This window comes from Staurois parvus, unplaced genomic scaffold (assembly GCF_062004578.1).
Source record: "Staurois parvus isolate SC_StPar_1 unplaced genomic scaffold, SC_StPar_1.0 ptg000048l, whole genome shotgun sequence".
Lineage (NCBI taxonomy): Eukaryota > Metazoa > Chordata > Amphibia > Anura > Ranidae > Staurois > Staurois parvus.
The window spans coordinates 476,439-588,764 of record NW_028317844.1 but is presented as its reverse complement, the minus strand read 5'-3'; the positions used below and the strand labels follow the sequence as shown (position 1 = coordinate 588,764).

At 46.2% G+C, this 112,326-nt stretch overlaps 1 long non-coding RNA gene and 1 pseudogene across 2 annotated transcripts; one reads left to right on the top strand and one right to left on the bottom strand.

The window, feature by feature from the left end:
- Nucleotides 1–3,587: 3,587 nt before the first annotated feature.
- LOC149470282 (tubulin epsilon chain-like) lies at nucleotides 3,588–44,489 on the top strand (annotated as a pseudogene). Its single transcript, XR_016308853.1, has 12 exons — nucleotides 3,588–3,680; nucleotides 11,592–11,665; nucleotides 13,734–13,786; nucleotides 19,691–19,748; nucleotides 24,308–24,423; nucleotides 26,334–26,455; nucleotides 28,670–28,857; nucleotides 31,660–31,829; nucleotides 35,800–35,940; nucleotides 39,451–39,591; nucleotides 42,156–42,330; nucleotides 42,459–44,489. The product of XR_016308853.1 is annotated as a tubulin epsilon chain-like (transcript).
- A 5,702-nt stretch (nucleotides 44,490–50,191) lies between these two features.
- LOC149470281 (uncharacterized) lies at nucleotides 50,192–57,694 on the bottom strand. The gene is made up of 2 exons (XR_016308854.1): nucleotides 57,505–57,694; nucleotides 50,192–50,844 (listed from the first exon to the last, which is right to left on the bottom strand). It is a non-coding gene; the product is annotated as an uncharacterized LOC149470281 (long non-coding RNA).
- Between the last annotated feature and the right edge of the window lie 54,632 nt (nucleotides 57,695–112,326).

Below are 112,326 nucleotides of genomic sequence, written 5' to 3'. Positions count from 1 at the left end.
AGTGCAGGAGCTGCTGCCAGGCATTTAGAAGGCGATACTGCCACCTCCTACATGTTGTTTTTTTTTTGACACTTGAACAAGGTTTTGGGAATTCTGTACTGCAACCACAAGACTAGTATTTGGCTTGTGGTTGCGGCTCCGCTACATTCATTTGAATGGGTTGCATTTGGCGGTACTACTGCTAGCATAGACCTATAATTTTTGCTGTAGTTATGAAGCATCGTACAAGTTCATCGGGCCGTGGGTTATTTTACGGCAGGTGGCAGGATCACAGTAAAACTATGTCTCAACCTCTTATTTTTACCGCCCCTGACTGCAAGTGTACACCAGCCCAAAATGAAGTATTCTCATTGGTTTTTAGAACGGCCTGTGGGCCGAGAGTTATTAATTCTGTTTAGCCACGTTTGCATACGTATTTGCGTTTAGAAGCGTTTTTTTAAGATAACCTCAGGAGACCTTCCAAAATTCCCAGAATGCACTGAAAAACAGTAAAACATTAACTATTTCAGACATTTTGAGAGAAATAGAGAGAGCAGGAGCAGAGAGAGCAGTATGTGTTGAGATGACCTGTCTTTTCTGGTTGTATTCACTATGGATCCCATCATGAGTATAATGCAGCACGTTCTACCATTTTTTCCTTCACACAAAACCTGGAACTGACTGCGCTGGTGTGCTAGGTCCATTTGAATACATGGAAAACGCTTTGCATGCATTTCTGATTATGAAAAAAGGTTTTGGACAGCATTTGGATATGGAACAGTTAAAAAACGCTGCTAAACTCAAACGCTTATAAATGTGCTTAGCCGCGTTTACAAGCGTTTGGCGTTTGAAACGCTTATAAAATCTACTCCTGAACGTTTGGTGTGTTAAAAAAAATGACTGTAAACTCAACTGACTGTAAACGACTGTAAACGACTATGTGTACATGGACACATAGGAAAACATTAGGGAGAGTTCAGGGCTGCTGAAAAAAACGCAGAAAAGCTCCTGAATGTGAGTTTATCAGCTGCAGTGTACATGGAGCCTTATAGCTTATTAGCAGTAGTTCTTTTGTTCTAATAGGGAAAAAAACAGTGAGCGCTAGTCCTGAAAGCGGCTAAGCACTCTAAGCAACCGATATATACTTAAAATAGAATAACATAAAAATAGTGCAGCGCTATGAGTAGTGATAGTAAAACAGATATGAGTCCACTTAAAGTCTTAGTCAATAGAACGTGTCCAGTGACAAGTGAGGATTCAAAGTTGGTGATCCGTGTGGAAACGGCTGAAAAACGCACTCACCAGAACAAAGACACATAAACGCAGTGTGCATCTAGAGCTCATGGATCCTCAATCCAGAAGAGAATAAAGCTGGTCCGGTTACAGGAAAAATGGATCCCTCCTCTTTGGATGCAGCAACAGATCCTCCTCTTCCCAGTTAGGTGTAGGATTCCAAGATCAGGGTTCTGCAAGCAAAAAGCTCCTCAAGGGAGTTTAGGGAAGGACACCCATAGTGTAGTAGATTATAAAAAGCAGCTTTATTAAAGTAAAAGTAGCATCCAATTCAAAGTAGGCAGGTATCATCAAGATGTGTCAGCAAGACAAACTAACCCTGACACTCTGAATGATGGCCGCCGGGACTCCACGTGGCTCCGGCGTCGTAGCGTCTCGACGTCCAGGCTCCTCCTTACGCGTTACGTGTGCACGCACATCTTCAGAGGTATGGAACCACCATTGGTGTCAGCGGGAGTAATAGTGTCCCATCATTGGTGTCAGAGGGAGGAATAATGCCCCATCGTTGGTGTCAGTGTTTGTGGAAGAACAGTGTCCCACCCTTGGTGTCAGTGGGAGGAATAATGCCCCATCGTTGGTGTCAGTGGGAGGAATAATGCGTTATCAGTGTTTGTGGAAGAACAGTGTCCCACCATTGGTGTCAGTGGGAATAATAGTAGAAATTCTGAAGGACCCTCTGCACACTGGTATATACCCTTTCAAGCAGACTATGCAATAAATAAGTGTTGGGATTTGAGCACAGGGATCTCGTTTGTTGTATTGTTGGGTCAGTAGCCAGACCTGAACCTTGTAGCTCTCCCCATTGTGTCTTTTCCCCTATGCTAGCATTGTGTCCACAGTAGCATTTGCGTAGGCAGGGCAGAGTAGGACTGGCCATAGAGGGATTACTTTGATGCAGTTGGCCAGCTTAAGCATGTATTGCAATATGTGTGAACTAAATATCCCCATTTATTGCATAGTCTGCTTGGAAGGGTATATACCAGTGTGCAGAGGGTCCTCAGAATTTCTAGTGTTAATATGTGGTTACACCCCTTTAGCACCTGATGGATAAATGCATGCACTAGCTGTTGGGATTTGAGCACAGGGATCTCTTGTTTGTTAGTGGGAGTAATAGTGTCCCATCGTTGGTGTCAGTGGGAGGAAAAATGCCCCATCGTTGGTGTCAATGGGAGGAATAGTGTTCCATCATTGGTGTCAGTTGGAGGAATAACGGCCCATCGTTGGTGTCAGTGGGAGGAATAGTGCCCCATCATTGGTGCCAGTGTTTGTGGAAGAACAGTGTCCCATCATTGGTGTCAGTGGGAGGAATAGTGCCCCATCGTTGGTGTCAGTGGGAGAAATAGTGTCCCATCATTGGTGTCAGTGGCAGAATAGTGCCCCATAGTTGGTGCCAGTGTTTGTGAAAGAACAGTGTCCCATCATTGGTGTCAGTGGGAGGAATAGTGCCCCATCGTTGGTGTCATTGGGAGAAATAGTGTCCCATCATTGGTGTCAGTGGCAGAATAGTGCCCCATCGTTGGTGCCAGTGTTTGTGAAAGAACAGTGTCCCATCATTGGTGTCAGTGGGAGGAATAATGCCCCATCATTGGTGTCAGTGGGAGGAATAATGCCCCATCGTTGGTGTCAGTGGGAGGAATAGTGTTCCATCATTGGTGTCAGTGGGAGGAATAATGCCCCATCGTTGGTGTCAGTGGCAGAATAGTGCCCCATTGTTGGTGCCAGTGTTTGTGAAAGAACAGTGTCCCATCATTGGTGTCAGTGGGAGAAATAATGCCCCATCGTTGGTGTCAGTGGGAGGTGTAGTGCCCCATTGACGTCAGAAACAGGAGTTGTGCCCCATTCATGGTGTCATTGAGAGGCATAGGACTCCAAGGGCTAGATAAAGGCAAGCAAAGGGCCATATCTGGCCCCTGGGCCACAGTTTGGAGACCACTGAGCTAGAGCAAAGAATACTGGAGCTAAAGAGGGGCAGTCAGTGAGATCCCCAAACTATCTAATCAAACCTCCTCCAAAAAATAAATCCTATTGAGGAAACTGCTGTGCTCTAGTTCTTGTGGGATCATCTATCTAATTAAATGGTAAACTTCCCGGCAAAAGATGAGATAGTGAAGCCCCTCCCCGTCTCCGCCTCCTTCCTGCCATTTGTAGTAAGAAGAGCCTGTAGCGTTTTGCCAGGACTCCACTAAAATGGCGTCTCCGTGGAACAGTGCGATCTTCCAGCGTTGACATCGTTGCTATGCCGCCAGGGAGCGCCAAGCATAACAACTCACACTGGAGACCGGTGCTGATGTGAAATGCTCCCGCCGTGTACAAGAACAGAAAGAAAAGTTCCTCTTGCGGGCAGGTATTGTGAGCGGTAAGCGGTGCTGTCAGTGCGGGAGAGATGACACAGTCTATAGTTGTACAAGGTGAGGAATAATGGAGATACTGGAGGTGATGCATGGCTGCTTTACTTTTTCTTTTCTGCTGGTGCCATTCTAAAAGTTTGCTCCCTCTTCTAACTTGATAAGTGGCACGTCCGTGCTATGGAGGAGTTCTGTAAGTGGGGATGGACCTGATATTTGCTGCAACCTTTCTCAGGCTTTTTTCTACATTGAGGAGCCATTAAAAAACCCTTCATGTGTCAGGGACACGAGTGAGAGGGTCAGGGGAAGAATGTTCCTCATATTTGTAGTCATTGGGAAGAATCCCGCCATTGCAGCTAAAGAGAACATAGTTGTTGTCAGAGGTAACTTATCTGAGAGGCACACATCAATCATTGCTTAACCACCTGCCTACCGGGCACTTATACCCCCTTCTTTACCAGGCCAAATTTCAGCTTTCAGCGCTGTTGCACTTTGACAATTGCGCGGTCATGCAACATTGTACCCATATGAAAATGTTATCATTTTTTTTCTCACAAATAGAGCTTTCTTTAGGTGGTATTTAATCGCCGCTGGGCACTTTACTTTTTGTGCTATAAACAAAAAAAGTGCAAAAAATTTGAAAAAAAAAAGTTTCTTTGTTTCTATTATAAAATTTTTCAGACAGGTAATTTTTCTCCTTCACTGATGTGCGTTGATGAGGCAGCACTGATGGGCACTAATAGGTGGCACTGATAGGTAGCACTAATGAGGTGGCACGGATAGGTGGCACTGACTGGAATCAATGCTGGGCACTGACTGGCGCAACTGCTAGGCATTGACTGGTGCAATTGCTGGGCACTGACTGGCACAACTGCTGGGCACTGACTGGTGGCACTGACTGGCAGCACTGCTGGGCTGCACTGTTGGGCACAGGTAGGTGGGCACAGGTGGGTGGCACTGCTGGGCACAGGTAGGTGGCATTTCTGGGTACAGGTGTGTGGCACTGCTGGGTGGCACAGGTGGGTGCACTGCTATCAACAGGTGGGTGCACTGCTGGGCACAGATGGCGGAACTGGTGGGTGGCACTGCTGGGCACCGATTATCAGGGCACTGATCATCAGTGCCGATCCCTGCTCTGACAACTGCCGGTTCTCGGCAAGTACTTTCCTCACGCTCTGTGTCATTGGACACGGCTGACCACGTGGTAAAAGGCCGCTGTGATTGGCCTTTTACCACATCACGTGATCAGTTGTGATCAGTTGATCAGTGTGTCCGTAGGACAGAGCGATCACGGAGATCACCAGGTGCCCACCCCCGGGGGCGCGCAGGAGAGCGCGTTCTGGGAGGACGTCATATGACACCCTCCCAGAACTTGCCGGCCGCAGTGTAGCCAACATTCGGGTATCTGCAGTTGGCAAGTAGTTAACCACTTGTCCTTCCTGACCAGGCCATATTTTGCGTTACGGCGCTGCGTTACTTTGACAGTTGCACGGTCATGCAACGATGCACCCAAATGAAATTTATGTCCTTTTTTCCCCACAAATAGAGCTTTCTTTCGGTGGTATTTGATCGCCTGTCTGTTTTTTCTTTTTTGCACTATAAATAAAAAAAGACTGACAGTTTTGAGAAAAACAATATTTTTGACTTTTTGCTATTAAACATGTCCAGTAAAAAAAGTATAAAAATAAAATTTCGTTATAAATTTAGGCCAAAATGTATTGTGTTGTCTTTGCTAAAAAAAATCCTAATAGGTGTAAATTAATTGGTTTATGTGAAAGTTGTAGCTTTGTTTTCTTTCTTCATTTTCCAAAAATTTGTTGCAACAAACAAGATCTGTAAAATGCTTTTCATACATCTTATCAAGTTCCTTGGGGTGTCTACTTTCCAAAAAGGGGTCATTTGGGGGGTGTTTGTACTATCCTGGTATTTGGGGGGCCTCCGAAACTGTGATAGGTAGTCAGGAAGTGTAATGAGGAAATAAAGCCCTTTAACCGCTAGCCTACAGGGCACTTAAACCCCCTTCCTGCCCAAGCCAATTTTCAGCGCTGTCAAACTTTGAATGACAATTGCGCGGTCATGCAACAGTGTACCCATATGAAATTTTTATAATTTTTTTGAGACAGAGCTTTCTTTCGGTGGTATTTAATCACCTCTGGGTTTTTTATTTTTTGCTAAACAAACCAAAAACAACAAAATTTAGAAAAAAAAGTTTTTTCTTTGTTTTTGTTATATAAAATTTTGTAAATAAGAGGTTTCTCTCCTTCACTGATGTGCGCTAATGAGGCTGCAGTGATGGACACTGATAGGCTGCAGTGATTAGGAGGCATTGGTAGGTGGCACTGATGGGCATTGACAGGCATCCCTGGGCACTGAAAGGCAACGCTCATATATGACACTGGCGGCACTGACGGGCACTGATATGTGGCTTTGATGTGCACTGGTAGGCACTGATATGTGGCATTGATGAGGCACTCATGGGCACTGGCAGGTGGTATTGATGAGCACTGACAGCTGGCATTGATGGACACTGATAGGTGGCACTGCTGGGGCTACACTGATCATCAGGGCACACTGATCATTCGTGCTCTGATGATCAGTGTACATGTCCCCTCTGAGGGATGCTGATTACCAGCTGTCCTCTCCTCTCAAGCTGTCAGCGTGACAGCTCGTGAGGCGAGAAATACCAATAACCGGCGTTTCCCAATTTACATGCGATCAGCTGTGATTGGACACAGCTGTTCACATAACCGAGCCGACATCTTCGGTTCTTTCCGTTGATCAGTAATCCGCTGTGTCCTAGGGACACAGCGCGCCACCGATCGCCGCACTGCGTGACCCTTGATCCGCGCATGTGCGGTTAGAGTGGGAGGACATCATATGACGTCCTCCCAGAACGAGAGAACCGCCTTGCGCCTGTCTTTACTTTATATGGCAGGCGGGAGGCGGTTAAAAGCCTGAAGGTGCTTATTGGAGTTTGGGGTCCTGTATGCGTCTAGACTGCCAAATAGTATCTTACATGTGGTACCCCTATACTCGGGAGAAGTAGCAGAATGTATTTTGGGGAGTAATTCCACATATACCCATGGCATGTGTGGGCAATATATCATCTAAGTGACAACTTTGTGTAAAAAATAAATAAATACATTTTTTGCCATTTTCCAAAAACTAAATAAATAAAAAAAAAAATAAATTCTTCTTCTATTGACTCAACATGCCCAGCATTAGAAGCTTATGCCACACATCACTCACTCTTCTAACCACTTGAAGGCCAAGCCTTTTCTGACACTTTTTGTTCACATTAAAATATCTGTATTTTTTGCTAGAAACGAACTTCGAACCCCTAAACATTGTTTTTTTAAAACAGATGCCATAGAGAATAACATGGTGAGTGTTGCAATTTTTTATGTCACATAGTACTTTTGCGGCGATTTTTCAAAAGCCATTTTTTAAAAAAAAATGCACTTTTTTTTTTTATTTTAAGGTACAAAAACATAATATATTGGCCAATTGTTTGTTAAAATATAAAAGATGATGGTATGCTGAGTAAATAGATACCAAACCTGACATGCTTTAAAACTGCACACGCCCCGTGCAACGGCGAAAAACTGCAAACATTTTTAATATCCATAGGCGACGCTTTACAGGAGGTCTAGTGCTAGAATTGCTGCCCTTGATCTGATATTTGCGGCGATAACTCACATGCCACAGCATCTTCTGGATACAAAAGGGCCATGATGATCGCTTCCTGGAATTTTTGGAAGGATCCACTACATCCAGTTGCTTTGTTAATCACAAAACAGTTTTATAGAGCGAATTGAAATAAATAAACACACTTTTTTTTACCAGCATCTGGCTTTTTGGGAAACTAAGTATGGCTTCATCATCTGGTCATTAAAGTCCACCTCTCCCATGTTAAGTTTATAGTTGTGGACACAGAGGGGCTTCTCAACAACACCAGCTGCCATGGAAATTTGGATGGTCCTGTCTACGTGAATTAAAGACTGCACAAAAACATCCTCTTTGTCCTTTTACTTCATTGCAAGCAATTCATTGTTTTTCAAGCAGGCTTTTTCCCCCTTTCTAAGACAGGCATTTACAAGCTGTTGGGGGAAGCCCCGGCAATTAGGTCACACGGTGCCACATCTACCAATTCCAAGATTTGTACAAATGTCTAAATAGTGGCATGTAAAAAAAGTTGTCCACGTATAAGTGGTACCCCATATGGAAAAAGAGTGACACCAAGTCCTAAAATATCTTGTCACTGCTCCCCATATACACTGGGCATCCAGGGGGCTCCATGTGACTATCTTTTCCCTCTTAAATCTGAAAATTTCATATATAGTCTGTTGCCCTCTCACAGATCTTATACATTTTGACCGCATATCTGGCACGCTTGCTGGGGAGAAAGTGTTTGAATGCAAGGCGGCCAGAAAAATTAATGAGGGACTCCTCAACGCAGATGTTTTGCTGGGGAGTATACATATCTGCAAATTTCTGGTTAAGGTGATTTACTAGGAGCTGAATTTTGTGGAGCCGGTCCTTTTTAGGGTCACCCCAAGAACGACAGAGTGTAATGTCATTGAAATGCATAAATTGCATTATATTCTCATATCTATGCCTGGCCATGGCAGCAGAGAACATGGGCATATGATGAATCAGGTTTGTGGACCTATACAATCACAATTAATTTGTTTTAGTAATGCCCATGTTGAGAGTTGGGACCAAAAAACTTTAAATTCGAAAGCCGTAATAGGTTTTCATGCAACTGGTCTGGCAAGCTTTGAATTTGGGTTGGCGGTGATAAATTGTTGTGTGTGTGTGTATAAATTTCTTTGATACACAATGAATCCATAAAGATCTTCCGTGAAAAACGGCTCCAAAAAATCAAGGGGAATATTTAAATTTGCTGTTTCCACCTGAATTCCAGGTTGGGCAGTGAATGGGGGAAGTGCGGGTGCTGCAGAATTTGTGGGCTGCCAATCAGGATTTGCAAGCACATCCGGAAGGACTCTATGGGCCTGTATTCAAATTCTTGGTAGTTGCGGGACACTACTTGTGCTAGCCACTGCACCAGCTTGTACTTCACTTATGGGACTCACCACATCATCAAATGATACTGCAGTGCTGGTATGTATAAGACCAGGATGTACTAGACCGCTGGTGCTCGCCTTTTTTTACCAAAAGATAGAGTAGCACTAGTAGTGGCGCTCTGAGAATCATCATGCAATTGTAACACCTCATCAACCTAGGAACAGGGTTGGGTACGCCTGACCTTAGCAAGGAACTCTACTCCACCGTCTGAGCTATCTGTCAGGGTGCCACTGCTCTCTACAGGTTCATATTCTGAGCCTGATTCTGTTTAGTGAGGTTTCCCCTTCACTTTCCTCTGACATGCTCAGAATCTTGTAGGCCTCTTCACTAGTGTACCTTTCATTGGACATTTTGGCCACTAAATGTATAGATACCTAGTGCGACTCATGGGGAAAAAAGAGCATCTGGCTGTCAGGGACTGCTTGAATCGCTACAAAAAATATTTACCGGTTAGTGCTAGCAGAAATAAGGCCTGATCTTGCTAACCCTGCAGTTTTGTGTGCAATGTATCAAGAGACAGTAAAACTGCTATAGGGCGGAGTTTAACTGGTTAAAGGATAAGTTTTGATAAACATATAATAAATGTACGTTGTTTTCCAGGTAAAAAATGTGCATTTATTATTTTTTGTTTGCAGGAGTCTGGAAAGCATTGCACAAGCAATCAGCAGATCTCAGGTGCCATGCAGGTCTCCTGCAGATCTGTCAGTATATCTGCTTGCTCGTACAAGATACACAGAATATAACTGGATACTAACATTTTATAGGTAAAGTTAATCCAGAGAATATCCAAATGCCTCTCGGGGGATCAAGAAGGAATTTTGTGCCCTGCAGGAGCAAATTGGATCATGCTTTTCTGGATTTTTTTTCTGCCTTTCTCATGCAGTTCAGTGTGGAGCGATTTGAGTTCATTCATTTTAGCTGAAATCACACTTTACCACACCAAATTCATGCACTACTTTCGCAAACTTGCTGCAACGCGATCCGGTACAGGCAACGCACTATGTTTGGGGTGTAATTAACTTGACGCCCGCTGCTGATCGCAACTGCAATGAGTTTTGAACTCAAGCCTGAAAATATGCATGAAACACGGCTTTCCCGCACCACGAGCCAGCCCTTAGTAAGGTAAATATATTTTGGTAAACTAGTATGCTATTGTCTGTAAAGGCTTAGTATTGTGAAGTGTTCTTGCATGGCAAGACCACTTACTGTTATCTCACATATATATTCTTATTATTATAGCCAAATTTACCACCCTAACTCCTCCCACAGTTTTTACACTACATAGACAGTAATATACAGAAACGTGCGGATTGTTCCCGATTGGTGTGCTATTACTTTGTGGAACGTTTCACTGCATGGTTCACGAAATATCGGCGTTTTTGTGGTGAAATTGGTCCCATAGGAACGAATGGCAGAATGTTCAAAACTAGAGTGAGAGCTGACAAAAGCTAGAGTGTGAGCCGAAAAATCAGGACATGATTTCTAAACTGCCATCACTCCCTCATTTTCAAGCCCACCTACACAAATCTTATATCAAAACGTTCAGCTATCCCTGCTGCCACTAAAAATGTCCAGGGCTAAGCCATAGCCCTGATAGTTTTCACAATATGACCATTTGTTTGCAACTCACGCCGCCCATTGACATTCATTGAAACTCCACTCTAGCCACCTCAAATTTGAAGGGCAATATCTAAAATGTGACTGTGCCTTTTATTTTTAACATTTCAGAGACATACTATGCAAAATGTAGGTCTGGGTCTTGTGATTCTCACAATATAAAGCTCTTCGCTGTAGAATTTATAGTTTTTAAACTACAACCATTTGAAGATGGCAACCACCAGTGAAGTGAGCAAGTTGGAGCAGTTTGTTTTTAACCGCTCTTCTCTGCCCTTGCTGTAGAGTGAGTTGCCATACGCCAGGTGTGTGAGCAGGCAGCAGAGTGACAAAAGCTAGAGTGTGAGTTGTAGACTACTGGTGGAGGCAAGAACACTTCACACAATTTCCCCAGAAATTGTAGCTTTTCTAGTTTATTATGTACTCTTGAAAGATCAGCTTCTCAGTTTCTCAACTCTCTGTTGTTGTAGAGTCTTTTAGGGGCTATGCTATTCAGCCACATGTGACCCTGAGTCACAGAGAGATTGCTGTAAAGACTCCATGTTTGTGCCACTTTCATAATCAGACCATGCATTGAATGAACATGCTGAACTTACGGACATACTTTTAGTTATCGTCATTAGTAAATGGTAAGAAGAGTGCAGTTGCTAAAAGATCTTTGAGTTCCAATTCTGTGGGGGAGATTTGCGAAGGCCTGGTTCACACTAGTGCGGACCGTGCTGTCTGTATTTGCTTGGGCACGGTAGCCCATTCATTTCAATGGGCTGCTGTGCTTGCATCTCCTGCATTAAAAAGATGCATGTACCTTTTTAAAAAACATTCTGCGGTCTGAGCAGCACGATTCCATTGCAGGTGCGGGAACACGTACAATTCCTACACCCGCAACCAGCCCACAGCCTGCAGGCTAGTTTGTAAACCCAGAGATAAACTGGTGCAGCTGTGCATAATCAATCAACTTTTAACTTCAGCTTGTTCAATTAAGCTTTGACAATAAAACCTGGAAGCTGATTGGATACTATGTACAGTTGCACCAGTTTTAGCAAATCTCCCCATCTGTGTGGATTTTAGATATTCCCTAAGTGGGTATCTTCCTATAATCCAAAATAATACTTGTAAAAATGTAGCTTCTTCTCAGACTGAAATATGAAGACAATAAATTGGAAACTGCTTTGAACGTGGGAACATTCTGTCTTACAAAATTATAGCCTAAGCAACAGATCAATTCTGACAATGTTTTAAGATTTGTATTGCTCTTATTTTCTCGTGTAGTTGGGCAGTGTGGAAATCAGATTGGGTGCAGGTTCTGGGACCTTGCATTGAGAGAACATGCTTCCGTCAACAAGGTAAAACAACTTCCTTTTCAGATTTTTTTTTTTTTTTTGTTAAATCCAAGGTGGCACGTACTTTATGTTTAAAGCTCCTTTGGTGACTTGCACTTCAAAATAGTCCTGAGTGGTACCAAATCGGAGAAGGCGTTCTGGAGAAGCAGGTCTGCAGGGACAACATTAATGACAGCTCATCTTCAACTTAGTCCAAAGCAAAGTAAATACTTCAAGTGTTCATGTGGCTGCTTATGCTGAGCTGTTTGGCTTAAATGCTGTTTACCTTTTGAAAAAAAAAAAAAAATAAAAATAATAATAAATACACATCTTTTTGCAGGTAAAAAAAATGTGCATATATTATTTTTGTATACTCTGCAGCCTATAAATCATTGCACCCACAATCAGCAGAGCACAGGTGCAATGTCAGGATCCTGCAGACTCTGTCAACTGTCTGCTGTACCTCCTATACAGGCAATCAGTCCAGAAGGAATCAATGAGCTACAAGAGAGCTCGCCAGCACCCTTGTAGTTCATTAATTCACAGGAAACTGAATGAATGATGCTGCCGTGTGGGTGCAGCCATGCATTACTGTGCTGTCTTGAATTGTAACAGCGGGTGCGGGGAGAAGGTCCCCTGCCCACTGTCACAATGGGGTATCAGGGCAGGTGCAGGCAGGTAATCTTGGTAACATGGTACACCCTAAATACGGGTGTAACATGTTACCAAAGATGAACTTATCCTTTAAAGTATGTTTCTGCTCATGGTCAATGCTGTGAATACATACTGAGGTTAAGACGTTAAAGTGAGCCTGTGATAGCTTAAAAATGTAAAAGTGTCACAAGGGTAACTCTCATGCCAGTATTCACTCCAGGGATGTTGACCTCAACAGCCCAGGCTCCTGCACACCTCCAAAGCATACAATTTGATGAGCTGGAGTCCGACTATGATCCATCACAATGCTTTAGTCAATAAAAGACGAGGAAGCTGGTGCATTCTATCAAACTCAGCAAAGTGCTAATGCATTTTAACCAAAGCCTTAATTATAGTGGAACTAACCTTAGCATTTAAAAAATCGGGAGGAGGCAGCTCTTTATTGCAGAAGACACGTGGTATGTCTCTTGCAATAAGACACTTGCCTGCTTGCTCACAGCCTCCTGTGCTGTTGCACATGATTGACTGACTTCTGTGTACATGTGTAGGATCACGTCACTCCTTGTGGGCAATCAAGAGGCTGAAAACCTGGTTTACCTCCTGTCATTTATCTTTCAAATGCCAAGTCAAGAATCTGTGGACAACCTAGGTCTAGTCTTTAAAGCTTGCACCATACATTACAATTTGATTGTACAATCTCCTTCCCAGCAACCACAGCCACCCTGACTGGATACAAAATAAATGAATTGTTTAGGCAGGCACTTGCGTTATACAGTTGTTGGTGGATCTAAAGGAGGATGTACAGACATTGTCCAATCACATTGTAACATGTGAATCCAGGTTTCAAATCCAGTTGCTATGTGATGCAAGAGTCTTAAAAAGTTTAAAAAGCAAACCGTTCATATCTCTCCCTTGAGTGAGCCAAATCCTCCTTCATTTGTGCCTTACACACTCTCTTCCCAGACATGGCATCTTACATTGTGGTGGAGGTACAGCAGCACAGTGGCTTCTATCAATCCAGAAAGCACTGGTCAGGACTAGTTAATAGCTGCGCCCCCTCAACATCTTCTGATCCTACTGTAGTACAAGCAGACACAGCTTGCATGAGTGACAATGCTGCTTTGAATTTGGTAGCAGTGCAGCAGTGTTGTCCCCCCATCACAGGAAGCTGCATTAGATGAACTACACTGGTAGGGTCAGCCAGTATTGTGAGACTATGTAGGGGAGATAAGGTAAATTGGTAACCACAGATGCAGCATAATATATATGGGAAGCCATAGTTCTAATTTAAAGAGCTCCAGAGGAATCATTTGAAGCCTAGACCGTTACATTTGTGGTTAGGTTCACGCCATAGGCAAATGAATACTGTAGAGCTGTTCTTACATCTTTTTAGTGTTTTAAAAATATATAACCAGATGCAAACCATTTCTTTTTCCAGAAAGGAATTTACGATGAAGCTCTGTGCAGCTTTTCTAGAAATGTTGATACAAGGTAAGGGTTATTGTTCATGCAGAAAAATAAGAAACTTTAAATCTGCTGCTTGCACAGCCCTGAAAAACTATTGTGCATAATCTGAAGAACTGGATGTCAGTGCTATGGATCCCTTGACTTAAATTAATCTCAGAAAGCTTTGTATCGGTCAGGACAGTCTGTCATGTTGGTAAATTAATTTAGAGGATGATTGTAGTGGTTCCAGGTGTTCATTGGCCCGCTAACATCATGCTTGGGTGGTTTATACAGTTTGATTTGTTGCATGTGGCCAGTATCAGTGCCTATTCAAACCTGACCATTTTCATGCAGTAAAACACATGAATAAAAATGCATTTGAAATAGAAATTCCATTCTCTCCTATGTGGCTGGTTTACATGAATGCAATACGGTTTAGTATATGTTTAAGGGGAACTATATAGGGCCATTCACATCTTTGTGTGTGGGTTACCTCATGTGTTGCAATTCACACGCGCGTGAATAGGCTTTTAGTAGTCCTATAGCTTGCACCAGGTTGTAGGACTGTTCTTACCAAGACCTCTTTACTGATATCTCCCTGGCCATTAAATATGTCATGAAAGAAACACAATGACTGCCATTTTGACCTCTCTTTCTGACAATGTTAGCTGGTCATACTGCCTTTCTGGCGTCAATGAAACCTAGATACATGGGACAAATTTAGTGGTATCAGTATGCAGTGGTAACTTGGCAATAACTTTGTGGGGCATAATTTTAAAGCCGTAAATGTGATATTCACTGCAGGTAAATCAATTACTGTAATATAAAACACAAACATCAGGAAGATTCATCTGCAGTGCATTATTGGTGAATGTCATATTTACTGCCTTATAAATATACCTCAATGATTAATTTGAATACCTAAAAATGTTTACAGTGTTGTGGAAGGACATAGTGTAGCACACTTTTATGAACTAAATACCCCGCTGAGATTTTTATTTGTATTTTATAATCTGATACATGTGGAAAAATGCAATTTACATTTGAAATATATATATATATACCGTATTTTTCGCTCCATAAGACGCACTTTTTTCCCCAAAAAATATGGGGGAAAATGTCTCTGCGTCTTATGGAGCGAATACTGACCAGTCCTCCACCTGTCACCGCCGCCGTGTTAGTGCCAGCGGCTGTCCCATCCCAGTGCAGCCTGTCCCCTCCCACTGCAGGCTGTCACCAAAGTTCACCTTGCCCTCTCTCAGCGGGCTGACCCCGCAGCTCTTCATAGCAGGCAGTCCCCTCGCCGAACCCAGCCAGCTTGCTCTGCAGTCCGGTCCGCCCTGCAGGCGTGGCCTGTCCTCGGAGCTCGTCCCCGCTCCTGGCATGTCTATGTACTGAGCTCCCAGCTCTGCAGTCCGGTCTGCGGGTGTGGCCTGTCCTTACAGCGCCTCCCCTTTCCTGGCATGTGTCCATAATGTGCTCCCTGCTCTACAGTCCGGTCCTATCTGCTGGTGTGGCCTGTCCTCGGAGCTCAGTGCGCCCCCTGCCTTCTGTAAGTTAAAATGACAGATGCTGGGAGTTGTAGTCCTTTTCCTTGGTGTATTGTGTCAGATCATTTGATATTCTGGGTGGAGGGGCCCTGTTGGGACTTTATATGATGTAGTATGTCCGCAGTCTCTGGTCATCCCCTGTACTGTGTCCGCAGTCTCTGGTCATCCCCTGTACTGTGTCCGCAGTCTCTGGTCATCCCCTGTACTGTGTCCGCAGTCTCTGGTCATCCCCTGTACTTTGTCCGCAGTCTCTGGTCATCCCCTGTACTGTGTCCGCAGTCTCTGGTCATCCCCTGTACTGTGTCTGCAGTCTCTGGTCATCCCCTGTACTGTGTCCGCAGTCTCTGGTCATCCCCTGTACTGTGTCCGCAGTCTCTGGTCATCCCCTGTACTGTGTCCGCAGTCTCTGGTCATCCCCTGTACTGTGTCCGCAGTCTCTGGTCATCCCCTGTACTGTGTCCGCAGTCTCTGGTCATCCCCTGTACTGTGTCCGCAGTCTCTGGTCATCCCCTGTACTGTGTCCGCAGTCTCTGGTCATCCCCTGTACTGTGTCCGCAGTCTCTGGTCATCCCCTGTACTGTGTCCGCAGTCTCTGGTCATCCCCTGTACTGTGTCCGCAGTCTCTGGTCATCCCCTGTACTGTGTCCCCAGTCTCTGGTCATCCCCTGTACTGTGTCCGCAGTCTCTGGTCATCTCCTGTACTGTCCGCAGTCTCTGGTCATCTCCTGTACTGTGTCCGCAGTCTCTGGTCATTTCCTGTACAGTGTCCGCAGTCTCTGGTCATCTCCTGTACTGTGTCCGCAGTCTCTGGTCATCCCCTGTACTGTGTCCGCAGTCTCTGGTCATTTCCTGTACTGTGTTCGCAGTCTCTGGTCATCCCCTGTACTTTGTCCGCAGTCTCTGGTCATCTCCTGTACTGTGTCCGCAGTCTCTGGTCATCCCCTGTACTGTGTCCGCAGTCTCTGGTCATCCCCTGTACTGTGTCCGCAGTCTCTGGTCATCCCCTGTACTGTGTCCGCAGTCTCTGGTCATCCCCTGTACTGTGTCCGCAGTCTCTGGTCATCCCCTGTACTGTGTCCGCAGTCTCTGGTCATCCCCTGTACTGTGTCCGCAGTCTCTGGTCATCCCCTGTACTGTGTCCGCAGTCTCTGGTCATCCCCTGTACTGTGTCCGCAGTCTCTGGTCATCCCCTGTACTGTGTCCGCAGTCTCTGGTCATCCCCTGTACTGTGTCCGCAGTCTCTGGTCATCCCCTGTACTGTGTCCGCAGTCTCTGGTCATCCCCTGTACTGTGTCCGCAGTCTCTGGTCATCCCCTGTACTGTGTCCGCAGTCTCTGGTCATCCCCTGTACTGTGTCCGCAGTCTCTGGTCATCCCCTGTACTGTGTCCGCAGTCTCTGGTCATCCCCTGTACTGTGTCCGCAGTCTCTGGTCATCCCCTGTACTGTGTCCGCAGTCTCTGGTCATCCCCTGTACTGTGTCCGCAGTCTCTGGTCATCCCCTGTACTATGTCTGCAGTCCATTGGTTCAGAATATTTTTTTCCCCAGTTTTCTGCCTCTAAAACCTAGGTGCGTCTTATGGAGCGAAAAATACGGTATATATAATGCAACTGCTGGCCTGCCAAGCTTGCTTGCAAGCAATGCCATGTGATCGCTGTGATTGTCTAGCATACTAATCAGTAACCATGCTGATTGGTCTTCATTCTGACAGGACCGTTGTCATCTATACTACTGCCACAGCACTAATGGCTAGCATCAGAAGTGGCTACTAGTTCAGTCACTGTATCCTGATCTTTTTTTTTTTCCTTGTGTACATTAAATCACTGACTGGGAACAAGCATGCAGATATAGACTTCTGACTTTTCCTCAGCTTTGTGGATCTGCATAATTTTTCCAGGTCAGTGACTCAAATTATTGCAGCCAGAGAATCTATATAGCAGCCAGGGAAATAGAATTTTCAGAAGGAGGTCAGCAGTGGCAGCTTCCATAGCTTTCTCATGTCTCTAACATGTAAAAAGGTTATTTACATTGTTAAAAGACTCTTAATATTTGTAGCAGTGTGTGTAAAGGTATTAAAGGATAAGTTCACCTTTTTAAAAAAAATAATAAATGCACATTTATTGGCAGATAAAAACGTGCATTTCCTGTTGTGTTTTTTTTTTTTTGTTTTATTTCTGAAGAGTCTGTAAAGCATTGCAACCGCATCTGCAGCAGCACTGGTCTTTCTCCCTGTTCTCAGTGGACAGACTGATAGCAGTGGGAGCCATTGGCTCCTGCTGCTGTCAGTCAAATCCAGTAAGGAGGGAGGTGAGGCTGGGCCAAGCTGTGCTTTGTGTGTCTGTTGATGCACACAGCCCAGCCTGGGAAATGTACCCGCATATGAGCCCCCATAGGATACGGCTTGCTATGGGGGCACACTCAGGAGAGGAGTGGACAGCACCAGTGGGAGACCTCAAAATATAAGGTAAAGGGTCCCTCTGTGCAATATCTTTGCACAAAGCAGGTAAGCATAAACCTCTTTTTTTTTATTTTAGGTAGAAAAACAAATACAAGGTTTTAGTATCACTTTAAGCTGGAATCCCGATTCTACAGTTGATTACTCTAAAAAGGTGTACTTCCCTACTATAAAATAATGACTTGGTGGTGTAAACCTCCCTAACCCTAGGTTGGTTTGTAATTTTGCTATTGCTATATTTTTGTGGGTTTGTTTACCTTTTATGTCAGATTGGTTAATGGAATTGACTAATACTTGGAAGTTCTTGCTGCATAGTGACCTGTTTTTATATTGCACTTGTCTTATATTGTTACTTTTGTGCCTAACTTTTTTACTTAACCCCTTCACGCTGAAGGTTAAAACAAATCTTTATGCCTAAGCACAATTTTTTTACTTTGACATGTGTTAGTAAAACTGTACATATCCTCACAACTACTTTGTTCATCCAGGAGAATTTTACCTTGTTTTTTTGTTTTGTTTTTTTTTCAGAGCAAACTGAGCTTTTATTTGGTGGTAAATGGTTATGGATATCGCCTGATTTTTTTTTTTTTTTTTTATTATCAAAGGAAACCTGGCCCAAAATAGTAAAAACATATATATTTTATTTAATTTAGCAATATGTTTCTTGTTAATACCAGCACCTACCACCAAAAAACAACCCAAAATTAATTCTCCTGCTTATGACGATCGCAGCGATACCACATGTGTTTTGTTAATTGTTGTTTGTACCCATAGTACAGCCCAAAAACATAAGTGAGCATTTTTCTTTTTTTTGTCCTACCTAAAACACACTGGCACTTTAAAAAAAAAAAATCCTACCCAAGGTATACTGAACTTGACTTTTGACTCTTACCTGACTCAGACACTGACCTAAATTAAACCTTGATCTAGGTTTTTTTTTTTCTCTCTCTCTCTGCAAGAAGAGAGAAAGATACAATGTATCTCTCTCCTCCATTCAGAGCAAGAAAACACGGAGGCAGGCTTCACAGTGACTGATCTCTCTTATAGCCAATCAGAGGCTATCGCAGTGATCAGGTGACCCTGAATTGGGAGTTCTGGGTCCCGATCGTTAGCTCTCGGTAAGACCCTGGTGTCCATACTGGGAGCGCGTTGTGTGGCGAGCTCCCAGGAAAAGGGAGATATGGAAATATGTGGCCCCATGGCAAAAAGCCCAGTGTAGTGGTGCCGCATATTTATGTTATGTTGGCATATAGGGGTTAAATTCAGATGCATACTTTTGTACATTTGGGGGAAAAAAATATATATTTATGATTTTTATTTTCTTGTGTTTACTTATTAAAATATTATTGAAACTGAGAAGCCAACAAAAATTAGGTACATTGTAGCTTACTTCACTTTTCAGGCTAAGAACATTTTTATCAATTACAGAAAATATTTGAAATGCAGTGTCCTTGTCACTTTCTGTAAGTTTAACAGAAAGTTAAGAATCGTATTTCTATTGTGTAAACTATTAATCCCATTGATCCACTATGTAATGGATATGAAGGGCAGAAATCTACCCCATATTGCAACCTAGATACAGTGAAGAAATGAGTGTATACATGAAAGGTCAAGAAGTATGTTCACAGAATTACCAGGTTAAAAAAGCCAGCAAAGAAAGAAAACAGCTACTACATCTAAGAGCTGGCAATGTCTTACATTTTTTGGGGTGTTCAGTATGCTTTAAAAAGTTTGTGATGAGAGGATGCAAGCCTGTTGTCTTGAAGGACTTTTACAGTTTGAGGAAAAGTCATGTGTGAAAATACTCTTTAGTCATAAGTGCATTGTAAAACAATGATTTAGTATTTAGACATGGTAAAATGCTTACCAGTGTCCCAGTCATTTTGTGGTGAATAGGAGAGCTGTTTAAATATTGTTTAAAAAGAAAATTGTCTTTGTTTTCAAGAGCTGAAGCTGTCAAACCAGATGTTCAGAGAGGGAAGATTTGCTCACTTAAAGCACGGGTAAGAAAAATGATACTAATTGCATCTTGAATGAACATCTCTAAAAGTACCGGTGCTGTTATGACTGCACAGTAATGTAGCTTCTGTCCTGCTGATCACACAAAGTATGACTATGGTTATCAAAGAATGTAATGGAGACTTTTATTATAAATATTTCTAAGTCATGTACAACCCAATTATGCTATGAATTAATTTAGCACTTTACTCATACTCTTATTCATTGCCTGGTGGGGATATACCTTGTTAAATATGTTGCATGTTTTAAACTACTGTAATTAAACTACTTTCTGAAATCTCAGATGCACTTCAGCTCTAGCTATATAATTTTAAAAAGTCATAAGCACCTGTTGTCACGATCACGGCATCAGACCCCAGACCTTCTCACCAAACTCGTGACCGAAGGACTAGCCGATCTAAAACCGCGATGTCACGTGGGTAACAATGTCACACCCAGCTGCACCCTGCAGAAGGATTTTCCAGCTAATTGGACCACAATCAATGTACCGGCAGCCTGAGCGATTGTTACTCGGTCAGGTTAATTACGCAATTAACCCTTCACACTGCCACCACCTCCTTTTTGTACAGAGAGGAAAATCGGCAATCTCAGCAATAACACTATAATGGTTGAGGTAATCGTCTGCATAACATGGTTATACAGAGGGTTAAACGACCACAGTAGCATTCTCTTTAGAGGCAGGAATTCGTAAATTGCAATAAAGCGCTATAGAAACAGTTCAAGACTTTCAGAAGGAAAGATTTATTACTAAAAGGTCAAACGGGTGCAATAAAAATATTTACAGAAAAGAGGTAACTAAGATAGGTATATATATAATATGCAGAGACTAACAGCAAAGAGATATCAGAGAGAGGTGAAAGGGTTAAGGTATTTGCCAAAGTCCTGGGTTAGCAGATCCAAGTTTCAGAGCGAAAGGGCACGGGTCTCCCCAGGTGGTACTGATGTTAAAATGGGAGACGTCTTCAACATCTTCTTTTCTTAGGCCTGACATCATAATTTGTAGTTCCCCAGCAGGGGGTGTCTTTGAAGTCAAGGACCAATACCCCGTTTAGGGCGTGTAGGTGTGGGCGGTGTGACAGTGTGCCGATCTGTCACCCAGGATTCTCAACAAGGCAGGTTGAGGGGCTCCGGGGTAAGTGTTTGATACAGAGGAAAGTGGCTTTTCACTTTCCTCATTTGTTTGTAAGGTCCATTTTGGGACCTGGAGCCTGGAGATTTCAAAGCTATTTGGGAGGGATGAAATCTCCAATCATGGGACCAGGTTTTGGGAATAGCCAGGAGACTGATTGCACAGGTGTGTGCAGGCCTTTTCATAGAGTCAGGACCAGGGTTCTGGGCTCCACCTTGGCAGATGGAGTCAGGAGGGCTCCACCTGGAAGACAGGAGTCAGGAGGGCTCCACCAAGGAGACTAGCTGTGTGCTAGTGGCCAGCTGTGTGCGAGAGCCATAATTTGGGAACAGTCTGCAGGAGACATCAAACTGCGTACAAGCCAGGAGGCTGAATTTTTGTTGTTTTTGCTTGACGGTGGATACCCCTGCGTGGGAAGCATGTTATGGAACTTTATTTTTAAATAAAATTGGGCAAAAAGGCCCTTAAAGAAGTGAGTTGCTGTGTGCTTTTGAAAGGAAAAGCTCTACTACTGGAAGCGAGTTCCCACAGCGGATACCTCAACTAGAGCCAAAATCTCCCTTAACTCATATTTTGGCCCATAACTTTCCATCTGCACAAGTGACATTCCACCCGCGGGTAGATTATTATGCAGACACGTCTGAGGATTGATTAGAGATGAAATATGTAATTCTATACTGAACAGTTTACGAGATCTATTTTTCTGCTTTCCTGTGTATTTGAGACAAGGCAAGTGACCTACCAAACTGTTCGCCTTCTCGTGGCCAATCTGACGATATGTCTGGTTTTTATGCAAGTCTCTCATATTCCAAGATATGAGACATATGGGAAAAATGGATTTTAACAAAGGTTATCTGATTCTGTCACATACGCTGAATTAGGTTTATTAGGTTGGAATCTTTCAACTCCTGGGAAAGCTTGCCTTATCTCTTACGAGGTGTTACAATTTGCAGGTTCTTTGGACAGGGAAGCCCTGGCTCCCTTGGAGGGCTTTATAGCTCCTATGACCCCTCTGTGACACACATACACACTGGCCAAATGTCACTGGGACTCTCAGAAAGGGAGGGGGGAAAATATGTTTGTCAGGATGGTTAACCCCTTTGCCAAGATGGAGGTTCTTAACAAAATGGAGGACTGCGTCAGTCTCTGGGTCTACGCCGTTACACTTGTGTTTTTGAAATGGCATCTACAAAAAAAAAAAATCCCTTGTGAAGGGGACCAGCAAGATAGCCCTTCAGGTAAGGTAACTGTCAATTGCTGCAAGGATCCTCCAAGGTTTCTGAATATCCAAACCACCACAGGTAGGAGAGAAATCCAGCTAGAAGAGAGGAATAGAAAGCACCTCTGATAATATCCTCCAGTATCAGATGAAATAAAGGTAAAAAGCGGGAAGCTTGTCTCTTTTAATGGCCTAAATAATACACAGAGTGTATCTTGGCTACATACGAATTGTCTCCTAGAGCAGTGGTTCTCAACCTTCCTAATGCCGTGACCCTTTATTACAGTTCCTCATGTTGTGGTGACCCCCAACCATAAAATTATTTACCCAGTAATTATAATTCATGAGTGTCGTTTTATTTCCAATACTGCTGCTTTCAACACAGCAGCTGCTTTCTACACAGTAGCTGCTCTTTACACATCGGAAATATGTGTTTTCTGATGGTCTTAGGGGACCCCTGTGAAAGGGTCGTTCGACCCCCAAAGGGGTCGCGACCCCCAGGTTGAGAACCACTGTCCTAGAGGAAGGAAGCTTTCTCAAACTATTTCCACTCGTGATACTGATCTGAAGAAAAAAAAAAGTTACACTCCTTGTGTTATCTTTGCTACTGAAAGAGGTGAGCTTCCAGTGTTTTAACTCCTATTCCAATTTAGTCTGGAATATGCTCTTAGATGCACTTTCTGCTTCTCTGTACGTTTTGAAATGGGGCAAATTTGTCTTGGAGTTGAGCTGTCCGCTCCTTCTTGTAGTGTGAATGGATACGTTCAGGAACCCATTCCTGGATAGTAAGAGGGTTGTTAGTTCTCCAGTGTCTGGGTATTACCATTCTAGCTGCTATAAGAAAAATGCAAAGGAGACCCTTGATGGCATTTGAAATTAATCCTGGGAGCATGGGATGGAGGACAATATCTGGTGTCCCCAAGATGGAAAGGCTGCTCACTTGCTCATATATTGTGAAGATCTTTGTCCAGAGGGGCATGACCAAGGGCTAGGACCGCCAGATACGTAGTCTAGTACCTTCCTCTGTCATGCAACATCAGAAAAAGTCCAACAGTGAGCTAAATATTTTTTATGCTACTTTCCAGTGTAAATTTGTACTTTTTAACTGATTAATCTGCTAATAACTTTGCTGTTCACACTACTGATGAGTAACAAAATATGCATAATAGGCTACACAGATGTAGGCTTATTTATTGAGGCAGGCAGGTTAAAGAAGCAACATGGTGCTGCTCTCTGCAGCTTTCTCCTGTGCACCTAGTGTTGTTGGATGACATGCCCCCAGGCGGTGAGTCCTTGACACCCTTGGCTCTCAGGAAGTAAAATGAATGATGATGGGCATCATTCAACACATAAGAACACCGGATCACAGAGCAGTGGATCTGTTGGTGACAGCGATGGAGTATTACAGCGAACGTTTTTTGGGTTTTTTTTTTTATTAATTTTTTAACAGGTTGTGGGATATTTTATTGTTTTAATTTTGTGCTTGAGATAGAATCAAGTTTGAAAACAGACCTGTGGTGTGGTGAAAGGGAGTGAACTGACTGCTGATTAAAACTGCAGTCATCACAGGATCTCTTAAATTCTGGGTGGCACTCTTATGTTAAAAGCAACAATGACATGGTTTTGTAGTAACCAGTCCCTGCCCACTTCCCATGTTCTCTTATTGGCTGCAAATTGTGGAATGGAAAGTGGAAGGAGCAAGCTACCATTAGAGCTTGTGGGAAAATTAGTTTAGTATGCATTCACACAGATGTGGGATCCTGTAGTTCTTTGCAATTGGGCATCAAAACAGAGTACTTGGTAAATATTTGGCTTTATGTTGGAAGCAGAAAGAACCTTAGCTAAATGATTCTTAGCACCCCCACCACATTCACACTTTGGAGAACAGTAATAGCAGGACCGGTACCAGAAGTGTGCAGATCCACCTATGATTGGTGGAATATTACTAATGTGGGTTACGGCACTTTCATTGCTTTTTACAAAGCCTTAGTATTAGGCTTATTATTGCATAGGGAATACTTTAATGTTTAGATTTTTTTTTTCCCCACATTCCTGGAATCAAGTACATAATGAAAACATCACAACATTAAAAGTCCCTCACAAACACTCATGAGAAAGACCAATATATTTATTTGCCTAGTGCCTGTAAGTACAGTGATCAAAATCATGCTAAATGTGTTTTTGTTTTTCATTAGGCTGTCTTGATAGATATGGAAGAAGGTGTTGTAAACGAGATATTACAAGGGCCTCTTTGAGACCTTTTTGATAGCAAGCAGCTCATTACTGATGTGTCAGGATCAGGAAATAATTGGTAAGACCCTAATACTACATATCTGTAGAGTATTGGTACATAAACCGAGGTCTGGGAGCCACAGCTGGCTGTCATTTTTAATTGAGCATTGTTTACGGTAACTTTTTCAGCAGAGCTTTAGTATTTGACTATCTTCAGAGCCAACTGTCACAGGTGCATGTGCTACATATATATCTCATATAACCTTTAACACATCAAAGTAATTTCAAGAAGTAATATTTTATGTCTTTTAAATCTAGTTATTACAATAATACCTTTTTTTTAATTTAAAATAAATCTATTTTACCGTAATGCACAAAGTGGTCTTTTACGTCTTCTTGGCATGCCTCTGTTCCTTCTGTCCGCGGGTGCCAGCATAGCAAGCTGTGGGCGTACTCTGAAGTTGGACTTTGTGCGTTCATAGACACACAGCGCCAATAAGCCACACTCCCTGCCCTCTCTGCACAGGATTTTTTTTTTTTTTATTGAACAACTTTTTCTATAATAACGAAAAAAAAAATAGAGTAACAATAAAAACAAAAGAGACAGATACCTCAGTATCGGAGAGTAGTAGTAAAAAGAAAAACAATAGAAAGAGAGTAAACAAGTGGCTTCCATTTTCACAACACAAATACCATCTTGTAGGAGTAACACAATTTCGGTCTGCAATTTCCATTGGAAACACAGCTTGTGTGAGCAGGTATGTTAACATTAGACACCGAAATGACACATAAAGAGCATAAATCACAAATGTTATATAGTACATTCTAATAAGTTCTCTGGAGTCAGTGGAGGAAAGGGAGGGGTCGTTAGAGGATAGCCAGCGGTCCCGGATTTTATGGAATTTTTAGGGCAGCCTCTATGCTTGTATGTAAATTCTTCCCTTTTTTTATTGTGGAACTCACTGCTTCTTTCCATTGTGTTTGTGCTGGAGGATTAGGCGGTAACCACTTTTGCAAAATAAGTTGGCGAGCAAGGTACAGGGTTCTGATACATAACATATTATAATCCGAGGGTAACACCTCCTCCTGGATAATACCCAATATAGCACTCTTAGGGTCTATAGGGACCTGTGTAGAACATATGCTGGTTAGTATACTGAAAATTATGGTCCAATAACGATGTACTTTAGGACATCGCCACAACATATGGATCAGTGACCTATTATGTACCATACAACGCGTGTACCATGTGTGCAAGCACTATGGGGTATAATGAACCCTGTGTAAAATAAATAGTTGTGTCAACTGTTGAGAGGGATATCATGATACCCTAGGAGTAAGTTCAAGTGCTTGGTGCCATTGTTCTTCTTCAAAGGGACCCACATCCTCCTCCCACCTATCTCCACATTTCAGCTGTGGCATGTAGAGTATAAATTCCCTATCAATCCCCTCTCTACACAGGAGTTTGATAGGACATTTTGGCTTGCTGGACTGGTGACAGGAATCAAGAATGTATTCACGGATGAGGGTGGGGGGAACAGTTAGCAGGGCACTTAAAAAAATTAAAAAACAAATTGAAACTGCCATGCAGATTTCACTTGCAGAGACATCAGTTTACGTCAGTTTTCATGTGCGCTTCAATGAGTTTTATACATGTTGCTGATTCCTGCGCAGAAAAAAATGATACTAGTGTTGAGGTGTGAACAGGACACATAGAGAACAATTGATTTCATTGTGCCCTTGCAGAACACATGCAGAAAAACTGGCATCTCTGTACTTTGGTGTGAACGAGCACTAGGGTAAAGAAAAACCTGTTAGACCTTAGAACCACTTAAAGATAATGTGTGGTGTGAACTATGCAGCAGGGTTTAAAAAATATTTAGTTACAGCAAATTTTGTTGAAAACAGTCATTACCATTTCTGAATTAAAATGTTTATAATGATTACAATGATTCCTGAAGATATGTACCTATTCATTTGTATGTGTAGGGCAGTTGGTCACAAGCTGTATGGCTCTCAGTACCGGGAGCAGATCGTAGAGAATTTGAGGAGGACAGCAGAGCAGTGTGATTGTCTGCAGTGTTTCTTTGTGATTCATTCAATGGGAGGAGGTAAGATGAACATTAATAGTGGACATGAAACCTGATCATGCACCAGCAGGCTTGAAAAGCATATTCATTATTCAGTATGTGCCAAGCTAGCTCATAGGCATAAAAAGGATTAACTTGGTCATTTTTACATAAATAGAAGTTTGAATTAAAAATTCCAACGTGCCCATTGCTGTTCAAATGCCATATCTGTTTGTGGATGTCTGCTTTAGGACCCTTTTACATGGGGTGGATTCTGCTCTGATCAGCAAGGGATCCACTCACATACAGTGGGGCAAAAAAGTAATTAGACAGCCACCAATTGTGCAAGTTCTCCCACTTAAAAAGATGAGAGAGGCCTGTAATTGGCATCATAGGTAGACCTCAACTATGAGAGACAAAATGAGAAAAAAAATCCAGACAATCACATTGGCTGATTTGGAAAGAATTTATTTGCAAATTATGGTGGAAAATAAGTATTTGGTCAATATGAAAAGTTCATCTCAATACTTTGTTATATATCCTTTGTTGGCAATGACAGAGGTCAAACGTTTCCTGTAAGTCTTCACAAGGTTGGCACACACTGTTGCTGGTATGTTGGCCCATTCCTCCATGCAGATCTCCTCTAGAGCAGTGATGTTTTGGGGCTATCGCTGGGCAACACGGACTTTCAACTCCCTCCAAAGGTTTTCTATGGGGTTGAGATCTGGAGACTGGCTAGGCCACTCCAGGACCTTGAAATGCTTCTTACGAAGCCACTCCTTTGTTGCCCGGGCGGTATGTTTGGGATCATTGTCATGTTGGAAGACCCAGCCACGTTTCATCTTCAATGCCCTTGCTGATGGAAGGAGGTTTGCACTCAAAATCTCACGATACATGGCCGCATTCATTCTCTCCTGTACATGGATCAGTCGTCCTGGTCCCTTTGCGGAGAAACAGCCCCAAAGCATGATGTTGCCACCCCCATGCTTCACAGTAGGTATGGTGTTCTTTGGATGCAACTCAGCATTCTCTCTCCTCCAAACACGACGAGTTGTGTTTCTACCAAACAGTTCTATTTTGGTTTCATCTGACCATATGACATTCTCCCAATCCTCTTCTGGATCATCCAAATGCTCTCTAGCAAACTTCAGACGGACCCGGACATGTACTGGCTTAAGCAGGGGGACACGTCTGGCACTGCAGGATCTGAGTCCCTGGCGACGTAGTGTGTTACTGATGGTAGTCTTTGTTACGTTGGTCCCAGCTCTCTGCAGGTCATTCACTAGGTCCCCCCCATGTGGTCCTGGGATTTTTGACCCCACGGGGTGAGATCTTGCGTGGAGCCCCAGATCGAGGGAGATTATCAGTGGTCTTGTATGTCTTCCATTTTCTAATTATTGCTACCACAGTTGATTTGTTCACACCAAGCTGCTTGCCTATTGCAGATTCAGTCTTCCCAGCCTGGTGCAGGTCTACAATTTTGTTTCTGGTGTCCTTCGACAGCTCTTTGGTCTTCACCATAGTGGAGTTTGGAGTGTGACTGTTTGAGGTTGTGGACAGGTGTCTTTTATACTGATAACAAGTTCAAACAGGTGCCATTGATACAGGTAATGAGTGCAGGACAGAGGAGCCTCTTAAAGAAGAAGGTACAGGTCTGTGAGAGCCAGAAATCTTGCTTGTTTGTAGGTGACCAAATACTTATTTTCCACCATAATTTTCAAATAAATTCTTTCCAAATCAGCCAATGTGATTGTCTGGATTTTTTTTCTCATTTTGTCTCTCATAGTTGAGGTCTACCTATGATGCCAATTACAGGCCTTTCTCACCTTTTTAAGTGGGAGAACTTGCACAATTGGTGGCTGACTAAATACTTTTTTGCTCCACTGTATCTCCTTCTGATCGGAGCAGAGCAGGCAGATGACACATCCATGTCCACTCAGTTTATGCAGAGCGGACATGGACAGATTTTTTTTGTGTGGGCTGCATCGGTCCAGAGGTAGGAGGATGTAAACTAACACAAGTCTGTTTACTCCTGGCTGTCCATAGGAATATGTAGACCTACCCATCAGGTCCACCTGAAAAATTGACAGGCAGACCTAATCAGATCGCCCGCGTGAAATGGGCTTTAAAGTAGCAGCAATTTAAGAAAGAGAAAATATATATATGGTATTATAAGAGTGTTACTCTTTTAAAGCTATAACAGTAGACTACCAAAGAATGCGCATATTGCTAATTCAGTTCTTTTGTCACCCTCAGGAACAGGATCTGGTTTAGGTACATATGTATTGAATGTGCTTGAGGATGAATTCCCTGAAGTGTACAGGTTTGTCACCTCTGTCTACCCATCAGCTGAAGATGATGTAATCACATCACCCTACAACAGTGTTTTAGCCATGAAGGAGCTTACTGAACATGCAGACTGTGTGCTTCCCATTGAAAACCAAGTAAGAACCTTTACATTACAGTCATGTTTCTTTCAGCCGTCACTGCATGTTGTGTGTGTTTTAAATAAACATATACTGTGTGTATATATAGTGAAACACTGGCCAGTTGTATCTGTAAGACTACAAATCTATCTACTCTTTATCATATTAAAGCGGAACTAAACCCTCCTATAGTTTGCAGCTAAGGAAGCTGCCATCTAATCCTCTGTTTGGTCTTCAACTGCCATCATGCTGCATATATGATCAGTTATGACACCAGCCATTTGATGGTTTGACAGTTTGGTCAAGCAAATGTAATACGTCTATAGTAGATGATGTAAGTCTGAAAAGGAGGGTCACACATCGCTGGTATCCACAAGAAACTTTATTGGAGATTGCTCAGACAGAACTTGGTTCTGCCATGGTATTCTGTCTGAGCAGTCTCCAGTAAAGTTTCATGTGGATAGAATTGTATTATTCTCATTAATTATAGGCAGATGTCCAAAGTACCCCCCTCCTTACATCAGATGTCAAGAGCCTTCCCATTATCAGAAGTCGGAGTCACCCACTCTCCCTCACATTGCAGTTCACCTCCCTTACCTTGTGCTGCTGCTGTGAAGAAGCTGGGGGCAGAGCTGGGAAGCAGAATGTGCAAGGTTTGGAAGAGGACCAGAAGAGGGCTGCCAGAGTCTGCTGTATGCTGAAACCAAGGTAGGCAGAGACAAAAGGGTGCTGCAGCTGCACAGAGAGGCACAGGATCTGTAGGAGGAGTTCTGTCTTCCTCTCTGCTGCTGACTGCTTACACAAGGTGGGGGGGCAGAGACAGGCCTCTCCGCATCTGCATGGAGGAGTGCAGGATCTGGCAGAGGAGTTCTGTCCTCTCTGCTGCCGATTACTGAGATAAGGTGGTGGTGGAGACAAGTGGGGTGCCTCGGCTGCTGCCAGACTCATCCACCTTGCCAACCACTCAGTGTCTGCCAACCCCCTCTGCCAATCCCTCCACTGGCTTCCACTCACCCAACAAATAAAATTCAACAGCCTACAAAACCACCCACAACTTGGCCCCCAGCTACATCACTGACCTGGTCTCAAAGTACCAATTAAACCGCTCTCTTCGGTCCTCCCAAGACCTCCTGCTCCTGACTTCTCCCAAGCTTCTCACATCCTTTGGAACTCCCTACCCCAATCTGTCTATCTCCTAATCTATCTACCTTTAGACGATTCCTGGAAACCCTTCTCTTTAAAGAAGCCTATCCTACATCTAATGCATTGTGTTTTTACTTTCTCCACTCCTTTCCCACAGCTATTACCTTTTTGTGTCACTTGAACCATCTTCTTAGATTGTAAGCTCTGACGAGCAGGTCCCTCTTATTCCTTTTGTACCAAATTGTATTGTAACTGTAATGTCTGCCTTCATTTTGTAAAGTGCTGCGCAAACTGTTGCCGCTATATACATCCTGTATAATAATAATATATACAATACTGTGCAAAAGTTATAGGCAGGTGTACAAAAGTGCTGTAAAATAAGAATGCTTTAAAAAAAAATATATATATATATTTTATTCTACTTATTTTTTGTAACTCCAATTGAAAAACCAGCATCCATTCAACTCAAAAAGCTGTTTGAAGGAGTACAAAGAAACAGGCAACACTGAGGATTGTAGACGCAGTGGTCGGCCCAGGAAACATCATACTTACTTCCCTTCAACATTCCCTTAACATTGGAATATGTCCAACAGTGCCATCAGCACAGAACTGGGTGAAACTAGTGGGACCCAGGTGAACTTGTCTACTGTCTGTGGAAGTTTGGCCATCAGTGTCAGTTGCACCCAAAAAGCCTTACCTCTGATGTAGAAACAAGGCTATGTGACTCAACTATGCACCAGAACGTAGGATGAGTGCAAACATATGGCAGCAGGTGCTCTCCCCTGATGGGTCATACTATTTAACTGTAGCAGAAGGCAGTTTGTTCATTGGAGAGTGGTACAATAATGAGTGTCAGCAGGCAACAGTGAAGCATGTTGGAGGTTCCTTGCAAGTGTGGGGCTTTTGGTCAGGATCAATGGTGTCCTCAGTTCTGACTGGCAGCTACTTTTCCATCATGCAATACCATCAGGGAGGTGTGTGATTGGCCCCAGTTATATTCTGCATCAGGACAATGACCCCAAACATACAGCCAATGTAATTAAGAGCTATCTTCAGTGTAAAGAAGAACAAAGAGCAAAGGGTGGTCACGCCAAATATTGATTTGGATTCCTCTTCTGTGCATTTACTTTTCCATTTTGTTAATTGATAAAAATAAACCATTAACACATCTATTTCTGAAAGCATTCTTAATTTACAGCATTTTTTCAAAACTGTCTAAAACTTTAGCACAGTACTGCATAAGCAGTGCATCTCTTCAATCCTTGCACATTTTCCATGTTTTTTGTTTCTTTAACAGTTCAAGAAAAGTACCTATTAATCTGCCATAAATCTAGTGAGGTACTAGCTTTCTGAGGCACACTGAAATTCCAATCAAGTGTTATCAGCCCTGCCAGATCTTTTTTTGTGGATTACAGGACTCCTCTGTCATATGTTATGGAAATGAGAAGGGTGGTTTTGTAGTCCAGCAGGGGAGAACTGAGCAGGGCTGCCAACACTTTGTGGGATTTTATTGCAGAAAAGGCACTATGTTGTCAGCCAAACAGGTTAGGAGCACATTTCCTCTCATTAACAGAATGTTATGGAGACCAACAAAGCATGGAGTATACTATATACTATTCTCTGTTCCTTTAGTTTGTATTATGTCTTTGTATTAATATGTTATTTGTTTCTGTTAAGTCATTAGCTGACATTGTGAACAAAATTGTCCAGATGACAAACTCTGGAAAACTTGGAAGTGTAAAGCAAAATAGTCTTCTAATTTCCAATAAAGGTGGTGTAAAAGAAAGTGAGAAACCATTTGATGCCATGAACAACATTGTAGCAAACCTGCTTTTAAATCTCACAAGGTAAGCACCTTAATTTTGATTTAAATGGTTTTCTGTTACTGGGTGTAAGCAAAGATCCAAGTACTTCTCGTGTGTTGTATGCAGTATTTAACAAAAAACTTCTCTATTCCCTTTGGTCTTTTATACACTGCTCAAAAAAAATTGAAGGAATATTTTTTAGTGTCAAGTGTCATTACTGGTAGCACGAGGCGATACCTGGATCCTACAGAGGTTGCACAGGCAGTCCAACTCCTCCAGGATGGCACATCAATATGTGCCATTGCCAGAAGGTTTGCTGTGTCTCCCAGCACAGTCTCAAGAGCATGGAGAAGATTCCAGGAGACAGGCAATTACTCTGAGAGCTGGATAGGGTCATGAGGGTGGCCTAAGGGACCAACGTTCTCTAGTGGGCCCTGTGCTCACTGCCTGGCACCATAAAGCTCGAATGGCATTTGCCATTGAACACCAGAATTGGCAGATCTGCCACTGGCGCCCTGTGCTTTTCACAGTTGAAAGCAGGTTCACCCTGAGCACATGTGACAGACATGAAAAGGTGTGGAGAAGCTGTGGAGGCCTGGTCTGGGGAGGCATATCCATGGAGGAACGCACAGACCTCTACAGGCTAGACAATGGCACCCTGACTGCCATTAGGTATCAGGATGAAATCCTTGGACCCATTGCCAGACCCTACACTGGTGAATTGGGTCCTGGGCTCCTCCTGGTGCACAAAAATGCTCGGCCTCATGTGGCGAGAGTAAGTAGGCAGTTCCTGGAGGATTATGAAATTGATACCACTGAATGGCCCCCACGCTCGCCTGACCTTCATTCAATAGAACACCTTTGGGATATCATGTTTCGGTCCATCCATCCCCGCCAGGTTGCACCTCAGACTGTTCAGGAGCTCATGAAGACACAGCTGATTGACACAGCAGATCACAATGTAAATACAGTTGCCGGTTATCAGCTGCACTTTCCTCACGCTGTCACAAGGAAAGTACTGCCGATAACTGGCAACTGTCACAGAGCAGATCAGCACTGATCATCAGTGCCGAGCAGTTGCACCCAGCAGTGCCTATCAGTGCCCATCATTGCTGCATATCGGTGCAGCATCCTCCGTGCCTCCTCACCAATGCCCATCAGTACAGCCCATCAGTGCTGTTTATCTGTGCCACCTCATCAGTGCTGCGTATCAGTTCAGTCTCATCAACGCACATCAATGAAGGAGAAAAATTACCTGTTTGCTAAATTTTATAATAGAAACAAAAAAATAATTTTTTTTTTCAATTTTTTTTTTGCTCTTTTTTTTGTTTATAGTGCAAAAAATAAAACACACAGTGGCGATTAAATACCACCAAAAGAAAGCTCTATTTGTGTGAAAAAAATTATAAAATTTTCATATGGGTGCAGTGTTGCATGACCGCGCAATTGCCCTTCAAAGTGCGACAGCACTAAAAGCTGAAAATTGGCCTGGGCATGAAGGGGGTAAAAGTGCCCGGTAGGTAAGTGGTTAAATCATGTTATCATCCCTGTCCAATTCAGCTCTGCGGACTACTGAATGCCACCCCCCCTCAGCTAGGAAGATGAGGAGAGGGAAAGGTGTTCTGTAGTTTTATTCTAGGGTGACAGTGCTATCTCTCCATTGGCACAATACATAAGTGAAAATACAGGAGTAAAATCCTAAAAAAAAAGCAAAAAAACAAAACAAATGAAGCCACCACGTCTAAGGACTGTAAACTGCAATCTTTAAATGACGACTGAAAATCATCCACACGGTTTATTTTCAATACTCTGGATCCCCTTCTCCATTTAAAATTATCTATACAACATACACATAAGAAAAATCAGGATAGGAAGAAAAATATTTATGCAAAATTCCTAATTAATTTGTCCACATTGAGTATGAAATATTTGTAATTAATTTTTTACTTTGAACTGTGAACAGCTAATAGATTGCATAAAGTGAGCCTTTGCCTGTGTTTTAACAGTTTGCCAAGTCACTGACCCAGATTAAGTATGCAGATCAAGCAACTCAGGAGTCCTTACCTGTGCCGCTGTTCAGGGTCAGTGATTCAAAGTATTGACGCAAGAGTCAACATGAATGACAAGCAACATGCATTTCTGAAGGGCTTAGCAATGGCAGTCCCCATGTTTCTCTCTTCAAATATCTTTCTTTTAAAGATTGTGATTTTGTGAGCTTATAAATTGTATAGATGGTTTCATGAAAGGCCATATCTTTGAGGCAACTCAAGGTCATGATAAACTTTGGAATGTCAAAAATAAGTTACACCATGGAGACAATTAGTTGTTTTTTTTCCTTTTAATTAGGAGAATATTACTATTCACTAGACATACTCCAATAGGAAAGCTATTTAAACACCTTTTGCATAGTAACTAATGTAGTTTTAGAAATGCGTATAATTGGTAGTATCTTGCTTTTGGACACCTCACCTGTTTGTTAATCTGTATGCTATGAATACCCTCTCTGCTGTATTGTCTCCTGATTTAAGCTACGAGCCATAAGTGGTCATGATTTGTAAACTCCAACAATGCATTTGCTAATGTATTTCTGATTCCAGTTCCATAGTTCAAATGCTGACCCTTTTTCTCCAGTACTTTCTAAGAGCCAGTTTACACTACATGCGTTTTCAGTGTGCTTTTTTTCCCTGCATCCAAAATGCACAGAAAGTAGGTTATATGGTTGTCAGTGTTATAGTTCACATAAGTACTTCCTGCACTTCAGCATTTTTCCTGCACAAAACTGTACTGGAACATGGTAAAATGCACTGGAACACACATGTCGCTATTTAAATTGAGAAGGGAAAAAGATTAACCGAAACACATCAAAATGCATCTGGACTGCGTTTCTATAGTGTGGACCGGCCTTAAGTGACTGAGGCTGGCTATACATGGTTGAATAAAAGAAAATTGATTTGATTTTCCCCATCCACTTAATCAAGGTGAATAGGGGAATCCCTCCTGCTGCGCTAATGTATTCTGACAATGGGGAGACTTTCTCACCAGTCAGAATATATTGATCAGCACTGGTGGAGTTGGTCATTAGAAATTTTTCAAACGGGCTAGTTGTCCACAAGTCAATCCAACCTGACCCTACTGTACATGGATCAAAATTCAAGCGGTCTCTGCTGAACCAGACAAAATCTGCATGGCCAGTTTAACTCAGATAAAATATGCAAATTAGATGTTCTGACCTCACTCTGTCTTTACTTGCTGCATGCTTGCGCTCGGTCAATGACTTAAAGTATTGTAGCCACAAGTGACTAACAAAGGTCTACTTTTAGCATGAAGTTAGTAATGGCAACCCCAGTATTTTTCATGTAACACATTTTTCTTTTAAGAAAAACACTTCTACACACTGTTTACTAGCTGTGGCTTTTGAAACCCAATATGCGTTCCTAACAAACAAGTCTCTGCGCACATAGGACAGTTACAATGAGATTATCCCAATGACGGGTAGGATTTCCTCTTACTTTGGACTGATTCAACTGAAGAAGAAAAAACGAGGTTTCTGCTATTAGCACCAAACAGATGTTTACATAAAGGTAAAATTAAAAAAACCTAACTGGTCACTATGGGGAAAAAATATAAACGGAATGGTTTATTCTGGTCACTATGGGGAAACAATAAATACAATTTCTTTTTGTTTTAGTAAATCTTCTTCTGTCATCTCTGGAGCAGAAAATGAGTAAATTTCCCCAGAGGGTAGATAGATACCACAATGAAAAGCTGCAGGAGAGCCTAGCCATTCCCAATTCTATTCAAACAAAAATGTTTTAGTTGAGTTGTACTTTAGCACTGTTATCCTGCCAGATGAAGGAGCCATAAGCTCTTGAAAGTTTGCCATTTGTTCTTTTGTTACTGAAACACATTTATATTTGCTTTTATATTTGCATGACAAATTCTAAAAAGTAGCTGAATAAGAAGCTGTGCAGGAGACGGAAGATTACATTTAATGTGTTTGTTTTCCTCCCAGCTCTGCAAGATTTGAAGGGCAGCTTAATATGGATTTGAATGAGATCACCATGAACTTGGTCCCATTCCCTCATTTGCATTATTTGACCTCCAGCGTAACTCCTCTTTATACACTTGCTGATGTGAATATACCTACACGAAGGTGAGGGCTCTGAGGCTAAGGCTGTACATTGACCTGTGCCATTCCTCTTGTTGTGCTGTATAACCGTGTATAGCAGTTGTTCTAAGATCTTTATATAGTGCATCCAGAAAGTATTCACAGCGCTTAACTTTTGCCAATTTTATGTTACAGCCTTATTCCAAAATTGATTAAATTAATTTTTTTCCTCAACATTCTACAAACAATACCCCATAATGACAACGTGAAAGAAGTTAATTTTGAAATCTTTGAAATTTATTAAAAATAAAAAAAAACACATGTACATAAGTGTTCACAGCCTTTGCCATGACACTCAAAATTGAGCTCTGGTGCATCCTGTTCCCACTGATCATCCTTGAGCTGTTTCCACAAGTTGCTTGGAGTCCACTTGTGGAAAATTCAGTTGATTGGGCATGATTAGGAAAGGCATAAACCTGTCTATATAAGGTCCCACAGTTAACAGTGCATGTCAGAGCACAAACCAAGCTATGCAGTCCAAGGAATTGTCTGTCTGTAGAACTCCGAGACAGGATTGTAGCAAGGCACAGATCTGGGGAAGGGTACAGAAAAATGTCTGCAGCATTGAAGGTCCCAAGGAGCACAGTTGCCTCCATCATCCATAAATGGAAGAAGTTTGGAACCACCAGGAATCTTCCTAGAGCGGGCCATCCGGCCAAAATGAGCGATCGAAGGAGAAGGGCCTTAGCCAAGGAAGTAACTAAGCCCAATGGTCACTTTGAAAGAGCGCCAGCATTTCTCTGTGGAGAGAGAACCTTCCAGAAGAACAACCATCTCTGCAGCACTCCACCAATCAGGCCTGTATGGTAGAGTGGCCAGACGGAAGCCACTCCTCAGTAAAAGGCAAATGGCAGCCCGTCTGGAATTTGCCAAAAGGCACCTGAGGGACTCTCAGACCATGAGAAACAAAACGCTCTGGTCTGATGAAACAAAGATTGAACTCTTTGGCCTGAATTCCAAGTGTCATGTCTAGAGGAAACCAGGCACCGCTCACCACCTGGCCAATACCATCCCTACAGTGAAGCATGGTGGTGGCAGCATCATGCTATGGGGATGTTTTTCAGCAGCAGGAACTGGGAGACTAGTCAGGATTGAAGGAAAGATGAATGCAGCAATATACAGAGACATCCTTGATGAAAACCTGTTCCAGAGCGCTCTGGACCTTAGATGGGGGCGACGATTCATCTTTCACCAGGACAATGACCCCAAACACACAGCCCAACTCTATGAATGTCCTGGAGTGGTCCATCTAGAGCCCAGACTTCAACCCGATTGAACATCTCTGGAGAAATCTAAAACCGGCTGTGCACCCGATGCTCCCCATCCAACCTGATGGAACTTGAGAGGTACTGAAAAGAAGAATGGGAGAAATTGTCCAAAAATAGGTGTGCCAAGCTTGTAGCATCATACTCAAAATGGCTTGAGGCTGTAATTGGTGCAAAGGTGATTCAACAAAGTATTGAGCAAAGACTGCAACTACTTATGTATTTTTATTTTTAATAAATTGCAAAGATTTCAAAATGAACTTCTTTCACGCTATCATGGGGTATTGTTTGTAGTTTGTAATTTACGTTAATCCATTTTGAATAAGGCTGAAACAAAATGTGGCAAAAGTTAAGCGCTGTCAATACTTTCTGGATGCAGTGTAGCTCCCTCTGTCATGTCACAGCTCTCTTGCAATCCCTAGATGGCAGCTGTGACAGCTCGATCTGGAAATTAGACTTTTAAAGGTAAAATAAAACGTTGCAAAGTTTTTTCCTGTTGCATTTATCAGTGTGTGTGTGTGTTTCTTTTACTTTAAATGGTCCTCTGTTTAACCCTTATTAACCCTTAATATACTCTAATCAGCCATAATTAACTCCTTATTCTCCTTCTCCATTTAACTATTTTCCTTCTGATTTTTTTTTTTTTTGTTCATTTCCATTTTATAAACTTTTAGTAATTAAAACTTTTTTTGTTTGCTTTGTTCGTTAATATTTTTACACCTTTTAACATATATATTTACATGTTTCACTTTAGAAATTAAATACATTTATTTAAAATTTTGCGCTTTTTTTTTTAAAAATAACTTTTCAATGCTTTGTACCGGAATCATAATTTTAGTGTCCTTTTAAACAGGACAATTTACAGAATACAATGTGCACTTATAATACAAAATACATTCACACTGAGCTGAGCTTTTTTCAGGCATTTTCTTCAAGTGTTATTTTACAGCGTTTTTGAGCGTTTTTTTTTTTTTTTAGCAGATATGCAAATATTATAGGTGTTTTTGCTGTGGCTAATAGAAATAGTTGCTGTTTGAGCTGAAACCGCCTGAAGAAATGCTTGAAAAAACACTTATTTCTACTGTTCAGGTGTTTTCTATTTAAGACTATGGGGGAAAAAAAACGCTAAGATTTGCCTGAAAATTTTTCATGAAAAGAAAGTTTTGTTTTTTATAGAACAGGTTTACATAGTAGGGAGTCTGAATTTATTGAGTTTACTGTGTGTGCATTTTTTGGGCTTTTCATATTTTGGTCACTTTGGCGTTTATTGAGTTTCCTTTAGGAGTCTGGCCTGTTTGTCACACACAATCAAAATTATATGAGTGTGATATTTTGTTTAGTGTGCTTCCTTTCCAAGCATTGTTACGAAGGTAAATTGAAAATTAGGTACTACCCTTCTTACTGAACAGTATATGCTTCAGCTGGCCATAGATGGATTGAAATTCATCCATTTCAGCAGGGACTGTCCAAATTTTAATCCATGTGCAAGCTGTTTGTACAGAAGTCGATCTCTCGACTAACTTCTGTACAACCAGCCTATTGGAAAATGTTTGCTTGATCAGTGCCGCATGCTTCAGCAGGTGGTGCTGATGAGTATATTCTGGCAGCCTGGAAGCCTCCCGGCTGTAAGAATGCAATTTCATGTGTATGGATGGAAGAATTGATTCATTTTCTTTTGTTAAACCGTCTGGTTGAATGAAAGAAAGTGGATCATGTTTGGCCAGCTTACGATCTTCCTTAGTGAGATTTAAGCTTTTTAAAGTGACCCTGTCATTAGAGGCCTATAGTGGTTGCTGTTGTAAAAACATTACAGACAATTGAATGACTGTCTGGCATCAAAAATTTGAGTCACTGACCAGGAACAAACTTACTAAAAAGGAATTTAGGAAAAATGCCAGAATTTCTTATCTCTATATGTTTCATCAGCACAACAACTGGGCAACTTGTTTTTTCAAAAAGAAAGTGGTCAGCAACAACAGCCTCTGTGATTTTCTCATGACAAGTTTCTTTTAACCAGGCCCCCTACTGGCAAATTGATATGCCATAAGAGTCCTTATGCATAAAACAGGAAAAGACTGCACTGAACAATTGCTCTAAACATTGGGAACATTTCCAGAGGGCACATATAACAGAACAAGTTAAATGAATGTTTATACATTACAGTATTTTGCTGCCATTTTGAGAATATAGCAAAACACTGCATTTACTGTTATTACATGTTTTTGCACAGGTTGGACCAAATGTTCTCTGATGCCTTTAACAAAGATCATCAGTTAATTCGAGCTGACCCGAAGCATAATCTTTACCTTGCCTGTGCTTTGATGGTGAGAGGAAACGTTCATATTTCTGATGTTCGCAGGAATATTGAAAGGTTGGTGTAAACTAACACCTCCGAAAATAAAAAGTTCTCTGGTGTAAACCCCACAAGGACCCTAATCACATAGACATTTTGTGCTAGAATTTGCATTGTGTTGTGCGTCAGACTTATGTAGGAGTCAACAAGCATTTTGGAGAATCCAAGCAACATATACATCCAGCTTTCACAATTTTTAAAGCTAAAAAAAAGCTGACAGCTGTAGAGTTTTTTTCATTTGTTCAGCCCTGACTTGTTTTTGCATTCTAAAGGGGCAGACGAAATTTTAGGAGTAAAGTTGAAGCCACATGTACAAATAAGACGGCTACATCAAACCAAAAGGCCACAGAGGTATGAATATGAAATCAATCCGAGGAGTGAAGTTCCGATTTAAAGGCTACATTCACCCTCTACTATAAAATAATAAATGCACACTTTTTGCATGTTTAAAAATGTGCATTTTTTTTTTTTTTTTTGTAACAGGAGCCTGCAAAGTATTACACCCATGATCAGCACGTTTCATTACAGCAAAAAGACATTCTTGCCTTCTTTTCACTACCCAACCATCCTGTTTAGTCACTGGGAGTGCAAGTACAATCCTGTGTGAGCTACATGGCACTGGAGTTGTACTTTACACAGGTTATGGACTGGAAGGCTGGCAGCGGCACGAGTGAAAAAAATGCACATGTATGCTGGATGAGGATTACATCAAACCCGTTAGTTTGCACTAAGTGAACAAAGCACAAGTATTTTTCTAAGGGCCGTGTAAAAATGCAGTATGACTACTCTGGGAAATCACTCCCGGATCTTAAGTTTGATCTGTTTGACTGATGCCAGTATTGTTCTTATAACCAAAGCACACCCTGGCTCAGCTGTCACATTCCTCAAAATACTATTTCAAAGAGTGGTATGAACTGTAAATTGAAACAAACTATGAGTGTAGACGTCATAAACAATGCATCACACAGGATGGTTATCATGAAGTCCTGTGCAACTTTCAATGCCAGAAATCACTGCTTATCTCATTATCTTAAGTCCCTGTTACACATATTTATTAAGAATAAAATGGGGATTACTTACATTGCCAGAGTCCATGACAAAGAACACACAATATAGAATGTAGCACAACATACTTGCACAATTTTGCAAAGCACAAGGGACACATACATGCTTGCTAGAATTTACTGCCTGCAAATGTTTTTCCTGGGCAGAGAAATGGGCTGAGAATGGATATAAGAAGCCTCCTAAAATCCTTTTAGCGGTGCTGGCAGAGCAAGCAGTTTGGTTGGAGGGGTAGAGACAAAGATCTATGAGATTGAGCCTCCTGACATTATTTCAGCTGTGCAGGCTCCTTTCTTGACCAGGTGAAAAGGACATAATTGGATGGCAGCAAATGGGTTTTTTTTTTTTGTTTTTGTTTTCTAACAAACCCTCTCCTCTGTGAAAATGAGTGGTTGGCAACCCAAACCCAAATATCTGGAATAAGTCTGTGGGAATAGTTACCAAGAGCTTCAGCTTGTAAGTAACAGCATAAGCTGACCGCTTGCACCTTTTTTTACAACTGTTGGCAGTTCCAGTGACTCCACCGCCACTATGAAGTGGCTATGCAAATAGAAATGTTTTTAGAGCTATTGTGTACACCTAGTATACCCAAGCAGCAATGTCCAGGCCTGCTGATAGATCATTTGACCCCTGCTGGCTCATAGTCAGAAGGATGTAGTAGATATCCAGAAAGCAGAGATCACTAAGAGGGGCTCTGGATTTTGTAGGATCTGCATGTGACTGGAAAAGCTGCAAAAGGACTGCTTGTTGGCCCATTTGTATGTCCAGTAAGGAGCAAGGTCAACTTATACTGGAAGAGTAGAGATTTACATATAAACACAACTCCCCATATCTGTGGATCCATTCATTGTTGCAGGTTTTCCTGAAGGTAGACTCTACTTATCAATTTTTTCATTATATGCTCAGTTCGAATTGCCAATGCAATGGATTCAGATGCCCTGTTTTGTGTTCCCTTTTAAATTAACATTACCCTAGAGTTCAGTTATTTGTATAAAGCCCAAACATGTTGAATTCCTTCACATTTAACACATTTTTTTCATTTTCTCTAGGCCCCATTCACATGTCTCTGCTCCTACTGTCATGTATTTTTCTTTTAGTGCATTTTGCATGTATTTTTTCATGCATTTTTATGAGTTTTCATGCACTTCCATAGACTCTCAACAGGATAGAAACTGCAGGTAAATGCATATCATATCAGACATGCTTCATTTGTTACAACAGAGCATGCAGATGTGAATAGCCTCATTGGAATCAATGTATTTTCATGACACATTCATTTTTTTGTGCTGCAAAATGCACATGAAAGCACACAGGTGTCTACTACGCTTTAAAATAGTTGTTTAAACCTAGTATAACATTTTTGGCAGTCTTTTAGTAGATTTCAATGATTTTTGGTCCAGATGGAAAAGTCTGTTGTGATTGACGACTTTAGATGCCATCTATTAAAAAAACAAAAAATGCATGAAAGTTGTGTGTGTGTTTATGTATGTATATAGATATTTTTTTTTTTTTTTATTCAGGCTGAAACCCTCACTACAGTTCGTCTCTTGGAACCAAGAAGGGTGGAAAACTGGGATGTGTTCTGTCCCACCAGTTGGCCATTCCCATTCATTGTTGGCAATAGCCAATAACACATGTGTGAAACCAGCATTTATAGACCTCAGAGAGAGGTTTATTAGGCTGTACAGAAAGAAGGTACATTTAACAATCCATATAGTGTGTGTTTGTTTTTTAAAGTTTTTTTTTTTTCTGCAGTGTATGCTAGGCGTATATAAACACGTTTTTTACAGGGTTAATTTCTGATAAACTTTTCATTTTTGCAGGCTCATCTTCACCATTACCTACAAGTTGACGGCATGGAGCAGAGCTGTTTTTCAGAGGCTCTAACATCATTATCCTCATTAATAGAAGAGTACAACCAACTGGATGCCACCAAAGGGTTATATATGCCAAACCCTCCTCGACTTAACATAGCAGTTTGACATTTATTTTCTATCCTTACGTTTTGCAATTTCTTTTTTTTTTAATTCTGCAATTGAAAGTCTTATACATATGTACCAGAGTAATCTGATACAGATGCATTAACATGCATGCTCTGTAAAAGTTGAGGGATGTAAATGAGGAGATTGCCTTTATTAACTTGACAAATTCCAGTAAGGAAGATTGGAACATGCATGACTCCTCCTCTTTTAAAAAGAGGAGAGCCTCCAGTAACGGAAGCTGAGAGGTACATAAATCTCAGCAATATAGTTTTAAGGAGATTCAGCCTATTGGACTTCATCTACAATGAGAGATTATTTTTGCACTTCGGTGAACTGTCTATAACTTTTTTTGTTTGTTTTTTCTATTCTTTGAATGTGCCTATACCCTTTACATGTGTTTATGTAAGTACTGGCGCATACCTGAGTATAGGGGAGCACAGCTATTCATGTCTATAGGCAGCTATACACGGCACCTGAGCTCCTGGGAGAAATACACCAGAATTTGTTTCAACTGCTCATGTGTCGGAGCCCTAATTCTTTAAAGGCTTTGTGTTGGACACATGCATTTTTCCATAGGATTCAGCCATACCGGCAGGTACGAACTGTGGGGGAGAATTACTAGGGCTCCATGCGTACTAGCGGTTTTTGTAAGCTCAAAAAACGCTGGAAAAAATGCTGCATAAACACCGCTGATAATAGCGGTTCTTAGTAGCGTTTCAGAGTGTTAGCGTTTTATTAGTGTTCTTACAGTACATGGTGAAGGGAGAAAAAAAGCTGTGTTTTAGTAGCATTTAGCAGCGTTTATGAGCATTTAGCATTTTTTTCTGCTGGAAAAACGCTACACAAGCAATTTTGTTTCTGCTTCTAGATCCTGAAGCTCAAAAAATGCTCATAGCCTAAAGTAGTGTGCATGGACACATAGGATACCACTATTTAGCTTCTAGGAGCAGAAAGAAAAATGCAAATAACAGCTTCTAGGAGCTTAAAAAAAATGCTAGTATGCATAGGGCCTAAAACTGATGCACTCCGGAATCTGGTGCAGCTGTGCATGATAGCCAATCAGCTTTTAACTTCAGCTTGTAAAATTAAGCTTTGGCATTAAAATCTGCAAGCCGATTGGTTTCTATAGAGAGCTGCACCAGATATTGCACTCTGCAGTTTTGGTAAATAACCCCCCACTGTGTCTCCGTTCTTTAATCTTGGTTTAGATATGTTGGGTTTCAGATAGTTGCTTGTTTTATTTAATTTTTTCAGGAAGATAAGTATCGGTAGGGTATTCACAGTTACCCATGCAAGGAAGCGGTGTTCAGAATGTTTCAGGTGGTGCTTCTATAAAATACTGGACTTTCAGTGTAGAATGTTACTGAACACTTGTATGTACACGGATGTCAGATGCAGGGCCAAGCAACGCTTAAAGTAGAACAATTATTGTAATGGTTTACCACTCCAGGAATGCTGCATACAGGGTTTGGGGTCAACAGGAAGCATCACAAAGCTTGAAAAATACAGAGGTATATCGATATCTGGCTTGCTGCCCACAGTCAGACCCATCAGTTAAGGAGAGCTGGGTGGTTCAGTTTACAATACATCATGTCTTAATATTGCAACTGAGTTAAATTACAATTATTTTTTAACACACTATTGTGAAAGGTACTGATCATTTTGAATAGTTTCACATGTACAAACTGGATTCTCTTTGTGAGATTTAATGACAAACAAAAGTACATTTTCTGTATGCAATTTGTATATATATATTTTTGAAACCTGTTTTAAAAAAAAAATACTATATTTAAATTTTGTCAAATAAGATTGTATTTATAAACAATATGTAATAGCTTTATTTTTATTGATAAATTCACATAATTGAATATACTGATTTTTAAGGAGTCTTCTCTTTTGTATATTCTTATTAATGCAATTAGACCTGTTAAAGGGGTATTTTGAGGTCATAAAGAGAGTTATTTGCTGTTTAATATAAATTTTATATACGTGGATATTGTTTGTTTATTACAATTGATTATTTCTTAAAAATCCATGGTAACCTTTAGGAACATAAGTAACAAATTCACAAATTATATACTAACACAATAAATATGTTTAATCAATTTGTATTTTAAGAAGAACTACCAGAACAAATATGGGAGCTGACATCTCCTGGGAATACTAGGCCTGGGTGTCATGGTGATGTTTTTGCTCTCATTCTTTTGATTTACTGTCCTGTATCAGGTAAAAAATAATGAATTCTGACTGTTCTTCTTTATTTGCAACATGCTTGCCCTTGGTCCATGACTTTAAAACCAGTCAGAACTAAATAGCTAGCCTTTTCAGAAGCAGGCCAACATTGGTAGCTCCCATATTTCATTAGGTGTTTTCTAGCTAAGCTAAGCTATAGCCTTTGAAGTAGAATTCTGGTCACACCCTAACTACTCTTAAAAGTAAAGTGAATGTATCCCACGCCTCTAACAATTTATAAAATATATATTGTGCACCATGTAAAATATGCTAAAAGGTATTGGCTGCTAGCAATGTAATTATGTTCCCACAACCAACACAACTATAAAAAAGAAAAAAATATAATGCTGCACCTCCCACTCAAAGATTATTATTATACATTATATAGCGCCAAAAGGTTTGCTCAGCGCTGTACATTATAGTGGGGGACAGTACATGAGACAATACAGTAACAAGACAAAACATGATGGGTTCGAGGGACTTACTCTTTCGAGCTTACAATCTAGGAGGGAGGGGATAGTGGTACAGGAGGAAGTGGCTGTGGGGGATGGAGTAGTAAGAGGAGTGTAGATCAGCAATTAGGTGAGGGTGGGGTAGGCTTCCCTGAAGAGGTGGGTTTTCAGGGTGCGCCTGAAGGTGAGGAGGGAAGGTGACAGTCTGATGGATTGGGGTAGAGAGTTCCAGAGGATGGGGGAAGTCCTGCAGTTGGGCGTGGGAGGTGGAGACCAGGGAGCTAGAAAGTAGGAGGTCTTGTGAGGAGCGAAGATTACGGGTAGGGTGGTATTTGGGTATCGGGTCGGTGAGGTAGTTTGGGGCAGCGTTATGAATGGCTTTGTATGTCAGTGTTAGTAGTTTGAATTTAATGCATTGGGCAATCGGAAGGCAGTAGAGGGAATGACAGAGGGGGGTGGCAGAAGAGGAACGGTTGGTAAGGTGGATGAGTCTGGCCGCTGAGTTCAGGATAGACTGAAGCCGGGATAGTCTGTGATGAGGAGGGAGTTGCAGTAGTCGAGTCGTGAGATAATAAGGGAGTGAACGAGCTGTTTAGTAGTGTCTGGGGTTAGGTACGAACGTATTTTGGAGATGTTGCGGAGGTGGAGTCTGCATGAGTTTGCCAACGATTGGACATGGGGTTGGAAGGACAGGTTTGAGTCAAGAGTGGCACCTAGGACTTTGGCTTGCGGGGTGGGAGTGATGGTGGCATTGTTGGTCGTGATGGAGAGGGTGGGGTGGGGGGCACAGGCTGGGGGGAAAATTAGGAGCTCAGTTTTGGAAAGGTTCAATTTGAGGAAATGGAGCGACATCCAAGATAACAATGCAATATGTGAATCTATAAGACTAATTAAACATGGACATTCTGACTAACCTGTGTAAAAAAGATCTGTTTAATTACCTATTTTCAGGCCGCTCCAGTGATGTGATCTACTCTTCTTTGTCAGGTTGTGCCAGTGGCAGGGGAGGGAGCGCCGACAATGGATGAGCCAATGGGATGTCGCTGCTCAGGCAATACTAACCATTGTCGAGCGTTTTCTCCATCCCCATTCTGCTGCTGGTCGACACAGAATATAATTTGACCTGATGGAAGTGGCCTGAAAATAGGTAAGTATGCAGATCTCTTCTTATACAGGGTAGTCAGAATAGGTGTTGGGAGGGGAGAGGAAGCATTTTTAAAAGTAGTTAGAGTTTAATTGGAATTCTGCTTTAACTTCAACTATAAACCTATTTAATAATTGAAGAAGACTATTTGTCATATAATATTAAATATAGATGATTTATATATTGCACACACAATGCATGTCAGACATGAGGAAAGTCAAAACTTGGCCATTAAAAGCATTTTACTCCTACTGAGTTAATCAAGCAAACTGCCAGAAGCTGCCGGGAAACTGCAGAGAAGCTCTGCTTGCTTCCCAGTGGATCATTCATTTCTACATGTATTGACTCTACCAGCTGTCACATGAATATGACACGATGCTGTACTCCAGCATGCTCTTGAACTTAGTAGTGTATTCATATCTGAATGGTGACCGTATTAAACTAGTATTTATCAACAGTGGGTGCCATATGTGAATCCAAATTGACATTGTTGATATTTTTTAAAAATAACTAAAAAGCAGCATGAGAACATAAATAGATAACTAAATAGCAGTTTCAACTACTTTCCTTTCCATGAAAGAGGAGGGTAATTCCAGTAGAGTACTTTTAAAATCTTGTGTCTGCACCCACTGCTCTCAACTACATTTCAAATTAACTGTACAGCCTAAAAGTATCCAATGCACAGGATTAACATTGTACTACAGTTAAGCTGTGTACACACTATAAGAAAATCGTGTCAACGATTCACAGCAAGTCGAACCCGAGGATGGTACTAATTGTATGAAAATTCTCAAACGACAAAGGCTTTTTCATTGTTTTGACGTAGAAATGTAGCGTAGATTAATGTTGTCTATTGTTTCTGATCATACGCAGTCATTCGTATCCTATTTTTCTTGTACGAACACAGTACACATTAAATGAAAATCACTAGTTTGTCCCTTCAGAAATTTTCGTTTGGAAAGTCTGAATTGGACGTCGAAAGTTGTATACACACTATATGAAAATCGAACGATCGTTCGTCGTACTGAATTTTTCCTTCTATATTGTTATAGTGTCTACCCAGCTTAAGAAAAATATTAATTTCCCCAGGTTTTCAGCAGTTAGGAGGATACGTTTTTCAGAAAGTGTAAGATGCTTATAATGTTTTCATTTTTATACATATAATTATAATCAAAACTTGTTATAAATTTAAATACAAATAGTGTTAGACAGTCCTTTTTAAACATGCAGCCTGGCCTCACAAACCTTTTGTTTTTTAAAATGATTGCCAAGGACTGATTGCAGTAACTTTGACTTCAAAGCATACACATGTGGCTGGGACTTCATTGCAAACTTAGATAAATACAGAAACGTGCATACAAAATCTTAAAATCAGAAGAATCTATAGTGTATGTATGTGTATATATATTCACACACACTATATGGCCAAAAGTATTGGGACACCCTTCTAAATCATGGGTTTGGGTGTTCCAATCACCTCCATAGGCACAGGTGTATAAAATCAAGCACCTAGGCATGCAGACTGCTTCTACAAACATTTGTGAATGAATGGGTCACTCTCAAGAGCTCAGTGAATTCAACCATGGTACCATGATAGGTTGCCACCTGTGCAATAAGTCCATCCATGAAATTTCCTTGCTACTAGATATTCCACAGTCAACTGTTAGTGGTATTACAACAAAGTGGAAGCAACTGGGAACAACAGTAATGCAGCCACCAAGTGGTAGGCCACGTGAAATGACAAAGCAGGGTCTGTGCATGCTGAAGAGCACAGTGTGCAGAAGTTGCCAACTGTTTGCACAGTCAATAGCTAAAAACCTCCAAACTTTGTGTGACCTTCAAATTAGCACAACAACAGTGCGTAGAGAGCTTCATAGAATGGGTGTCCATGGCTGAGCAGCTGCATCCAAGCCTTACATCACCAAGTGCAATGCAAAGCATCGGATGCAGTGGTGTAAAGCACACCGCCACTGGACTCTAGAGCAGTGGAGATGTGGTCTCTGGAGTGATGAATCCCGCTTCTCTGTCTGGCAATCTTATGGACATGTTTGGGTTGCCAGTGGAACGGTACTTGCATGACGGCATTGTACCAAATGTAAAGTTTGGTGAAGGAGGGATTATGGTGTGGGGTTGTTTTAAAGAGGTTGGGCTTGGCCCCTTAGTTCCAGTAAAGGGAACTCTTAAGGTGTCAGCATACCAAGACATTCTGGACAATTTCATGCTCCCAACTTTGTGGGAACAGTTTGGGGATGGCCCCTTCCTGTTCCAACATGACTGCACCAGTGCACAAAGCAAGGTTCACAAAGACATGGATGAGTGAGTTTGGGGTAGAAGAACTTGACTGGCCTGCCCAGAGTCCTTATCTCAACCCGATAGAACACCTTTCGGATGAATTAGAGTGGAGACTGCAAGCCAAGCCTTCTCGTCCGACATCAGTGCCTGACCTCACAAATGCGATTCTGGAAGGATGGTCAAACATTCCCATAGACATGCTTCTAAACCTTGTGGACAGCCTTCCCAGAAGAGTTGAAGCTGTTATAGCTGCAAAGGGTGGTACAACTCAATATTGAACCCTACGGACTAAGACTGGGATGCCATTAAAGTGCATGTGCGTGTAAAGGCAGGCGTCCCAATAGTTTTGGCAATATAGTGTATCATGGCTAATCAAGCAAAGATTTTATAATCCTTGTAAAAATAGCTTGGGAAAGAATATATCACTATTTTTTTTCCCATATGTCTCATTAATTCTCAATATAGGTTGCTTTACAAATACATTATTCAGGGATAATTGCCACATTTCAAACAGTTGTCTTCCTTAGCGGTGCATATGGTATATTATATGATACAAAGACCAAGGGGACCATGAGCCATGAGTGTTAAAATTTATAGAGCGATGCCTTCACCTAACCCCCACAGAAGCCTACCTAACACCACTACTGCTGTCACAAGGTTCTGCAACAATTGGATTCTATGGGGTTGATTTTCTAAAACTGGAGAGTGGTACAGCTGTGCATGGTAGCCAATCAATGTCTAACTTCAGCTTGTTCAATTTAAGGCCTGGAAGCTGTTTGGTTTCTATGCAGGGCTGCACCAGATTTTGCACCATGTAGTTTTAGTAAATCAACCCTTATGTAGTTTTTCCCAAAATTTTCATTCAGTCTGTCAGCGCCTCTAGAGGCATCAAGGATCATGGTATATTCTTTCACAAGCTATATTTACAAGGGCTATAAAAACCTTGCTTGATTAGCTGTGCTATATTTGCTGTATATTTTAAATCTTATGATTTTAGGATTTTGTATGCAGGTTGCTTGTACGCAGGTGCGTATAAAGTCGCAGCCACGTGTATGATTTGAAGTTTATTTTAGGACTGTGTTAAGTCTTTGTGCATACCCCACATTCGGTCCTTGGCAATTGTTTTAAAAATAGGGTTGAGAGGCCAGGCTGCAGTTTTAAAGATCTGTCATGCATGATTTGTATTTACGATTTGTATTTACATACATATACATTTTTATTTAATAAAGAATTCTTTTAATTTTAAGATCTGGTATATACATTACTGTATTTATCTAACGTGCTTATAAAGTCTCAGCCACATGCGTATGTTTCATAGTCACACATTTAAAATGAGGATTATCTATTATCTAGGATAGTAGTGGGTTGAGATATGTACTATGCATATACAGGTCCCATGCATAGCAGGTTTCTGGGCAATTCTAAATAAAACTAAACACAAATTCCATAGAAAATTAATTTTGTAATTTTTTTATCAAAATAATTTTGAGTGAATAAAACCTTTTATTATTCAAATTGGGTTTGTTGAGGCAAGAAAGAGTGTAAATACTATGAATAGTATATTCTTATGGGAATTAAAACTTTGTTTTAAATGTAAACTTTCCCTAGAATTCTTGTCACTAATGCCCCTATTTTCTATATAAATTATTGTACCTTCTAATAAGAATCTTGCAGGTGATTTCCTACTATAATATCTTGTGTGTTTTAGCATTTGTTTCTGAAAGTGATTTGGGTGCATAGTTTATTATATATTTCCTGATCATTTCTAGATTATGGCTTCAGTGTAAAGTGTGACCATTTTGTAACCAATCTGCTAAACTACTACTCACAAAATTTTAAGATGAGCAAATATGTCTCCTGGGTTAATACAGGTCTTCTGACAAACACAAGATGTGATCCACATCATTTTCCAACTGAAGGAGCCTTCATTTTGACAGTGGAATTGGACTGTTATCATTTTAGACTTGTTGGGGATGCAACATCTCCGATCTGTGCACACACCACAATAAGTGGGTCTATAACTCCTTCCTGTTGAACACTCCGATAACGTCAATTTCACTGGTTGAGGTTCTTGAAATGTAGGCTGACATGTTTTTCCTTTTGGAATCTAAAAAATAATACAACACACAAAGCATACCCATTATTTATATTTATACCTGCTTCTAAAAGTGATTCTTAAGGCAGATGTTTTTTATTGTTTACCTTAATTCTGTGCATTAAAGTAAAAAACCCTCTGCATGCAGCTACTCCCCAGCCCCCTTTATGCTTACCTGAGCCCAATCTCTTTCTCAGCTTTTTCCTTCCTCGTTGACTCCCACTGCTGTCAGTCACAGCCAGCGAGGAGGTGGGGGGGGGCACCGCCGAGCCACACTGTCAGGGCACACATAGAGTCTGCTTGAGATCAAGCCCACATGAGTGCCCCCATGGAAATCGGCTTGCTATGGGGGCACTGGGTGAGGGGCAATTCCCAGGAGCACTAATGGGGGACCTGGGAAGAGAAGGATCAGGGCTGCATTGTGCAAAACCATTGCAGAGAGCAGGGAAGTGTGACATGTATTTATTTATTTATTTTTTTTAATCGAGCCTTTACAATCACTTTAAACTTTCCTCTGTATTTTACAGTTTTGATTACTTGCCATTTAAGACACTTTTGTTGTCTTCTTATTTGCTGTACCATTCTTTCAAGGTCTTCTTCATTGCTGTCTTGGTGTTGCCCTTGGTTCATATTTCACTATCACTTCTGTAACATCTGCAGCATGGCTGCACCTTCCTCAAGAGACCAACAAAGTTCTTGTCCACACTCTCATAACCTCTTGCCTTGACAACTGCAATGTCCTCCTCCTAGTCCACTAACAATACCCTAAACTCTATTATCAATCATTAGGTCTGCATAAGACTTTTCTATTCCTCCCAGGAATATAATTTACTATCCTTTGCCTTCTACACTTCACAACGCCTCCCCGGCCCATATTTCTGATCTTCACATATGCTTCCTAAAGCACACTTTCTCTGCTCCTCCATTGTACTACTAATGTCCTCTTCACGCATAACATTCCATGCATAGCAACAAGATTTTTTTTTTTTTAAACCCACATCTGGAAAACTGAAATTTTCTCTCTACTTTATTAATTACTATGTAACCAATTGTCTCCCTATTGTGTTTTGCATACATATAATTGTTGGGTCTATTTCTCCTCCTTATGTATATGCTTGTTTCTGTGTAGAGTTATTTTTCATTGTATAGCACTGTGTAAGGCCTCTTCTGCGTGTTGGTTTTTTTTTTTTAACGGATGTGGATATAGATGCATTGTTATATAATGCTCAACAAAAATTAAAGGAATACTTTGAAAACACATCAGATCTCAATGGGGAAAAATATCATGCTGGATATCTATACTGATATGGACTGGGTAATGTTAGAAACAAAAGGATGCCCCATCGTTTGATGAAAATAATCAACCTACTGCGGACTGAATTCAAAGACTCCCCGAAATGCAAAGTGAAAAAATGATGTAGCAGGCTAGTCCATTTTGTTGAAATTTTAGCAACTTCAGATGGTACTCAGTAGTTTATGTGCTTGTATGCATGCCTGACAATGTTGCAGCATGCTCCTAATGAGATGAAAGATGGTGTCCTGGGGCATTTCCTCCCAGATCTGGACCAGGGCATCACTGAGCTCCTGGACAGTCTGAGGTGCAACCTGGTGGTGGACCGAAACATGATATCCAAGAGGTTTTCTATTGGATTTAGGTCACGCAAATGTGGGGGCCATTCAATGGTATCAATTCCTTCATCCTCCTGGAACTGCCTGCATACTCTTACCACATGAGGCCGGGCACTGTCGTACACCAGGAGGAACCCAGGACCCACTGCATCAGCGTAGGGTCTGATAGTGGGTCCAAGGATTTCATCCTGATACCTAATGGCAGTCAGAATGCTATTGTCTAGCCTGTAGAGGTCTGTGCGTGCCTGCATGGATGTGCCTCCCCAGACCATCGCTGACCCACCACCACCAAAACAGCACTTCCGCCTGCTGGTACTGGGGTTGTTGGTTCCAATCCCAACCAAGGTACCACCTGCCTGGAGTTTGCATGTTCCAGGCAGCATAACGTTCTCCTCGGCTTCTCCAGTCTCTTTCCCGTCTGTCATGTGCTCAGGGTGAACTTGCTCTCATCTGTGAAAAAGCACAGGTCGCCAGTGGTGGACCTGCCAATTCTGGTGTTCAATGGCAAATGCCAATCGAGCTCTATGGTGACAGGCAGTGAGCACAGGGCCCACTAGAGGACGTCGGGCCCTGAGGCACCCTAATAAAGTCTGTTCCTGATTGTTTGGTCAAAGACATTCACACAAGTGGCCTGCTGGAGATCGTTTTTAGGGCTCTGGCAGTGCTCATCCTGTTCCTCCTTGCACAACGGAGCAGATACCAGTCCTGCCGATGGGTTAAGGACCTTCTATGACCCTGTCCAGCTCTCCTAGAGTAACTCCCTGTCTCCTGGAATCTCCTCCATGCTCTTGAGAATGTACTGGGGGACACATTGATGTGCCATCCTGGAGGAGTTGGACTGCCTGTGTAACTGCTGTAGGGTCCAGGTATTGCCTCATGCTACCAGTAGTGACACTGACCCTAGCCAAATGCTAACCTAGTGAAACACAGTCAAAAAAGATGAGTAGGGAAAAACATTTAAGTGCTTCCACCTGTAAAACCATTCCTGTTTTGGGGGTCGTGTCATTGTTGCCCATCTAGTACACCTGTTGTTAATTTCATTACCACTAAAGCAGCTGAAACTGATTAACAACCCCCTCTGCTACTTGACTGACCAGATCAATAGCCCAGGAATTTAATTGACTTGATGCTATACTCTGATTAAAAAGTGTTCCTTTAATTTTTTGGAGCAGTGTGTGTGTGTATGTATATCTATATATTGTATCTATAGAACCATACACACAGCTGCAGACAGATCAGGAATAGAGTGATGAATATGGAGTCGTAAAGCAAAAATAGAAAATTTTATGTTTGCAATACTGGAAATAAAGAAAACTTTACGCTTATATACATTTACACGAGGTCTTTATGGAACATTTTACTCAGGATCTTTTTAACAAGATCCTGAGTATACTGTACACATCAGTAAATTCTTACGTCTATGTAAAACTTATTCAAGAACTGGAATCTCTTATGTTTTCAGTAAGATAAACAACTAGGTACTTTCCTAATAGACATACTGTAACATAGTTGATTTACTAAAGGCAGATACACTGTACACTTTCCAAGTGTAGTTGCACTCTTCAAGGGGAAGCTGTTTGCTTCCATCATCCAATCATATGCAAGTAAAAATGCTGGTTTTTTTTTTGTTTTTTTTTATTTGCATGTGATTAGGTATTCTTTGTAAAGTGAAGCTTTACTTCAACTAACCTATGGAGCAACTACACTTGCAAAGTGCACAGTATTTTTGCCTTTACTAAATAAACCCTAACATGTCTGTTTTGATATACAATTGTCAGCCACAGATGCATTTGTGCAAATCAACCAGACTGTCCTTTAACACCTCTGTGAATATATTAAAGCAGACTTTTCAACAAGAAAAAAACCATTATGGAGTAGAAAGCACTTGAAGATCATTCATCGTATGGAATGTGTACAATCTATTTACTTTTATCTTGTTTAAATTAAAATACAATAATTTAATTTTCTCCCCGCTTCCTAACCCCACAGCATTCACCCTTTCTCAGAGATCGCTTTGGTAAAACCATTTTTTATTTTTCTGCCCGATACACACTAAGAGGAGCTCGCAAGGAGGTCCCTGTACTAACTATGTGATGTTAGTACAGCAATCTCCCCACTGAGCTATTGTGTTTTGACAGGGGCACCTCCTCTCCACCAAAACACACCAGTCAGCGCTCGCAGCAATTGGCTGCCAGCATTGATCAGATGTCGATCAGCAGATGTTTTTCTGGCATGCCCATTCTACAGCAGCTGGACAGGCTCCTGTACACATGGGCCGAATGTCGGCCGGTTTCTGTTGAACCAGCCAATAGTGGCTGATATTTGGACCATGGGTACCAAGCATTAGGCTTGTCTTAAATCCTGAATTATAAGCTCTAACGAGTACGACCCTCTGATTCCTCCTGTATTGAATTGTGACTGTACTGTCTGCCCTCATGTTGTAAAGCACTGCGCAAAGTGTTGGCGCTCTATAAATCCTGTATAATAATATGTAAACCCTAACAATAACTTCTGTAATTTGCTCCTTTTTTGGTCTGTTAAATATACCATTGAAAACTATTTGTTAGATCTGTTTGATACCTGTTGATCCTGCGAGAAATCCAGTGAGCAGATTACTTCCTGATTTCAGTTTTCGCTCTCTGTGGACTATAGAACAACCCCCTATATTATGGAGATATAATTGTCCTGTAGTTCCAAGACAAATCTTGTCACAGGGTGACAATGCTGCTCTTACATAGTTACATTACAGTGAGTTTTCACCTTTGTACAGAAAGTGTATTACTCTCAGGATCACCAGGTGAAATTAAATGGAAAATAACTAGAAAGAAAACAAATACATATAAGGAATGTAAAACTGCAATGTATTAGATTTTTGTTCTATTTAGGACTATACATGCTTTAATACTCCTTTCCAGTGCCAGTGTTCTTGTGTTCTATGGGGCTGCATAGCATATACAGTTGTGTTCAAAATAATAGCAGTCAGACATCACTAACCTGATCAATCACTGTTTTTGGTAGAAATGATATTTCTACATGGCAAATAATTTACTAGCAGGTGTAGTAGAGTAATAGAAATCCAACAGACCCACCAGTCATGACATGCATGCTGCTGATTCTGTGTAATTGAATCACTAATTGAAAGGGGCATGTTCAAAATAATAGCAGTGTGGAGTTCTACTAGTGAGGTCATTCATTTTTTGAAAAACAGGTGGCAATTATTGCCCTTATTTAAGGAAGGAAGGCAGCAAATGTAGTACATGCTGGTTACAGTGCATTTCTCTCTGAAATTCTGAGGAAAATGGGTCGTTCCAGACATTGTTCAGAAGAACAGCGCACCTTGATTAAAAAGTTGATTGGAGAGGGGAAAACATAAAGAAGTGCAGAAAATGATAGGCTGCTCAGATAAAATGATCGCAAATGCTTTAAAATGGCAACCAATACCTGAAAGACGTGGAAGAAAGGGAAAAACTACCATTCGAATGGATAGAAGAATAGCCAAAATGGCAAGGACTCCGCCAACAATCAGCTCCAGGAAGATCAAAGAAGGTGTAAAGTTACCTGTGAGTACTGTTACAATTAGAAGACGCCTATGTGAAGCCACGCTATCTGCAAGAAGCCCCCGCAAAGTACCACTGTTGAAGAAAAGACATGTGCTGAAGAGGTTACAATTTGCCAAAGAGCACATTGACTGGCCTATAGAGAAATGGCGCAACATTTTGTGGACTGATGAAAGTAAGATTGTTCTTTTTGGGTCTAGTGGCCGGAGACAGTTTGTCAGACGACCCCCAAACACTGAATTCAAGCCACAGTACACTGTGAAGACAGTGAAGCATGGTTGCACAAGCATCATGATATGGGGATGTTTCTCCTACTATGGTGTTGGGCCTATTTATCGCATACCAGGGATCATGGATCAGTTTGAATACATCAGAATACTTGAAGAGGTCATGCTGCCTTATGCTGAAGAGGAAATGCCCTTGAAATGGGTGTTCCAACAAGACAACGACCCCAAACACACCAGTAAACGTGCAACATCTTGGTTCCAGACCAACAAGATTGACGTTATGGAGTGGCCAGCCCAATCCCCGGATCTTAATCCAATAGAAAACTTGTGGGGTGACATCAAAAATGCAGTTTCTGAGGCAAAACCAAGAAATAGAGAAGAACTGTGGAATGTAGTCCAATCATCCTGGGCTGGAATACCTGTTCACAGGTGCCAGAAGTTGGTTGACTCCATGCAACACGGATGTACAGCAGTTCTCAGAAACAGTGCTTATACAACTAAATATTCATTAAGTGATTCAAAGGAAAGCAAAATCTTCAAACATTTTTCAGTTTATAAAGTGAATGTTTGAGTTTGTAAAGAAGAATACAAACACTGCTATTTTTTGAACAGTCTAATATTCACTTTTCTTCAATTTTTTAGAGGAACAACACAAATTTGATATATTTTTCTTCATGTTTTGATTTGGAATAGAATGTGTAATGTTCCCAATGCATTTGTGTGTATGGAAATAAAAGCTATTATAAGGATTTTGAGCTTTATTCACTTTTTTCAACACACTGCTATTAATTTGAACACAACTGTATATTCCTGGCCATTCCAATAACAACTAAACAGATTGGATATTTCAGTTTAACCTGAACACTGCCTGTGTGAATACATCTACCTGCAGAGGCAGAAAGAGCTAAGCTTTTTCATTTATTAGGTTACCTCCTTAGCTGACAAGATATTGGAATAGAAGATGGTGGGGCTTCAGTAAGCCAATTTATATTCATTAGCAATGTCATTCTGGCAACCTATATGATATTCTATTGATGTAGCATCCGCACAAATTCCATATAGGTTTGAGTCCTACTGAGAAGAGTACTTAGCAGCCAAGTGGTGCATAGCAAAAAAGTTAATTACATGGCCACAATTTGAGCTCTTGGATTTATTGTGGTATAACTTGTAAATTTCCACAACTGTTTTAATTTAAAATGCATTTATATATTTAAAACATTCAACTTGACAACCTAAAAAGGAATTTCATATGTGCTTACCTTTATTGCACTGAGCAGAGTAGTATTACATGGTCGTAGGTAGCATAGTCTGCTTTCTTTTGTCATTTCACATTTGCTGTTTTCATTGGTAACTCTGACTGAGATCCCCATGCCACATGTTTTAGAACATGGACTCCATTGAGTTGCCTGGACAAGGCACTTCTTTTTCCAAACAAGTGGTAGAATTTTGTATACTAGAACGAAGCATAGTAAATTTAAAGTGAGTTATCCAACAAACTGACATTTCAGCTTAAGGGTGGACAGCAGTGTGCTGGGTCACCCACTGCTTATAATACTGTTCACTCCAGGTGAGAGCTTCCCCCGCATTCCTGGGTGTTTCTCTTTCAAGATTTAGTGGGGCGACTTCTACTTATTTCTGATTTCACTGTGGTGTTTAGAGCAAAAGTGGAAGACTTTGGAACTCTTGGACTAAGTTCCAAAAAGGGCCAACAGGCTGGTGTGTAATTCAACCTAGTGGCATCTACCAAGAACCCAAATACCTAACAAATAGAGAGAAGATCTTTGTATGAAACTATGTTCTTAATAACAATATATAGCCTCTTTACGGTGTTTTAAAGCCAGAGAATTAGCATGGCAGCCAGGAAACTAGCAGTGTCATAAGGACAGCAACCATATTTGTCTCATGACATTTTTATTTTAAATACTATACACAAATAATTGACCAGAAATGTAATTCTGTATAAAATCCTGGAGAATTGCACATTCTTGCTTGATATTTTATCCCAGCATATATTGTGCGTTCCATAAGCACTGCCATGACCATCAGCTAAAGTAGGAAGCTTTCCAATCATATGTACACTTTTATCTATATGAGAAATACTGCATTTAAACCTGTACTAAAATGTGCAAGATTCTCATCTCCACAGTTAAACCCTCTCCAGCTACTGTCATCTCTTCCTGGGCTGCAAGTCTTTTCAGGGTATACAAGGCTTATTTTGGGAGGTAAACCAGACTAGGTTTAAGTATGTACGTTTATAAAAGGCCAAAGTCATATGTATGAAGAAATTTCTTTTTAATGCCTTAGGGAAGCTAGGTCAGAGTCCATACAGACAGTGGTGTATTTAGGTTTTGTGCTGCCCTAGGCAACACAACAATTGGTGCCACCCCCCCCACAGAAAGAGCCTGACATTGAGCAAGAACACCCCTGCCCTTCACCCGAGCCTTCCACTACCACTGCCCCCCATACACCAGCCACCATACCCCATGGTGAGCGACAAAGAAAGACACTCCCTTCACAGCTCCAGACATCCCCAGGAACGAGACGAGCTGTGCATACACCGTCATGAAACCCACAGCATGTCTCAGAACCCACCAGGTTCCCATGCCGTGTGTGTCCCTTCTGCTGCCCCCCTGAAAAATGCCGCCCTATGCAAATGCCTTGTGGTAAATACACACCTGCATACAGAGTGAATGTGGAACTCCTAGCAATATTTCTAGGTCTCATGCTAACCAATTTAAGAAATATATGGCTCAGTATGTCCAGTTTTCTATGGATTGCAAAGGAGAGGTAAATTTTATGAATGAGCTATATAGACAGGTAGACCTAGGGTAGGAGTGTGCTAAAGAGATGGATATGACTAATAAGCTTGAGTGGAGCTTGTATACAGCCATACCTGTCTTAAAGTGAAAGTAACGTCCACTTTTATAATTTGTACCTACAGGTAAGCTTATAATAAGACAGCTGCTGAAATAGTAAATATCTCCTAAACTTGCACTGTTTAGGAAATATTCACACAGCATGCAGCCGGTGACCTCAGCAGCACATGCACTCTGAACAGACACGCTGGAATGATGTCATCAGCGCCCCAGCCATTCATAAAGCCGGAGTTCCCAAACCTGCCCGGGAGCCATGACAGTGCTGAGCTGGAGGGCTCCGTGTCCAGGTAAGTCTGTCATAATGTACTGGTATGCGGCGCATACTGGTACATGACCTAAACATGCTGGGGTCCTTTTTTATTTTGGTGGTGGTATGCTACCACTTTAACCAGTTTTCAAGGTTGTCCATTTTTAAATTAGCAAGGTAAATCAGTGGGTAGCACTGATGTATCAAGTTCAATTGTGACCAAGGATGCTATTTGAATGGAAAATTTTGGTTTCCTCCAGGTACCCCAGACACATACTCTAAGGTTAACTGGTGTCTGATCAAGTTGGCCATTGAGCAAAAGTGTGACTGAATGTGAGAGGGGCTGTTGTTCAGTTGTATGTACGTTGTAAAGGGATAATGTGATGACACTATAGAGCCAGTAAAGCCATATCTTACACCTATGAGGGCCAAGAAGCCAGAAACAGTTTTATGCATATTGGTTATATTGGTTCTGTAAAATGATGGCTATATCCGTTCAATACACCATCAGGTCTGGATGTACACACGACTAAAAGAGGGCAAAAAGATTTTCATGACTGACCACAGACCCATAAGCAGAGACTGAGTTCCCTGCTTTTAGGTTTTGTGCTGAAAGTAAGGATACCTTCTGTTATATCTGCTGTCTCTCTTGAGACCAAAGATATTTGAATTGATGTTGGTTGCCAGCTAGGACCTTGGTAATCTTCTATTTAGGTCACAGATCATTTGTTCTGGCCCGTTGGTTTCTATCAAGTTTCTTGGTTTCTTATTACCAGGTATTCTGTTAATAACATGGATTTGACTCTGCAGAGGTTAATTGCCAGATTGGCCATCAACATTTTAATTCTGCTCCCAGTGTGATACCCTGATGCAGCAATCTGACTAGAATTAGACCATGGAATGTTACTGCAGGGGACAAAAATTAGTTTTTCTACCATTTGGAAGCACACATTATTGCATACACCATTTTACAATGTATTCAACTGAGAAGAAGTACTTTACAACGAGGGGGAGATTTACTAAAGCTGGTTCACTCAGAATCTTGTGCACCTGTACATGGTAGCCAATCAGCGTCTAACCACGGCTCGTTCAATTAAGCTTTAGCAATAAAACCTGGAAGCTGATTGGTTTCCATGCAGAAGTGCAAAGATTCTGAGTGATGCAGCTTTAGTAAATAAACCCCTGTGTGTACTACTGCATCAACTGAGCAGCAAGGTACTATGCAGTAAGTTCCAAAGTAGAAAACAAAATGAAGATGTCTCAGCACTGGTGGCTGTTGATGAGTCCATCTATAGCCATCTTCAGTTACTGCTTACTTACAGTTGTAAGAAAAAGTATGTGAACCCCTTGGGATTATGTGGAGTTTTGCATGAACTGGGCATAAAATGTGCTCTGAACGTCATCTAAGTCACAACAATAGAAGAACACAGTCTGCTGAACATAATACTACACAAACATTAGACGTTGCCATGGTCTAATTGCACATAACATGTAAACATTCACAGTGCAGGGAGGAAAAAGTATGTGAGGCCCTAGCTTAATGACTTCTCCCAGAGCTAATTGGAGCCAGGAGTGAGCCAACCTTGACTCCAATCAGTGTGATAATATTGGATGTGTTGCTGACAGCTGTCCTGCTCTTAAAAAACACACACCTGTTTTGGGTTTACTGGTTTTAAGAAGCACTGTCTGATGTGAACCATGCCTTGCAGAAAAGGAGCTCTCAGAAGACCTACGATCAAGAATTGTTGACTTGCATGAAGCTGGAAAGGGTTACAAAAGTATCTCCAAAAGCCTTGATGTTCATGTGTCCACGGTAAGACAGACTGTCTACAAATGGAGAAAGATTAGCACTGTTGCTACTCTCCCTAGGCGCGGTCGTCCTGTAAAAATGACTGCAAGAGCACAGCGCAGAATGCTGCATGAGGTAAAGAAGAATCCCAGAGTGTCAGCTAAAGACCTACAGAAATCTCTGGCACATGCTAACATTTTTGTTGACACATCTACAATAAGGAAAACATTAAACAAGAATGGAGTACATGGGAGGACACCACAGAGGAAGCCATTGCTGTCCAAAAAAGAATATTGCAGCACGTTTGAAGTTTGCAAAAGAGCACCTGGATGTTCCACAGCACTACTGGCAAAATATACTGTGGACAGATGAAACCAAGATTGAGTTGTTTGGGAAGAACACACAACACTATGTGTGGAGAAAAAAAAGGCACAGCACACCAACATCAAAACCTCATCCCCACTGTAAAACATGGCGGAGGGAGCATCATGGTTTGGGGCTGCTTTGCTGCCTCAGGGCCTGGACGGATTGTTGTCATTGATGGGAAAATGAATTCCAGAGTTTATCAAGACATTTTGCAGGAAAACGTACGACCATCTGTCCGCCAACTGAAGCTCCGCAGAGGATGGGTGATGCAACAGGACAATGACCCAAAGCATACAAGTAATTCAACAAAACAATGGCTGCAACAGCACAGAATACGCCTTCTGGAGTGGCCCAGTCAGAGTCCTGACCTCAACCTGATTGAAATGCTGTGGCATGACCATAAGAGAGCGATTCACACCAGACATCCCAAGAATATTGCTACATTGAAACAGTTTTGTGAAGAGGAGTGGTCCAAAATGACTCCAGATCATTGTGCAGGTCTGATCTGCAACTACAGGAAACGTTTGGTTGAGGTTATTGCTGCCAAAGGAGGGTCAACCAGTTATTAAGTCCAAAGGTTCACATACTTTTTCCTCCCTGCACTGTGAATATTTACATGTTATGTACAATTAAACCATAGCAACATCTAATGTTTGTGTAGTATTATGTTCATCAGACTGTGTTCTTCTATTGTTCCTCCCCTTCATCACAGTTGTGACTGCGCACACAGACCAGATAGCAGGGTGGGATTTACACTAGAATATTAATAATAAAAAATATTCGTCATCATCACCTGCGTTTATATGCAATCAGAGGCGCCCTCCCATCGCACATAGAGGCATTGTGAAGAGTGTAAAGGTAAATCCCAGGCAGGAGGAGGAGAGCGCGAGCGACACCAGTTACCTAGTGAACGCTCCTTTGTAAAGTGTTTATTGCTCTTTGTCCTGGGGTGGTAGGTTGGTGTCAGTGGTTTGGGGTGATGGGTGTCAGTCTGGGGTATCAGTGGTGGGGGGTAGGTGGGAGTCAGGCGTTGGGGGTAGGTGTCAGTGGTGGGGAGTATTTGCGTGTCAGTCTGGGGTGTCAGTGGTTGGGGGTGATGGGTGTCAGCCTTGGGTATTAGTGGTTGGGGGTAGGTGTCAGTCTGGGGTGTCAATGGTTGGGGGTAGGTAGGTGTCAGTGGCCAGGTATAGGTGAGAGGCGATGGCTGGAAACAACACACAATACTGCCTCTTTTCTGACACATTGACACACAGATTATGTCACGTGAGAGAAAAAAAACCAGCCCTCTCTGCCCCTGGTTGCCCCAACTATCCTTCCTTCGTAATAGAGGGGTCTTATCTTCCTCCCCTTCATCACAGTTGTGACTGCGCACACAGACCAGATAGCAGGGTGGGATTTACACTAGAATATTAATAATAAAAAATATTCGTCATCATCACCTGCGTTTATATGCAATCAGAGGCGCCCTCCCATCGCACATAGAGGCATTGTGAAGAGTGTAAAGGTAAATCCCAGGCAGGAGGAGGAGAGCGCGAGCGACACCAGTTACCTAGTGAACGCTCCTTTGTATAGTGTTTATTGCTGTTTGTCCTGGGGTGGTAGGTTGGGGGAAATGGGTGTAAGTCTGGGGTATCAGTGGTGGGGGGTAGGTGGGAGTCAGACGTTGGGGGTAGGTGTCAGTGGTTGGGAGTATTTGGGTGTTAGGCTGGGGTTTCAGTGGTTTGGGGTAGGTGGGTGTCAGTTTGGAGTGTCAGTGGTTTGGGTGTAGATGGGTTTTAGTCTGGGGTGTCAGTGGTTGGGGGTGATGGGTGTCAGTCTGGGGTATCAGTGGTTTGGGGACGGTAGGTGTCAGTCTGCGGTGTCAGTGGTTGGGGGTGATGGGTGTCAGTCTGGGGTGTCAATGGTTGGGGGTAGGTAGGTGTCAGTGGTCGGGTATGGGTGAGAGGCGATGGCTGGAAACAACACACAATACTGCCTCTTTTCTGACACATTGACACACAGATTATGTCACGTGAGAGAAAAAAAACCAGCCCTCTCTGCCCCTGGTTGCCCCAACTATCCTTCCTTCGTAATAGAGGGGTCTTATCTTCCTCCCCTTCATCACAGTTGTGACTGCGCACACAGACCAGATAGCAGGGAGGGATGTACACTAGAATATTAATAATAAAAAATATTCGTCATCATCACCTGCGTTTATATGCAATCAGAGGCGCCCTCCCATCGCACATAGAGGCATTGTGAAGAGTGTAAATCCCAGGCAGGAGGAGGAGAGCGCGAGCAACACCAGTTACCTAGTGAACGCTCCTTTGTATAGTGTTTATTGCTGTTTGTCCTGGGGTGGTAGGTTGGGGGAAATGGGTGTAAGTCTGGGGTATCAGTGGTGGGGGGTAGGTGGGAGTCAGACGTTGGGGGTAGGTGTCAGTGGTTGGGAGTATTTGGGTGTTAGGCTGGGGTTTCAGTGGTTTGGGGTAGGTGGGTGTCAGTTTGGAGTGTCAGTGGTTTGGGTGTAGATGGGTTTCAGTCTGGGGTGTCAGTGGTTGGGGGTAGGTGGGAGTCAGATGTTGGGGGTTGATGTCAGTGGTTGGGAGTATTTAGGTGTCAGACTGGGGTGTCAGTGGTTGGGTGTAGATGGGTTTCTGTCTGGGGTGTCAGTGGTTGGGGGTAGGTAGGTGTCAGTGGTTGGGGGTGATGGGTGTCAGTCTGGGGTATCAGTGGTTGGGTGTAGGTAGGTGTCAGTGGTTGGGGGTGATGGGTGTCAGTCTGGGGTGTCAGTGGTTGGGGGTAGGTAGGTGTCAGTGGTTGGGGGTGATGGGAGTCAGTCTGGGGTATCAGTGGTTGGGGATAGGTAGGTATCAGTCTGGGGTGTCAGTGGTTGGGGGTGATGGGTGTCAGTCTGGGGTGTCAATGGTTGGGGATAGGTAGGTGTCAGTGGTCGGGTATGGGTGAGAGGCGATGTCTGGAAACAACACACAATACTGCCTCTTTTCTGACACACAGGGGTCTTATCTTCCTCCCCTTCATCACAGTTGTGACTGCGCACACAGACCAGATAGCAGGGTGGGATTTACACTAGAATATTAATAATAAAAAATATTCGTCATCATCACCTGCGTTTATATGCAATCAGAGGCGCCCTCCCATCGCACATAGAGGCATTGTGAAGAGTGTAAAGGTAAATCCCAGGCAGGAGGAGGAGAGCGCGAGCGACACCAGTTACCTAGTGAACGCTCCTTTGTAAAGTGTTTATTGCTGTTTGTCCTGGGGTGGTAGGTTGGGGGTGATGGGTGTAAGTCTGGGGTATCAGTAGTGGGGGGTAGGTGGGAGTCAGACGTTGGGGGTCAGTGGTGAGGAGTATTTGCGTGTCAGTCTGGGGTGTCAGTGGTTGGGGGTGATGGGTGTCAGTCTTGGGTATTAGTGATTAGGGGGGATGGGTGTCAGTCTTGGGTATTAGTGGTTGGGGGTAGGTGTCAGTCTGGGGTGTCAGTGGTTGGGGGTAGGTAGGTGTCAGTGGTTGGGGGTGATGGGAGTCAGTCTGGGGTATCAGTGGTTGGGGATAGGTAGGTATCAGTCTGGGGTGTCAGTGGTTGGGGGTGATGGGTGTCAGTCTGGGGTGTCAATGGTTGGGGATAGGTAGGTGTCAGTGGTCGGGTATGGGTGAGAGGCGATGTCTGGAAACAACACACAATACTGCCTCTTTTCTGACACATTGACACACAGATTATGTCACGTGAGAGAAAAAAAACCAGCCCTCTCTGTCCCTGGTTGCCCCAACTATCCTTCCTTCGTAATAGAGGGGTCTTATCTTCCTCCCCTTCATCACAGTTGTGACTGCGCACACAGACCAGATAGCAGGGTGGGATTTACACTAGAATATTAATAATAAAAAATATTCGTCATCATCACCTGCGTTTATATGCAATCAGAGGCGCCCTCCCATCGCACATAGAGGCATTGTGAAGAGTGTAAAGGTAAATCCCAGGCAGGAGGAGGAGAGCGCGAGCGACACCAGTTACCAAGTGAACGCTCCTTTGTATAGTGTTTATTGCTGTTTGTCCTGGGGTGGTAGGTTGGGGGTGATGGGTGTAAGTCTGGGGTATCAGTGGTGGGTGGTAGGTGGGAGTCAGACGTTGGGGGTAGGTGTCAGTGGTTGGGAGTATTTGGGTGTTAGGCTGGGGTTTCAGTGGTTTGGGGTAGGTGGGTGTCAGTTTGGAGTGTCAGTGGTTTGGGTGTAGATGGGTTTCAGTCTGGGGTGTCAGTGGTTGGGGGTAGGTGGGAGTCAGATGTTGGGGGTAGATGTCAGTGGTTGGGAGTATTTAGGTGTCAGACTGGGGTGTCAGTGGTTGGGTGTAGATGGGTTTCTGTCTGGGGTGTCAGTGGTTGGGGGTGATGGGTGTCAGTCTGGGGTATCAGTGGTTGGGGGTAGGTAGGTGTCAGTGGTTGGGGGTGATGGGTGTCAGTCTGGGGTATCAGTGGTTGGGGGTAGGTAGGTGTCAGTCTGGGGTGTCAGTGGTTGGGGGTGATGGGTGTCAGTCTGGGGTGTCAGTGGTTGGGGGTAGGTAGGTGTCAGTGGTCGGGGGTGATGGGTGTCAGTCTGGGGTATTAGTGGTTGGGGGTAGGTGTCAGTCTGGGGTGTCAATGGTTGGGGATAGGTAGGTGTCAGTCTGGGGTGTCAGTGGTTGGGGGTGATGGGTGTCAGTCTGGGGTATCAGTGGTTGAGGGTAGGTAGGTGTCAGTCTGGGGTGTCAGTGGTTGGGGGTAGGTAGGTGTCAGTGGTCGGGTATGGGTGAGAGGCGATGTCTGGAAACAACACACAATTCTGCCTCTTTTCTGACACATTGACACACAGATTATGTCACGTGAGAGAAAAAAAACCAGCCCTCTCTGCCCCTGGTTGCCCCAACTATCCTTCCTTCGTAATAGAGGGGTCTTATCTTCCTCCCCTTCATCACAGTTGTGACTGCGCACACAGACCAGATAGCAGGGTGGGATTTACACTAGAATATTAATAATAAAAAATATTCGTCATCATCACCTGCGTTTATATGCAATCAGAGGCGCCCTCCCATCGCACATAGAGGCATTGTGAAGATTGTAAATCCCAGGCAGGAGGAGGAGAGCGCGAGCGACACCAGTTACCTAGTGAACGCTCCTTTGTAAAGTGTTTATTGCTCTTTGTCCTGGGGTGGTAGGTTGGTGTCAGTGGTTTGGGGTGATGGGTGTCAGTCTGGGGTATCAGTGGTGGGGGGTAGGTGGGAGTCAGACGTTGGGGGTAGGTGTCAGTGGTGGGGAGTATTTGCGTGTCACTCTGGGGTGTCAGTGGTTGGGGGTGATGGGTGTCAGTCTTGGGTATTAGTGGTTGGGGGTGATGGGTGTCAGTCTTGGGTATTAGTGGTTGGGGGTAGGTGTCAGTCTGGGGTGTCAGTGGTTGGGGGTGATGGGTGTCAGTCTGGGGTGTCAGTGGTTGGGGGTAGGTAGGTGTCAGTGGTCGGGTATGGGTGAGAGGCGATGGCTGGAAACAACACACAATACTGCCTCTTTTCTGACACATTGACACACAGATTATGTCACGTGAGAGAAAAAAAACCAGCCCTCTCTGCCCCTGGTTGCCCCAACTATCCTTCCTTCGTAATAGAGGGGTCTTATCTTCCTCCCCTTCATCACAGTTGTGACTGCGCACACAGACCAGATAGCAGGGTGGGATTTACACTAGAATATTAATAATAAAAAATATTCGTCATCATCACCTGCGTTTATATGCAATCAGAGGCGCCCTCCCATCGCACATAGAGGCATTGTGAAGAGTGTAAAGGTAAATCCCAGGCAGGAGGAGGAGAGCGCGAGCGACACCAGTTACCTAGTGAACGCTCCTTTGTATAGTGTTTATTGCTCTTTGTCCTGGGGTGGTAGGTTGGGGGTGATGGGTGTAAGTCTGGGGTATCAGTGGTGGGGGGTAGTTGGGAGTCAGACGTTGGGGGTAGGTGTCAGTGGTTGGGAGTATTTGGGTGTTAGGCTGGGGTTTCAGTGGTTTGGGGTAGGTGGGTGTCAGTTTGGAGTGTCAGTGGTTTGGGTGTAGATGGGTTTCAGTCTGGGGTGTCAGTGGTTGGGGGTAGGTGGGAGTCAGATGTTGGGGGTAGATGTCAGTGGTTGGGAGTATTTAGGTGTCAGACTGGGGTGTCAGTGGTTGGGTGTAGATGGGTTTCTGTCTGGGGTGTCAGTGGTTGGGGGTGATGGGTGTCAGTCTGGGGTATCAGTGGTTGGGTGTATGTAGGTGTCAGTGGTTGGGGGTGATGGGTGTCAGTCTGGGGTATCAGTGGTTGGGGGTAGGTAGGTGTCAGTCTGGGGTGTCAGTGGTTGGGGGTGATGGGTGTCAGTCTGGGGTGTCAATGGTTGGGGATAGGTAGGTGTCAGTGGTCGGGTATGGGTGAGAGGCGATGTCTGGAAACAACACACAATACTGCCTCTTTTCTGACACATTGACACACAGATTATGTCACGTGAGAGAAAAAAAACCAGCCCTCTCTGCCCCTGGTTGCCCCAACTATCCTTCCTTCGTAATAGAGGGGTCTTATCTTCCTCCCCTTCATCACAGTTGTGACTGCGCACACAGACCAGATAGCAGGGTGGGATTTACACTAGAATATTAATAATAAAAACTATTCGTCATCATCACCTGCTTTTATATGCAATCAGAGGCGCCCTCCCATCGCACATAGAGGCATTGTGAAGAGTGTAAAGGTAAATCCCAGGCAGGAGGGGGAGAGCGCGAGCGACACCAGTTACCTAGTGAACGCTCCTTTGTATAGTGTTTATTGCTGTTTGTCCTGGGGTGGTAGGTTGGGGGTGATGGGTGTAAGTCTGGGGTATCAGTGGTGGGGGGTAGGTGGGAGTCAGACGTTGGAGGTAGGTGTCAGTGGTTGGGAGTATTTAGGTGTCAGACTGGGGTGTCAGTGGTTGGGTGTAGATGGGTTTCTGTCTGGGGTGTCAATGGTTGGGGGTGATGGGTGTCAGTCTGGGGTATCAGTGGTTGGGGGTAGGTAGGTGTCAGTGGTTGGGGGTGATGGGTGTCAGTCTGGGGTATCAGTGGTTGGGGGTAGGTAAGTGTCAGTCTGGGGTGTCAGTGGTTGGGTGTGATGGGTGTCAGTCTGGGGTGTCAGTGGTTGGGGGTAGGTAGATGTCAGTGGTCGGGTATGGGTGAGAGGCGATGGCTGGAAACAACACACAATACTGCCTCTTTTCTGACACATTGACACACAGATTATGTCACGTGAGAGAAAAAAAACCAGCCCTCTCTGCCCCTGGTTGCCCCAACTATCCTTCCTTCGTAATAGAGGGGTCTTATCTTCCTCCCCTTCATCACAGTTGTGACTGCGCACACAGACCAGATAGCAGGGTGGGATTTACACTAGAATATTAATAATAAAAAATATTCGTCATCATCACCTGCGTTTATATGCAATCAGAGGCGCCCTCCCATCGCACATAGAGGCATTGTGAAGAGTGTAAAGGTAAATCCCAGGCAGGAGGAGGAGAGTGCGAGCGACACCAGTTACCTAGTGAACGCTCCTTTGTATAGTGTTTATTGCTCTTTGTCCTGGGGTGGTAGGTTGGGGGTGATTGGTGTAAGTCTGGGGTATCAGTGGTGGGGGGTAGGTGGGAGTCAGACGTTGGGGGTAGGTGTCAGTGGTTGGGAGTATTTAGGTGTCAGACTGGGGTGTCTGTGGTTGGGTGTAGATGGGTTTCTGTCTGGGGTGTCAGTGGTTGGGGGTGATGGGTGTAAGTCTGGGGTATCAGTGGTTGGGGGTAGGTAGGTGTCAGTGGTTGGGGGTGATGGGTGTCAGTCTGGGGTATCAGTGGTTTGGGGTAGGTAGGTGTCAGTCTTGGGTATTAGTGGTTGGGGGTAGGTGTCAGTCTGGGGTGTCAATGGTTGGGGATAGGTAGGTGTCACAGGTCGGGTATGGGTGAGAGGCGATGGCTGGAAACAACACACAATACTGCCTCTTTTCTGACACATTGACACACAGATTATGTCACGTGAGAGAAAAAAAACCAGCCCTCTCTGCCCCTGGTTGCCCCAACTATCCTTCCTTCGTAATAGAGGGGTCTTATCTTCCTCCCCTTCATCACAGTTGTGACTGCGCACACAGACCAGATAGCAGGGTGGGATTTACACTAGAATATTAATAATAAAAAATATTCGTCATCATCACCTGCGTTTATATGCAATCAGAGGCGCCCTCCCATCGCACATAGAGGCATTGTGAAGAGTGTAAAGGTAAATCCCAGGCAGGAGGAGGAGAGCGCGAGCGACACCAGTTACCTAGTGAACGCTCCTTTGTATAGTGTTTATTGCTCTTTGTCCTGGGGTGGTAGGTTGGGGGTGATGGGTGCAAGTCTGGGGTATCAGTGGTGGGGGGTAGGTGGGAGTCAGACATTGGGGGTAGGTGTCAGTGGTTGGGAGTATTTAGGTGTCAGACTGGGGTGTCTGTGGTTGGGTGTAGATGGGTTTCTGTCTGGGGTGTCAGTGGTTGGGGGTGATGGGTGTCAGTCTGGGGTATCAGTGGTTGGGGGTAGGTAGGTGTCAGTGGTTGGGGGTGATGGGTGTCAGTCTGGGGTATCAGTGGTTGGGGGTAGGTAGGTGTCAGTCTGGGGTGTCAGTGGTTGGGTGTGATGGGTGTCAGTCTGGGGTGTCAGTGGTTGGGGGTAGGTAGGTGTCAGTGGTCGGGTATGGGTGAGAGGCGATGGCTGGAAACAACACACAATACTGCCTCTTTTCTGACACATTGACACACAGATTATGTCACGTGAGAGAAAAAAAACCAGCCCTCTCTGCCCCTGGTTGCCCCAACTATCCTTCCTTCGTAATAGAGGGGTCTTATCTTCCTCCCCTTCATCACAGTTGTGACTGCGCACACAGACCAGATAGCAGGGTGGGATTTACACTAGAATATTAATAATAAAAAATATTCGTCATCATCACCTGCGTTTATATGCAATCAGAGGCGCCCTCCCATCGCACATAGAGGCATTGTGAAGAGTGTAAAGGTAAATCCCAGGCAGGAGGAGGAGAGCGCGAGCGACACCAGTTACCTAGTGAACGCTCCTTTGTATAGTGTTTATTGCTCTTTGTCCTGCGGTGGTAGGTTGGGGGTGATGGGTGTTAGTCTGGGGTATCAGTGGTGGGTGGTAGGTGGGAGTCAGACGTTGGGGGTAGGTGTCAGTGGTTGGGAGTATTTGGGTGTTAGGCTGGGGTTTCAGTGGTTTGGGGTAGGTGGGTGTCAGTTTGGAGTGTCAGTGGTTTGGGTGTAGATGGGTTTCAGTCTGGGGTGTCAGTGGTTGGGGGTAGGTGGGAGTCAGATGTTGGGGGTAGATGTCAGTGGTTGGGAGTATTTAGGTGTCAGACTGGGGTGTCAGTGGTTGGGTGTAGATGGGTTTCTGTCTGGGGTGTCAGTGGTTGGGGGTGATGGGTGTCAGTCTGGGGTATCAGTGGTTGGGTGTAGGTAGGTGTCAGTGGTTGGGGGTGATGGGTGTCAGTCTGGGGTATCAGTGGTTGAGGGTAGGTAGGTGTCAGTCTGGGGTGTCAGTGGTTGGGGGTGATGGGTGTCAGTCTGGGGTGTCAATGGTTGGGGATAGGTAGGTGTCAGTGGTCGGGTATGGGTGAGAGGCGATGACTGGAAACAACACACAATACTGCCTCTTTTCTGACACATTGACACACAGATTATGTCACGTGAGAGAAAAAAAACCAGCCCTCTCTGCCCCTGGTTGCCCCAACTATCCTTCCTTCGTAATAGAGGGGTCTTATCTTCCTCCCCTTCATCACAGTTGTGACTGCGCACACAGACCAGATAGCAGGGTGGGATTTACACTAGAATATTAATAATAAAAACTATTCGTCATCATCACCTGCGTTTATATGCAATCAGAGGCGCCCTCCCATCGCACATAGAGGCATTGTGAAGAGTGTAAAGGTAAATCCCAGGCAGGAGGAGGAGAGCGCGAGTGACACCAGTTACCTAGTGAACGCTCCTTTGTATAGTGTTTATTGCTCTTTGTCCTGGGGTGGTAGGTTGGGGGTGATGGGTGTAAGTCTGAGGTATCAGTGGTGGGGGGTAGGTGGGAGTCAGACGTTGGGGGTAGGTGTCAGTGGTTGGGAGTATTTGGGTGTTAGGCTGGGGTTTCAGTGGTTTGGGGTAGGTGGGTGTCAGTTTGGAGTGTCAGTGGTTTGGGTGTAGATGGGTTTCAGTCTGGGGTGTCAGTGGTTGGGGGTAGGTAGGAGTCAGATGTTGGGGGTAGATGTCAGTGGTTGGGAGTATTTAGGTGTCAGACTGGGGTGTCAGTGGTTGGGTGTAGATGGGTTTCTGTCTGGGGTGTCAGTGGTTGGGGGTGATGGGTGTCAGTCTGGGGTATCAGTGGTTGGGTGTAGGTAGGTGTCAGTGGTAGGGGGTGATGGGTGTAAGTCTGGGGTATCAGTGGTGGGGGGTAGGTGGGAGTCAGACGTTGGGGGTAGGTGTCAGTGGTTGGGAGTATTTAGGTGTCAGACTGGGGTGTCAGTGGTTGGGTGTAGATGGGTTTCTGTCTGGAGTGTCAGTGGTTGGGGGTGATGGGTGTCAGTCTGGGGTATCAGTGGTTGGGGGTAGGTAGGTGTCAGTGGTTGGGGGTGATGGGTGTCAGTCTGGGGTATCAGTGGTTGGGGGTAGGTAGGTGTCAGTCTGGGGTGTCAGTGGTTGGGGGTGATGGGTGTCAGTCTGGGGTGTCAGTGGTTGGGGGTAGGTAGGTGTCAGTGGTCGGGTATGGGTGAGAGGCGATGTCTGGAAACAACACACAATACTGCCTCTTTTCTGACACATTGACACACAGATTATGTCACGTGAGAGAAAAAAAACCAGCCCTCTCTGCCCCTGGTTGCCCCAACTATCCTTCCTTCGTAATAGAGGGGTCTTATCTTCCTCCCCTGCATCACAGTTGTGACTGCGCACACAGACCAGATAGCAGGGTGGGATTTACACTAGAATATTAATAATAAAAAATATTCGTCATCATCACCTGCGTTTATATGCAATCAGAGGCGCCCTCCCATCGCACATAGAGGCATTGTGAAGAATGTAAATCCCAGGCAGGAGGAGGAGAGCGCGAGCGACACCAGTTACTTAGTGAACGCTCCTTTGTATAGTGTTTATTGCTGTTTGTCCTGGGGTGGTAGGTTGGGGGTGATGGGTGTTAGTCTGGGGTATCAGTGGTGGGTGGTAGGTGGGAGTCAGACGTTGGGGGTAGGTGTCAGTGGTTGGGAGTATTTGGGTGTTAGGCTGGGGTTTCAGTGGTTTGGGGTAGGTGGGTGTCAGTTTGGAGTGTCAGTGGTTTGGGTGTAGATGGGTTTCAGTCTGGGGTGTCAGTGGTTGGGGGTAGGTGGGAGTCAGATGTTGGGGGTAGATGTCAGTGGTTGGGAGTATTTAGGTGTCAGACTGGGGTGTCAGTGGTTGGGTGTAGATGGGTTTCTGTCTGGGGTGTCAGTGGTTGGGGGTGATGGGTGTCAGTCTGGGGTATCAGTGGTTGGGGGTAGGTAGGTGTCAGTGGTTGGGGGTGATGGGTGTCAGTCTGGGGTATCAGTGGTTAGGGATAGGTAGGTGTCAGTCTGGGGTGTCAGTGGTTGGGGGTGATGGGTGTCAGTCTGGGGTGTCAATGGTTGGGGGTAGGTAGGTGTCAGTGGTCGGGTATGGGTGAGAGGCGATGTCTGGAAACAACACACAATACTGCCTCTTTTCTGACACATTGACACACAGATTATGTCACGTGAGAGAAAAAAAACCAGCCCTCTCTGCCCCTGGTTGCCCCAACTATCCTTCCTTCGTAATAGAGGGGTCTTATCTTCCTCCCCTTCATCACAGTTGTGACTGCGCACACAGACCAGATAGCAGGGTGGGATTTACACTAGAATATTAATAATAAAAAATATTCGTCATCATCACCTGCGTTTATATGCAATCAGAGGCGCCCTCCCATCGCACATAGAGGCATTGTGAAGAGTGTAAAGGTAAATCCCAGGCAGGAGGAGGAGAGCGCGAGCGACACCAGTTACCTAGTGAACGCTCCTTTGTATAGTGTTTATTGCTCTTTGTCCTGGGGTGGTAGGTTGGGGGTGATGGGTGTAAGTCTGGGGTATCAGTGGTGGGGGGTAGGTGGGAGTCAGACGTTGGGGGTAGGTGTCAGTGGTTGGGAGTATTTAGGTGTCAGACTGGGGTGTCAGTGGTTGGGTGTAGATGGGTTTCTGTCTGGGGTGTCAGTGGTTGGGGGTGATGGGTGTCAGTCTGGGGTATCAGTGGTTGGGGGTAGGTAGGTGTCAGTGGTTGGGGGTGATGGGTGTCAGTCTGGGGTATCAGTGGTTGGGGGTAGGTAGGTGTCAGTCTGGGGTGTCAGTGGTTGGGGGTGATGGGTGTCAGTCTGGGGTGTCAGTGGTTGGGGGTAGGTAGGTGTCAGTGGTCGGGTATGGGTGAGAGGCGATGGCTGGAAACAACACACAATACTGCCTCTTTTCTGACACATTGACACACAGATTATGTCACGTGAGAGAAAAAAAACCAGCCCTCTCTGCCCCTGGTTGCCCCAACTATCCTTCCTTCGTAATAGAGGGGTCTTATCTTCCTCCCCTTCATCACAGTTGTGACTGCGCACACAGACCAGATAGCAGGGTGGGATTTACACTAGAATATTAATAAAAAATATTCGTCATCATCACCTGCGTTTATATGCAATCAGAGGCGCCCTCCCATCGCACATAGAGGCATTGTGAAGAGTGTAAAGGTAAATCCCAGGCAGGAGGAGGAGAGCGCGAGCGACACCAGTTACCTAGTGAACGCTCCTTTGTATAGTGTTTATTGCTCTTTGTCCTGGGGTGGTAGGTTGGGGGTGATGGGTGTTAGTCTGGGGTATCAGTGGTGGGTGGTAGGTGGGAGTCAGACGTTGGGGGTAGGTGTCAGTGGTTGGGAGTATTTGGGTGTTAGGCTGGGGTTTCAGTGGTTTGGGGTAGGTGGGTGTCAGTTTGGAGTGTCAGTGGTTGGGGTGTAGATGGGTTTCAGTCTGGGGTGTCAGTGGTTGGGGGTAGGTGGGAGTCAGATGTTGGGGGTAGATGTCAGTGGTTGGGAGTATTTAGGTGTCAGACTGGGGTGTCAGTGGTTGGGTGTAGATGGGTTTCTGTCTGGGGTGTCAGTGGTTGGGGGTGATGGGTGTCAGTCTGGGGTATCAGTGGTTGGGTGTAGGTAGGTGTCAGTGGTTGGGGGTGATGGGTGTCAGTCTGGGGTATCAGTGGTTGAGGGTAGGTAGGTGTCAGTCTGGGGTGTCAGTGGTTGGGGGTGATGGGTGTCAGTCTGGGGTGTCAATGGTTGGGGATAGGTAGGTGTCAGTGGTCGGGTATGGGTGAGAGGCGATGGCTGGAAACAACACACAATACTGCCTCTTTTCTGACACATTGACACACAGATTATGTCACGTGAGAGAAAAAAAACCAGCCCTCTCTGCCCCTGGTTGCCCCAACTATCCTTCCTTCGTAATAGAGGGGTCTTATCTTCCTCCCCTTCATCACAGTTGTGACTGCGCACACAGACCAGATAGCAGGGTGGGATTTACACTAGAATATTAATAATAAAAACTATTCGTCATCATCACCTGCGTTTATATGCAATCAGAGGCGCCCTCCCATCGCACATAGAGGCATTGTGAAGAGTGTAAATCCCAGGCAGGAGGAGGAGAGCGCGAGCGACACCAGTTACCTAGTGAACGCTCCTTTGTATAGTGTTTATTGCTGTTTGTCCTGGGGTGGTAGGTTGGGGGTGGTGGGTGTAAGTCTGGGGTATCAGTGGTGGGGGGTAGGTGGGAGTCAGACGTTGGAGGTAGGTGTCAGTGGTTGGGAGTATTTGGGTGTTAGGCTGGGGTTTCAGTGGTTTGGGGTAGGTGGGTGTCAGTTTGGAGTGTCAGTGGTTTGGGTGTAGATGGGTTTCAGTCTGGGGTGTCAGTGGTTGGGGGTAGGTAGGAGTCAGATGTTGGGGGTAGATGTCAGTGGTTGGGAGTATTTAGGTGTCAGACTGGGGTGTCAGTGGTTGGGTGTAGATGGGTTTCTGTCTGGGGTGTCAGTGGTTGGGGGTGATGGGTGTCAGTCTGGGGTATCAGTGGTTGGGTGTAGGTAGGTGTCAGTGGTAGGGGGTGATGGGTGTAAGTCTGGGGTATCAGTGGTGGGGGGTAGGTGGGAGTCAGACGTTGGGGGTAGGTGTCAGTGGTTGGGAGTATTTAGGTGTCAGACTGGGGTGTCAGTGGTTGGGTGTAGATGGGTTTCTGTCTGGGGTGTCAGTGGTTGGGGGTGATGGGTGTCAGTCTGGGGTATCAGTGGTTGGGGGTAGGTAGGTGTCAGTGGTTGGGGGTGATGGGTGTCAGTCTGGGGTATCAGTGGTTGGGGGTAGGTAGGTGTCAGTCTGGGGTGTCAGTGGTTGGGGGTGATGGGTGTCAGTCTGGGGTGTCAGTGGTTGGGGGTAGGTAGGTGTCAGTGGTCGGGTATGGGTGAGAGGCGATGGCTGGAAACAACACACAATACTGCCTCTTTTCTGACACATTGACACACAGATTATGTCACGTGAGAGAAAAAAAACCAGCCCTCTCTGCCCCTGGTTGCCCCAACTATCCTTCCTTCGTAATAGAGGGGTCTTATCTTCCTCCCCTTCATCACAGTTGTGACTGCGCACACAGACCAGATAGCAGGGTGGGATTTACACTAGAATATTAATAATAACAAATATTCGTCATCATCACCTGCGTTTATATGCAATCACAGGCGCCCTCCCATCGCACATAGAGGCATTGTGAAGAGTGTAAAGGTAAATCCCAGGCAGGAGGAGGAGAGCGCGAGCGACACCAGTTACTTAGTGAACGCTCCTTTGTATAGTGTTTATTGCTCTTTGTCCTGGGGTGGTAGGTTGGGGGTGATGGGTGTAAGTCTGAGGTATCAGTGGTGGGGGGTAGGTGGGAGTCAGACGTTGGGGGTAGGTGTCAGTGGTTGGGAGTATTTAGGTGTCAGACTGGGGTGTCAGTGGTTGGGTGTAGATGGGTTTCTGTCTGGGGTGTCAGTGGTTGGGGGTGATGGGTGTAAGTCTGGGGTAACAGTGGTTGGGGGTAGGTAGGTGTCAGTGGTTGGGGGTGATGGGTGTCAGTCTGGGGTATCAGTGGTTTGGGGTAGGTAGGTGTCAGTCTTGGGTATTAGTGGTTGGGGGTAGGTGTCAGTCTGGGGTGTCAGTGGTTGGGGGTGATGGGTGTCAGTCTGGGGTGTCAGTGGTTGGGGGTAGGTAGGTGTCACAGGTCGGGTATGGGTGAGGGGCGATGGCTGGAAACAACACACAATACTGCCTCTTTTCTGACACATTGACACACAGATTATGTCACGTGAGAGAAAAAAAACCAGCCCTCTCTGCCCCTGGTTGCCCCAACTATCCTTCCTTCGTAATAGAGGGGTCTTATCTTCCTCCCCTTCATCACAGTTGTGACTGCGCACACAGACCAGATAGCAGGGTGGGATTTACACTAGAATATTAATAATAAAAACTATTCGTCATCATCACCTGCGTTTATATGCAATCAGAGGCGCCCTCCCATCGCACATAGAGGCATTGTGAAGAGTGTAAAGGTAAATCCCAGGCAGGAGGGGGAGAGCGCGAGCGACACCAGTTACCTAGTGAACGCTCCTTTGTATAGTGTTTATTGCTGTTTGTCCTGGGGTGGTAGGTTGGGGGTGATGGGTGTAAGTCTGGGGTATCAGTGGTGGGGGGTAGGTGGGAGTCAGACGTTGGAGGTAGGTGTCAGTGGTTGGGAGTATTTAGGTGTCAGACTGGGGTGTCAGTGGTTGGGTGTAGATGGGTTTCTGTCTGGGGTGTCAATGGTTGGGGGTGATGGGTGTCAGTCTGGGGTATCAGTGGTTGGGGGTAGGTAGGTGTCAGTGGTTGGGGGTGATGGGTGTCAGTCTGGGGTATCAGTGGTTGGGGGTAGGTAAGTGTCAGTCTGGGGTGTCAGTGGTTGGGTGTGATGGGTGTCAGTCTGGGGTGTCAGTGGTTGGGGGTAGGTAGATGTCAGTGGTCGGGTATGGGTGAGAGGCGATGGCTGGAAACAACACACAATACTGCCTCTTTTCTGACACATTGACACACAGATTATGTCACGTGAGAGAAAAAAAACCAGCCCTCTCTGCCCCTGGTTGCCCCAACTATCCTTCCTTCGTAATAGAGGGGTCTTATCTTCCTCCCCTTCATCACAGTTGTGACTGCGCACACAGACCAGATAGCAGGGTGGGATTTACACTAGAATATTAATAATAAAAAATATTCGTCATCATCACCTGCGTTTATATGCAATCAGAGGCGCCCTCCCATCGCACATAGAGGCATTGTGAAGAGTGTAAAGGTAAATCCCAGGCAGGAGGAGGAGAGCGCGAGCGACACCAGTTACCTAGTGAACGCTCCTTTGTATAGTGTTTATTGCTCTTTGTCCTGGGGTGGTAGGTTGGGGGTGATTGGTGTAAGTCTGGGGTATCAGTGGTGGGGGGTAGGTGGGAGTCAGACGTTGGGGGTAGGTGTCAGTGGTTGGGAGTATTTAGGTGTCAGACTGGGGTGTCTGTGGTTGGGTGTAGATGGGTTTCTGTCTGGGGTGTCAGTGGTTGGGGGTGATGGGTGTAAGTCTGGGGTATCAGTGGTTGGGGGTAGGTAGGTGTCAGTGGTTGGGGGTGATGGGTGTCAGTCTGGGGTATCAGTGGTTTGGGGTAGGTAGGTGTCAGTCTTGGGTATTAGTGGTTGGGGGTAGGTGTCAGTCTGGGGTGTCAATGGTTGGGGATAGGTAGGTGTCACAGGTCGGGTATGGGTGAGAGGCGATGGCTGGAAACAACACACAATACTGCCTCTTTTCTGACACATTGACACACAGATTATGTCACGTGAGAGAAAAAAAACCAGCCCTCTCTGCCCCTGGTTGCCCCAACTATCCTTCCTTCGTAATAGAGGGGTCTTATCTTCCTCCCCTTCATCACAGTTGTGACTGTGCACACAGACCAGATAGCAGGGTGGGATTTACAATAGAATATTAATAATAAAAAATATTCGTCATCATCACCTGCGTTTATATGCAATCAGAGGCGCCCTCCCATCGCACATAGAGGCATTGTGAAGAGTGTAAATCCCAGGCAGGAGGAGGAGAGCGCGAGCGACACCAGTTACTTAGTGAACGCTCCTTTGTATAGTGTTTATTGCTGTTTGTCCTGGGGTGGTAGGTTGGGGGTGATGGGTGTTAGTCTGGGGTATCAGTGGTGGGTGGTAGGTGGGAGTCAGACGTTGGGGGTAGGTGTCAGTGGTTGGGAGTATATGGGTGTTAGGCTGGGGTTTCAGTGGTTTGGGGTAGGTGGGTGTCAGTTTGGAGTGTCAGTGGTTTGGGTGTAGATGGATTTCAGTATGGGGTGTCAGTGGTTGGGGGTAGGTGGGAGTCAGATGTTGGGGGTAGATGTCAGTGGTTGGGAGTATTTAGGTGTCAGACTGGGGTGTCAGTGGTTGGGTGTAGATGGGTTTCTGTCTGGAGTGTCAGTGGTTGGGGGTGATGGGTGTCAGTCTGGGGTATCAGTGGTTGGGTGTAGGTAGGTGTCAGTGGTTGGGGGTGATGGGTGTCAGTCTGGGGTATCAGTGGTTGGGGGTAGGTAGGTGTCAGTCTGGGGTGTCAGTGGTTGGGGGTGATGGGTGTCAGTCTGGGGTGTCAGTGGTTGGGGGTAGGTAGGTGTCAGTGGTCGGGTATGGGTGAGAGGCGATGTCTGGAAACAACACACAATACTGCCTCTTTTCTGACACATTGACACACAGATTATGTCACGTGAGAGAAAAAAAACCAGCCCTCTCTGCCCCTGGTTGCCCCAACTATCCTTCCTTCGTAATAGAGGGGTCTTATCTTCCTCCCCTTCATCACAGTTGTGACTGCGCACACAGACCAGATAGCAGGGTGGGATTTACACTAGAATATTAATAAAAAATATATTCGTCATCATCACCTGCGTTTATATGCAATCAGAGGCGCCCTCCCATCGCACATAGAGGCATTGTGAAGAATGTAAATCCCAGGCAGGAGGAGGAGAGCGCGAGCGACACCAGTTACTTAGTGAACGCTCCTTTGTATAGTGTTTATTGCTGTTTGTCCTGGGGTGGTAGGTTGGGGGTGATGGGTGTTAGTCTGGGGTATCAGTGGTGGGTGGTAGGTGGGAGTCAGACGTTGGGGGTAGGTGTCAGTGGTTGGGAGTATTTGGGTGTTACTGGGGTTTCAGTGGTTTGGGGTAGGTGGGTGTCAGTTTGTAGTGTCAGTGGTTTGGGTGTAGATGGGTTTCAGTCTGGGGTGTCAGTGGTTGGGGGTAGGTAGGTGTCAGTGGTTGGGGGTGATGGGTGTCAGTCTGGGGTATCAGTGGTTGGGGGTAGGTAGGTGTCAGTCTGGGGTGTCAGTGGTTGGGGGTGATGGGTGTCAGTCTGGGGTGTCAGTGGTTGGGGGTAGGTAGGTGTCAGTGGTCGGGTATGGGTGAGAGGCGATGTCTGGAAACAACACACAATACTGCCTCTTTTCTGACACATTGACACACAGATTATGTCACGTGAGAGAAAAAAAACCAGCCCTCTCTGCCCCTGGTTGCCCCAACTATCCTTCCTTCGTAATAGAGGGGTCTTATCTTCCTCCCCTTCATCACAGTTGTGACTGCGCACACAGACCAGATAGCAGGGTGGGATTTACACTAGAATATTAATAATAAAAAATATTCGTCATCATCACCTGCGTTTATATGCAATCAGAGGCGCCCTCCCATCGCACATAGAGGCATTGTGAAGAGTGTAAAGGTAAATCCCAGGCAGGAGGAGGAGAGCGCGAGCGACACCAGTTACCTAGTGAACGCTCCTTTGTATAGTGTTTATTGCTGTTTGTCCTGGGGTGGTAGGTTGGGGGTGATGGGTGTAAGTCTGGGGTATCAGTGGTGGGGGGTAGGTGGGAGTCAGATGTTGGGGGTAGGTGTCAGTGGTTGGGAGTATTTAGGTGTCAGACTGGGGTGTCAGTGGTTGGGTGTAGATGGGTTTCTGTCTGGGGTGTCAGTGGTTGGGGGTGATGGGTGTCAGTCTGGGGTATCAGTGGTTGGGGGTAGGTAGGTGTCAGTGGTTGGGGGTGATGGGTGTCAGTCTGGGGTATCAGTGGTTGGGGGTAGGTAGGTGTCAGTCTGGGGTGTCAGTGGTTGGGGGTGATGGGTGTCAGTCTGGGGTGTCAGTGGTTGGGGGTAGGTAGGTGTCAGTGGTTGGGGGTGATGGGTGTCAGTCTGGGGTATCAGTGGTTGGGGGTAGGTAGGTGTCAGTGGTTGGGGGTGATGGGTGTCAGTCTGGGGTATCAGTGGTTGGGGGTAGGTAGATGTCAGTCTGGGGTGTCAGTGGTTGGGGGTGATGGGTGTCAGTCTGGGGTGTCAGTGGTTGGGGATAGGTAGGTGTCAGTGGTCGGGTATGGGTGAGAGGCGATGGCTGGAAACAACACACAATACTGCCTCTTTTCTGACACATTGACACACAGATTATGTCACGTGAGAGAAAAAAAACCAGCCCTCTCTGCCCCTGGTTGCCCCAACTATCCTTCCTTCGTAATAGAGGGGTCTTATCTTCCTCCCCTTCATCACAGTTGTGACTGCGCACACAGACCAGATAGCAGGGTGGGATTTACACTAGAATATTAATAAAAAATATTCGTCATCATCACCTGCGTTTATATGCAATCAGAGGCGCCCTCCCATCGCACATAGAGGCATTGTGAAGAGTGTAAATCCCAGGCAGGAGGAGGAGAGCGCGAGCGACACCAGTTACCTAGTGAACGCTCCTTTGTATAGTGTTTATTGCTGTATGTCCTGGGGTGGTAGGTTGGGGGTGATGGGTGTAAGTCTGGGGTATCAGTGGTGGGTGGTAGGTGGGAGTCAGACGTTGGGGGTAGGTGTCAGTGGTTGGGAGTATTTGGGTGTTAGGCTGGGGTTTCAGTGGTTTGGGGTAGGTGGGTGTCAGTTTGGAGTGTCAGTGGTTTGGGTGTAGATGGGTTTCAGTCTGGGGTGTCAGTGGTTGGGGGTAGGTAGGAGTCAGATGTTGGGGGTAGATGTCAGTGGTTGGGAGTATTTAGGTGTCAGACTGGGGTGTCAGTGGTTGGGTGTAGATGGGTTTCTGTCTGGGGTGTCAGTGGTTGGGGGTGATGGGTGTCAGTCTGGGGTATCAGTGGTTGGGTGTAGGTAGGTGTCAGTGGTAGGGGGTGATGGGTGTAAGTCTGGGGTATCAGTGGTGGGGGGTAGGTGGGAGTCAGACGTTGGGGGTAGGTGTCAGTGGTTGGGAGTATTTAGGTGTCAGACTGGGGTGTCAGTGGTTGGGTGTAGATGGGTTTCTGTCTGGGGTGTCAGTGGTTGGGGGTGATGGGTGTCAGTCTGGGGTATCAGTGGTTGGGGGTAGGTAGGTGTCAGTGGTTGGGGGTGATGGGTGTAAGTCTGGGGTATCAGTGGTTGGGGGTAGGTAGGTGTCAGTCTGGGGTGTCAGTGGTTGGGGGTGATGGGTGTCAGTCTGGGGTGTCAGTGGTTGGGGGTAGGTAGGTGTCAGTGGTCGGGTATGGGTGAGAGGCGATGTCTGGAAACAACACACAATACTGCCTCTTTTCTGACACATTGACACACAGATTATGTCACGTGAGAGAAAAAAAACCAGCCCTCTCTGCCCCTGGTTGCCCCAACTATCCTTCCTTCGTAATAGAGGGGTCTTATCTTCCTCCCCTTCATCACAGTTGTGACTGCGCACACAGACCAGATAGCAGGGTGGGATTTACACTAGAATATTAATAATAAAAAATATTCGTCATCATCACCTGCGTTTATATGCAATCAGAGGCGCCCTCCCATCGCACATAGAGGCATTGTGAAGAGTGTAAAGGTAAATCCCAGGCAGGAGGAGGAGAGCGCGAGCGACACCAGTTACCTAGTGAACGCTCCTTTGTATAGTGTTTATTGCTCTTTGTCCTGGGGTGGTAGGTTGGGGGTGATGGGTGTAAGTCTGGGGTATCAGTGGTGGGGGGTAGTTGGGAGTCAGACGTTGGGGGTAGGTGTCAGTGGTTGGGAGTATTTAGGTGTCAGACTGGGGTGTCTGTGGTTGGGTGTAGATGGGTTTCTGTCTGGGGTGTCAGTGGTTGGGGGTGATGGGTGTCAGTCTGGGGTATCAGTGGTTGGGGGTAGGTAGGTGTCAGTGGTTGGGGGTGATGGGTGTCAGTCTGGGGTATCAGTGGTTGGGGGTAGGTAGGTGTCAGTCTGGGGTGTCAGTGGTTGGGGGTGATGGGTGTCAGTCTGGGGTGTCAGTGGTTGGGGGTAGGTAGGTGTCAGTGGTCGGGTATGGGTGAGAGGCGATGGCTGGAAACAACACACAATACTGCCTCTTTTCTGACACATTGACACACAGATTATGTCACGTGAGAGAAAAAAAACCAGCCCTCTCTGCCCCTGGTTGCCCCAACTATCCTTCCTTCGTAATAGAGGGGTCTTATCTTCCTCCCCTTCATCACAGTTGTGACTGCGCACACAGACCAGATAGCAGGGTGGGATTTACACTAGAATATTAATAATAAAAAATATTCGTCATCATCACCTGCGTTTATATGCAATCAGAGGCGCCCTCCCATCGCACATAGAGGCATTGTGAAGAGTGTAAATCCCAGGCAGGAGGAGGAGAGCGCGAGCGACACCAGTTACTTAGTGAACGCTCCTTTGTATAGTGTTTATTGCTGTTTGTCCTGGGGTGGTAGGTTGGGGGTGATGGGTGTTAGTCTGGGGTATCAGTGGTGGGGGGTAGGTGGGAGTCAGACGTTGGGGGTAGGTGTCAGTGGTTGGGAGTATATGGGTGTTAGGCTGGGGTTTCAGTGGTTTGGGGTAGGTGGGTGTCAGTTTGGAGTGTCAGTGGTTTGGGTGTAGATGGATTTCAGTATGGGGTGTCAGTGGTTGGGGGTAGGTGGGAGTCAGATGTTGGGGGTAGATGTCAGTGGTTGGGAGTATTTAGGTGTCAGACTGGGGTGTCAGTGGTTGGGTGTAGATGGGTTTCTGTCTGGGGTGTCAGTGGTTGGGGGTGATGGGTGTCAGTCTGGGGTATCAGTGGTTGGGTGTAGGTAGGTGTCAGTGGTTGGGGGTGATGGGTGTCAGTCTGGGGCATCAGTGGTTGGGGATAGGTAGGTGTCAGTCTGGGGTGTCAGTGGTTGGGGGTGATGGGTGTAAGTCTGGGGTATCAGTGGTGGGTGGTAGGTGGGAGTCAGACGTTGGGGGTAGGTGTCAGTGGTTGGGAGTATTTGGGTGTTAGGCTGGGGTTTCAGTGGTTTGGGGTAGGTGGGTGTCAGTTTGGAGTGTCAGTGGTTTGGGTGTAGATGGGTTTCAGTCTGGGGTGTCAGTGGTTGGGGGTAGGTAGGAGTCAGATGTTGGGGGTAGATGTCAGTGGTTGGGAGTATTTAGGTGTCAGACTGGGGTGTCAGTGGTTGGGTGTAGATGGGTTTCTGTCTGGGGTGTCAGTGGTTGGGGGTGATGGGTGTCAGTCTGGGGTATCAGTGGTTGGGTGTAGGTAGGTGTCAGTGGTAGGGGGTGATGGGTGTAAGTCTGGGGTATCAGTGGTGGGGGGTAGGTGGGAGTCAGACGTTGGGGGTAGGTGTCAGTGGTTGGGAGTATTTAGGTGTCAGACTGGGGTGTCAGTGGTTGGGTGTAGATGGGATTCTGTCTGGAGTGTCAGTGGTTGGGGGTGATGGGTGTCAGTCTGGGGTATCAGTGGTTGGGGGTAGGTAGGTGTCAGTGGTTGGGGGTGATGGGTGTCAGTCTGGGGTATCAGTGGTTTGGGGTAGGTAGGTGTCAGTCTGGGGTGTCAGTGGTTGGGGGTGATGGGTGTCAGTCTGGGGTGTCAGTGGTTTGGGATAGGTAGGTGTCAGTGGTCGGGTATGGGTGAGAGGCGATGGCTGGAAACAACACACAATACTGCCTCTTTTCTGACACATTGACACACAGATTAAGTCACGTGAGAGAAAAAAAACCAGCCCTCTCTGCCCCTGGTTGCCCCAACTATCCTTCCTTCGTAATAGAGGGGTCTTATCTTCCTCCCCTTCATCACAGTTGTGACTGCGCACACAGACCAGATAGCAGGGTGGGATTTACACTAGAATATTAATAAAAAATATTCGTCATCATCACCTGCGTTTATATGCAATCAGAGGCGCCCTCCCATCGCACATAGAGGCATTGTGAAGAGTGTAAATCCCAGGCAGGAGGAGGAGAGCGCGAGCGACACCAGTTACCTAGTGAACGCTCCTTTGTATAGTGTTTATTGCTCTTTGTCCTGCGGTGGTAGGTTGGGGGTGATGGGTGTTAGTCTGGGGTATCAGTGGTGGGTGGTAGGTGGGAGTCAGACGTTGGGGGTAGGTGTCAGTGGTTGGGAGTATTTGGGTGTTAGGCTGGGGTTTCAGTGGTTTGGGGTAGGTGGGTGTCAGTTTGGAGTGTCAGTGGTTTGGGTGTAGATGGGTTTCAGTCTGGGGTGTCAGTGGTTGGGGGTAGGTGGGAGTCAGATGTTAGGGGTAGATGTCAGTGGTTGGGAGTATTTAGGTGTCAGACTGGGGTGTCAGTGGTTGGGTGTAGATGGGTTTCTGTCTGGGGTGTCAGTGGTTGGGGGTGATGGGTGTCAGTCTGGGGTATCAGTGGTTGGGTGTAGGTAGGTGTCAGTGGTTGGGGGTGATGGGTGTCAGTCTGGGGTATCAGTGGTTGGGGGTAGGTAGGTGTCAGTCTGGGGTGTCAGTGGTTGGGGGTAATGGGTGTCAGTCTGGGGTGTCAATGGTTGGGGATAGGTAGGTGTCAGTGGTCGGGTATGGGTGAGAGGCGATGTCTGGAAACAACACACAATACTGCCTCTTTTCTGACACATTGACACACAGATTATGTTACGTGAGAGAAAAAAAACCAGCCCTCTCTGCCCCTGGTTGCCCCAACTATCCTTCCTTCGTAATAGAGGGGTCTTATCTTCCTCCCCTTCATCACAGTTGTGACTGCGCACACAGACCAGATAGCAGGGTGGGATTTACACTAGAATATTAATAAAAAATATTCGTCATCATCACCTGCGTTTATATGCAATCAGAGGCGCCCTCCCATCGCACATAGAGGCATTGTGAAGAGTGTAAATCCCAGGCAGGAGGAGGAGAGCGCGAGCGACACCAGTTACCTAGTGAACGCTCCTTTGTATAGTGTTTATTGCTCTTTGTCCTGGGGTGGTAGGTTGGGGGTGATGGGTGTAAGTCTGGGGTATCAGTGGTGGGGGGTAGGTGGGAGTCAGACGTTGGGGGTAGGTGTCAGTGGTTGGGAGTATTTAGGTGTCAGACTGGGGTGTCAGTGGTTGGGTGTAGATGGGTTTCTGTCTGGGGTGTCAGTGGTTGGGGGTGATGGGTGTCAGTCTGGGGTATCAGTGGTTGGGGGTAGGTAGGTGTCAGTGGTTGGGGGTGATGGGTGTCAGTCTGGGGTATCAGTGGTTGGGGGTAGGTAGGTGTCAGTCTGGGGTGTCAGTGGTTGGGTGTGATGGGTGTCAGTCTGGGGTGTCAGTGGTTGGGGGTAGGTAGGTGTCAGTGGTCGGGTATGGGTGAGAGGCGATGGCTGGAAACAACACACAATACTGCCTCTTTTCTGACACATTGACACACAGATTAAGTCACGTGAGAGAAAAAAAACCAGCCCTCTCTGCCCCTGGTTGCCCCAACTATCCTTCCTTCGTAATAGAGGGGTCTTATCTTCCTCCCCTTCATCACAGTTGTGACTGCGCACACAGACCAGATAGCAGGGTGGGATTTACACTAGAATATTAATAAAAAATATTCGTCATCATCACCTGCGTTTATATGCAATCATAGGCGCCCTCCCATCGCACATAGAGGCATTGTGAAGAGTGTAAAGGTAAATCCCAGGCAGGAGGAGGAGAGCGCGAGCGACACCAGTTACCTAGTGAACGCTCCTTTGTATAGTGTTTATTGCTCTTTGTCCTGGGGTGGTAGGTTGGGGGTGATGGGTGGTAGTCTGGGGTATCAGTGGTGGGTGGTAGGTGGGAGTCAGACGTTGGGGGTAGGTGTCAGTGGTTGGGAGTATTTGGGTGTTAGGCTGGGGTTTCAGTGGTTTGGGGTAGGTGGGTGTCAGTTTGGAAAGTCAGTGGTTTGGGTGTAGATGGGTTTCAGTCTGGGGTGTCAGTGGTTGTGGGTAGGTGGGAGTCAGATGTTGGGGGTAGAAGTCAGTGGTTGGGAGTATTTAGGTGTCAGACTGGGGTGTCAGTGGTTGGGGGTGATGGGTGTAAGTCTGGGGTGTCAGTGGTTGGGGGTAGGTGGGAGTCAGATGTTGGGGGTAGAAGTCAGTGGTTGGGAGTATTTAGGTGTCAGACTGGGGTGTCAGTGGTTGGGTGTAGATGGGTTTCTGTCTGGGGTGTCAGTGGTTGGGGGTGATGGGTGTCAGTATGGGGTATCAGTGGTTGGGTGTAGGTAGGTGTCAGTGGTTGGGGGGATGGGTGTCAGTCTGGGGTATCAGTGGTTGGGGATAGGTAGGTGTCAGTCTGGGGTGTCAGTGGTTGGGGGTGATGGGTGTCAGTCTGGGGTGTCAATGGTTGGGGATAGGTAGGTGTCAGTGGTCGGGTATGGGTGAGAGGCGATGTCTGGAAACAACACACAATACTGCCTCTTTTCTGACACATTGACACACAGATTATGTCACGTGAGAGAAAAAAAACCAGCCCTCTCTGCCCCTGGTTGCCCCAACTATCCTTCCTTCATAATAGAGGGGTCTTATCTTCCTCCCCTTCATCACAGTTGTGACTGCGCACACAGACCAGATAGCAGGGTGGGATTTACACTAGAATATTAATAATAAAAAATATTCGTCATCATCACCTGCGTTTATATGCAATCAGAGGCGCCCTCCCATCGCACATAGAGGCATTGTGAAGAGTGTAAAGGTAAATCCCACGCAGGAGGAGGAGAGCGCGAGCGACACCAGTTACCTAGTGAACGCTCCTTTGTATAGTGTTTATTGCTCTTTGTCCTGGGGTGGTAGGTTGGGGGCGATGGGTGTAAGTCTGGGGTATCAGTGGTGGGGGGTAGGTGGGAGTCAGACGTTGGGGGTAGGTGTTAGTGGTTGGGAGTATTTAGGTGTCAGACTGGGGTGTCTGTGGTTGGGTGTAGATGGGTTTCTGTCTGGGGTGTCAGTGGTTGGGGGTGATGGGTGTAAGTCTGGGGTATCAGTGGTTGGGGGTAGGTAGGTGTCAGTGGTTGGGGGTGATGGGTGTCAGTCTGGGGTATCAGTGGTTTGGGGTAGGTAGGTGTCAGTCTTGGGTATTAGTGGTTGGGGGTAGGTGTCAGTCTGGGGTGTCAATGGTTGGGGATAGGTAGGTGTCACAGGTCGGGTATGGGTGAGAGGCGATGTCTGGAAACAACACACAATACTGCCTCTTTTCTGACACATTGACACACAGATTATGTCACGTGAGAGAAAAAAAACCAGCCCTCTCTGCCCCTGGTTGCCCCAACTATCCTTCCTTCGTAATAGAGGGGTCTTATCTTCCTCCCCTTCATCACAGTTGTGACTGCGCACACAGACCAGATAGCAGGGTGGGATTTACACTAGAATATTAATAATAAAAAATATTCGTCATCATCACCTGCGTTTATATGCAATCAGAGGCGCCCTCCCATCGCACATAGAGGCATTGTGAAGAGTGTAAAGGTAAATCCCAGGCAGGAGGAGGAGAGCGCGAGCGACACCAGTTACCTAGTGAACGCTCCTTTGTATAGTGTTTATTGTTGTTTGTCCTGGGGTGGTAGGTTGGGGGTGATGGGTGTTAGTCTGGGGTATCAGTGGTGGGTGGTAGGTGGGAGTCAGATGTTGGGGGTAGATGTCAGTGGTTGGGAGTATTTAGGTGTCAGACTGGGGTGTCAGTGGTTGGGTGTAGATGGGTTTCTGTCTGGGGTGTCAGTGGTTGGGGGTGATGGGTGTCAGTCTGGGGTATCAGTGGTTGGGTGTAGGTAGGTGTCAGTGGTTGGGGGTGATGGGTGTCAGTCTGGGGTATCAGTGGTTGAGGGTAGGTAGGTGTCAGTCTGGGGTGTCAGTGGTTGGGGGTGATGGGTGTCAGTCTGGGGTGTCAATGGTTGGGGGTGATGGGTGTCAGTCTGGGGTATCAGTGGTTGGGGGTAGGTAGGTGTCAGTCTGGGGTGTCAGTGGTTGGGGGTGATGGGTGTCAGTCTGGGGTGTCAATGGTTGGGGATAGGTAGGTGTCAGTGGTCAGGTATGGGTGAGAGGCGATGTCTGGAAACAACACACAATACTGCCTCTTTTCTGACACATTGACACACAGATTATGTCACGTGAGAGAAAAAAAACAGCCCTCTCTGCCCCTGGTTGCCCCAACTATCCTTCCTTCGTAATAGAGGGGTCTTATCTTCCTCCCCTTCATCACAGTTGTGACTGCGCACACAGACCAGATAGCAGGGAGGGATTTACACTAGAATATTAATAATAAAAAATATTCGTCATCATCACCTGCGTTTATATGCAATCAGAGGCGCCCTCCCATCGCACATAGAGGCATTGTGAAGAGTGTAAATCCCAGGCAGGAGGAGGAGAGCGCGAGCGACACCAGTTACTTAGTGAACGCTCCTTTGTATAGTGTTTATTGCTGTTTGTCCTGGGGTGGTAGGTTGGGGGTGATGGGTGTTAGTCTGGGGTATCAGTGGTGGGTGGTAGGTGGGAGTCAGACGTTGGGGGTAGGTGTCAGTGGTTGGGAGTATTTGGGTGTTAGGCTGGGGTTTCAGTGGTTTGGGGTAGGTGGGTGTCAGTTTGGAGTGTCAGTGGTTTGGGTGTAGATGGATTTCAGTCTGGGGTGTCAGTGGTTGGGGGTAGGTGGAAGTCAGATGTTGGGGGTAGATGTCAGTGGTTGGGAGTATTTAGGTGTCAGACTGGGGTGTCAGTGGTTGGGTGTAGATGGGTTTCTGTCTGGGGTGTCAGTGGTTGGGGGTGATGGGTGTCAGTCTGGGGTATCAGTGGTTGGGGGTAGGTAGGTGTCAGTGGTTGGGGGTGATGGGTGTCAGTCTGGGGTATCAGTGGTTGGGGATAGGTAGGTGTCAGTCTGGGGTGTCAGTGGTTGGGTGTGATGGGTGTCAGTCTGGGGTGTCAGTGGTTGGGGGTAGGTAGGTGTCAGTGGTCGGGTATGGGTGAGAGGCGATGGCTGGAAACAACACACAATACTGCCTCTTTTCTGACACATTGACACACAGATTATGTCACGTGAGAGAAAAAAAACCAGCCCTCTCTGCCCCTGGTTGCCCCAACTATCCTTCCTTCGTAATAGAGGGGTCTTATCTTCCTCCCCTTCATCACAGTTGTGACTGCGCACACAGACCAGATAGCAGGGTGGGATTTACACTAGAATATTAATAAAAAATATTCGTCATCATCACCTGCGTTTATATGCAATCAGAGGCGCCCTCCCATCGCACATAGAGGCATTGTGAAGAGTGTAAAGGTAAATCCCAGGCAGGAGGAGGAGAGCGCGAGCGTCACCAGTTACCTAGTGAACGCTCCTTTGTATAGTGTTTATTGCTCTTTGTCCTGGGGTGGTAGGTTGGGGGTGATGGGTGGTAGTCTGGGGTATCAGTGGTGGGTGGTAGGTGGGAGTCAGACGTTGGGGGTAGGTGTCAGTGGTTGGGAGTATTTGGGTGTTAGGCTGGGGTTTCAGTGGTTTGGGGTAGGTGGGTGTCAGTTTGGAAAGTCAGTGGTTTGGGTGTAGATGGGTTTCAGTCTGGGGTGTCAGTGGTTGTGGGTAGGTGGGAGTCAGATGTTGGGGGTAGAAGTCAGTGGTTGGGAGTATTTAGGTGTCAGACTGGGGTGTCAGTGGTTGGGTGTAGATGGGTTTCTGTCTGGGGTGTCAGTGGTTGGGGGTGATGGGTGTCAGTATGGGGTATCAGTGGTTGGGTGTAGGTAGGTGTCAGTGGTTGGGGGGATGGGTGTCAGTCTGGGGTATCAGTGGTTGGGGATAGGTAGGTGTCAGTCTGGGGTGTCAGTGGTTGGGGGTGATGGGTGTCAGTCTGGGGTATCAGTGGTTGGGGGTAGGTAGGTGTCAGTGGTTGGGGGTGATGGGTGTCAGTCTGGGGTATCAGTGGTTGGGGGTAGGTAGGTGTCAGTCTGGGGTGTCAGTGGTTGGGGGTGATGGGTGTCAGTCTGGGGTGTCAGTGGTTGGGGATAGGTAGGTGTCAGTGGTCAGGTATGGGTGAGAGGCGATGGCTGGAAACAACACACAATACTGCCTCTTTTCTGACACATTGACACACAGATTATGTCACGTGAGAGAAAAAAAACCAGCCCTCTCTGCCCCTGGTTGCCCCAACTATCCTTCCTTCGTAATAGAGGGGTCTTATCTTCCTCCCCTTCATCACAGTTGTGACTGCGCACACAGACCAGATAGCAGGGTGGGATTTACACTAGAATATTAATAATAAAAAATATTCGTCATCATCACCTGCGTTTATATGCAATCAGAGGCGCCCTCCCATCGCACATAGAGGCATTGTGAAGAGTGTAAAGGTAAATCCCAGGCAGGAGGAGGAGAGCGCGAGCGACACCAGTTACCTAGTGAACGCTCCTTTGTATAGTGTTTATTGCTGTTTGTCCTGGGGTGGTAGGTTGGGGGTGATGGGTGTAAGTCTGGGGTATCAGTGGTGGGGGGTAGGTGGGAGTCAGACGTTGGGGGTAGGTGTCAGTGGTTGGGAGTATTTAGGTGTCAGACTGGGGTGTCAGTGGTTGGGTGTAGATGGGTTTCTGTCTGGGGTGTCAGTGGTTGGGGGTGATGGGTGTCAGTCTGGGGTATCAGTGGTTGGGGGAAGGTAGGTGTCAGTGGTTGGGGGTGATGGGTGTCAGTCTGGGGTATCAGTGGTTGGGGGTAGGTAGGTGTCAGTCTGGGGTGTCAGTGGTTGGGGGTGATGGGTGTCAGTCTGGGGTGTCAGTGGTTGGGGGTAGGTAGGTGTCAGTGGTCGGGTATGGGTGAGAGGCGATGGCTGGAAACAACACACAATACTGCCTCTTTTCTGACACATTGACACCCAGATTATGTCACGTGAGAGAAAAAAAACCAGCCCTCTCTGCCCCTGGTTGCCCCAACTATCCTTCCTTTGTAATAGAGGGGTCTTATCTTCCTCCCCTTCATCACAGTTGTGACTGCGCACACAGACCAGATAGCAGGGTGGGATTTACACTAGAATATTAATAATAAAAAATATTCGTCATCATCACCTGCGTTTATATGCAATCAGAGGCGCCCTCCCATCGCACATAGAGGCATTGTGAAGAGTGTAAAGGTAAATCCCAGGCAGGAGGAGGAGAGCGCGAGCGACACCAGTTACCTAGTGAACGCTCCTTTGTATAGTGTTTATTGCTCTTTGTCCTGGGGTGGTAGGTTGGGGGTGATGGGTGTTAGTCTGGGGTATCAGTGGTGGGTGGTAGGTGGGAGTCAGACGTTCGGGGTAGGTGTCAGTGGTTGGGAGTATTTGGGTGTTAGGCTGGGGTTTCAGTGGATTGGGGTAGGTGGGTGTCAGTTTGGAGTGTCAGTGGTTTGGGTGTAGATGGGTTTCTGTCTGGGGTGTCAGTGGTTGGGGGTGATGGGTGTAAGTCTGGGGTATCAGTGGTTGGGGGTAGGTAGGTGTCAGTGGTTGGGGGTGATGGGTGTCAGTCTGGGGTATCAGTGGTTTGGGGTAGGTAGGTGTCAGTCTTGGGTATTAGTGGTTGGGGGTAGGTGTCAGTCTGGGGTGTCAATGGTTGGGGATAGGTAGGTGTCACAGGTCGGGTATGGGTGAGAGGCGATGTCTGGAAACAACACACAATACTGCCTCTTTTCTGACACATTGACACACAGATTATGTCACGTGAGAGAAAAAAAACCAGCCCTCTCTGCCCCTGGTTGCCCCAACTATCCTTCCTTCGTAATAGAGGGGTCTTATCTTCCTCCCCTTCATCACAGTTGTGACTGCGCACACAGACCAGATAGCAGGGTGGGATTTACACTAGAATATTAATAATAAAAAATATTCGTCATCATCACCTGCGTTTATATGCAATCAGAGGCGCCCTCCCATCGCACATAGAGGCATTGTGAAGAGTGTAAAGGTAAATCCCAGGCAGGAGGAGGAGAGCGCGAGCGACACCAGTTACCTAGTGAACGCTCCTTTGTATAGTGTTTATTGCTCTTTGTCCTGGGGTGGTAGGTTGGGGGTGATGGGTGTAAGTCTGGGGTATCAGTGGTGGGGGGTAGGTGGGAGTCAGACGTTGGGGGTAGGTGTCAGTGGTTGGGAGTATTTAGGTGTCAGACTGGGGTGTCTGTGGTTGGGTGTAGATGGGTTTCTGTCTGGGGTGTCAGTGGTTGGGGGTGATGGGTGTAAGTCTGGGGTATCAGTGGTTGGGGGTAGGTAGGTGTCAGTGGTTGGGGGTGATGGGTGTCAGTCTGGGGTATCAGTGGTTTGGGGCAGGTAGGTGTCAGTCTTGGGTATTAGTGGTTGGGGGTAGGTGTCAATCTGGGGTGTCAATGGTTGGGGATAGGTAGGTGTCACAGGTCGGGTATGGGTGAGAGGCGATGTCTGGAAACAACACACAATACTGCCTCTTTTCTGACACATTGACACACAGATTATGTCACGTGAGAGAAAAAAAACCAGCCCTCTCTGCCCCTGGTTGTCCCAACTATCCTTCCTTCGTAATAGAGGGGTCTTATCTTCCTGCCCTTCATCACAGTTGTGACTGCGCACACAGACCAGATAGCAGGGTGGGATTTACACTAGAATATTAATAATAAAAAATATTCGTCATCATCACCTGCGTTTATATGCAATCAGAGGCGCCCTCCCATCGCACATAGAGGCATTGTGAAGAGTGTAAAGGTAAATCCCAGGCAGGAGGAGGAGAGCGCGAGCGACACCAGTTACCTAGTGAACGCTCCTTAGTATAGTGTTTATTGCTGTTTGTCCTGGGGTGGTAGGTTGGGGGTGATGGGTGTAAGTCTGGGGTATCAGTGGTGGGTGGTAGGTGGGAGTCAGACGTTGGGGGTAGGTGTCAGTGGTTGGGAGTATTTGGGTGTTAGGCTGGGGTTTCAGTGGTTTGGGGTAGGTGGGTGTCAGTTTGGAGTGTCAGTGGTTTGGGTGTAGATGGGTTTCAGTCTGGGGTGTCAGTGGTTGGGGGTAGGTAGGAGTCAGATGTTGGGGGTAGATGTCAGTGGTTGGGAGTATTTAGGTGTCAGACTGGGGTGTCAGTGGTTGGGTGTAGATGGGTTTCTGTCTGGGGTGTCAGTGGTTGGGGGTGATGGGTGTCAGTCTGGGGTATCAGTGGTTGGGTGTAGGTAGGTGTCAGTGGTAGGGGGTGATGGGTGTAAGTCTGGGGTATCAGTGGTGGGGGGTAGGTGGGAGTCAGACGTTGGGGGTAGGTGTCAGTGGTTGGGAGTATTTAGGTGTCAGACTGGGGTGTCAGTGGTTGGGTGTAGATGGGTTTCTGTCTGGAGTGTCAGTGGTTGGGGGTGATGGGTGTCAGTCTGGGGTATCAGTGGTTGGGGGTAGGTAGGTGTCAGTGGTTGGGGGTGATGGGTGTCAGTCTGGGGTATCAGTGGTTGGGGGTAGGTAGGTGTCAGTCTGGGGTGTCAGTGGTTGGGGGTGATGGGTGTCAGTCTGGGGTGTCAGTGGTTGGGGGTAGGTAGGTGTCAGTGGTCGGGTATGGGTGAGAGGCGATGGCTGGAAACAACACACAATACTGCCTCTTTTCTGACACATTGACACACAGATTATGTCACGTGAGAGAAAAAAAACCAGCCCTCTCTGCCCCTGGTTGCCCCAACTATCCTTCCTTCGTAATAGAGGGGTCTTATCTTCCTCCCCTGCATCACAGTTGTGACTGCGCACACAGACCAGATAGCAGGGTGGGATTTACACTAGAATATTAATAAAAAATATATTCGTCATCATCACCTGCGTTTATATGCAATCAGAGGCGCCCTCCCATCACACATAGAGGCATTGTGAAGAATGAAAATCCCAGGCAGGAGGAGGAGAGCGCGAGCGACACCAGTTACCTAGTGAACGCTCCTTTGTATAGTGTTTATTGCTCTTTGTCCTGGGGTGGTAGGTTGGGGGTGATGGGTGTAAGTCTGGGGTATCAGTGGTGGGGGGTAGGTGGGAGTCAGACGTTGGGGGTAGATGTCAGTGGTTGGGAGTATTTAGGTGTCAGACTGGGGTGTCAGTGGTTGAGTGTAGATGGGTTTCTGTCTGGGGTGTCAGTGGTTGGGGGTGATGGGTGTCAGTCTGGGGTATCAGTGGTTGGGGGTAGGTAGGTGTCAGTGGTTGGGGGTGATGGGTGTCAGTCTGGGGTATCAGTGGTTGGGGGTAGGTAGGTGTCAGTCTGGGGTGTCAGTGGTTGGGGGTGATGGGTGTCAGTCTGGGGTGTCGGTAGGTGTCAGTGGTCGGGTATGGGTGAGAGGCGATGGCTGGAAACAACACACAATACTGCCTCTTTTCTGACACATTGACACACAGATTATGTCACGTGAGAGAAAAAAAAACCAGCCCTCTCTGCCCCTGGTTGCCCCAACTATCCTTCCTTCGTAATAGAGGGGTCTTATCTTCCTCCCCTTCATCACAGTTGTGACTGCGCACACAGACCAGATAGCAGGGTGGGATTTACACTAGAATATTAATAATAAAAAATATTCGTCATCATCACCTGCGTTTATATGCAATCAGAGGCGCCCTCCCATCGCACATAGAGGCATTGTGAAGAGTGTAAAGGTAAATCCCAGGCAGGAGGAGGAGAGCACGAGCGACACCAGTTACCTAGTGAACGCTCCTTTGTATAGTGTTTATTGCTGTTTGTCCTGGGGTGGTAGGTTGGGGGTGATGGGTGTTAGTCTGGGGTATCAGTGGTGGGTGGTAGGTGGGAGTAAGACGTTGGGGGTAGGTGTCAGTGGTTGGGAGTATTTGGGTGTTAGGCTGGGGTTTCAGTGGTTTGGGGTAGGTGGGTGTCAATTTGGAGTGTCAGTGGTTTGGGTGTAGATGGGTTTCAGTCTGGGGTGTCAGTGGTTGGGGGTAGGTGGGAGTCAGATGTTGGGGGTAGATGTCAGTGGTTGGGAGTATTTAGGTGTCAGACTGGGGTGTCTGTGGTTGGGTGTAGATGGGTTTCTGTCTGGGGTGTCAGTGGTTGGGGGTGATGGGTGTCAGTCTGGGGTATCAGTGGTTAGGGGTAGGTAAGTGTCAGTGGTTGGGGGTGATGGGTGTCAGTCTGGGGTATCAGTGGTTGGGGGTAGGTAGGTGTCAGTCTGGGGTGTCAGTGGTTGGGTGTGATGGGTGTCAGTCTGGGGTGTCAGTGGTTGGGGATAGGTAGGTGTCAGTGGTCGGGTATGGGTGAGAGGCGATGTCTGGAAACAACACACAATACTGCCTCTTTTCTGACACATTGACACACAGATTATGTCACGTGAGAGAAAAAAAACCAGCCCTCTCTGCCCCTGGTTGCCCCAACTATCCTTCCTTCGTAATAGAGGGGTCTTATCTTCCTCCCCTTCATCACAGTTGTGACTGCGCACACAGACCAGATAGCAGGGTGGGATTTACACTAGAATATTAATAAAAAAAATTCGTCATCATCACCTGCGTTTATATGCAATCAGAGGCGCCCTCCCATCGCACATAGAGGCATTGTGAAGAGTGTAAAGGTAAATCCCAGGCAGGAGGAGGAGAGCGCGAGCGACACCAGTTACCTAGTGAACGCTCCTTTGTATAGTGTTTATTGCTCTTTGTCCTGCGGTGGTAGGTTGGGGGTGATGGGTGTTAGTCTGGGGTATCAGTGGTGGGTGGTAGGTGGGAGTCAGACGTTGGGGGTAGGTGTCAGTGGTTGGGAGTATTTGGGTGTTAGGCTGGGGTTTCAGTGGTTTGGGGTAGGTAGGTGTCAGTTTGGAGTGTCAGTGGTTTGGGTGTAGATGGGTTTATGTCTGGGGTGTCAGTGGTTGGGGGTAGGTGGGAGTCAGATGTTGGGGGTAGATGTCAGTGGTTGGGAGTATTTAGGTGTCAGACTGGGGTGTCAGTGGTTGGGTGTAGATGGGTTTCTGTCTGGGGTGTCAGTGGTTGGGGGTGATGGGTGTCAGTCTGGGGTATCAGTGGTTGGGTGTAGGTAGGTGTCAGTGGTTGGGGGTGATGGGTGTCAGTCTGGGGTATCAGTGGTTGAGGGTAGGTAGGTGTCAGTCTGGGGTGTCAGTGGTTGGGGGTGATGGGTGTCAGTCTGGGGTGTCAGTGGTTGGGGGTAGGTAGGTGTCAGTGGTCGGGTATGGGTGAGAGGCGATGGCTGGAAACAACACACAATACTGCCTCTTTTCTGACACATTGACACACAGATTATGTCACGTGAGAGAAAAAAAACCAGCCCTCTCTGCCCCTGGTTGCCCCAACTATCCTTCCTTCGTAATAGAGGGGTCTTATCTTCCTCCCCTTCATCACAGTTGTGACTGCGCACACAGACCAGATAGCAGGGTGGGATTTACACTAGAATATTAATAATAAAAAATATTCGTCATCATCACCTGCGTTTATATGCAATCAGAGGCGCCCTCCCATCGCACATAGAGGCATTGTGAAGAGTGTAAAGGTAAATCCCAGGCAGGAGGAGGAGAGCGCGAGAGACACCAGTTACCTAGTGAACGCTCCTTTGTATAGTGTTTATTGCTGTTTGTCCTGGGGTGGTAGGTTGGGGGTGATGGGTGTTAGTCTGGGGTATCAGTGGTGGGTGGTAGGTGGGAGTCAGACGTTGGGGGTAGGTGTCAGTGGTTGGGAGTATTTGGGTGTTAGGCTGGGGTTTCAGTGGTTTGGGGTAGGTGGGTGTCAGTTTGGAGTGTCAGTGGTTTGGGTGTAGATGGATTTCAGTCTGGGGTGTCAGTGGTTGGGGGTAGGTGGGAGTCAGATGTTGGGGGTAGATGTCAGTGGTTGGGAGTATTTAGGTGTCAGACTGGGGTGTCAGTGGTTGGGTGTAGATGGGTTTCTGTCTGGGGTGTCAGTGGTTGGGGGTGATGGGTGTCAGTCTGGGGTATCAGTGGTTGGGGGTAGGTAGGTGTCAGTGGTTGGGGGTGATGGGTGTCAGTCTGGGGTATCAGTGGTTGGGGATAGGTAGGTGTCAGTCTGGGGTGTCAGTGGTTGGGGGTGATGGGTGTCAGTCTGGGGTGTAAGTGGTTGGGGGTAGGTAGGTGTCAGTGGTTGGGGGTGATGGGTGTCAGTCTGGGGTATCAGTGGTTGGGGGTAGGTAGGTGTCAGTCTGGGGTGTCAGTGGTTGGGGGTAGGTAGGTGTCAGTGGTCGGGTATGGGTGAGAGGCGATGGCTGGAAACAACACACAATACTGCCTCTTTTCTGACACATTGACACACAGATTATGTCACGTGAGAGAAAAAAAAACAGCCCTCTCTGCCCCTGGTTGCTCCAACTATCCTTCCTTCGTAATAGAGGGGTCTTATCTTCCTCCCCTTCATCACAGTTGTGACTGCGCACACAGACCAGATAGCAGGGTGGGATTTACACTAGAATATTAATAATAAAAAATATTCGTCATCATCACCTGCGTTTATATGCAATCAGAGGCGCCCTCCCATCGCACATAGAGGCATTGTGAAGAGTGTAAAGGTAAATCCCAGGCAGGAGGAGGAGAGCGCGAGCGACACCAGTTACCTAGTGAACGCTCCTTTGTATAGTGTTTATTGCTCTTTGTCCTGGGGTGGTAGATTGGGGGTGATGGGTGTTAGTCTGGGGTATCAGTGGTGGGTGGTAGGTGGGAGTCAGACGTTGGGGGTAGGTGTCAGTGGTTGGGAGTATTTGGGTGTTAGGCTGGGGTTTCAGTGGTTTGGGGTAGGTGGGTGTCAGTTTGGAGTGTCAGTGGTTGGGGTGTAGATGGGTTTCAGTCTGGGGTGTCAGTGGTTGGGGGTAGGTGGGAGTCAGATGTTGGGGGTAGATGTCAGTGGTTGGGAGTATTTAGGTGTCAGACTGGGGTGTCAGTGGTTGGGTGTAGATGGGTTTCTGTCTGGGGTGTCAGTGGTTGGGGGTGATGGGTGTCAGTATGGGGTATCAGTGGTTGGGTGTAGGTAGGTGTCAGTGGTTGGGGGGATGGGTGTCAGTCTGGGGTATCAGTGGTTGGGGGTAGGTAGGTGTCAGTGGTTGGGGGTGATGGGTGTCAGTCTGGGGTATCAGTGGTTGGGGATAGGTAGGTGTCAGTCTGGGGTGTCAGTGGTTTGGGGTGATGGGTGTCAGTCTGGGGTGTCAGTGGTTGGGGATAGGTAGGTGTCACAGGTCGGGTATGGGTGAGAGGCGATGGCTGGAAACAACACACAATACTGCCTCTTTTCTGACACATTGACACACAGATTATGTCACGTGAGAGAAAAAAAACCAGCCCTCTCTGCCCCTGGTTGCCCCAACTATCCTTCCTTCGTAATAGAGGGGTCTTATCTTCCTCCCCTTCATCACAGTTGTGACTGCGCACACAGACCAGATAGTAGGGTGGGATTTACACTAGAATATTAATAATAAAAAATATTCGTCATCATCACCTGCGTTTATATGCAATCAGAGGCGCCCTCCCATCGCACATAGAGGCATTGTGAAGAGTGTAAAGGTAAATCCCAGGCAGGAGGAGGAGAGCGCGAGCGACACCAGTTACCTAGTGAACGCTCCTTTGTATAGTGTTTATTGCTGTTTGTTCTGGGGTGGTAGGTTGGGGGTGATGGGTGTAAGTCTGGGGTATCAGTGGTGGGGGGTAGGTGGGAGTCAGACATTGGGGGTAGGTGTCAGTGGTTGGGAGTATTTAGGTGTCAGACTGGGGTGTCAGTGGTTGGGAGTAGATGGGTTTCTGTCTGGGGTGTCAGTGGTTGGGGGTGATGGGTGTCAGTCTGGGGTATCAGTGGTTGGGGGTAGGTAGGTGTCAGTGGTTGGGGGTGATGGGTGTCAGTCTGGGGTATCAGTGGTTGGGGGTAGGTAGGTGTCAGTCTGGGGTGTCAGTGGTTGGGGGTGATGGGTGTCAGTCTGGGGTGTCAGTGGTTGGGGATAGGTAGGTGTCAGTGGTCAGGTATGGGTGAGAGGCGATGGCTGGAAACAACACACAATACTGCCTCTTTTCTGACACATTGACACACAGATTATGTCACGTGAGAGAAAAAAAACCAGCCCTCTCTGCCCCTGGTTGCCCCAACTATCCTTCCTTTGTAATAGAGGGGTCTTATCTTCCTCCCCTTCATCACAGTTGTGACTGCGCACACAGACCAGATAGCAGGGTGGGATTTACACTAGAATATTAATAATAAAAAATATTCGTCATCATCACCTGCGTTTATATGCAATCAGAGGCGCCCTCCCATCGCACATAGAGGCATTGTGAAGAGTGTAAAGGTAAATCCCAGGCAGGAGGAGGAGAGCGCGAGCGACACCAGTTACCTAGTGAACGCTCCTTTGTATAGTGTTTATTGCTCTTTGTCCTGGGGTGGTAGGTTGGGGGTGATGGGTGTTAGTCTGGGGTATCAGTGGTGGGTGGTAGGTGGGAGTCAGACGTTGGGGGTAGGTGTCAGTGGTTGGGAGTATTTGGGTGTTAAGCTGGGGTTTCAGTGGTTTGGGGTAGGTGGGTGTCAATTTGGAGTGTCAGTGGTTTGGGTGTAGATGGGTTTCAGTCTGGGGTGTCAGTGGTTGGGGGTAGGTGGGAGTCAGATTTTGGGGGTAGATGTCAGTGGTTGGGAGTATTTAGGTGTCAGACTGGGGTATCAGTGGTTTGGGGTAGGTGGGTGTCAGTTTGGAGTGTCAGTGGTTGGGGTGTAGATGGATTTCAGTCTGGGGTGTCAGTGGTTGGGGGTAGGTGGGAGTCAGATGTTGGGGGTAGATGTCAGTGGTTGGGAGTATTTAGGTGTCAGACTGGGGTGTCAGTGGTTGGGTGTAGATGGGTTTCTGTCTGGGGTGTCAGTGGTTGGGGGTGATGGGTGTCAGTCTGGGGTATCAGTGGTTGGGGGTAGGTAGGTGTCAGTGGTTGGGGGTGATGTGTGTCAGTCTGGGGTATCAGTGGTTGGGGATAGGTAGGTGTCAGTCTGGGGTGTCAGTGGTTGGGGGTGATGGGTGTCAGTCTGGGGTGTCAGTGGTTGGGGGTAGGTAGGTGTCAGTGGTCGGGTATGGGTGAGAGGCGATGGCTGGAATCAACACACAATACTGCCTCTTTTCTGACACATTGACACACAGATTATGTCACGTGAGAGAAAAAAACCAGCCCTCTCTGCCCCTGGTTGCCCCAACTATCCTTCCTTCGTAATAGAGGGGTCTTATCTTCCTCCCCTTCATCACAGTTGTGACTGCGCACACAGACCAGATAGCAGGGTGGGATTTACACTAGAATATTAATAATAAAAAATATTCGTCATCATCACCTGCGTTTATATGCAATCAGAGGCGCCCTCCCATCGCACATAGAGGCATTGTGAAGAGTGTAAAGGTAAATCCCAGGCAGGAGGAGGAGAGCGCGAGCGACACCAGTTACCTAGTGAACGCTCCTTTGTATAGTGTTTATTGCTGTTTGTCCTGGGGTGGTAGGTTGGGGGTGATGGGTGTAAGTCTGGGGTATCAGTGGTGGGGGGTAGGTAGGAGTCAGATGTTGGGGGTAGGTGTCAGAGGTTGGGAGTATTTAGGTGTCAGACTGGGGTGTCAGTGGTTGGGTGTAGATGGGTTTCTGTCTGGGGTGTCAGTGGTTGGGGGTGATGGGTTTCAGTCTGGGGTATCAGTGGTTGGGGGTAGGTAGGTGTCAGTGGTTGGGGGTGATGGGTGTCAGTCTGGGGTATCAGTGGTTGGGGGTAGGTAGGTGTCAGTCTGGGGTGTCAGTGGTTGGGGGTGATGGGTGTCAGTCTGGGGTGTCAGTGGTTGGGGGTAGGTAGGTGTCAGTGGTCGGGTATGGGTGAGAGGCGATGTCTGGAAACAACACACAATACTGCCTCTTTTCTGACACATTGACACACAGATTATGTCACGTGAGAGAAAAAAAACCAGCCCTCTCTGCCCCTGGTTGCCCCAACTATCCTTCCTTCGTAATAGAGGGGTCTTATCTTCCTCCCCTTCATCACAGTTGTGACTGCGCACACAGACCAGATAGCAGGGTGGGATTTACACTAGAATATTAATAATAAAAAATATTCGTCATCATCACCTGCGTTTATATGCAATCAGAGGCGCCCTCCCATCGCACATAGAGGCATTGTGAAGAGTGTAAAGGTAAATCCCAGGCAGGAGGAGGAGAGCGCGAGCGACACCAGTTACCTAGTGAACGCTCCTTTGTATAGTGTTTATTGCTCTTTGTCCTGGGGTGGTAGGTTGGGGGTGATGGGTGTTAGTCTGGGGTATCAGTGGTGGGGGGTAGGTGGGAGTCAGACGTTGGGGGTAGGTGTCAGTGGTTGGGAGTATTTGGGTGTTAGGCTGGGGTTTCAGTGGTTTGGGGTAGGTGGGTGTCAGTTTGGAGTGTCAGTGGTTGGGGTGTAGATGGGTTTCAGTCTGGGGTGTCAGTGGTTGGGGGTAGGTGGGAGTCAGATGTTGGGGGTAGATGTCAGTGGTTGGGAGTATTTAGGTGTTAGACTGGGGTGTCAGTGGTTGGGTGTAGATGGGTTTCTGTCTGGGGTGTCAGTGGTTGGGGGTGATGGGTGTCAGTCTGGGGTATCAGTGGTTGGGTGTAGGTAGGTGTCAGTGGTTGGGGGTGATGGGTGTCAGTCTGGGGTATCAGTGGTTAGGGATAGGTAGGTGTCAGTCTGGGGTGTCAGTGGTTGGGGGTGATGGGTGTCAGTCTGGGGTGTCAGTGGTTGGGGGTAGGTAGGTGTCAGTGGTCGGGTATGGGTGAGAGGCGATGTCTGGAAACAACACACAATACTGCCTCTTTTCTGACACATTGACACAAAGATTATGTCACGTGAGAGAGAAAAAACCAGCCCTCTCTGCCCCTGGTTGCCCCAACTATCCTTCCTTCGTAATAGAGGGGTCTTATCTTCCTCCCCTTCATCACAGTTGTGACTGCGCACACAGACCAGATAGCAGGGTGGGATTTACACTAGAATATTAATAATAAAAAATATTCGTCATCATCACCTGCGTTTATATGCAATCAGAGGCGCCCTCCCATCGCACATAGAGGCATTGTGAAGAGTGTAAAGGTAAATCCCAGGCAGGAGGAGGAGAGCGCGAGCGACACCAGTTACCTAGTGAACGCTCCTTTGTATAGTGTTTATTGCTCTTTGTCCTGGGGTGGTAGGTTGGGGGTGATGGGTGTAAGTCTGGGGTATCAGTGGTGGGGGGTAGGTGGGAGTCAGACGTTGGGGGTAGGTGTCAGTGGTTGGGAGTATTTAGGTGTCAGACTGGGGTGTCTGTGGTTGGGTGTAGATGGGTTTCTGTCTGGGGTGTCAGTGGTTGGGGGTGATGGGTGTCAGTCTGGGGTATCAGTGGTTGGGTGTAGGTAGGTGTCAGTGGTTGGGGGTGATGGGTGTCAGTCTGGGGTATCAGTGGTTGGGGGTAGGTAGGTGTCAGTCTGGGGTGTCAGTGGTTGGGGGTGATGGGTGTCAGTCTGGGGTATCAGTGGTTTGGGGTAGGTAGGTGTCTGTCTTGGGTATTAGTGGTTGGGGGTAGGTGTCAGTCTGGGGTGTCAATGGTTGGGGATAGGTAGGTGTCACAGGTCGGGTATGGGTGAGAGGCGATGTCTGGAAACAACACACAATACTGCCTCTTTTCTGACACATTGACACACAGATTATGTCACGTGAGAGAAAAAAAACCAGCCCTCTCTGCCCCTGGTTGCCCCAACTATCCTTCCTTCGTAATAGAGGGGTCTTATCTTCCTCCCCTTCATCACAGTTGTGACTGCGCACACAGACCAGATAGCAGGGTGGGATTTACACTAGAATATTAATAATAAAAAATATTCGTCATCATCACCTGCGTTTATATGCAATCAGAGGCGCCCTCCCATCGCACATAGAGGCATTGTGAAGAGTGTAAAGGTAAATCCCAGGCAGGAGGAGGAGAGCGCGAGCGACACCAGTTACCTAGTGAACGCTCCTTTGTATAGTGTTTATTGCTCTTTGTCCTGGGGTGGTAGGTTGGGGGTGATGGGTGTTAGTCTGGGGTATCAGTGGTGGGTGGTAGGTGGGAGTCAGACGTTGGGGGTAGGTGTCAGTGGTTGGGAGTATTTGGGTGTTAGGCTGGGGTTTCAGTCGTTTGGGGTAGGTGGGTGTCAGTTTGGAGTGTCAGTGGTTTGGGTGTAGATGGGTTTCAGTCTGGGGTGTCAGTGGTTGGGGGTAGGTGGAAGTCAGATGTTGGGGGTAGATGTCAGTGGTTGGGAGTATTTAGGTGTCAGACTAAGGTGTCAGTGGTTGGGTGTAGATGGGTTTCTGTCTGGGGTGTCAGTGGTTGGGGGTGATGGGTGTCAGTCTGGGGTATCAGTGGTTGGGTGTAGGTAGGTGTAGTGGTTGGGGGTGATGGGTGTCAGTCTGGGGTATCAGTGGTTAGGGATAGGTAGGTGTCAGTCTGGGGTGTCAGTGGTTGGGGGTGATGGGTGTCAGTCTGGGGTGTCAATGGTTGGGGATAGGTAGGTGTCAGTGGTCGGGTATGGGTGAGAGGCGATGTCTGGAAACAACACACAATACTGCCTCTTTTCTGACACATTGACACACAGATTATGTCACGTGAGAGAAAAAAAACCAGCCCTCTCTGCCCCTGGTTGCCCCAACTATCCTTCCTTCGTAATAGAGGGGTCTTATCTTCCTCCCCTTCATCACAGTTGTGACTGCGCACACAGACCAGATAGCAGGGTGGGATTTACACTAGAATATTAATAATAAAAAATATTCGTCATCATCACCTGCGTTTATATGCAATCAGAGGCGCCCTCCCATCGCACATAGAGGCATTGTGAAGAGTGTAAAGGTAAATCCCAGGCAGGAGGAGGAGAGCGCGAGCGACACCAGTTACCTAGTGAACGCTCCTTTGTATAGTGTTTATTGCTCTTTGTCCTGGGGTGGTAGGTTGGGGGTGATGGGTGTAAGTCTGGGGTATCAGTGGTGGGGGGTAGGTGGGAGTCAGACGTTGGGGGTAGGTGTCAGTGGTTGGGAGTATTTAGGTGTCAGACTGGGGTGTCTGTGGTTGGGTGTAGATGGGTTTCTGTCTGGGGTGTCAGTGGTTGGGGGTGATGGGTGTAAGTCTGGGGTATCAGTGGTTGGGGGTAGGTAGGTGTCAGTGGTTGGGGGTGATGGGTGTCAGTCTGGGGTATCAGTGGTTGGGGGTAGGTAGGTGTCAGTCTGGGGTGTCAGTGGTTGGGGGTGATGGGTGTCAGTCTGGGGTGTCAATGGTTGGGGGTAGGTAGGTGTCAGTGGTCGGGTATGGGTGAGAGGCGATGTCTGGAAACAACACACAATACTGCCTCTTTTCTGACACATTGACACACAGATTATGTCACGTGAGAGAAAAAAAACCAGCCCTCTCTGCCCCTGGTTGCCCCAACTATCCTTCCTTCGTAATAGAGGGGTCTTATCTTCCTCCCCTTCATCACAGTTGTGACTGCGCACACAGACCAGATAGCAGGGTGGGATTTACACTAGAATATTAATAATAAAAAATATTCGTCATCATCACCTGCGTTTATATGCAATCAGAGGCGCCCTCCCATCGCACATAGAGGCATTGTGAAGAGTGTAAAGGTAAATCCCAGGCAGGAGGAGGAGAGCGCGAGCGACACCAGTTACCTAGTGAACGCTCCTTTGTATAGTGTTTATTGCTGTTTGTCCTGGGGTGGTAGGTTGGGGGTGATGGGTGTAAGTCTGGGGTATCAGTGGTGGGGGGTAGGTGGGAGTCAGACGTTGGGGGTAGGTGTCAGTGGTTGGGAGTATTTAGGTGTCAGACTGGGGTGTCAGTGGTTGGGTGTAGATGGGTTTCTGTCTGGGGTGTCAGTGGTTGGGGGTGATGGGTGTCAGTCTGGGGTATCAGTGGTTGGGGGTAGGTAGGTGTCAGTGGTTGGGGGTGATGGGTGTCAGTCTGGGGTATCAGTGGTTGGGGGTAGGTAGGTGTCAGTCTGGGGTGTCAGTGGTTGGGGGTGATGGGTGTCAGTCTGGGGTGTCAGTGGTTGGGGGTAGGTAGGTGTCACAGGTCGGGTATGGGTGAGAGGCGATGTCTGGAAACAACACACAATACTGCCTCTTTTCTGACACATTGACACACAGATTATGTCACGTGAGAGAAAAAAAACCAGCCCTCTCTGCCCCTGGTTGCCCCAACTATCCTTCCTTCGTAATAGAGGGGTCTTATCTTCCTCCCCTTCATCACAGTTGTGACTGCGCACACAGACCAGATAGCAGGGTGGGATTTACACTAGAATATTAATAATAAAAAATATTCGTCATCATCACCTGCGTTTATATGCAATCAGAGGCGCCCTCCCATCGCACATAGAGGCATTGTGAAGAGTGTAAAGGTAAATCCCAGGCAGGGGGAGGAGAGCGCGAGCGACACCAGTTACCTAGTGAACGCTCCTTTGTATAGTGTTTATTGCTGTTTGTCCTGGGGTGGTAGGTTGGGGGTGATGGGTGTTAGTCTGGGGTATCAGTGGTGGGTGGTAGGTGGGAGTCAGACGTTGGGGGTAGGTGTCAGTGGTTGGGAGTATTTGGGTGTTAGGCTGGGGTTTCAGTGGTTTGGGGTAGGTGGGTGTCAATTTGGAGTGTCAGTGGTTTGGGTGTAGATGGGTTTCAGTCTGGGGTGTCAGTGGTTGGGGGTAGGTGGGAGTCAGATGTTGGGGGTAGATGTCAGTGGTTGGGAGTATTTAGGTGTCAGACTGGGGTATCAGTGGTTGGGTGTAGATGGGTTTCTGTCTGGGGTGTCAGTGGTTGGGGGTGATGGGTGTCAGTCTGGGGTATCAGTGGTTGGGGGTAGGTAGGTGTCAGTGGTTGGGGGTGATGGGTGTCAGTCTGGGGTATCAGTGGTTGGGGGTAGGTAGGTGTCAGTCTGGGGTGTCAGTGGTTGGGGGTGATGGGTGTCAGTCTGGGGTGTCAGTGGTTGGGGGTAGGTAGGTGTCAGTGGTCGGGTATGGGTGAGAGGCGATGGCTGGAAACAACACACAATACTGCCTCTTTTCTGACACATTGACACACAGATTATGTCACGTGAGAGAAAAAAAACCAGCCCTCTCTGCCCCTGGTTGCCCCAACTATCCTTCCTTCGTAATAGAGGGGTCTTATCTTCCTCCCCTTCATCACAGTTGTGACTGCGCACACAGACCAGATAGCAGGGTGGGATTTACACTAGAATATTAATAATAAAAAATATTCGTCATCATCACCTGCGTTTATATGCAATCAGAGGCGCCCTCCCATCGCACATAGAGGCATTGTGAAGAGTGTAAAGGTAAATCCCAGGCAGGAGGAGGAGAGCGCGAGCGACACCAGTTACCTAGTGAACGCTTTCTTTGTATAGTGTTTATTGCTCTTTGTCCTGGGGTGGTAGGTTGGGGGTGATGGGTGTAAGCCTGGGGTATCAGTGGTGGGGGGTAGGTGGGAGTCAGACGTTGGGGGTAGGTGTCAGTGGTTGGGAGTATTTAGGTGTCAGACTGGGGTGTCTGTGGTTGGGTGTAGATGGGTTTCTGTCTGGGGTGTCAGTGGTTGGGGGTGATGGGTGTAAGTCTGGGGTATCAGTGGTTGGGGGTAGGTAGGTGTCAGTGGTTGGGGGTGATGGGTGTCAGTCTGGGGTATCAGTGGTTTGGGGTAGGTAGGTGTCAGTCTTGGGTATTAGTGGTTGGGGGTAGGTGTCAGTCTGGGGTGTCAGTGGTTGGGTGTGATGGGTGTCAGTCTGGGGTGTCAATGGTTGGGGGTAGGTAGGTGTCAGTGGTCGGGTATGGGTGAGAGGCGATGGCTGGAAACAACACACAATACTGCCTCTTTTCTGACACATTGACACACAGATTATGTCACGTGAGAGAAAAAAAACCAGCCCTCTCTGCCCCTGGTTGCCCCAACTATCCTTCCTTCGTAATAGAGGGGTCTTATCTTCCTCCCCTTCATCACAGTTGTGACTGCGCACACAGACCAGATAGCAGGGTGGGATTTACACTAGAATATTAATAAAAAATATATTCGTCATCATCACCTGCGTTTATATGCAATCAGAGGCGCCCTCCCATCGCACATAGAGGCATTGTGAAGAGTGTAAATCCCAGGCAGGAGGAGGAGAGCGCGAGCGACACCAGTTACCTAGTGAACGCTCCTTTGTATAGTGTTTATTGCTCTTTGTCCTGGGGTGGTAGGTTGGGGGTGATGGGTGTAAGTCTGGGGTATCAGTGGTGGGGGGTAGGTGGGAGTCAGACGTTGGGGGTAGGTGTCAGTGGTTGGGAGTATTTAGGTGTCAGACTGGGGTGTCTGTGGTTGGGTGTAGATGGGTTTCTGTCTGGGGTGTCAGTGGTTGGGGGTGATGGGTGTCAGTCTGGGGTATCAGTGGTTGGGTGTAGGTAGGTGTCAGTGGTTGGGGGTGATGGGTGTCAGTCTGGGGTATCAGTGGTTGGGGGTAGGTAGGTGTCAGTCTGGGGTGTCAGTGGTTGGGGGTGATGGGTGTCAGTCTGGGGTATCAGTGGTTTGGGGTAGGTAGGTGTCTGTCTTGGGTATTAGTGGTTGGGGGTAGGTGTCAGTCTGGGGTGTCAATGGTTGGGGATAGGTAGGTGTCACAGGTCGGGTATGGGTGAGAGGCGATGTCTGGAAACAACACACAATACTGCCTCTTTTCTGACACATTGACACACAGATTATGTCACGTGAGAGAAAAAAAACCAGCCCTCTCTGCCCCTGGTTGCCCCAACTATCCTTCCTTCGTAATAGAGGGGTCTTATCTTCCTCCCCTTCATCACAGTTGTGACTGCGCACACAGACCAGATAGCAGGGTGGGATTTACACTAGAATATTAATAATAAAAAATATTCGTCATCATCACCTGCGTTTATATGCAATCAGAGGCGCCCTCCCATCGCACATAGAGGCATTGTGAAGAGTGTAAAGGTAAATCCCAGGCAGGAGGAGGAGAGCGCGAGCGACACCAGTTACCTAGTGAACGCTCCTTTGTATAGTGTTTATTGCTCTTTGTCCTGGGGTGGTAGGTTGGGGGTGATGGGTGTTAGTCTGGGGTATCAGTGGTGGGTGGTAGGTGGGAGTCAGACGTTGGGGGTAGGTGTCAGTGGTTGGGAGTATTTGGGTGTTAGGCTGGGGTTTCAGTCGTTTGGGGTAGGTGGGTGTCAGTTTGGAGTGTCAGTGGTTTGGGTGTAGATGGGTTTCAGTCTGGGGTGTCAGTGGTTGGGGGTAGGTGGAAGTCAGATGTTGGGGGTAGATGTCAGTGGTTGGGAGTATTTAGGTGTCAGACTAAGGTGTCAGTGGTTGGGTGTAGATGGGTTTCTGTCTGGGGTGTCAGTGGTTGGGGGTGATGGGTGTCAGTCTGGGGTATCAGTGGTTGGGTGTAGGTAGGTGTAGTGGTTGGGGGTGATGGGTGTCAGTCTGGGGTATCAGTGGTTAGGGATAGGTAGGTGTCAGTCTGGGGTGTCAGTGGTTGGGGGTGATGGGTGTCAGTCTGGGGTGTCAATGGTTGGGGATAGGTAGGTGTCAGTGGTCGGGTATGGGTGAGAGGCGATGTCTGGAAACAACACACAATACTGCCTCTTTTCTGACACATTGACACACAGATTATGTCACGTGAGAGAAAAAAAACCAGCCCTCTCTGCCCCTGGTTGCCCCAACTATCCTTCCTTCGTAATAGAGGGGTCTTATCTTCCTCCCCTTCATCACAGTTGTGACTGCGCACACAGACCAGATAGCAGGGTGGGATTTACACTAGAATATTAATAATAAAAAATATTCGTCATCATCACCTGCGTTTATATGCAATCAGAGGCGCCCTCCCATCGCACATAGAGGCATTGTGAAGAGTGTAAAGGTAAATCCCAGGCAGGAGGAGGAGAGCGCGAGCGACACCAGTTACCTAGTGAACGCTCCTTTGTATAGTGTTTATTGCTCTTTGTCCTGGGGTGGTAGGTTGGGGGTGATGGGTGTAAGTCTGGGGTATCAGTGGTGGGGGGTAGGTGGGAGTCAGACGTTGGGGGTAGGTGTCAGTGGTTGGGAGTATTTAGGTGTCAGACTGGGGTGTCTGTGGTTGGGTGTAGATGGGTTTCTGTCTGGGGTGTCAGTGGTTGGGGGTGATGGGTGTAAGTCTGGGGTATCAGTGGTTGGGGGTAGGTAGGTGTCAGTGGTTGGGGGTGATGGGTGTCAGTCTGGGGTATCAGTGGTTGGGGGTAGGTAGGTGTCAGTCTGGGGTGTCAGTGGTTGGGGGTGATGGGTGTCAGTCTGGGGTGTCAATGGTTGGGGGTAGGTAGGTGTCAGTGGTCGGGTATGGGTGAGAGGCGATGTCTGGAAACAACACACAATACTGCCTCTTTTCTGACACATTGACACACAGATTATGTCACGTGAGAGAAAAAAAACCAGCCCTCTCTGCCCCTGGTTGCCCCAACTATCCTTCCTTCGTAATAGAGGGGTCTTATCTTCCTCCCCTTCATCACAGTTGTGACTGCGCACACAGACCAGATAGCAGGGTGGGATTTACACTAGAATATTAATAATAAAAAATATTCGTCATCATCACCTGCGTTTATATGCAATCAGAGGCGCCCTCCCATCGCACATAGAGGCATTGTGAAGAGTGTAAAGGTAAATCCCAGGCAGGAGGAGGAGAGCGCGAGCGACACCAGTTACCTAGTGAACGCTCCTTTGTATAGTGTTTATTGCTGTTTGTCCTGGGGTGGTAGGTTGGGGGTGATGGGTGTAAGTCTGGGGTATCAGTGGTGGGGGGTAGGTGGGAGTCAGACGTTGGGGGTAGGTGTCAGTGGTTGGGAGTATTTAGGTGTCAGACTGGGGTGTCAGTGGTTGGGTGTAGATGGGTTTCTGTCTGGGGTGTCAGTGGTTGGGGGTGATGGGTGTCAGTCTGGGGTATCAGTGGTTGGGGGTAGGTAGGTGTCAGTGGTTGGGGGTGATGGGTGTCAGTCTGGGGTATCAGTGGTTGGGGGTAGGTAGGTGTCAGTCTGGGGTGTCAGTGGTTGGGGGTGATGGGTGTCAGTCTGGGGTGTCAGTGGTTGGGGGTAGGTAGGTGTCACAGGTCGGGTATGGGTGAGAGGCGATGTCTGGAAACAACACACAATACTGCCTCTTTTCTGACACATTGACACACAGATTATGTCACGTGAGAGAAAAAAAACCAGCCCTCTCTGCCCCTGGTTGCCCCAACTATCCTTCCTTCGTAATAGAGGGGTCTTATCTTCCTCCCCTTCATCACAGTTGTGACTGCGCACACAGACCAGATAGCAGGGTGGGATTTACACTAGAATATTAATAATAAAAAATATTCGTCATCATCACCTGCGTTTATATGCAATCAGAGGCGCCCTCCCATCGCACATAGAGGCATTGTGAAGAGTGTAAAGGTAAATCCCAGGCAGGGGGAGGAGAGCGCGAGCGACACCAGTTACCTAGTGAACGCTCCTTTGTATAGTGTTTATTGCTGTTTGTCCTGGGGTGGTAGGTTGGGGGTGATGGGTGTTAGTCTGGGGTATCAGTGGTGGGTGGTAGGTGGGAGTCAGACGTTGGGGGTAGGTGTCAGTGGTTGGGAGTATTTGGGTGTTAGGCTGGGGTTTCAGTGGTTTGGGGTAGGTGGGTGTCAATTTGGAGTGTCAGTGGTTTGGGTGTAGATGGGTTTCAGTCTGGGGTGTCAGTGGTTGGGGGTAGGTGGGAGTCAGATGTTGGGGGTAGATGTCAGTGGTTGGGAGTATTTAGGTGTCAGACTGGGGTATCAGTGGTTGGGTGTAGATGGGTTTCTGTCTGGGGTGTCAGTGGTTGGGGGTGATGGGTGTCAGTCTGGGGTATCAGTGGTTGGGGGTAGGTAGGTGTCAGTGGTTGGGGGTGATGGGTGTCAGTCTGGGGTATCAGTGGTTGGGGGTAGGTAGGTGTCAGTCTGGGGTGTCAGTGGTTGGGGGTGATGGGTGTCAGTCTGGGGTGTCAGTGGTTGGGGGTAGGTAGGTGTCAGTGGTCGGGTATGGGTGAGAGGCGATGGCTGGAAACAACACACAATACTGCCTCTTTTCTGACACATTGACACACAGATTATGTCACGTGAGAGAAAAAAAACCAGCCCTCTCTGCCCCTGGTTGCCCCAACTATCCTTCCTTCGTAATAGAGGGGTCTTATCTTCCTCCCCTTCATCACAGTTGTGACTGCGCACACAGACCAGATAGCAGGGTGGGATTTACACTAGAATATTAATAATAAAAAATATTCGTCATCATCACCTGCGTTTATATGCAATCAGAGGCGCCCTCCCATCGCACATAGAGGCATTGTGAAGAGTGTAAAGGTAAATCCCAGGCAGGAGGAGGAGAGCGCGAGCGACACCAGTTACCTAGTGAACGCTTCTTTGTATAGTGTTTATTGCTCTTTGTCCTGGGGTGGTAGGTTGGGGGTGATGGGTGTAAGCCTGGGGTATCAGTGGTGGGGGGTAGGTGGGAGTCAGACGTTGGGGGTAGGTGTCAGTGGTTGGGAGTATTTAGGTGTCAGACTGGGGTGTCTGTGGTTGGGTGTAGATGGGTTTCTGTCTGGGGTGTCAGTG